Genomic DNA, 118,672 nt, shown 5'->3' on the forward strand with positions numbered 1-118,672 from the left:
GTTCCCAGAGAGGTGGTGGCTGAACCATCCCTGGAGACATCCCAGGCCAGGCTGGACGGGGCTCTGAGCAACCTGAGCTGGTGCAGATGTCCCTGCTCGTGGCAGGGGGGGCACTGGGGGAGCTGGGGAGGGCCCTGCAACCCAAACCGTTCTGTGATTGTATGATTCTGGCTGTTTGCAGTGCTGCCCTGACACCTCCATCCATCCCAGTGGACCTGGGGGTGTCCCCAGCTGGGGTAACTGGGGTGGGGGGACCCGTCCTGCTCTGCCCCACGGGCAGCGCTCCCCCGGGAGCAGCATTTAACCCCTCCGGAGCAAAACGCTCGAGAGCAGAGTCACCATCGCAGCCCACGGCATCGCTCCCCAGCAAAGCCCGAACCGGTCAGGTCCCTTTCCCAAGGTCGGATTCCCCGTTCCCGGGTCAGCACGTCCCAGCCCCGTTCCCCGGAGCTTTGTACCAGCGCGGGGTAAGAAACAGGCTGTGCCCGGGAGGCCTCGCTCTGCAATTAGAGAAAACAAAGAGGGAGAGGGGAATTGGACACGGAGCGCGGCGAGGGCTGGGGTGCAGCCTCTGCCGCCTGGATCGCAGCTGCCTGCCGGCTCCAAGCCGTATTTTTCCCCATCGCTGCTGTTATCTGCTTGTTTTGGAGACAAAAAAGGCTCCCCCCACCCCGGTTGGTGATTGCCTCCAGCTGCCCTCGTGTCAGGCTCCCTGCAGTAAAGGGCCAATTTGGCATCTTCTCCCTAACGAACCAGCACGAGCCAAGATGCGGTCGTGGATGAAACAAACGCGTTACTGGCACGGGAGCCTTTGGGAAGGTCCCACCCAGCGCAGGTTTCCCCTTTGTGACAAGATGCTCAGAAAGGAGCACAAATAACATCCGAGATCTCTCCCTTCCAGAGTGGCAGAAAATTAAATTTCCACATTATTTATTCGAGCAACTCGCGGAACTCCTAAACGGAGCGGATCAGCCGCAGCCATCCAGTGCATCGCTTGCCAGTCGCTCCCTCCTCATTTGTTTTTAATTAGCAGCAACATGCAGGGGCTGAGCCAGGCAGCTCTAGCGCTGCTGATACTGTGACAGATAACGGAGCTGCCGCCTCCAGCCGGGATTAAGGGGCATCAGGCAGCTGGCTGCAAATCACCCCCTAATATGCTGGGAGCAAGGGTGGGATGAAAGCGCTGGAGCAGGTAACAAGGTCGCTGCCAAAAGGACACTCGCTCTGTGTCTCGGGTGTTATGGTAACGAGGATTGAGGGACACGGGGTCAAACGAGGCTCCGTGGGAAGAGCTGGGACTGCACGAACCAGGGTGAGCTGCAAGACCTGCCCCAGCCCGTGGCTAATTTGGGTTCCTGGAGGTGAGGCGAGGGATGAGAAAGTGAGAAAAAGCCCCGGGGAGAAGCCAGATGCTGAGAAAAGCAGAGGTGAGATGCGAAGGCTGAAAGGGAGAGAGAAGGAGGAATGAATTTACATTTAAATTTAAAGCAGTCGCATCCTCCGTGGCTCAGGGAAGGCACAAAATGTTCATGGTGGGTTTGGGTTGTCCCCCGGGTACCAGAGCGACAGGCTGAGATGCTGATAGGACCGGGTGGAGAAGGGGGGTGGTGTGACAGCAGGTTGGGGGTGAGCAGGAGAGGTGCTCCAGCTTCCACTGCTCCCAGTGTGAGCCCCGAGGGGACAGCCGGCCCCAGCAGGAACCACGTTGTCCCTCAGCCTGGACCCTGCCTGCACCGGGGCGATGCCACCAACAGCCTGGACAGACGGACAGCGGGACAGAGCACAGGGTGATGGAGCAGGAAGCAGGGAAGGAAGCACGTCAGGGCAGCTAACGAGCTGCTTATTGAATAATTCAGAGGGAGCTGATGGCTGGAGGCCACAGGCTCCCATAGCATCGGTGTGTTGTTTCACCTCCAGCTCTGCTCCCAGAGCGGTCAGGGCTTCCTCACCTGTTTTCGGTGGTAGAAGGCACCGTCCCCATGTCGCCCTGGGCCAGGTGTCCTGCAGCTGCGGCTGCTGGCCCCCCTGCTGCCCCCCACGCACCATGGCACTGCCGCGGGGAGGGGGCACAAGGCAGTCGGTGCAGACTTGGGGGGCAGCGGTGGAGCATCCTGGGGGTGCCTGGGCCTCCTGGGGCGCTGCCACCCAGTCCCCTGGGGTGCTCAGTCCCATGGGGTGTCCCTGAGTGTCCCTACCTGGGGGGTGTCCCAGGGGTCCCAAGTCCTGTAGGTGCCCAGTCCTGAGAGTCTCAGGGTGCTGGGGCGTGTGGTCCCACGCATGTCTGTGTCCACAGGGGTGCCAGCCCCATGGGTGTCCATGATCATGGAGGTGGCGGTTCCTCAGGTGTCCATGTCCCCAGAGGTACCGGTCCCATGAGTGTCCTTGTCCACGGGGGTGCTGGTCCCACAGGTGTCCGTGTCCATGGGGGTACCAGTCCTATGCGTGTCCGTGGGGGTGCTGGTCCCACAGGTGTCCGTGTCCATGGGGGTACCAGTCCTATGCGTGTCCGTGGGGGTGCTGGTCCCACAGGTGTCCGTGTCCATGGGGGTACCAGTCCTATGCGTGTCCGTGGGGGTGCTGGTCCCACAGGTGTCCGTGTCTCCAGGGTTGCCAGTTCCACATGTGTCTGTGTCCCCAGTGGCAGCGGTCCCACCAGTGTCCCTGTCCATGCGGGTGCTGGTCCCACGAGTGTCTGCGTCTGCAGAGCTGCCAGTCCCACAGGTGTCCGTGGGGCTGCTGGTGCCACTGGAGTCCATGTGGGTACTGGTCGCATGGGTACCTGTGTCCACGGGGGTGCCGGGCCCACGTGTGTCCGTGTGGCTGCTGTCTCACAGATGTCCATGTCCCACGTGTGTCCATGTCCCGGGGGTACCGGTCCCACCTGCGTGCATGTCCCAGGGGTACCAGTCCCACCTGTGTCCGTGTCCCGGGGTTCCGGTCCCACGCGTGTCCGTGTCCAGTCTCAGGGCGCCCCCTGGCGGGCGCGCCGCGCCACAGCCCCGCCCAGCTGCTGCTGCCCCCGGGGGGTCCCCGAGAGGGCGAACCCCAAGGGGTGGGGGGAAAGGCGTTAAAAGGGACGTTGCGACATTAAATCCCGGGGCCCCACAGGCACAGCCGCACGCGTGGGGGAGCCAGGAGCAGAGACCAGCCTGCAGGTGACACAGTAATCACGGCAAGAACGCGCCAGCAGGGGTGGCGGCGTGTCACCCAAAGGGTGACAGCTCCAGGGAAGCACAGAAGGAGCTCACACATCTTTAATTAGCCGTGTAGAGCTTGCCGCTAACTAACCTTTTGCACTGGGAAGAGGAGGAAGACCCACAGCCCTGCTGGGATGCGGGGGGACAAAGTACACGCCGAATTATCCATCCTCCTCCCAGCCTGCGCAGCGGGGTGGGGGTGCAAAGAGGAGAGGTACAGCCAAATATTTTCCCATTTAGGTGTCTCCAAAGTCCTGGAAATGGGGGAAAAACAGCCCTCGGATGAAGGGTAGAGGCGAGTGACGTTCCTACCTCTTCCCCTGGTCTGCAAATGTGTTCTGATGTGCCAGGCTGGTCAGTCAGCATCAGGCTCCAGATGTGCGCAGCGTCTCCCAGCAGCCAAAAAAAATAAAGCGTTAGGCAGAAGGGCTAAAGTATCGCTCGGAGAGGGGCTGGTGAAACTCGCTAGTGCTTTCCCACCACATCCTTACCCAGCAGAAGGTCTCCAGCTGCTGCCAGGAGTTGGGCTCACATGGGGAACCAATTTTCCGGCACGTACTTGCAGTACAAAGAAGGGAAACTCACCTTCTTTCCTGGCTGGAACCAACAGACCTCTGACTCCACGTTAAGGCACCGAAGTCTTGTGGTTTTCAGAAACAAGCCAAGTAGGAAGAAGCAGCATCACCGCAAACAGCAGCGGTGGGGCAGAGGCACAGCCCCAAGCGGGGACTGAGACCCAGCGGCAAACACGGTCCCCGAGCCAGCGTGGGACGTGCCCATTTGCACCAACCATCTGCTCGGAGAGGGAAAAAGCCACCCGTGCACAACCTCAATTACGGGGACAACCCCCTGCCTGCTCCGCAGTTAATAGCCCATAAACTGGTCCTGACGCCAGGGACTTTACCCCTTGCAGATGGAAAAAAGCAGTTTATCCATCACCAAAGTGGGAGGAGGAACCCACCAGCTGAGGAACATCTCTGCCAGGCCACAGGTACCTCCTCGGCCAGGGCAAAGGAGGTGACGGAGGCTCAGCCCGCGCTTCTCCTGCCCAGCACCGAAATTCAGGGCTGAGCTGGTGCCTACACCGAATCGATAAGGCACTTCAGATCACTTGTTAAATACTGACCTTACAGCTGGGTTAATGGTTGGACTGGAGGATCTCAAAGGTCTTTTCCAACCAAACCAGTTCAATGATGATTCCACATCTCTGAGTTTCTTTGGAAGGGGAGGGAGGGCTGCAAGGCAGCACTTGGGAGCTGCGTGTGGCCAGTATTCAGAAATGCTGCCACTTGAGAAACTGCATTTGTGCGCCTCGAAGGCCAAACATATGGTAGGAGTTACTAGATGCCTAATAGATGTTTTACTATTTTCCCTGACTACGGCTTGAACTGCTGCGTGATCATAGAGTATTTTGCTGAGAGGGGTCAGATGTGCCTTTAGCACCAGAAAATTAATGGATGGGATTAGGGGAAGGGATTGGTGGTTAAAAAAAAAAGGGGGGGGGGAAATGGAAGAGGTCACCCGTTCACAGAGGAGCGCTGGAGGAGCTGTAGTGGTAACTCCAGCCTCGATTAAAAAAAAGAAAATAAGTGTTAGGCAGAGCCCTTTCCAGACTAAAGCCTCATACGTGAACTTTGCTAGTTTAGTGCTCCGTGGCCAAGGTTTGCTCTCAAAAATAATAATCTGCCAAGAAACTTACTGGCAGAATTGGGTTGCGTAACTGGAAGCACAACAGCCACCCCAGTAAAGGCAGAACCGGGGACTGGGCCGCACGTCCTGGCGCAAAACCAGACACACGACAAACGACTCCTCGGCAGCAGCTGAGCTCACGCTGCAATTTCTCCCATTTCAACATAATCGCTCTTTTGGAGAAGCGGCGAGAGCAGCTCAGAGCTGAGGTGGGTGTGAATTTGAAACCAGGGGATGAAACACGGAAAAAAGGCGTAAGAAATGCAGACGACTCTCAGTCCGATTCCATAGAGAACGGGACTTACACCACCACACTGCCTCCTCATCCCTCCTGTTTTGTGCCAGCTGATCTCCTTCAGACTAAGTGGAAGAATAAAAAAAAAAAAAATAAGGATTAGCACATGCTTCCTTTCCGAAAGCTGCTGCTGGGAGGGCAGAAAAACATCGTCAGGGCTCGGGTCGTTAGTTCTGCCGGCCCCAGCATCTGCTGCAGGAGGGAGCCGAGCACTGCGGGGTAGGTGCAGGGGGAAAGAACAGAAAATAAGGATAAGTTGGGATTTTGCAGCATGAGGTGTGGGGGTGTGTGTCTTGCATCTTCAGGAAATTGGTTTTACTGCTCACCAAGTACCCAAAGAAGGGAAAATTAATTCTTCTTGCATGGCAGAAGACAGGCTGCTGCACATCCGAAGGGTGGAACTCACCCACTGCTTTCCTTGGGAACAACAACAACAACAACAAAGCAGCAAACAGAAGTAAGTTCACAAAACTTTCCTTTTTATTATTTGAAATTGGAAAAGGCTCCTTGGGTAACAATGATCAGGTGTAAAATGAACACACACACATTTTGCTCAGCCTTTCGACACCTGGGATGAACTAGGCCAAGTGTTGCAAAGTTTTTAGACAGCCCGATCCTCCCAAACCCCCAACAAGGGGACAGCAAAACCCCAACCTTCAGACAGAGGAGCAGATGAGCTGTTTAAACCACAGTTAGCATGTTGCACATGAATCTTTGCAGCACAAACCCGAGGTGTTTCATGTCAAATGGCATTTTAGAAAGAAAAGCTCACCTTTTCCCTCTGTGGTACCCTCTGGATGAAGCGGGAATCTGCTGTTTCACTGTCATTTTTAGTTCTTTACAGAGACTTATTTACACTCAAAGCCCACAGGAGATGCCCAGACTAATCCATCGGTGTCATGTTAAAGTGGTGAGTGCAAAATACACACAGAAACAGGGTACACCTGCTCAGGGGAAGCAGGAGTATTAATCAATTAAAAAAAAGTGCAGATTGCTTTAATTAAGCTAACACACACAGTTGATCTGAGTGCTCTTTTCCTCAAAAATTAAAGCCTGCGATCCAAACAAAACCCAGAATCACACATTTTAATTTAGCACACACACAAAAAAACCCTCAGTGGCACTCACAGTTCGGTAACTTATCTTCCACTCCACTGCCTGGTCACACAGCTCAAATATTTCACCGTCCAACTGTTCCGTGTCTGTCTGTCCGGCAGCACCAGGGCCAGCACACAGTCCTTTGGCAGCTGAATGCAACACAAGATTATCGGCCACGCAAGCAACCGGCTACGAGACAGAGTTAATATATTATCATTTCCTAAACTAGCAAATTGAGATTATACAACCCATTTCCACACAACACCCAACACTCCCATTAAGTTCCACTAGTTTTAAATTAATAAAAAGCGATAAAAAGTCATCCTCGTTTAAAAGTAAACATCAAGCCAGCTGCGTTTTGGTTTTCCTGGCAGCTTACACCTCCAAGCAAGCTTGCACGTGAATTTGCTTTTTCCCCAGTCCAAGTTTCCTAAATAATTGCCGTCCCATTCCAGAGCAGCCGCGGCCGTACTGCACCGCTCACCTCAGTTACAAGTGATTCTGTCCCTTTTCCTCCTCCTCAATAAAAAATAAAAGCCAAACAAACGCACATGGACTGCGGTGAGTCTCCTACAGCCACAACACCCCATCACAGCACATTCAGAGCGATGAAATCAAGTCCAACGCAAACAAACAAGCCGGCTGGACGAGGATCTTTGATGCTTCTGTTTGCCAGCTGGCCAAACCCATGTGTTTTGACAACACAGAAAGCCTGATTTAGGAGCACAACACAGCCTGAGTCACTTACTTACTGCTCCTGAGCTTAGAATTAAGCCTCAGGTCTTGCTGTGGCTACTGGGGCAACGCCGTTCTACAACCTAAATTGCTTTGTTTATTCCAAAAGGCTTCTGCCCCAACAGCATCATACCCCTGACACGTTGTTTTCCATCTTTCACCCATCTGGGCTCAAGAAATAAAGCCGATCGTCCCCAAGACTTTCTACAGAGTGACTAGGATGAGGACACGTCAGCACCAGGAATTTATCACCATCCGCAAGGGCACCACCGCACGTTATCCCTGTCGACAGCTCACAGAAATATCCCGACAAACGGAGAAGGGGGGTTCAGAAACAAAGGAGGGTACGCACTGAGACATACACACAGGAGGTGGTTCCGTCTGTACCAAAAATGAACAAATACAGCAAAATATTCTATTGGCAGCTCTGCTTCCACAGGTACCGCGAGGGGATGCTCAGACCCAAACTCTCAGCCGTTGCATCTCCCATTCCTTCCCTTCTCCCCAAGCTTTCCGAGCCACAAGTGATAATTCCTCATCGTGTTATTCTGCTTTTCTCTGAAAGCACCAACAGAGCCAAAAGCTAAATCACAGGGAATTTTCTCCTGAAATGCCACAAAAGCCTGCCAGGCTTTGAGGAGCAGAAGGTGAGAAGGCAGAGGAGGAGTATTAATTCAAAGTTTGCTATTTTCATCGCCTTTGCTGTAGACGGAATAAAGCCACAGCGTAGCAGCGGTTTTGCCTTTAATCGGGACTGGCACATTCTGACATTTTGAGGCCAACCAGGTACACTATAAGGAAAAAGATGCTTCTAGAGAGGCAAAGCTGAGCTGTGAAAAGTTCCCGCGGGGCATCAAGCCATTGTAAAGTCCTCTCTCCAGCCAGCTGAGCAGGTCTTGCCTTGGGAAGGCTCAGAAGGGACAAGCTACAAGCAGAACTGTCTCAGCCTGAACTTGTGACAACCACCACCCAACGGGTCCTGAATTTAAGCCGCAGGTCACAACCACTACAAGCATTTTATGACATAGCAGTGGAACATACCTACGACGCCTTTACACACTCAGCCAGCCCAACACAGCAGGTTAGAGTCAGTGTCTGCACGCTGTTTCCCCCAAAATAAGCCCTAAGGTGATTTTTCAGGATACTCAAAATATAAGCCCTACTCAAAAAATAAGCCCTAATTATAGTTCATAAAAAGAGTCAATTTAAATAGTGTCCAGGCAGCCATACATGTAAAAAAGTAATAAGTTTTGGAGCAAAAATTAATATATGATCCTGTCTTATTTTCAGGGAAACGGGGACTCAGGTCTCAGGCCAAGTGCTTTTCAGTTATGTAAAACGTCAGGATTTGTATTTTTTGGGGGTGAGCAAGGACAAGGAAGGAAGGAAGGATTTGCAATCAGAGCTATGGATCCATTTGCAGCTGAAGTGACGCTGGTTTTAAGGACAAGCGACTGAACCGGCTGCCCAAGGGGACCTCCTGCATCCCTTCTGCTTGTTAGTGAGGACACAAAGTGGCCAACACGCCGGCTGCACCAGCCTGGCAGCAAACCCAAGACAAACTGGCCATCCAGATGCTGAACAGACTCCGAATGTCTTTAAGTACCCGAGAAACCTGCATCAAGCTGGAAACCGCCATCTGCAAGATTAAGCACGTGTTTTCCTTCTGTCCGCAGCTCGGCAGCTGCAGAAAAAGGCCAAAAAGCCTGATTTTAGCTCTGGCTCGTCTCTCTGGGCGCACAGCGGGGCTCAGAGCTGCCCCCCTTCCTCTGGGCCAACCCTGAGCGATGGGGCGAGACCCAGGTCAACTCTTCCCTCTGCTGATGCCACCAGGAACAGCTCTGACAGGCTGCTCAGAAACAACCTGCTTTTTATAGCTTTTTCACCAGAATGGTAATAGCACTTCAGATCCACACCTCTAACACTGAGACAGGTTTTCCACTACTGACAAAGCGGTAGGAAACAAAGAAAGAAGTGCCCCAAATCACCTTCAAATTCCCAGAGGTTTGTAAAACCCTCTGCAAAGAGACAGGAATTAATCTTGTGAGTGACATGACCTTCTGCTCAAAGTCTCTGCTGGAGACTCGGTTCTCACACAGCTTGAGAGAACAACTCGAGAGCCAGAAATGGCAAAAAGCCCTTGTGAGAGTGAGAAGAAAAGCTGTTCACAGTCAGTGAAACGAGGCGGGGACAAACTTCTCCATAGAAGGGGCCCGAATCCTCCCAGCACAACACACGTACAGACACATTTATAAAGCAAAACCTGCAGAAGATATAAAGGAAGAGTTTTGATAGACACTGATCCAGCTGGTAGCAGGAAAAGAAACCTGGAGTTTATCATCACAGCCAGAGAGCAACTGAAACAAAAGGACATTTTTTATTTGTAACCAAGAGCTTCCTTCGAACGCCTCTTTTCTCTCCACACAAGGATCCCCATCATCTCTTCCTACATAGGATTAATAACAGGCACAGATGCAAATGCTGATGGTTTATGGCACAACTCACAGTACTCAGCTCCTATAATAAATAATCATCTCCCCTGTGCTCAGGGAAACACCCAGACCTGGAGCCCTGGGGACAACACATCCAACAAGCTCCAGAAGCTGGGACAACACGACACACACCGCCCCTTCCAGTGGGGAATCCTCCCCTTGCTGCCAAACCAGAGAAAGGTTTCTGGAGAGGAGGATGTGCCTTGTCACTGCTGACGCAATTCAGCATTAAGCAGACAAATCTGCAGCGGGGAGACCGCAAAGGGTTTCAGGAGGATAAAGCAAGTCTAGATCAGTCTAGAGCACGAGTCCCTTCCATGAAGAAGAGCTCCTTCCAGTCAATTAGACGTTCTTCCTATCCAGCTCTGACCTTGAATTATTTTTTTTTCCAATCCATTTCTTTTTGCAATATAAAGGTTTATTTCCTCCTCTGCAGGATCCCTTCAGCTACACAAAGCGATGTTACAGACCAAGTAACAAGGACTGCTAGGGAGCAGTGTGGGGTGGCAGGGAGGGAAGGGCGGTCATGGGTATTTTAACCAGGATGTGTACATTTGGGGGTAAAAAGGCTTTATTAAAAGTGCATGCTTTTATTCAGAGGTACTGAGAGCAAGGAATCCCCAGCCCAGCCCTGGCTGGGGAGTGCAGCAGCCTTTGCAACCCCTAGCCCTGTCCATCCCCAACCACCCGTCAAGAAAACAGCGACTGAATGTTCTTCAGCATTTCGTCAAAAGCCTCACGGGAAGGCGCTTCGGCGTTCTGGAAGGAGACCTTGATCCGGCTGTAGAGGCTGAAGGATTTCAGCTCCAGCCAGATGAATCCAAAGCGATCGTCATCGAAGAGAACGAAAACGCCAGGTGTTCGCTCCGGGCTGGTGAAGCCGTGGCCAGCAATAAGCCCCGTCCCATAAAAACTGCAAGGACAGAAGAATAGCGAGGAAAAAAAAGATGTGAGAACAGCCATAAGTACCCCATATTCAATTAAATAAATAAAAACAAACACAAAACTGTGATCAAGACATCGTCAAACAGTGCCAGGTGCTACAGAATGGGGAGTTTTACATTCAGTCACTTCTTATCACACAGCGCAAAACACTGTTGATACCATCTTAAGAAAATAAACTCTCTGTTGCCATTTGGAGTTATTTTGGCTGTTCTAATTAGCACCTGCACACCAAGGCTGATTTTTTTTTCTGTAGTTCAACCCAGTAATCCCTCTGAGATTTACTTCTGCAACTCAAGGATCAACCAATCCTCACAGAAAAGGAAAGGTACATTGAGAGGGTGACCAGAGGGGCAAAGCTTGTGACAAAACCATGGGGAAGGGAAAGAAAAAAAAAAAAAATCTTAAAAAAAAAAAAAAAAAAAAAAAAGGAAAAATCCAACCAGAGGTGGGGAGGAGTAAAGGTCAGCCTAACCTCCAAGCAAGCAGCAGGTGGAGCAGGGTTTTATTCAAACATAACTTGGCTGCAACGGTGGGAACCTTGTGGGATTAACCAGCTATTGAAGGTTTTTTCTGAAGCACAGATGTTTGGCTGAAGGTCACCTGCCTGAGCCTCAGCTTTTGGGCTCTTTTTCCACACTTTGTCTATTACGCTGCTTCACTGGCTCCTGGTCCCACTCAACACGGCTTTCTGCGTTCTTGCACCTACTGCTCAGGGTGCTCAGCACCTTCCAGAGCTGGTTCCAGGGCCAGGGAGGGGTGGGACAGAACAGAGTGTTCCCACAGCCAGGGAACACAAATGACACACACAGAAATGGCTTAAACAGATCTTCAAATGTACGAGCTGGGAAACAAAACACACGAGAAAAGGAGGGAGTGGATACAGGAGAGGTGCTAGCTTCAGGAGTAACAGGATAAAATCTAGCAAGGAAGCGGGATGGCAGATGACAGTACAGTAAGAAAGAGAGGAAACAAACAAAAACATGGGAGACAACAACAGAAATTCCGAGCACAAGACGCTGGGAGATCCACATGCAGGAAAAGAGTTAAGAAATCCAGAACACGCCCCAAAGTCCCCCCTTCTGTTTCAAAAAGCAGCTGGCACGACCAGGCTATAAAACCATTAGTCTTCATTACCAAATTCGGCAGGTCCGGGGATAGTCCTTATTCCTCGATATGACTCCCATGGGCAGCACGAAGGGCTGGGAAGCTGGTGCCTTGTCCTGGGGCATCCCCTCTGCCCCAGCTGCAGTCTCTTCCCCGTCGGCACCTTCTCCTCCCGGGGATTTGGCAGCAGACTGAGAGGCAGCGTGGGGGGAGCGGTCCCCGTCGTCCTGCCGCTGTTCCTCCTCCTGCTCCTCCCGACGCACCTGCTCCTGGACCTCCAGGACGATGCGAGAGAGCTCACTGAAATCGTGAAGGTTCTCGATGTCAGGAAGCTGCAGAGGATGTGCCAGGTCGATCTCCACGGTCTGCTGCCCAGCTGGGATGTTGGGATCTCCCTAGAGATAGGAAGCAACAGACAGCATCACCAAAAAAAACCCCTTTGGATCTTATCCTTTGTTCCCTGAGCTGTCTATGTCACCTCTGCTTCCCCGCTCTCAGAAACAGAATTTTAAATCAAAGGCTACGAGCCGGGATGTACTTGCAAGTGCAAAAGTCAAAGGTGCAACTGCGTTTTCTCGGAATCCCTGCCTGCAGAGGGAGGAACTCGCTAGCCTGGCACCAGTGAAGAGCTGCCAACATTTGGTACCCGCTCCTCAGATACAGGCGAGTGATCTCCAGTGACCTGCTACCAGCTGCTCACAGAAAGCGGCTGGAAGGGGAGAAAAAAAAAAAAAAAAAAAAAGGAAGGGGAGCCAGGTGGCATCATGAGAAACTTTGCAGAGCAGCTTCTAGCTACTCCGCATGTGTTAAGATTCACTTGATGCCACTAATCCCCACAACGAACAGGGTTTGGAACAGCAACAACTGACTGCCTCCCAGACAGAGGTCTCTCCTATGAATCCAAGGCATTGAGAATACTCTAACAAGCACCTGAGAGAAATGAAAACACACTCACGGTGATTTTAGTTCCCTTTGCTTTCTTTCCATGAAAGCTCAACATGACAATCTCCAGCCCGTGGCTCCCGTACGTTCCCTTGAAGAGACCTGGCTTTATAAGGTCGTCGGGGCTGCTGGGAGGGAGGTAGATGCGTCGGTATGTCAAGCAGTTGCTGTGCAAAAACATTTAAAAAAAAAAAAGTTAGAGAGGTTAAGAGAATCCCTCAACATGAGGAACATGTTTGCAAGTCTGCTCCCCGGGCAGCTCTGGGCTGTCATCAAGCTTAACTGATTTTTAGACCTATGCAAACACTCCCTCCTTTCACCTCCCTCTACCAATCCGTGTCAGCACCCCGGGAAGCTCCTGCAGCAAGGCCACAATAAACCTTCTCATTCCTTGGGACTTCCAGAGAACCTAAGAGTGAAGCACATCTAAACATCTGCTACAGCGAGGTGGCTGTTACTTGATGTTTGGAGTGATGGTTAAAAAAATCCCAAGTTCTCAGGGACTGTGAACTACATTACAAAGCATATTGCTTACTAATATGGAATATAAGCAGATAGCTCCTTGGGATCACGGTTATTAGCTCTGTCTCCAAATTAAACACAGTTAAATGACTCAAAACCATCTTACTGTGCATAGTTATCATAAAGAACTTGGAACCTTATTATTACTGTTGTCATTACATCTCTCTGCTCAACTGAAAGCACTGTGCTCCACTGTATCTTTGCACAGAGCCTGTGGAGACAGAACATTCCTCTGGCTGCTGAAGCCCATTGCAAACATCCCATCTCCAGAACAAGTGATCCATTGTGCTCCTGAAGTTGCAGCAAGCTCAATAACCAGAAAGAGCTGGTGCCCTTACTCATATTGGCTGGTGTAGATGAACTTCATCAAGATGAGCTCCTGCATGTGCTCATGGAAGATGTCTTCCAGGGTCCGACCCCATTCTTCCCTTAGCCACGTCCGGAATTCCTGCAGGAGAAGAGAAAACAGGGAAAATGAAAACATTTCATTTGCAACAGCGACATATCCCAACATGACTTTGCTTTGTCAGCACGATTCACTGGCGGAGCCACCGAGAGGGCAAATGCTCCACCAGAAACAGAAGAACAAGCACATGCTGCTACAGAGCTGGCTTGGAAATACGTTTAACAAGTAATGATAGTGGTAACTGCCCTACACTGGCCAGACTCCACACAATAAACGTGCTTCCCTTCAAATAAATCACAGGTAGAATCAATATCCCACCTCAGAATAAAAGCACAAGCATTGCCTGTTAGTGCAAAGTAGCAAATCTACTTCTTTACTTTGCAGTACCTCATTTGTGTGCCCACAAGCTGAGTCGTGTGCCCTGTCCTGGCACGTTAAATGTAAAAGGGGAAGCTTTTGAAAGGTGCTCAAGATTCAGGAGGTTAAATCCTGCTGATTTAATCCTGATGCATCTAAATCCATAGGGTGCTTTGAAAACATTTCCTGAAGTTCCCCTACACCAGCCCTGACAAGTTAATTCCCTACCACGAGTTAGCATGATAACAGCTTACACTAACATAGCAGCCTACCAAGTGATATTCCAAACCTGCTTTCTTTATCTTCTAAAGCCAGATCCTCCAATTACCATAACACCACGTGCACTTAACGCAGTGCTTTGGAAGTATTCAAGCATTTCTCATCTGCTACAGAACCAGAAAACACTTAACTAAACCTTTCACCCAGCTGTTTCCCATTAGTAGACAGACATTTTAAAGCATTTGTTAGAAGTGGCTGAGGTATCAGATTTGTCACATTTAACCAGCTGGTAGCAAACACCACTACCTGGAGCAGGTATTAGCTGAAGGTTTTCATCCTGACATTTATACCTGCACCTTAAAAAAATGTAGTTTGAGTCAGGAATCTGCCTTGCTGGGTATAGCTGACACAGAATAAACAACCAAATGAAGCTTTTAATCCCTCGACCAAGATGACAAGCAGAAGAAAGGTGCCCCACTGACAAGCAGGTATTCAAATGCAGCTGGTACTCAATTTTTAGGCCTGTGGCTGAAAGATCTAAATGATACAGACAGCAGAGATCAGTGCGTGGCGAGTGCTGCATGGAGCACAATGCATGTTGCTGTTTTTCCTTGGACAGGCCTGCTACCAAACACGAACGGTATCACAGATATACAGAAATTAGAAGGCAGAACAGCACTTCTCAGACCCAACATTAGCTAAAAGCTTAGGTAAGACAGCAACGCTTTACCTTCTGAAAGGGGACGTCCAAGCAGCCTTAATGCAGACTCCTGGCAAAGCGCTCTTACCTCCTGCCGTCCCCCTGACATCCGATGGTGATCTGTCTGGTTGCATTTCGTGGAGAACTCATCCTTCTTCACGATCTGTAGTTACCATGGAGGAGAATTTAACAGGTTACAGACCTGATTAGAGACGCCTAGGATGATGTAACTACGACTGCTTAAATGCTTAATACAACAAGTGTTACTGAATCTGCTGCAACAGAGAAATCTTTAAGTGACACTGAGCGCATCAGCTACAGAACAGAGAAATAAAAGCAATCAAACTGCACTGCATTCTAATGAAAGATACTCATTTTAAGTTGTTTCTCTGTTTGTGCTTCCTTTTACAGAGAAAAGGAAACAACCTCTCGGGAAGCCTTTCAAAGCATCCAATGTACTGAATGGATGCCACATCATCTTCTCAAGGTCTCATCTGAGAGAGCTGCAAACAGAACAAGCCTGTGTGTCTGGACATTCACCAGCTGCACAAGGCCATTTTGTGTACCATTTCCTCCAGCCTGAACACATACTGGTGCTCCCACCCTGTTCCAGTCCAAGAGAAGACAGTATAACAGCCTTGCTGTACTACTGCCAGTGAATAAATCTGGAGCGCGGAACAGCCCACACAACTCGTCAGACACATAATGAGAGTAACGCTGGCGTCCACACATACAACAAGGTGGTGAAAGCCACATCCTTTAAATAAAATTCTCATGCAGCTTTTTGATAAATGCATTTCCAGAGCCAGCGTGCACACACATCACACCCAGGGCAGGTGTTGAAAGGAGCTCACCTGGATATGGCCGTTGTGAGGGCCCTTGTGACCGTACATACACTCGACCGTTGCACATTTCCTCTCCATGAGGTGAATCCTGAAGAGAGGTTTGAATCTCATGGGATCGTCAACGTGAGGGTCATGCGGTGGCAGGTACATCCAGCCGATGATGAACAAACCGTCTACCTGCAGCGGGATGGGAGATAAAGCGCAGGAGATCAGTCTTCGCACTTTGTTGGGTTTGCAGCGAACAGCTCCCGGGACTATTCTGCAAAAGGGCAGGAGCTGTGGAACAGCTTGCTGCATTTCCAAACTGCTTTCCAGCAATTAAACCAGACCATATGCACTCACAGCACACCCCTGGTGAAGAGGGAGATGGTTTCTTTACGAGGCTTTCTGCACCACTGGAAAATGATCAGGCCTTTATTACCGCAAATGACTTTGTGACGGATGCTTGGTGTGCAGGATCCAGAGGGAGAGACCGCGCCGAAGAGACCGCACAGCCAGTCAAACTCTAATTGCTTTGAGAGCTCATGCTGGCAGATACTCCAATAGACCAATTCCGCTTCTCATGATTATCCGTGCCTTTTGCACAAGGAATTATTTGGCTGTATTACTCACAGACAGCACAGGAAGCAACAATCTCCTCTGCCGAGAGGTCCAAGTGCCAGCCCTCTTCCTGCATGCCTAACACAATCCTTCCCCCTCAAGCTCTGCAATTCCAGAAAAAGGATATTTTCTAAACAGAGAGATCCGAGACAAAAGCAGAGCAGCGCCAGAGGCACACTTGTCTTTATAAGGTCACAATATCACATAAGTATTGGCACACTTGGATGCACTCCTGTACCAGTTCATGGAACAGAATCTTGCAAAACCCAAAGGCCTCGTGATTTGTTCTGCTTCAACCTGTCAGTTATTGAACCTCGGTGCAAAGAACAAGAGCTTCAGGCAAACTTCTGGCCAGCTCTCAGGAACACTGAGTTACGCGTTGTTCATTAACTGCTCTCCCCAGAAGCACAAGAGCCGCCAGATTCCACATTTTTTGCACCAGTAGCCCCACATCTGATGCATTAGTCTTAGAAACAGCTAGTGAAAAGTATCACAGACCACGGGAAGGAGAGATGCGTGAACTCCAGTGCAAAACCCTTCGAAAAACATTCAGCTGCAGGCCAAGATAAAGCAGAAAGAGATGGGCCGGTGCTGAAACCTGCGCTGTATTCGATGCACGAGGAATGGACTCCTGTGCCAGCCACTGGAATATCAGCACTAAATTCTAAACCAAGCCTTTCCTTGAAACATTGCTCATGTTTTCCATGTGCTCCTGGGGCTGAAAAACAAAAGGACTGTCTGGAGAAAGGTGGTGATGATGAAAAGGCTCAAGGAGCAACCTCTGGGTCCCAATTGCTTGAGGGTTGACTGTTCAGGCTTCTCCATCACACGGAGGTGACGACCAGGTCTAGAAATATTCAAAAGCCCGCAGAATGAGGTACTCACTCACCACCACGTTCAGCAGTCCCCCGTAGGGCCCGATGTCCGGCTGCCACAGCCCCAGGATGTGTCGGTATCGGTGCAGCACTAGAGAACAGCGAGACACCGAAGTGAGCGCATCGAACCAAGGAACGGGGGTTTGGGGAAAAGAAATCAAAAAGGAAGACTCTACCAGACTGCACACAACGCTGAACAATACCACCCACAACTGCTTTTATTAAGGAAAACTGGTTACACCCAACGGCAGCCAGGCTGAGCTGAAGCCTCCAACCACCCCACACACATTTATGTTGTTCTCCAATGCAGGAGTTACTTTTCAGGGCTTTACAGAATCACACACCACACCGGGAATTCTCAGAAAACTTTTGTAACATGGTCCTGTTAATGCAAATCACATGATATATACATAGAGCTAAAAACAAATGAAGTATTTGCCATCTTCAGTTACCAAAAAAATTTACTTATGCCTCAGGCTGCAACGCAACAGAAAATAAGGATGGGCACAAAAGCAGTAAGGAACAGGGAAATTTGGCTACTTTGTAAGAATTTCCCCACCTTGTGTAGATAAGTGTCTCTAGAGTTAAGCGTCCTTAAAAACAGCCACCGAGAGAGCAAGGGCAAAGCACACAGACCACGCCAGCTCAGATCTGGTGATGTTACCAGCTCAGTAACAGCCTTAAAAATTCCAAGTAAGCAGCTACATTTCAGCAGTGCCTCAAAAGCTGCTTCCAATTCCCTCTCCGAGCCTATTGCAGCAGGTGAGGCTTCCCCGCTTCTCATCACAGAGCTGAGTGCACTGTCAACCTCATCAAAACTGAAGGGCAAGTAGGAACATTTCCGGCAAGCAGGAGAAAATGCCTGTTACAGAATGATCTTAACAAACCTCCTCTCTTGCCTCCTGCCCGTACACATTCAGCCATGAATTCTGTCCATACAGTTTCTTAACATGACAATGTTATACACAATGTGGCATTTTGGGTGGGAAGAATGGGATGCAGATTATTTCTACGATAGCAAAAGACACTACACTTGCCCTACGACGATGTTCAGGGCCAACTCAGAAGGCCACAGAACTGGCTTGAATAATGTTTTTTGCTTTGCATTAATTTCTAGGAAGAATTGTGTTTCAGTGCAGCTGTTACAACATCTTTTTTTCATTAACTACTAAGATAGCAAGAACCATAGGAGTGGTTTTATTACGCCCAAGCAAAGAACTTCCACAGAGGTTTAGCAGAGCGGGGAGGGTTGTCTGGAGCTGCTGCCAACTGGCCTGGAGGAGCCTTTTCCCTGTGCAATAAACAATTTCAGATTGATGGGCTGGTTTCACCCAGCGAACCAAGTGCAGCACAAACAGCACTAAGGCAAGGAAGCAAATCACATTCCCAGTCTTCTCGTCTCAGCGCGGTAATTACATATTAATAAATGGTATGTGCATAAGCCGCTCCACCCGCCACAATCTGCCTTCCACCCTGTCTGGCGTGGAGCTGATAAAAAACGAGCTTTTTTTTTATTTTTAGGACAGAAAACTTGATCCTAAGCTATCCAAGAGCTCCTGTTTGAAGCACTCGGAGAGCTGTAGCTACGATCGACGGACTTTTCAACAGCGGGGAAAGTGTCTGCTGGACAAGGCGAGCCCTTCCTCTCCAAGCAGCTGATTGAGGGCAGGTTCTGTGCTCACTTGGAGCTCAGCTCACCAGGAGCCATGGCTGAGTCACACACACAACCTGCTTCACCACCCAGAAACCTGGGGCTGCAAAGGAGGGAGGAGGCCAAAAAAAAATTCCATTTAACTCCAGATGAGTCCTACCTACTGGATAGAAGCTTCCGTGCTGGGCCTGCACCACTACTGCAGGCAGCTCTTCTTGTTTAATTTTATAAAACCCCAGCTGTTTGGCACCACAGAAGGCTCCAGATGAGCTGATCCAGCAGCACATCCAGCCCTTAATGGACACATCATCTCCCTCGCTTGCTTGGGGTGCTGTGGACTCCATCTCCTCCTGTGCTTTTCCTAAAGAAGTTACTGGGGAATACGCTGGTACTTGGCCAAAGGCCCAAAAGAGTATGAAAGCAAAAGCACAGCTCCTTTTTCAGGCCTGGCGTGTCTCTGGGCTCCAGTGAGCAGCACTGTTCATTGCAGGGAAAATGTGATGAATTCCAGCTCTGGCTGTCCCTGGCAGGAGACTGGATGGATCCAACTTGTTTCCCTCGCTGCTCCTTGAAAGAAAACAGCACTTAGGTCTTTCTTGAGGCTTGCCTTTGCCAGGCACACTGCCTGTTTTTCTCAGTCCTGCAGAAGCCTATCTGAATTTGTGAGCCCACGTCCGGCCAAATGGAGCAAAAATACATCCAGTGGACGCCTCACAACCCCCACCCAGCCTGAGTGCTCCCCACATCGCCCCAAAGATGGAAAGGCGGCTCGAATCCAGCTGGGGATGGGTTAGGAAAAGCAGTGAATGCCCATGTTCCCACCAACAGAAAGCTGCCTGGGAAAGGTTTAACACCTGCACTCTTTGTCAGAGCCGGACACAGGATAAAGAAGTGACACTGAGCAAATGTACAGCGGTTCAAGCAACATCACAGCGCTGGCACCCACAGACACCGTAGGGACAAGTTACAACCCCAGAATGGGATATTAAAACAGGAGGAGAGCAGATGCCTTTGGATGTTGCTGTTTTAACTAAATCTTATTTCGTTACCTGCATCCAGAGAAATGCAAAAACATAACATGGGAGCTTTCAGTGAAATCTGCATCCTTCAAATTAGAGGTAGCTCGCTTTGAGTGGAAAAGACCTGAACCACTGCAAATCTCTCAGACCGTCAGGATGCAGCAAGGTATTTATAAGGAAAAATGAGCTGGAACAACATAAGCAGTTACTGCCCTCCAGCTGGTGATAACTGATCTGCGAGTGGGAATTAAAACCCCCGGGAAAGTGATCCGAGCTGACCTGGCTGACGCTGCACGAATGTGAATTAGGGAGCGCTCACATGGTAAATCCTGGCTGCACGGTCTTAATACACAGGAAGGGAAAAGGAGGAAATGGGCAATCGCGTCTTAAGTCACATTGGTTTAATGCGACACGTCCCTAGAGAAAAGAGGCGTGAGACATCAGAGGTTCGGGGCTGCAGCTAAAGAATTAGTAACCGAGGGAACAGCACAAAATGCCATTTCAGAGGCACCACAAACAGCACATTTGGAGCAAACACATAGGTAGCAAGCTGTAAATGAACCCCTCGCCCTGCGGGGCAGCTTGGAGGTGTCTCTCCTTCCCACTCAGCTCCAGAACAAGGCTGGTGTTGACAGGCAGGACTAAAACTTTCTACTGATTCCCGTTGAGCATTGCTGCTGCTTGTCTGGCACGACTCCCATTAAATACATCACCTCTGCGCAGCCCATGCTCAATTGCTTTCTTTAGCACAGGTAAGTCTGCAGTATCCACTCCACCCATTAGCGTATGTGGAAAAACTACATTCCCAAGCACCAGTGAGTTAGCAACTCGAGTCTGCAAAACTCTGCAGACCCAAAGGAGTGTTAGAGACAGCTCAACACTCCCTCCAAATACCAAGCAGTACCAGCTGCCTTAATTGACGTAAACTAAGCAGTACTTCCCCCAGCTCCTGCAGAACAGTAAGCATTAGACTCCAACATTTTATGATTCTTCCCTCAACACAACATCGGGAGGGAAAGAACAGTTTATCCAGAGCAGCTTCTTGATTGAGGAAGGGAAATTACGATCTCTGAAACTCCAGCAGAATGTTTCCTAGAGAGGGAGGCGGTGGTGAAAAGGATTCACTGTCCATGGAGGGAATTAGTATGGGAACCCTCAGTATTTCTAAATGCAGCTCATCTGGATCAAGACAAAGCTTTTTGCTAGTCCAGGGTGTATTTAAACTTGCTTTTGGGAGCCCTCACCAGCATATCTGAATACTTCATTCTAAGAGAGGAGCAATCCATGAAGAGCAGAGCAAGTGCTCCACTATCGTGAACAGAAACCCTCCTTTTTGAACCCGATCAGGACAGTTTTCTAACTCAAAGCACTTCAAAAGGAGACCAACATACCTCCCTGCCTGCCCTACTCACACTGTCACTAAAGAGGGTCAGAACACTCCACTACTGCTCAACAGAAAGGACTAACCAGCACCCTCAGCACTGTCCTAAGGTCCACCCCAAAATGATTTGCTTCAAGCCACGTCACACTCCATGCAGCATCTCGTGTGTGCTCAGTGCGGGAAGCATCAACCAGCAGGAGGTACGTACGGCAGGTGTAAACATCTCTGTACTCCATGTGCTCGTAGTCGGGAAGGATTTTCATAAAACGTCCCGACTTCACTCGTGGGTTTATACCTGAACAGACACAGCAGGGTAAGTACCAGCAAACTCTGCTCCAGCACGTAACAGAATGATGAATCTGGACCAACCACGCAGGAAAGTCAAATTCTTTTGACTTGACTCGCAGTTGTGCTGCACCGTTGGTTTCCACCAGCCCCAGTCTCAGGTTAGCAGGATTACTCACACAGAACTTGGCATGTTCAAGATTCCCACAAACAATATTTACATATTTCATAGTGAATTCAAAGCGTAATTAGGGTCCCCCCTCAAAACTCCACACCGTGACTGTAATGAGTACTGCTGTCCCAAGAAGGCCACTTAGGCCAAGGAACTACCTGGACAGTAGCCCAAGTCTTTTTTTCACTTTATGAAGCAGAAAGTTTCACAGGTTCACAGCTTGCAGAAGTTCAGCTAAGCAAGCTTACTTATACTAGACAAATTCTATATTAGCAGTTTCTAAACAAAGTTCTACAAAAAGTAGTATACAAAATAATTCACTAAGCTAAGGCAGCCTATTCTCTAACAGATTAGTTACGCGTTCTTGCACTTAAGCTTGGTTCCCTGTCTCCCACACTACTTCTTAGAGAAGCACATTCAACAGACAAGAAAGTGCATGTGTGTCCTGCCCATGGCCCCAAATTAACTCTTCTGCAATTAGAGAGGTTTATGGGACAGTAAAGACAATGGGGTTACACCTGCAGGAAACTGTTCCACTGTGTGTTTGCACAGGGCAAACTGCTGAATCTGGGCAGGAGAGCTGAGATGGTGGAGCCCTGAAAGCCAGAAACAGCTGCCAAGTATTTTGGCTTTAGGGAAACGGTTGCTAGTTGGGATTGCTGAATGGGTGCACACACAGTCCTTATTCAGAAGTACAGTAAAGTCTACCGTAGAGGTGGTTCTCACATGAGAAGTGTGACTCACTGCCAATGGGTGCTGTGGCTTCAGAAGCTACTTTGGTGCAGAGGGAAACTGGAAACGTACATGTAAGACAGATCTATTGAAGAGTATTAAATCAAACAAACTGCATTAGAGTCTGGAAATCCCCCAACCTGAAAACAGGCAGGAGCTGGGAGAGTATTTAGTGAAGTATCACGTAGGCTTATGTTTTTCTCAGTCTTCCCTGTTCACAGCCACAGCTGGGAGATACAGTCCTGGGCTAGAGAGAGACCACTGTTCTGAGCCAGTAAAGCCATTTCTATGTATAACGTGTATTAAAAAAGAACCAAATATCACTTTAATACATCTGAACCACAGAACTACTGTAGTGACAAAGACTACAGGTCATGAAGAGATGTTTTGCCACTTGAGACCGGCAATGCAGAATTAAAATCCAATACAGTATGTACAGGATTGCTGTTACCACACCAGTGTCACATGGATACTGGACTGAATGGGAGATCAGGGAGTCCCCAAGTGCTAACGAGACTTCTCTGGGGACATCGAAGTGCTGGCTCAGCATCACTCGGCCTTCCCACCCGGGAAAGCCAGGCAGTTCCAGTCCTAGTGCACAAATCGGTAAAGAGGGACACTAGGTGATGAAATGATTTTCCTGTGGATGCTCAGCAAGACGGGATTAAAACCCTTCTACCTGTTCTTCTTTCCAGCATTATGACCAATGCTTGAGATCATCACTGCTTCAGGGTTCAGCAAATACAGTACATTTAGAAGCTGAGTCAGATTTGGGGTCTGCAAAACCTACAGAGGCCTCAAGCGCTGCACATTAAATCTTATTTTTTATCCTAAGGACCATGAGAAACTCCCTTACAAAATTTGGGAACTGAGACAACACAGCCTGGCAGTGCTGGTACGAGAGGTCCTGGGGGCTTCGCGAGGCTCTCGAGCGACCAGCTCAGCTTCTGCTTCAGTTAATTCCTTAGCAAGATGTAAAAATGGCAAAACAGGAAAGGATGAAAAACCCTCAGTACACCTTTTATAAACTTAGACTACGTGGTCTTTTGCCACCAAAGGATTTGGGGACAGAGACATCCCAAATCTTGGCATCTGCTTAGTATTAAATAAAACCCCTAACATGTCAACTTCACAGATGAAACCCCTGCCATCAGAATGGAAGTCTGAGTAACTTAAACTGCCAGAGTTTAATAAATATTCAATGTGTATATGCTTTCAAAATTGGTACTAAGCAAGGATATACAGATCTGTATCAGCTTTAGCACTTACGTTTGGCATAAACATCTCGACAGGACACTCCTGTGATCTCCAACTTCCGCAAGTTTTCACAGAGTCCATATTCTGCAATGACAGAGACAATAATGTCAAATCTGGCACAAATGTGTTTGCTGCCCATGATCTTGATATCTACTGTCTGAGTAAAAATGAGATCTCATTAGGTGCATTCTTGTAAGCTGCCACATTAGTCCAAGAATCTTATTACTGCTTTGAAAACAAAAAACTAGATGTATTTCACTGCAGCTTGGGAATCGAACATATTTTACAAGCAACAAACACACCATAAGGAACACGCAAACACAGCAAAGTTACAGCTGCTTGCATCTAGACCAGAAAGAGTGTGAAACGTGGAAGACGCACTCATTCCAGCTGGGACCGTACGCCCATTTAGATCAAATCATGACTCTGTGTAGTAATTATCTACTCCCACTGAGGTATCCAGCAGGGAAAACTGCTTATTAGGATCCTAAAGGAAAGGTCACAGACTTTAAAAAGAATGAAATGGAGACATAAAACAGGCATCAGCACGTACAAATATGGTTACACTTGAAAGCAGATCAGATTGAGATGGGTCTGTTGTACGCTCAGACGCCTTTGATTGCTTACAGAACACTCTGAAAACAAAGCAATCCGGAGATCTTCAAGGCAGCTTTGAAGCAGAAAATGAGATTCTCTCATTTCATTTCCAGGAAGTCAATGCCAAACTTCTAAGAAAAAGAAAAGCAAGTCCTAACATATCAGCGCAAGAAATCCTTAGAAGACCAGAGGGAGGAAATGGGAGGAGGGAGATCCTCCCAAAAGATCACCAGCAACCAAAACCACCCTGCTGCAGTGACCCCATTAGATCTCAGCATGGAAAACTGCCCTCCTTGACATCAGAGACGTCTACATCACAGATCAAACACCAGCTTTCCTTAGCAACACCAAAGACCTGCCAGATATTTGCCGCGAAAGTGTGTCTGTGAAGACCCTCACCAAATCATTAATAGGAAACTTCTCCTCAGTCGAGCTTCCTTGAATTAACAATCTACCGTGGCTGCCAAATATTAATATCACTACCTAATACTGGTAACCTGCTGCAAACCCTGAATTCATTTTTCATATATGAGAAAAGCAGGAGTTTCCCTGAATGAATTTGACCTCCTCCTGTCTATAAATACACTTGTGGTACACAAACATGAAGATAAAGCACAAACAAAGTTTAATGTCAGCCGTCCATGGGGAAAACATGTTCTGCAGAACATCGCTTGGGGTAAACAGCAGGTTCAGGAAGGGTGAGAGTGGGCAGAAGGTACAACAAACACATCGCCCTTCATTAAAAGATGCAGACGTTGGTGTCCATGTCCCTGCTGGCAGAGGAAGCTCCAAGCGTTAGCAAACACGAGCTGGGCTGAGGAAGCACAATTAGCCCAGCAGACAGACGAGCTTGCAGGAAAGCACATCCAGCATCAACAAAACATTCAGCACTGGGCTGGGGATTAGTGAAACCGGAGCTCTGCCGGGGGCTGGACGTTCAGAGCCACCCCCCATGTCACCCCGTGTCCGTCTCTCCTGCCAAGGGCTCATTGAACCGTCGGCGTGTGTCAAGCGGTGAGTGTGCGCTCGGTAATTCCAAAGGGACGGAGGGAACTGTACGTTTCCTTGGAAAGTTGGGGACCTTTGTAAGATGACAGAAGCAGCGTGGTCACAGCCTGCTGTAAGGAAACAGCCAAATCTTTCCGTGTAAATAAACCCTCACCTGGCCACGGGATCAGTAAGAGGCGCAGCAGGCGTTGCAGCCAGATTAAATTTGGTGTCGGTGAAAATATTTATCCCGCATCAGAAAGGGAGGAGACACGCAGAGGATCCTGCCCAGACGGCATTTCTCCAGGTGGCTCTCTAGCACAGCAACATTCTTTTTTTCCTCCAGAAGGTGCCAATTTTTCACCAAGCATTATCCCTGCTAGATCTGTAAATCATTTCAAGCGCAGTCCCACAACAGAGCCAACACCAGCAGGTGTTATCTTGAATAATATCTCAAAACAAGAGGGCGGGGTGGGAAGCGATTGGATGTTAAAGCTCCACCCCAGATTCATGCAATTGCCCTTGATAACCTGCGGTGACATTTTTTGAAAGCCAAACCACTACTAAAGGTGCATTTCCTAAGTTGGGTAGTTCAAATCTTTCTGGGGAAAAATTCTCCCAAGTAATAGCAATCTCCTTTAAAAAAAAAAAAAAAAGAAAGAAAAAAAAGGCAAAATTTTAGAATTTTGATAATTGCTACATACTATTTGACATTAGATAGCCAAGGCTTTTAAGAAAGTATTATCAAGCAAGAAAATAATCTCATTTTAGTGTGCTCTGACACTCATTTTATAGCTAGTCCTTACCTGTTTTGTTCAGCAAACAACTACAAAGAGTCAAAATCCCGGTGCGATGGCTTAACTCTGGGTAAGTGAATCACTTAAAAGCTCTTTTGACTCCTGAGCTGGCACCACAATGGCACTTGATGGGAAAAAAAACCCAAAAAACACAGTCTCTTGTCTCATAGTGCCCACAAAACCTCCAAATATCATAAGCAAGAGAGCTGGCCATCTCTTCTTAATCCAGAAGACAAGAGGGATAAAAAATTAACAGTAAGTAGAGCTTCAAGACAGTTACAGAAGAACAAAGCTGACAAGGTTTTCTTTACACAGAATAGAAGGCTTTTTCCAGGAAAGCTTTGAAGGACTCAAGCTTCCTGGGGAATTCCACCTCAGTGCAATTAAGTCTATTTTAAGGAAACATATCTCAGCACAACAGCTCACCGAGTTAAGTATTTTAAGGAGTTAATAGTCACAGAAATCCACACATGAAATCTACACCGTTAGAAAATGGCTACTTAATCCTGCTTCAAAAGCAAGGATGGAAATTGGGTTTAAAGTCCTTACTTGACCAGCTGGAAAGCCTGTTTTATTAGGTTTGTAAGGAGTGCTTGAAAAGATTTACCAAACACACAGCGACATGGTGCTGTTTCCATGGTCACATGCACTGGACTTTAAAGGACTTGGAAAGGCAATTTCCATTTATTATCAACTGCACAAATACTTTGCAAGTACTCTCACCATGTGCTTTTCTAAGCCCCACATTCCCTTCTCCTTTCTACAAGGAGCCATCCCGCACATCTCCCTCTTTGCAGCCTACACAAGTTTAAAAAAATATATATATAAAAATAAATAAAACAAAAAAGGCTCTTTAAACTCAGGTAGAGAAGAGCCTTTGTACCCATATCAAAAACCAAATTACTGCTTTTTCGTTCCCAGCACAGCAATGCCAGCGAGCAGCTGGAAGCATCCGCAATTCAGAGGAAATTAGGATGTCTGGTCGAGCTTGACACCATTACCATTGCTAAGTTTCCATCAAGTCCTCCAATTATTCCCGGATAAATGCGTGTTTCCAAGGCTGTACACAAAACAGAAACAGAGAAACTTCCTGGATCATTTCAGACACTAAAAAATGGGAGATTCACAGGTTAGCATCTCTGAAATACCAGGTGGACAAGTTTGGAACTGGCTTCTTGTTTCCAACGGCTGAACTACCAGATTAAAATACGCCAAATACTTTCCCAAACATTTCTCCCAGGGGGAGGCTTTGTTGTTACCACTGAGATATTTTGCAGCCACAAATAAGGAGCTGAGCAAAAGGAGATTTGAGCTGCAACAAACAAAAGCAGCTGCGGAAACCCTAAAGCAAAAGATGGGCAGCTTCAGATCTGCAGCTTCCAAATAAATGTACAGAAGATGCTCTGAAGGATGATTGTGCTACTGAGCACCTGTCATTAGCAGCGAAAAAACAGCCAGTGGCTTTTAGACGGCATCTTGATGAAGAACGTGGTCAGAGGTGAAGAAAAGCCTTCTGTGCTTCACCAAAGGAACACATTCTATAATGGTTTAATCTCGCATAAAGGGATATTAGAGCCTTGCGACTTATTAAAACCACTTTCTCATTTACCAAGGTGCAGCACTACAGGGAATTGTTCCTGTGGTGGGAGCGGTTTGTACATCAAACTTCCACGTGGATTCTCTGGAGTCCTGTAAGATCTGAACTCCACGCAAGTCCCACTGAGCGTACAAAGCAAATTTCCCACTCTCCTCCACCTCTTTCTATGAAACTTGCTGAAGATTTAGCTTCTTTAACACCTTGGCTGACATTTTTCAGCAGGTCCAAAAGCTGTTGGAGGTTGTTTTCAAAACCAAAAGCCTTTTTATCCACATTCTAGACCTGGTTATTCTGAATTACTGGTCTGTTTCCAGGTGTTTTATTTTACAATGGAAGTGGCTGCGATTTAAAATGGACTATCAGGTGTTTATCAAGGTAGGTCAGATCACCAACCAGGGTGAAACAGGCTTTAATTCCGCTCCCACCGCAGAGATCAGCAACCTCCTATTTATAGAAAACATGAAAGTAACTGCAATCCTGTTCTTGCCAAAGAAGCAATTCAGAGACATTGTTTACCCCAAACAGTTGCAATGATAAAAGCACAACGGCCCTAATGCTGTGGCAGTTACACAACTGCTGCTGGTTCATCCCAGCGCCCTCCCAGTTCACGGCCACCAGTAAAAGCCGCTTCACTTTCAGGTAAACGAGCCCTCTGGATGGTTGTGCTGAACACAACATGTTCTCAAGACTATTCTAAAATTTAGTCCTCAGCGTTCATCTGACATGGGCAATGTCCGGGCTTTTCCTGACATCCAGCGCTGCTCCAAGACCAAAGTAGAAAATGGCAGAAACAAAGCACTGCAACAATCAGCTACTCTCAGAGAAGAGCTGCTCTGTTTAATTTCAGGATTGTTTTTGTCACATTATGGTTGTGCATTTCTGAGAAGACAAATAGTTCCGCATATGCACCCGACACAAACTTCAAGTCAACCAGTTACTTCCTCAAAGAGCTCAGCTCTGGAATGTCATCAGTAGGCTTCAGAGTGAACAAGCCACCAACACAAGGAGTATGCTAGGAAAGGCACACACATTCTCCCTCTGTTTTTTAGGACACACAGCGTCACAACAAGACACATTACTATGTCATGCTTAAACTCAGGTAGGCACAAATGCACACTTAAGGACTGTCCTCAGTTGGGAAGTGGCTTGTTTTTGATAACAAAAAATAATTACATTTTATGTTTGACTATCATAAGTGACCAATGTATGACTATACAGAAATACAGCACTGGATATTCTAAATTTTATATGTGTATTTATCTACCTGATGTCCATATATGTGCTCAAGTAGTTTCACTCATGGCACAGTTACGCGCTCACATTTGAACACACTCAGCAGCTGAGCACGTGCAACACATCACCGAAATGTCTGTAGAGAAATTAACTGCAAAGTCATTCCATAAAATGGTGTGTGCACAAATACGTAAAGTTACGGTACTACCACAACAGGAATTGCTTACACTGCTGTGCAGAGCAACGCAAAGCGCTATGAACCACACGAGTCCAGATCAGGAATCGCTTGGAGAACCACGACGGGTTCAAAGATGCAGGAACAGCTTCAGAGACGAAGTTTTTCTGGCGGGAACCTGACCCTTCCCTGTTCAGCACAGCCCATGCCTTTGGTATAAGATCCACCCCAATCACACCGGTTCTCCGGCAGTGGTTGGAACAGATACATCAGGAAAACGTAAGAAACAGTGTGCAAGAAGAGAAAAGTTGGGTTTATGCACCTCTCACCTTGTAGCTAGCTAAGGGCCCTAAGACAGGACTTAACACTTGCCCTTCCCGTCTGGTTGAGTTTTAGCCACACAAAATCCACGGTTTCTTTAAACTTCAGCTAAGCTTTTGAACGCTGCTTTATCAACTGGCAAGAAAATCCAAGGAACAGTCAAGAATTTGAAAAATAAATTCATTTTCCCATCAGGCCTAATTTAGCGGTTCCTTTACAAGACAATCTAGCCCATATTTAAAAATTATATACATTTCTCTGTGAACATTTTGCCAGGATCATAACCTATCAAAATAATTAACCGGTGAAGTTTTACAAACCATTCATGAAATACACAAACCTGCGTAAGGACTCTATGTCAGTAGAGGAGTATAAGGAAAGAACAAACACCATTTTATTTGCCTGCCTCCAAAAAAATAACATTGGGACAACGGGATCATTCCACGCTGAACTAAGAAATAAGAATGCTTTGCTGTATATTTTCTATGTGCAGTCTTTGTATTGTCCAAGGGTTCTTGGATCGTGCTGATAAGGCATGAATTCATTCCTGCACGGTTTAACGCATGTGAACAGGTCCCGCTGCCTCTGGCCGGCAGCCACTCCGACATACCTAAATCCTTCATCCCAATGCCCTCGCTGGTATTAAAAACAGAAGACAAACAACAGGAACAAAATATACATGACTTCATGCGCTGGCAGCAGATGCACCTGGCAGGATCACGCTATGAAGAGAGACGATGAAGCAGCAAGACAGCCACTGGATTAACAAGCAGGGGACAGAGAGCCCCACTGATAGGAGGAAAAGGACGAGTAGCAGAGAGTAAAAACTGCAGCCTGATAGAACAGGGCCACAGCAACGCAGGACCAAGGCACTGCTGAAAACAAACGTCCCCGAGCCTCTGAATTACTGCAGCACAGCATCCTTGAAGCAGACGCTCCCCAAGTAACATACGTGCAAATTGGGGACCCCTCTGAACCTGTCCCTCTACTTTCTGCGATAGGACAGGAACGGATGACCTTACCCAGGCCTGTCCTCCTCCACCTGCTCACCAGAGCCCAGCAAGCTCCTGCTTTACCTGCTGTGCCTCCAACCTCCCAGACCCTTTTTCTTCCCCAGTGCAGCCCTGTTTTGCAGGGACTGATCATTCCCTGTCCCCGCTGCCCGGAACAGCCCATCCTCAGGATTCACCCAAGGACACCCCACACAGAGGCACCATCTCCCAGGGCCTGGTCCCATCCCATCCCCATTCCTCCCCTCCAGCTGTCACCCCGGGGAACAACCCCAGGTGATGCCCTTCGCTGGAGCCGCTCACACGTCACCCCTTTTGCAGCAAGTGCCACCAAGAAGGGGCCGTGCCCCTGGGGGTCCGAGGTCTGCCCTCTTCTTCACCCACCGCACATGGAGCCCTGCATGGACCCCCCACAGCCCCACGACCCGCACCCCCAGACCCCACACACCATCCCCTTCAGGACCCACACTCCATCACCGCCCCACCCCCTCCGGGTCCTCCTGCACCCTCCAGCCCCCTGACCTTGCACCCGCAGCCCCATCTCCTCCCTGCATCCTGCAGGACTCCCGCCTGGTACCGCTCGGGGCCACCTGCCCAGGGTGTCCCCGGCTCCCCCACCCCAGGGCGGGCGGTACCTTCGCGGCAGCGCCGCCGCCAAATCGTGTCGGTGCGAAGGATGCGGCGGAAGGTGGTACAGACGCGGGCCAGGCTGGGCAGCTCGGTACCGGGCAGAGAGCCGAAGATCTGCACCAGTAGCTCGGGGGGCAGCTCCAGGAGGGACAGCGGGGCCCGCCCGGCCGGGCCGGCCTCGGCGGGGTGCGGCACGGGCCGCCCGCCCTCGATGCGCTCCGCCGCCTCCTCATCCTCCCCGGCGCCGCCGCCGCCGCCCGCCTCCTCGGGGTCAGTGTCGGTGTCGGGCTCGCTGTCGCCGGCAGCACCGCGCCGCTGCTCCCTCGCCGCCCCCCGCCGGCGGCAGCCGCGGGCCGGGCCCACTCCGCACAGCCGGGCACACACCGCCATGGCCGCGGCCGCTCTGCCCCACGGGCCGCTGCGCGGCGCCGTGCCGCGCCGCCGGGCCCGCCCACCGCGCGGCGAGGCCAATCAGCGCCGCCTCCGCGGCCTCGCCACGCCCCCCAGGCAACGGACGTTAGCCACACCCTCCCTCACACACCCGTCAGTGCGATCGCCCCCTAGCGCGCGGGAGGACCCTCGCGCCGGTGGAGAGGTGTCCATGCCCGGTAACGGCGTGCGCTGGAGCGCCTTGCCGGGCCTGTGAGGCTCGTCCCCGCCGCCCCGGGCCCGCCCCACCTGCTGCAATTCGGTTAAAGAAAAAAAAAAAATTCTTTTCTCTAGAAACCCTGCGTTCCCGCGGGAGGGGAGAGGAAAAGGAGGAAACACTCTTGCCCCGTGTGAGGATCGAACTCACGACCTTCAGATTATGAGACTGACGCGCTACCTACTGCGCTAACGAGGCTCCTCGACAGTAGTCCTCCCGTGTAGGCCCCTTCAGCCTGTGCCTGGCCGGGCCCCTGTGGCTCCGAGGCCCTTCCGTTGTTGTTCTGTAGGGCGCTGCCCGAGAAACTTCGAGTCTTTGCAAATGGCTCTTTTTCTGCAGGAGAAGCCTGCTTTGTGTTTTTCTTTGTTTCTTTTTGTTCGTTTATTTATTTTGGTTTGATTTTCCCCAAATTCACTCTTTTCCTATGCTTTTCTGCAAGACAGACCTGACATTTTCTTGCAGATGGCTCCTCTTTCTCATGCTGTTCTGCAAAACAGCTGCATTCATGAGAGTCCTTTGGGGCTCCTGAACATCTTCATCCAGCTCCGCTGGCAAGGAATGCACTACAAGGGCTGCACTGAGGGTCTCAACGCAGTGGTCACCATGACAATCAAGTGACAAACACCTAAATTGGAGGAAGACGGGAAAACAGACATTTAATTGGTGCAGAAAGTCTCCAAACCTCACCGACATGAGATGTTTGGTTGTGTTGGACAGCCTGAGGATTTTACTAAAGGTCTAGTGGGCAGCTCGTGTTGTCAGGGGGACAATACCCCAATTTCCAAGGATCTGGCTGGCCATGCATACGGGACGATGAGATGATGAGTCCAGTCTGCAGGCTTGTGGTATGGACAAAATTGCTACAACCACAGGATGAGTAAATGCAGAACTTACAGCCTGACCCGCTGCACTCCATCCAGCACTGCCCACGAGCAGAGCGAGGATGTCATTTTTAATAGTCTGCTCATCCTTTGGGGCTTCAATGACAGACAAGTTTGGTGCTCATAGTTCTGATTAAATTAAAAAAGCTGCTCCAAACATCTAAAACAAGGTACATAGGCGATGAGTCACCTAAACCAAACATCGGTTGTTTGGAAATGTCTCTAACTGTTTTCCACATGTATTGAACCACATGATTTTTCCCCTGCATTATGATGTGCGCAGCTGGTACTCAGAGTTTCTGACACAGCTCTAGAAGACCTTGTCATGTCTGTTTGTTTAGGAACTGACGGATTCATGGAGAGGACAGAAAAAGTACTGATGGCAAGGATTTTCGTGGGAATGAAACAAAAGACGTCCCTGGTGACATTGCCTCGAGCAGAAACTCAGCAGCCTATGGCACACACATGCTTTTTCCTCCTGTGTGTTTTCTATTTTTATCTGGATTTTTTTCTTTCTCCTTTTCCTCTGAATGCTCCTGCTGTTCCTCATCACCCTACAACCTTCTCTCCCTTTCCCTCACCCACCTGATCCTTATAACTTTATCCTGCAGCCTTGGCTCCATAAATGCTGAGCCGCTGCATCCTCCTGCATCCCTCAGCCATCAGACTTTCCCCCTGGTCCACCGCCCCTCATTTCAGTCCAGCCCAGCAGAATCCAGGACAGCCCATCGTAAATCCATGCCCGTTCCCACAGAGCTCTATCGCCCCATGCCCATTTCCTCCAGATTAAGGGGGAAAAGGGGAAAAGTCTGTCTGGCTCCATGACGCGCTGATGTCTCCTGGCAGGGAGAGAAGCCCAACAAAGTCAGAGGTAATTTGACAAGTCCAAGCGCTCAGAGTGACCATATTTCCCCTTCCCATGGAGCAGAGTGGGGGAATCCCAGCCTCTCGTCACACCAGAGAGGAGAAACAATCATTTTCTCCACTCCAGGTTTCAAGACACGAACAGAAAAGGTTTCCAGTGCTGTTCTTGTGGAGCATCACGCAACAGGTACAAGCAGAATTTGGAGGCTGGGCACAGCGAAGGTCCTTGGGGCCCAGAGGCAGAGAGCCCATGCAGAACAGGGTGCTTATAACTGAATATAACTTAAAACTTCAGCATTTACCGCCCTGTTATCAGACTGTACAACTGGCACCTTCTCCTCTGTGTTACTGAATCCATTATCTGAATCTACCAGCTTTATTCGTGATGATGGGGAAAGCACTAAAAGTGCATTATCATCATCTCCCATCCTCTGTGCTGCTACCAAATGCCTGAGCACCTTCCTTTGTAAACATCACCAGAATAATAACCCAGAGCTTTCTAGTCCTGCTGTTCCAGGCAGGCAGCTTGCAGCCCTTACCCCAGGGCTCTTGAAAAAAAAGGATGTACCAAAAGGAGAAATTTCATTGTTTCATTTCCCTTCAGCAATTAAGGAGCTGATGCAGCTCCCACTATAGTCAATTAGTCTTCACGCTCGCTCTAAAGGGCTTTGGATTCATCCCAAAGTTAGCATCCTCATTTTCTGTAATCCTGGAATTGTTTACGCCTTCCCAGCCTCTGAGTGGGGATGAGCCGGCTGATGGCATATCCAGCCAATTATAACCTGAACGGCTAGGAAAGAATTATTTATTTTCCATTTGGCAAGAGGGACAGAAAAGTATGGCAAGGCAGGCTGAGACAGATGAACAAACCCTCTTTGCAAGCCCTGTTTGCCACACAAAGTATTTGCAGCATGTTTTTTTGGCACAAGCCTGCAGTGCGATTTGTGCTTCGTAATAAGCATCCTTGGAGGCAGGGCACTTCAAAGAGAGAATATTTCAATAGAAAGACCAAAGAATTTTCCTTTGTTTTTTTGTGATGTACACATTTTCATCTCAGATATTCTCCCCTTGCTATTGTAAGCTGGAAAATAGCTCTTCTCATCCTGATTTTTAGTATTTCCCACCTTCTTCCTTGCTGTCTGGACACTGATCTCACCAGATTTTGCAGGATAAACTGATCAGTGGACAGACTGGGCTCTTCTGGGAAAATCCAGAGCACTGCAGAAAATGCTGATGCTGACTCAGGAAAGGTTTTGCATCCTTCTGCTTTAGAGCTGAGCTTGGTGCCTCCTCTTTAAGAAAAAGGGTATGATCTTCAACATACTGTCCTTGCAATGAGCTATTAGTGGATTTTACTATCAGCTGTGGACATGAGTGCTTGGGGTCACCAAAAACTTTATAGCACCTCTACCAGAAGGAGTTGTTGTTGTTCTTTCAGATTTGGCCACAGTCCAGCCTGAACAATTTCATTGTGCCCAGCACCTCTGGCAGCTCAGCTCAGCGCACAGCAGCATTATCCCCTTCAGGACAGATCACGGGACGGGTAGTCAGGTGTTTGAGATGCTATTTATTACTGGCTGGGCTGCTGAGCAATGGTTGTGCAATGGCAGGCAGCTCGCTGAGCCTCTGCGTGCCTCAGTTTCTCACGGTGTAAATAAGGAGGGTGTTTACTGAAGCCACAGGCTACGTAGTAGCTGGTTAATATTTGATGTGTGGAATTGCTTGAATCCTAGGAGTATTAAAAGTCAGTGGCAGACTTTGTTGCACACTGTATATTCCACAATTTCCCTGCTATGCCTCCCGCACTCACTGTCGTTACTGCTTGCCAAGAGGTTATGGATCTTTTTGAGTGAAAAGTAGTACATAAACATAAGTTATTGTTGCTTACAACATCTGATTTACTGTATTTCCTTGTAAAACCAATGGCTCCCATTTAAAACTTGATCCCGAAGCCAATAAATGTTTGCTGGAACAGCAGTAGCAGCAGTGACCGATGTCGGGGTTACGGTCCATAGCAATGATGCCTTGGGCAATATTTCTTGCAGGGGGAGTGCAATGAGTTTTTAGCCAAACATTCTAAAAAAATGACGGTTTTGTGATGACGTTGCATACGTCTGTGTGTTAGTATGGATTTACCATCCAGAAAAGCATCTGTCTAATGATCTCAAAAGTGTTATATTCCAAAAGTCTTGTGCAATAGGTGGCCAGATAGAGGAGAGAGACAGTGTCAGTGTTCCCACCAAGGGACAGGCTCATCCGGTGTTAGATCTCAGACAAAACCCTCACAGGGAAAATGTTCCGCGAGTGGTTTCTTTAGTTTCACTTTTCTCAAATTACACTTTTATATCCCCACAAAAGAGAGAGATTTTGTTATTCTTATCACTTCTTGCTAGAGTTCTCCTAACTCAGAAGGTGACTTCCACAGAGAAATTTGAAGTTTAGGAATTCATTCCTAGGGTACTCACCATCTTAAGACAAATTGAAGATTAAAAACTTCTCAGAAGAGTTATTTTAAGTCATTGCAAACAATTCGCTACAACTTGATTCTATCTGAAAATCTCCAATAATAGCTGGGTAATGGCGGCACACCGTATTAAAAAAAAATCAAGGCCCACATTGATCTTTAGCTGAGCTAGCTCAATAAGAACAATTCATGAGAAAATAACTGAGGGATTTTGATTCAGGTTTAAATGCAAGTTGCTCTTAGCACAGTGTCCTTCCTTTTATTTTATGGAGGTCTTATCTCCATGTTTCTGGTGAATTTAATACTGCTGACAGCTGCTGAGCTAATAGCCCCAGACACTGAAGTGCTGTCTGCCAGTGAGGGGGTAGCACTGCAGAGGAACAGCTTTGTCTATACACCGGAAAAAAGCCTTTTCAGTGTTCTTTTACCAGAGAAATGAGGGAATGGTTTATACACTCACTTTGTTGTGAGGCAGCTCATATGGAAACTCGGTTTTCTCTGGGTTTAGTGATAAGTGGGAGTTTTTCCCCAGGGAAATGCTGTAAATATCAGCTGGGGTTCGGAATACCCATTCATACTGGCTTTTTAACAACAACAACAACAAAAAGTAACAGTTGGGAAAGCCTGTGTTTTTCTCTTTGTTTTCTTTTTTTTGTTTGTTTGCTTAATTCAGACTTAAGATGTAGTACATCCTGCTGTATAGGGTGCAGACATGAGGACCTGAGCTGGAATCACATCTCTTTTGCTTCATGAAAAAACAGGGCTGACAGGTATTGTAGGAGATTATTACCTCATCCCTCTCTCTGAGATAAGAACAATTCTCCCTAAACTCTTCGGAACAGATGTTTTACTAATTTCCTGTTAAATAAAAGTATTCGATGGTGGCTATTACACTGCTTTCCTAGGCAATTTATTCTGATGCTCAGCTATTCTTACCCTTAACCCAATGTCTAATTTCTATCACCTTTTCCAAGGTGTAAGCTCATTATTTCTTGTCCTAGACTCACTGCATGCAGAGAAGAGCTAATTCCCTCCTGTTCTGCAGCAACCTCTTGCATATTTGAAGACAATGTAATGTCTCCTTTCAGTTACATCTTCCCCTCTTCAGACTAAATGCTTTATAAAGTGTTCTAAGACTAGAAAAAAAACACTCTGCGGGCTGGATTTTTAAAGGGCTCTGTTCTGGCGCAGTCACCAAGTTTGAAGCAAAAAGCATTTTCAAAAGCGGCATTTTCTCACCGGGGATGGAGAAGGGTGCTTAGGCGGAGCTGGTCCCAAAGCCTGTGTCCATGCTGTCATCCCAACTGCGCCTAACACCTTTCTCAAGTCCAGACTCACCAACTGTCTGTGCTGTCGACACGCAGACACAGGGAAACGCTGAGATGAGGAGGGGAAGGTCAAGCGAGTCTCGGCGCGGATGTAAGTTTTCCTTCTCACCATCTCTGCGGATTATTCATGAGCGGAACATGCGATAGCCCAGCCTGTCAGCAGATACTCTGATTGTGGCTCTTCCCGAGCACCATATGGATGCTTTCAGCCTGAGCTGCAGCCTTGCCAACAGTTGGGAGCGTGGATGAAAAACCGCACGACACGCGGCACTCGGTATTGTTGGTCCTGCCACGAGGACTGACCTGGACACCCCAAAAAAACAAGCTACGTGGTTTCACCAGGGCTGGTCCTCCTGCCCGCAGCCTCACAGCCCGCGGCGGTCCCTGAGGTACATCAATTCTTCCTCAGCCCATAAAATGTTGTTGTTTTTTTTTAAAAGGCAGTCATTTAAATAAGAAAGAATTCTGTTGAAACAGAAGTTTGGGATTGCTAGTTTAAGTTTCAGATGTATCAGCCTTCAGATGTACCAGGGAAGGTTCAGGTTGGATATTAGGAAAAAATTCTTCATGGAGAGGTTGTGAAGCATTGGAACAGGCTGCCCAGGGCAGTGGTGGAGTCACCATCCCTGGAGGGGTTTAAAAGGCACATAGACAAGGTTCTTAAGGACATGGTTTAGTGCTAAGAGCTAGATTATGGATGGACTCGATGATCTTGAGGGTCTCTTCCAACCAAAATGATTTTATTATTCTATGATTCTATGATCATCCACGATGTCTCACCTGCTGTCCCTGGACAGTGATGTGATGGATGGAGCATTCATAGACCTTCAGGCTGTTTTTCTCTCCTTAGTTAGTCACATCTTCAATGGTCTTATCCTATAATTACACAGTCACCGGAACTGTATGACCCTGAATCACAAAATTAGGTAATGAACCCTCATTCCAGCATGAGAGCAGAGCATTACTCCAACTTCGATGCATCTTTCCACCCCCAAAAATACAAACCCCCTGATAATCTCAAAGCTGCTTAGAAAATGTTCCTCCTCACTCTACTCTCCTTTTGATAAGGACACTGATGGCTGCAACTCCCTGTCTTTTCAGCCACAGAAGTTGGATTGTACGGCAAGATTGTGTAGACCTATTGCTGCAAAATCATTCTTATATTTCAAAACACGGTGCCGGGAACATATGTGAGAGAAAGAGAAAGGAAGGCAGCTGAAAGTCTACAGCCAACAGCTTGTGTCAGAAAGCTGCTAAAGGAAGGAACAGTTGGGCATTTATAATCGCAGGATGAACGTGAGCAAACTTGGCTTGCGACCGAAATTGTTTGCGAGCTAATCAATTCCTGACAGACCGCACGAGGCTGGGTGGTGGGCTTCAAAGTGAACTGGAACACCTGTCCCTAAACTGTTTTTCCCTGAACATAAACTTTGCCATGGCCTCCCCGTGCTCACTTCTATCTGTGCTGAAGGCAAACCAAAGGCTCGTCACTCAGTTTGCACCTCTGCAGGGAGGCAAATTCGCTTCAGAGCACATGGTGTTGAGGGGGGACATGGCGAGTGGCTCCCAGGTGGCCATTGCTGTGTGTTGCTGAGGAAGAACATGGCAGGGCACTCTAAGGTCGCCATGGCTTTGTGTTGCTGAGAGGAGGACATGTCAGGGTGCCCAACGGCGGCCATGGCTGTGTGTCACTGAGAGGGGACACTGGCAGGACTCTCAGAGGCAGCCATGGCTGTGTGTCACTGAGGGAGGACATGGCGGGGCGGTCTGAGGCAGTCATGGCTTTTGCTGAGCGGGGACACTGGCAGGACTCTCAGAGGCAGCCATGGCTGTGTGTCGCTGAAGCGGGACACTAGCAGGGCACTCTGAGGTGGCCACGGCTGTGTGTTGCTGAGAGAGGGACATGTCAGGGTGCCCTATGGTAGCAGTGGCTGTGTGTCACTGAGGGAGGACATGGCAGGGCAGTCTGAGGCAGCCATGGCTTTCGCTGAGGGGGGACACTGGCAGGGGACTCCGAGGTGGCCATGGCTGTGTGTTGCTGAGAGAGGGACATGACAAGGTTGTCTGAGGCAGCCACGGCCGTGTGTTGCTGAGGCAGGACTTGGCAGGGCACTCTGAGGCAGCCATCACTGTGGATTGCTGAGGGGGCATATTGGCAGGGCTCTCCGAGGCAGCCATGGCTGTGTGTCACCGAGGGAGGACGTGGCGGGGTGGTCTGAGGCAGCCATGGCCGTGTGTCACCGAGGGAGGACATGGCGGGGTGGTCTGAGGCAGCCATGGCTGTGTGTCACCGAGGGAGGACATGGCGGGGTGGTCTGAGGCAGCCATGGCCGTGTGTCACCGAGGGAGGACATGGCGGGGTGGTCTGAGGCAGCCATGGCTGTGTGTCACTGAGGGAGGACATGGCGGGGTGGTCTGAGGCAGCCATGGCCGTGTGTCACCGAGGGAGGACATGGCGGGGTGGTCTGAGGCAGCCATGGCTTTCGCTGAGGGGGGACACTGTGAGGACTCTCAGAGGCAGCCATGGCTGTGTGTCGCTGAGGAGGGACACTGTGAGGACTCTCAGAGACAGCCATGGCTGTGTCGCTGAAGGTGGACGCTGGCAGGGCTCTCTGAGGCAGCCATCACCGTGTGTTGCTGAGGGGGGCACATGGTAGGGCTGAGGCAGCCATGGATGTGTGTCACTGAGGGGGGACCGACAGGACTGAGGCAGCCGTGGCCGCGGGTCTCTGAAAAGCGACACTGGCACTCTGAGGCAGCCACCCCTGCGTCGCCAAGGCGGCACCCAGCAAGGCACACCATGGCCGCGCACCCCGCGGGGCGAGGGGCCGACGCACGGCCCCCAGCCGGCGGGAGGCGGCGGGCGGCCCATCCCGCCACACTCAAGATGCCGGCGGTGCCCGCCCCGCCGTGACGCGCGGCGTCAGCTGACGGCGGAGCCGCCGGTGGTGGCGGCGGGGGGCGGGCGCCGGCACTCGGAGTCGTCCGCCGCCGCCGCGCAGAGCCGCCGCCGGGCCTGAGGCCGAGCCGCCGCCGCCATGCCCTCGGAGAAGAGCTTCAAGCAGCGCCGCACCTTCGGTGAGCTCCCCGGGAAGGGACGCGGCGGGGCGGGGGCGCTGACAGCGCCCGCCGGCTGTCCCGGCCCCCTCCGGGCCTCGTCGCTCGGGCTGCGGGGGCGGCCGGTGGGACAGGCCGGCGGCGGCTGCCGTCCTAACGGGGGGGGATCGGCGAAGCGGGGAGCGGGCGGATCTCGGCAAGGAGCCGCGGAGACAGCCGGGCCGGGGCCGGCTGCTGCTGACAGCCGAGCTCCGGAGCGGGCCCGCCCGCGCTGCCCCGCTCAGCGGCCGCCGGGCCCGGAGGGGAATCGCCGCCTGCTCGGGGCTGCGATGGAAACAAACCCCGGCTCGGGCCCCACGGGGCTGGTTCCGCCCCGGCAGCCGGGCCGAGTCCCCCGCGTGGGGACAGAGCCTGGAAGTTTGGGGCTGGGGTCTCCCGGCGGTCTCCTGGGGGTGTCGGGGTGTGCGGGAGGTGGCGAAGCTGCGCTGGGGTGAGCTCAGCGCTGGCAAAGGGGCCAGGGGTGGGGAGATGGTTCTCTCTCCATCGTCCATTATCGACGGCGGAATTCCCAGGAGCCTGGAAAACATCACTTGTGTGTGTGCCAGGAGCCGCGGCTGCCCCGTGTCCGGCTGCGCCGTGGGCAGAACTGGGCTCCGCTGGGTTGGTACCAGGCGCCGTGTGAGGAATTCTCTGCCCAGGGAGCTGCGAGCGGACCGGGATGTCCAAACCTCCTGTCTCCAGTTATTGAGAGCTAGCAAGGCATGGAAAAGAGCTGTGTAATGACGGCTGGGGAAATGAGATTAGTCTTTTTTTCTAGAAGGAACAGCCTCGGTAGAGCGGTGACAACGCTTCTTTCTGTGCTTAGGATGGGACCAGAGCAATCCAAGAGCTTGGGATCTGCTCATGTGTGCCGATGAGACAGGCTGAAACGCACTGAGGGTAATGAGAACTGGCAGCGTAACCTATTTCTGCGTGAACTATAAAATCTTGTACATAAAACGGAATTGGTGGAAATAATTGATCCAGATTTTCTTTTCCTTCTGCTGTTGGGTTAAAGTCAAGCTGCTTAAGAGAGCTTTCTGGTGAGCCCACCCTTGTCTTGGCTGTTCCGTTAAACCTAAGCTGCTCTCCGCGTTGAAGCGGGGAGAATTCTCATCTAACGGAGTCTGTGTTTAAGCTGCCCCTCTCCTCAGAGTCTTCCAAAACTGTTGTTGACCCCATGGGCTGTCAGCAGCCTGTGTTGCAGGTATTAAGTTCAGCTAGGATGGCAGCCAAGCAGTTGCCACTGCAACTAATGTCGTCAGAGAACAGTGTTTATCTGTGGCTGACTGCAGCCTGATTTTGAACACGCCATCTACAATAATCTCAATGGTTTGTCCGGGTTATGTTCCTTCTACTCCAGGGAGTTCTGCTGAATAACGTTGCTGTGAACAGACCTGTTTCAGTTGAAAAGTTCTGTGGTTGCTGGGTTGACTGTTGGTCTCATTCACTCCCCGTATCTCTTGTGTTTCTGGTTAATCTTAAAAAGTATTTTAATTAGCTAGTAATCTCTGCCCCTGAGGTGTTAGTGCTGGTCTGTAGGAGCGAGGCTGGGGATGTGAAGCTGGGTGAAGGCTTTGCATTCCCCTCGCCTTAGCGCTGCTTGATTCACCTCCAGCTTAAAACCGTGATTCACGTGCGTTGCATTTCCTTCCGGGGCTCTTCAAAAGGCTCATTTGATGCACACAGATGGGCTAATGGGGAGCTGAGTGACGTTACCGCTGCGTGACAGGGCAGGCGCTGTGTCCTGTGCATTAACACACCAGCACGGAGGTGGGTCGGTGGGTGCTGATCGAAGCTCTTCCCCTCCCGTGAGCGGCACCTCTCCCCAGGCAGGTGTCTGTTAAAGCCGTGATGCAACGCTAAATCTTCTCCGAGAGGTGTTGATAAGATGGAGACGGCCTGGAAAGCCCCGGCCTGCAGAAAAGAGCTGGAGAGGTTAAAACTGAGTTCACTGAATGTGAAAGTAGGGTATAAGCAGATGCAACTGCCTCTGAACGCAGCCACGTCTGTTTGCTTTGGCTTGAATGTACTTTAGCCTGGTTTATAATATTGGTGCTGTTAATATTTATGTCTGAGAAGAGGCGAACTTTATCCTGAAAACTGGCACAGAAAGCAGTGAAATGTCCAGGTACACAAGGAGCTCCCAGCAGCTTCTGCGACAGTGGGTGCGGCAGAATCAAAATAGAAAACTGGAATTCGGTAACACGAGAGCGCACGACGAAAGCCGATGCTGCCAGGCTCTGGCTGCTCTTGGGTCTCAAGTAATTGTCGACAATTTCCTCTTCTGGGATCTCGCAGAAATCGTGCAGGATATTCAGTCATTAACTTGGGGGGTGTTATTTGATGCCGTGAATTTATGAGATTAAGTGTCTGCTGCAGGGGGGAGAAAATGAGGGGGAATGTTTGTTGGGGGGGCATCTCCTTTACCACTTTCTAGGCAGCGTGCAGTGCTTGTCACCTTGGGTTAAAGAGCGAAGTATCACCTGTCAGAGGAGACGTTTTACTTGTGACGGCGCTGTCCCAGTCCAAAACTGCTTGGCCTGAATTTGCCTGTGTGGCCTTTACTAACAGGCAGCCCCTCTCTTTGGTGGTGGAAAAATAAGGTAATAACAGCATTAAGTGTGGATGTTTGACCAGATTTTTTTTAATCTCTTGCAGAGCAAAGAGTGGAAGATGTACGGCTGATTCGAGATCAGCATCCAACTAAAATACCAGTAAGTCTGGTTCTTTCCATTTTTCACTTCAATTTCCAGTCTTGTTTTCTTTTTCATAGTTAGAAACCTGTAAAAAAGCTGTCCCGATGTGAGACCAAATGAAAATCCGGCCGTTCTGGGTCGTTAAGCCTGGATTTCAGAAACATTCTCAAGGCAGTAAGTGGCAGTCAGTGTGGCAGTGCAAGGTGCTCGCTGGGGAATGGAGAGAACAACGTTTCCTGCGTACTGAAGTCACATGTTGTAATTTCAAAGGAAACCACACCCAGCTGGGCTCTGAGATTCTCCTGAGTGTTCAGCTCTTCTCATCTCAGAAATGCTGCTTGGCTGTCAAACCCCCAAACCTCCCCTCGAAGAGCAGATCAGCCCTCACCTTGTCACTTTTCTGTAGTTGGTCAGCTCTAAACACTGCCTGAAGTTTTATTTTCTTTTATTTATGGCGTCCTCAAGGTTATGAACGCAAGGCGAAGCATCCTAGGAAGCAGAAGACATGGATCATGTTCTTTTTGCTCCACAACTGGTGGGCTTTGTGTGACGGCTGTCAGTGCAGTAAGCGATAAATAAAACCGTCTTTATTGCCACTTGGGGGAACAGCAAAGGTCTCAGGAGATCTTGGAGGCAGAAGAGAGAAATTAATCAGACCCTTCAACCGTTGGTTCTCATTGCTGAGAGCTGATGATCCCTGTGAGTGGAAATTCTTGTGTGAACATCCTGCGTACAAACTGCGAGCAGTTCTGGTGGCAGTTCATTAACAGAAGCGGTTGTCACTGTCTCAAATCGAAACCGAAAGGTTTTCAGCTTTTCTTGAGCTTTAAACTACTTCAGCTCAAAGCCGCTGCTGCTGGTTTTCTGTGCTGTTGGGCATAGGAACAAGTAATATTTTATAGCAGAGATTTTCTGCCTTTTCTGGAATGTGCAGTTTTCCCCAAAGGCCCTTTCCTACCAAGTCTCATTCCTGACAGCAGATTGCTTTCTCACCCACCTTTCACAGATCGCTCAGTCATCCCCAAGCTCCGTGACCGCAGATTGAAAGCCATCGATTTAGAGCAAAGCTCTCGTTTTTAAGTCAGCCGTAGACATTTTACTAGCAAAAAAGAAATGCAGAGGTACCTAAGCAAGCGGTTGAAGATGCGGTGATGCAAATCCTGGCTGTGGCAGAGCCCTGCTGGGATCCCTCAGGGCTTGTTGTGGTTGTCTGTCCATGTCTTAGCCTGAGTCACGGCCTCGTTATTGTCATTAGCAGCTCCGGATGAGATCAGACGCAACGTCACACTCGACGCTAAATCCCTCCTGTGCTGTCAACATCCTTGATTTTTCTGTTGGAAATGCTATCTATTGATTATGATCTACCTTTTTAAAAGTATTTTTTTTCCAGAATGAGCCAGCATTTATTGAAACCAGTGTAAGGAAGTCTTTCTCTGATAATTAAATTAAATTTGCTCAATATCTCTTCACCTATGCAGCTTCTGAATATCAACACAGCCAGACCCCGTGAGCATGGCAGCAATCCAAGCGAATGGTGTCACGTAGCTACCGCTGATTTAAAAACAACAAAACCCACGTGGCTGTGGAAACGGGAGTGCACGAATTCTGAGATCATTTCTTAAAAACAGGAACTACACACAGTTGCTGGGCAGGGTGCTGCTTAAATTGGCAAATCTGCCATTTCCTCCTGAATTTGGTAGTTACTACATAACAATCATGACAGAATTACTGGTTCCTAAGCTGAGTCTTGAGATTAAGGAGGAGGAAATGCTCTCCTTTGAGGCTTTATACCCTTCAAAAGTAGCTTTCATGTGTTAGAGGAACGATGGGAGGTGAACGGAATAGCATAGTGATCTGGAAGGGCGATTCTTAGAAAGAGATGCCCTGAAACTGGAGAAATTCTTGTGAAAAGTGCTTGAGTTTGCAGCCCAGGCCCCTTAGTCAGCCGCTGTAAGGTGTCAGAGGGACGCACGCTTTATCTTTTCTTGGGTTTCCTTGTTGCTGGGTAGTTCAGTGCTCCATTAAACGATTCCAGCAAACGAACTGTTCTAAAACTGCACTGCAGCTGTTAAATCTCTGTTACCCCTTCATGCAGGGACCTGCAAACAGAACAAGAGGGGCCGGGGAATAATGATAATTTTCCTTTTCAGATTCGAGACGCTGCCTTCACAAACGAAGGGAAATGGATTTGAGCATAAATTTTTGTACCTTGCTGTGTGTAAAACGGAGCTGGGGAGACGAGGGCACCAGACACCTTTTCACATCTTCTCCTCCTTTCTGTGTGTTTCCTTTTAGGTGATCATTGAACGGTACAAGGGAGAGAAGCAGCTTCCAGTTTTGGATAAGACCAAGTTCCTGGTGCCGGATCATGTCAACATGAGCGAGCTAATCAAAATTATCAGGTAGTGTGCTGGGATTTCAGTGCAAGCTGCATCAACCTCATGCTTTGTTAGTTCCCCACCTGCTGTGTGCAGTTGGGAACTCTTTAAATGGAAAATTCATCTAACAAGCCCTTGGTATCATCACTAGGACAAATTCCTGGAAAGAGCTGAGCTGTTAGTCTGATTTCCTGAGAAATAACTGCTTCCCAGAGATGGTGGGGGGATTCTGGGGCCATGAATCCCTGTCTAACATGGGTGCTTCAGGCCCAGGGCCCCAGCGCTTCCCACTAGGCTATTTTCGGATGCTTTTTTTGGTGTTGTGCCTGGGAGTCCCTCTCCCACCCGCTGGAGGGGGAGTATGGGCTCAGAGCCAGAGCTCTGAGCTGTCGCTTTGGGTTGATGTTGGCATCCTTTGATCGTGGAATGAGGTTTCCCTCGGTGACAGTGTTGAGGCCTGAAAAACACATGTTCAGACCAGCGTCTTTCTGTCCCAGACTGTGACTCGAGTGCCGCTCCGCTCCGGACCTCGAGCTTTGCTCACAAGAAAAGGAAAAGGGGAAGTAGCCCTGGAGTGGAAGTTGTGTGGTCTAGAATTGCGGTCAGAAATTCTGCTAGAAGGGCATTTCTCCTGGCTTGATGTCAAGAAGGAGTATTTGATTAGCAAGAGCTCTCAAGCGGTAAACTTGGAGGTCAGCAGCAAACCAGAGTTTGCTTTTTGTCGGACACGGTGTAGCAGTGAGTTGGTTCTTGGAGGCCACAAGCTGTAAAACCTGAGAGTTGTCCCAGGTGTCCAAACAATTCCCTCCCTCAGAGTTTGTACAAAAACTGTCGCAAGCCAATTCCAGCTCTTATAAGAGCAAGAGAGTTTCGGACACAGGAACCAGATTGCTCAAGTCTTCCAGAATTTCTCATGAACGCAAAAGGCCCTGGGCAAAAAGTTTTAGCAGCAAAGTGAAGGATTTTTCCCACCTTTTTCCTTTGGCTTTATTGCTAGTAGGTGACTTGGTAGCAGCTGGATTTGGTCCTCGGCCAGCTCCTCCTGCACAGAGCAGAGCTTGTCCTCACGGAGCTGCTGCTGCTCAGCCGGCCGTGTCTGGGGTGAGCAGAGCCTGGCTTTGGAAGGGCCTGGAGGTTCAATAAATCCTTTCCAGCTGCCGCTGCCCCTCAGCAGCGAGCAGAAGCAGCAGGAGGCTCTTCTGATATCTTATTCTTTCCTTCTTTTCTTCGGTTTCACCTCCACATATCCGAGTTCCTCCACTCACTTGGTTTGTGAAGCAGGAGCTGCAGTTCAGCAGAAATAATCCATTTCCCCTCAACTGGAATGAACAGTCCAAGGGAAACACCCCAGTTAGATGTTCACTGTGAGTCTGTAGCTCTCTGAGACGAGAGGAAACGGCCTCAAGTTGTGCCAGGGGAGGTTGAGGTTGGATCTGGGGAACAATTTTTTCCCCAAAGGGCTGTGGGGCATTGGAACAGGCTGCCCAGGGCAGTGCTGGAGTCACCATCCCTGGAGGGGTTGGACAGACAGAGATGAGGTTCTCAGGGACATGGGTTAGCGCCAGGGTTGCGTTAAGGGTTGGACTCCATGATCTTGAGGGTCTTTTCCAACCGAAATGATTCTATGAGTCTGTGAATTTAACACAATCTGGAGGTGGGAAGCGAATGCCTTCTGCAATGGTGGGGCCGCTCTGGGTGGGGCCATCATACTGCTGTTGGTGGCAGAGGACTTTCTTCTGCCATCTGTCCTAAAACCTTTGTTAACCATGAGTGGAAATGCTTTGTCGTGACTGCGAAACTCCTTCCCCCCCCTCCCCACCTCTCCCCCCAGGCGACGCCTGCAGCTGAACTCCAACCAGGCCTTCTTCCTCCTGGTGAATGGCCACAGCATGGTGAGCGTCTCCACCCCCATCTCCGAGGTGTACGAGAGCGAGAAGGACGAGGACGGGTTCCTGTACATGGTGTACGCCTCTCAGGAGACTTTCGGAGTGCAATCTTCCGTCTAAGACAGGCAGGCGGCTTCTAGCCTAGGATTTGGGTTGACCCTTGGCCATCACCCCCACTCTTCCCCACACACACCCCAGGGAAAGACACGGATGTCACCTCCGCTCTCGGTCCCTTAGCGTAGTCTCGCTTTAGCAGGTGTCTCATCTTACCTTGCCTTGTTTGTGACTATTAAACAGTACAGACGAGCACCTCCAGCTTTGAAACCTGCTGTAATATTCCACACAGGCACATTTACATTTCTGGACTTGACGAACGGAACCCGATTGTGCATGTGACAATTGCAAATAAAGGGACATTTGACTTTAAAAAGCAAACAGGCACCAGGGAGGAGCTCAAGTGTTTCGTGTGGAAAACCTCCCTATGATTCCTTAAACTTTTTTTTTTTTTTTTAATGGGAAGTCTTTTCATGAGAGCAAATATGGTTTAACGTTCCAAAGCGGAGCTTTGTCTTGGGCAGCTCGATGAGACGCGTGTCAGCGCTGCAGGGAGTTAAGGCGAGGGCTTGGGGTGAGCTGGGGGAGTCCAACTCTTCTCGTCTCTTTTTTTTTTTCCACAGCACCGCAAACTTAGGAACGGTGCCAGTTTCTGAAATACTCTTTACCAAACACCACAGCTTTATTGTAGTTTTTAGGAAGTGTTTAACTGTAAAATACGCACCTGGATAGGTAACGTTGAAATAAACTCCCGTCTGTGCTGAATTCCCAAGGCCTGTGTGTTCAGTGAGACACTGGTGTTCGATGGGCTGCTTTCCAAAAGCTCATCCCCCGCTAGCCCGGGGGTTTGCGGTTCCCGAAGGTGTCGAGGGACAGGGGCTGGTGGGTCCGTGCCGGTGCCACCGCAGCACCAGCAGCGCCCGCATCGCCCCCTCCGTACAGCGTGTCACACGGGGACACGCCACTGGAACCCCCAGTCGCTTTTACCACCGCGCGGGCATCGGGGAGAACCGCTTTTAGAAGCAACTCGCACCCAGGAGTTGTGAGTTAACGAACAAATTATTATTATTTTGATTTTTTTTTTTTCCATCACTGAATCTCCTGCCACCTGCCTGGGGTTTGGAGCGGCGGCACCGTCCCAAGCGGGGACGCAGGACGGCGTCGCGTAGGACCTGTGGTTTATTCCCTCTCTAGAGTCGTTGTCACGTGGAGCGTAGCGGGATGAGATTTCTCTTGTATATTATGTGTCTGTGAACTAACCCCACCTGTTACTGGAAGCTAACTCACTAGAACGGGGGAAAAAGAAGCAATACTGCTGTGTCTTGGCACTCTCAGCTCAGCAAGGTGTACAGTTTGTACCGACGACACCTCTTTGCATGCATCTCAGTCACAATGCTTCTGATTTTTTATTGTTCTTTGTGTTTTTACTCCAACGTAAACTTTTAAATGCAGCTTGTTCTATGTTTAGTTTCGTTCGTGTAAGAAGTTGTTTAACTCATAACTGACAACCATACCTGTAATTACGATGTGATCGACTGATATTCCTGTACAAATGTTGCTTTTTTTAAAAATTAATACAGTGCTGATACGGATGGATTACATCCCTACTTATTTATGGCTTGTGTGGTTCTTTCTAGACATTTTTCTCCATTGAGTCTCTGTAGGGAAGGGCACAGACGGCTGTTCCACCAGCTTTGGGATGCACAAGGTGCAAAACACGAGGCCAGGATGGCGAGCGAGGAGATTTGCGATTCAGCAGCACGTGTCTGTGGGTGGCGAGACAGCAAAAGTAATAAATGGAATTTAAAAAAATGTCTCCAGCTGGAGAAACCGCTTTAAATTAAAAAAAAAAATACAAAGGGATTCTGTTTAACTCTTTATTTTCCATACATTAAATTTACTCAGATAAAAACATTCTAAAAATGTACAATTTTACTTTTAACAAAGTATAATAAAACATAAAAATCCCAATACCAGAATACTTGACATTTACAATTCAAAATCAAATTAGCTGAATATTAAATATTTACAAAACTATTTAAAATATTTATAAAGTTACATGCACAATTTGTAATACTAGAATTGACCGAAGTAAAAGAAATGGCTCAAATGGGAGCAGGAGTTTCCTTCATTCCTAGTGGAAAGTGATGTCCAAGAGAAGCTGTTCATCTGCACTTGAAAACACACAGGATTCGCTTTCTGCTTCGGTACCACCACGTTTCTTGCTTACGGAAGAAAAATTGAAGAGAGCAAACAGGTAGTTCCAAGGGGTTTTGACCCGAGATGTCGTTGGGCAGGGGGGTGTCGGGGTTACCGGGGCCTCCACCAGCATGAATGTTTTCCAGGCTCTCCAAAGCGCCCAATTACACAGATTTTTGTCCAGATTTGCCCACGTCCATCTCACGTAAGACATTTCAGACTCCCCTGGTCCCACAGCTCCCAGTTTCCTGCCCTCCAGTAAACACAGACCTAACGGAACCCACGCACAGGGGGGCGATAAATGGCATTTTTATTTTGGGGAGGAGCGTCACTGCCCAACACCAGACTACGTTTCATTTTTAAGTTCCTTCACCCTGCAGCTTGCCAGCCTGAACCAGAATTTGGGTAACAGTGAAGGTCTAGTCTTAGACTATCGGTTTTGATAAGTCTGGCACTTAATTTGCCAAGATTTAAAGCCCGTGGTATGAAAAAGTTTCACGAAAAAGCGGAGTGTGATGGTGCTTTAAGGAAAAGCACCGTGGAACTCTGATTGATACCTCGCTGCTGAATTGAGGCTTCTCTCTTCGCTCTCCCACTGCTCGGCGTCGAGCCGCGCGCATTTATTAATGCTTAATTTGCAGATTGCCAGCGCGGGGAGGAGTCTGCTGGAAATTCCGTCCTATTTAAAGTTATTTCCAGGAGGAACGCTCCCCGAATGGAAAACCCTTCTGAAACCGCCCGTCGCTCGCTCCTCCCAGGGAAGATGCATCGTGAGCTTCTCCGTGTCCCTGCAGGGAGGCGACGTGGGATTCCCTTTCCTCTGACACTTCCAAATCGTTTCTATTCCACAGTGAAATCCATTTTGAGAACTCATTTTTTAGGACAAAGGAATAAATAGCATTCTTTGAAATCTCCGTCTTCCAACGTATAAAAATAGGTTTTAAGAACTGGTTCTTTCAGCCATGAAGCTGGAACTACTATCCTAAAACAAGCTGCCTTTTCAGGGGTAAAAAGATGGATTTGTGCCTTTTAAAAACCAGACAAAGGATTAATTTATGGAACTAAAGTGCTCTGTTCAGACTCCCCAGCTTTGGTTGTTCCTGGTGCAAAGTGGGCAGCGTTCGGTAGCGGAGCTGAGGCCACAACTCGCTCTGATTTGGGCCCGTCAGACCTTTCTCTGTGACGCTCGTCTCACTTTAAGTTGCTCAAAACTTGCAAATTGGAACTCAGTCTGAAAGCAGACTCGGCCATTTAAAACTGTTACCTCAAAAGTTCACATCGGCCGCTTTAAGAAACATCAGCCTTAACTTCACACAAAGGAAATGATCCCACAGAAAGCGCTGATAAAAGGGATGAAACCGTTTGCCGGCCAGAAGTTCAGATTTTCAGTCCCTTTGTGACGGTTTCCACTCCGATGAATATTGGACGAGACTCCGCCCGGCCTTGGGCATTAAAACTGGTACAGAAATTATTCTCTTTCTTTTTTGCTGTTGATTTTTGCTATTTTGAGCGGGTTTTTAACACTTGTGTTGTGTGTTGAAATACAGTTTACTTAAATACAATTCAGTTGTAAAAGATTGTTTAAAAAAGTGAAAAAAAAAAAAAAGTTAAAGTTTGGCTTTCAGCACATGTTTCCAGGCCACTGGAGAGACCCTCGAAGCTGTAAAGAGTAAACATGGTCACTGAAAACTGCAGCGTTTCCTTCAGTGAAATAGGGTGTGACAGGTTGTTCCTCCCATTGTCTCAAGCTCATTAAGGCAAAGTTAATTGTCAGTTTTCATCACATTTAGTGTTGTAGGTCTGGGTGTCACCTCCTCACACGCAGGCAGAGCCACCAGGAGCCTTTCACAGCCTGGGCCATTCTGGGCTGAGAACACGCACGTCTCATCTGCTTTGTCATGGCGTAGAAAAAAAAAAATCTTTTTCTATTCCTATTTTTTTTTTTTTAAACCAAACATTTTGCAAATTTAGATTTTGGTTTCCACAAAGCCAAATCCGCTACGAGCCGCGGATCGCTACCTGGACCGAGTTTGGTTTCTCTCGTTACCGGTGATGCTCATTTCTCCTCCTCGTCTCCCTCAGTGGGACACAAGGATGGCCCGGAACATTTATTTTATTTTTTTTCCTACGAACACGGCCCAGGAAGGTTTTGACCGCCGAGCTACCGCGTTCCCCCCTCGCACTGACGGGTCGTCGCTGCAAAAACCCTTGTGGGATCCGAGCTCCCTGGCGTCCCAGCGAACGTCAGCGCCGCCACAAGCACCTATTCACACAAACTATTCATCCCGGTGTGGTTTAAATCGCTGTCACAAATACCTCCAAGTGTAAACAAGGCTTCAGACTTTAAAGGTGTCTTCCAAATTACAGGATGCAAACATCTCTGTGTCAGACATTTTCCAGAGAAAGCCTCACCCGTTATTATTTTTTTAACGTTGTCAGATTCCCCGGGTGAGCCACGAGGATTTAGTGTCTTCTTTCGACCAGACAGGAGCAAACTGTTTCAAATTAACAGTTCGAGATTTTGTTTGGCTTCCTCTCAAGTCCTAATTTAGATTTGTCACCCACAAATGATGTACGCTAAAGTAGTTAACACCAAAGCTAGTCATCTACAATCTAGTGTAACGAAGGAGGCTGACAAGAAATCCTTCAAAGTCTCGATAATAATGAAGTTTACTACCTTTTACATGTTCGACTTCTACCACTTCTGAATTCTGTAGCAAAAGCCTTGGGGTAGGAATCAAAGGGGTTTTTTTATATAAAGTAAAGCAAAAGCTTACAAACTCTGCCACCAGAGTTATTGTTTTTTTTAAAGGATGGTTTAAAATTCATTTACAAAAGCAGAATAATAAGGTTTCTGTGAAAGAGACCTATATACAGTAACGGGACGTAAAGGTTGTTTTGTGTATTACAGGAAAATATCCTTGAAGCCTTTATGACCCTGGAGTCTCTGGGACTTGGACCCTTGGAAACTACATTTATTCCACTGCTGGAAACCCAGCACTGTCTAGTAGTAAGTGAGACAATGAAGCACAAGTTTGTTTCCAGAAGGAACCGAAACTGCCGTGTGGGTTCTTTTGGAAGGGAAAGGAGAGATTTACTCAAGATTTTTATTGTGTAGTTAAGTCACATAACCTGCTGGTGCCAATTTTTAAAAGTTGGAACTTCTTTGCCTCTTGCACTGGTCTCAGAGTGACACCGTCTGCTGAAAGTGCAGAAAGCTTGAAGAGTTCTACATTCTTCTGTAGTGCAATCCTTAAAAATCCCAGAGATTAGTGCCTGATCACTTTTGAAAAAAAGTAGAGGTTTTACCTAGCCCAGGGGTGCCCGAGTCCTTCTGGGGAACGGCCGCTCCTGCCCTCAGCCTCCAGCTTCCACCTCCCAACGTAGCTGCCCTGGAGTCAGACGTTTCACCTTAGAAAGTCCACGTATGGCAACGTTCTCCAGCAAAATAACAATAAAAAATAAGTACATCGGATGTTGTACTTGCAACAGAAAACGGGGCTGGCCAGCTCCACCGTCCGTCGGTCCGGGGACGCGTAGTCAGAAGTTCCAACGGCAAGATCCAAGCTTGAATTTGGCAATCCAAAATGGGTTTGATGCACCCCCTAAGCTAGATTTTCTACCTAGTCTAATAAAGTAAAGCACCTTTGGATTAAAAAATACATTAAGCTTAACAGCAACTGGACGTCTCAGTTTTGTGTTTCGATCTCCTTATGTCTCCATGGCTTACAGTATCTTCTTGCCGGCTGATAAAAGGTCAGTCTGTGGAGTCGAGGCTTTCGGAGGGAGGAGCGTATTTCAGCCTGAACGTACCTGGGGAGAGCAAATGGAAGAATTAAACATCAACCTTCTCACATCTGCTGCATCTCAGAACTTCCTAAAACAACCTGCTCTTTCCTAGAGGCGCAACACAATATTCCAAGAGGGCGACAAGAGCTTGTGTGCAGCTGGGAGGAATGAAAATCAAACATCATTTTACACGGTAAAAACCACCAGCTTCCGTGAAGCTTTAGGGCTGGCAAAAATTCATTCGGGATGGTTTAACTGGAAATTCAATTGATGAAATGGAATTCAGCTTAAAAAGACAGCAGGCTATGTTTCTGAAGTTCTCCGAATTCAGGCTGGTGGGGCAGCATCACTTCTCCATCAGCTCCAGAAATTCCATTAATTAGTTACATTTTAGCACTGCTGTAAATTGCTGCCGTAAAACCAGTCACTTGATTTATAGTGATCACGTACTTGAAACCTTGACTGTACCATATAACAATGAATAGACATACTCTATAGGCAAGACAATGTACAATAGAACCGCTCAGTGCTGTTCCGTCAAATGTTCATATTTAATTTTTTAAGCCTGCACCACATGCAAATTATCTCAACACAACATGTCAGTTGAAATTAAAAAACCTAAAAATGGGACTAGAAAGTGCTCTGGGTAAAGTAACATTTCTCTCTCAGTTGTTTTCTGCCCGGAATTGAGGATTTCGGCTCTCGCCTGGAGAAGCCCGTGCTGGAACCACATAGGCAACACGCCCTGCAAAATAATTACAGCAGCAAACGCAGGACCCTCAAGAGCATTTGAACAGAAATTCTTTATTTATGTTGCTATTTTTGGGGAGGGAAGGGCAAGGGGGAACAGAGATGCTCAAGTTTGTAAACCTCCCAGGGAACCTGAAATTACACCCAAAGTTGAGCTTTGGGCCTGACTTGGGCTCTGTCCTCACACTGGGGCTGCACAAAACTCAATTTCAACTTTTGCAGATGTAGCTCAAAACCACCCGTTTTCAAGAAGATTATTATTTTTTTTTTAATACAAGTCAGGAAAGAGAAAGCACAGCCATGACCCACCCCCCACCCTTTGGCTCCGCAGCCGTTCCCATCGGCAAAACCCAACGTTCTGCGTGCGAACCACGTCCGTCCCTCCCGCTTTTACCTTGTCGGTTGAAATCCATCGGCGGCTGTTTGCAGTCCTGAGCTCGGTGACCACTGGCCCCACAGTTGTAACACGAGAGATTCCCGTTTTTTTTGTGACTCGAGCCGTTGCCGTTGCCCATCAGCCCCTGTGCCTGGTACACCCCGGCCGTCCCCGCCATAAAGTTCTGCATGGGCGGCACGGCGAACGTGGACTGGCCGCTCATGACCGAGTCCGGCGCTAAACCACTGTTGTAGGCGGTGTGGACCACGGGGAACGTCGTGCTGCTGTTGTACTGCTGCGTGTTGATGTAGCCGTTGCTACACAAGGGGTTGAAGGGCAGGAAGGGGAAAGTAAACATGGAAGGTCCCGAAAAGGGGTGCTGAAAATAATTAGCGTAGCTGACGGTCATGCCGCCAGAGCCGCAGTTGCCGCTGCAGCCGCAGGAGCTGCACACCATGCAGCCGGGAGGCTGTGGCGGCTGCTGCTGGTGGTGGTGGTGGTGGTGGGTCTGGTTGGGGACGGGGACGCTGCCGGCGGATCCGCTGCTGCTGCTGCTGCTGCTGCTACTGCTGCTGCTGCTGCTGTAGAAGTTGCTGTCGGGCGCCGAGGAGAGCGTGGGGCTGGAGCTGGGCGCGGGGCAGCTGGGCAGGTTGGCCATGGTGGCGAAGGACGTGGAGGGGTGGCTGCTGGAGGAGGCCACGTTGCTGTTGGCGCAGAAGCTGCCTTGCATCGGTGCCACCGGCACGCTGCTCATGGCGGAAAAGGCAACTTTGGTGTTGGCTGTGTACAGAGCAGTCCGGGGGTTAATTATTGCAGGGGACACCGTTATTTGCATATTGCTGGAGCAGGAAGTCTGTCCGGCGATGGCAGAATCAGTAGGAAGAGACGAAGACACCAGGAGTTTGATGGGTGGACGAGCCACGTGGAAGACTGTGCTGGACGTTACGGTGGCAGCGGTGCTCGTTTCTACTATTAATCCCGGCTGCTGAGCGGTTTTTATCACTCTGTCCAGAGTCGAAGCATGGACGACTTTGGTTCGAGGCCCAAAGTTAATAGCCGACGTGGGTGAGCTGTTCTCAGCAGCCCCTGACAGCACTTGCAAGGGCTGGTGGGGAGAAGACGCAGACATGACGTCCACCACGGCGTTCCCAAAGCTCTTTTCCATTTTTATGCTGCCCCTAGGTCCAGGAGAAACCTTATTTCTTTCGTCTAAAGACAAAAGAGAATGCATAGACGATGAAAGTAGCTTCATGTCTGCATTGCCGCGGTCTGATTTATGCACCGAATTCAGCATCCGGATGGGGGTGATATGAGTGGAGGCCGCTGACATCATTTGCATGGGCAGAGCGTGGTGGCCGGACGGATTGGAGCCTGCGTCGTTCTGCACCGGTAAGACCTGAGCCGTGGGTCTGGCAGAGCTCGAAGTGAAATGGTTCAGCAACATCACTGGCTTCTCCTTTTCCGAACCATCCAAGTGAATCTCTAAACCTGGGGACAGAAACACTGATAAATACAAAGCCGGGCGACACGGGCACCCTCGCTGGTTGTTTCCGCTTACGTCTCTCGTTCTCCTCGGCGCTGTCCGAGCTCTCCTCCCGCGTCTGGATCCCCATGGGGCTGGAAGAAGAGCTGGAGTACTCGGAAGAGCTGCCTTCCCGGGGCAGGGGGTGGGCTGGCTGATCCACATCCACGCGCAGCTCTGCAGATACAGGGGGGTGAGCGATCAGGGAAAGCAAACGAGACGGGTAACATCTACTCAACAGGACCTAATTACAACTGTTTCATGACACCATGCTCAAGATTTACAGATAGACATCAAGGATCCAGCACAACGGCCACTGGTGAGCGCAGCTCACGCAGAAGCCATGATTTTTATTGTGCTCCACAGACACAACAAGCAGACTTTTTGATTGCTGGCAGCATTTTGGAAGATAAAGCTTACAACAGGTTGGTGAAAAAGCAGCGTAAGAACGAGCTCGCTCTCGTGCAAGGACGTTTTCAGCCCCGAGAGCACAGCAGCGTCCTCCGCTCTCCCTCACCTGCAGCGTGGTTGCCACGAATGCTCTGGATGGGCCCGACGTGCGTGGTGGGGGGAACCCTGGCCACTCCGCTGCTGGTCACTGAAGACGGGGCTGTGGGGTTCAGGCACCGTTTCTCTGATTTTTCTCTGCAGGGCGATGGAGAAACGTGTGAAGAAACAAAAACTGGCTACAGCACAACAGATAAATCAATTTCTGAATGAAACCGCAGCAAAGCCCACTGGAGAATCCACTAGAATGTTACGCTAATTACAAATGGAAACGTTCGGAAACAACATCAATCTTGACCACAGCTTCTTGCCAGCAGTTACATTTGGACTATTTGCCGTCTGATTACGAGACTAATGCTTTTATTTGTACAAAGTCAAACATCACCGAATGGTGACTCAATTCCCTCCCGAACCTAGTCGTGCACACCAAAACCAAAGAGAAGCCAAATGCAGCCCCAAAAGTTTTCATTTTGGAAACACGCTCCGGGAAAACGAAGACTGATGAAAAATGCTGTCAAGGAGCTTTGATAAACAGGCGCGGATTTGGATTTTTTAATTGCTTTTTAAGCACTGAACATTACCGAGTAAACCCCCATTTCAAAGGTTTTCAAAGTAACCGACACAACTGCAGAGGAAGGGAGATAAGCATTATCTTGACAGGTTTATGGTCTGGAAAGCAAAGACCATTGTAAAACGTGCATTAAATATCTTATGACCTTAAAAAGCCAATTTCTTCCCCGCCACTTACTTCTCCAACTCCAGCTGGGTCTTGAGCTTCTTCTTTGCTCCCATGGTGAGGGATTCAAACTTATTCAGATCTTCCTCAGTAAGACTCAGAAACTTGTAAAGAAAAAAAAGTGTGGTTAGTTTTACAGCCTGAAATATTCTTATTTACACTTACAGTAAAGATCAATTCTGAAAGGCAACTTTAAACCCATTTTTAACATATGTTAATTCCAAGAAATGCTCTACTTCAGTTTTAAATTATAGAATCAGTGGAGAATAAAAGTGTGGGGGACTGGAATGAAAGAAAGAACATTTGTAGATTAAATTTAGTTATGTGTGTGCTGATATTAACTATGTGCAATAAAGATGATGTAATCAGCGTACGTATTAAAATAGAACTTTGTGCTATAAATGAGCTTAAGGATCTGATTCTCTTAAAAAAAAAAAAAAAAAAAATCACTCTAGTTTTCCCAGTTCCCCATTTAACACAAAAATCAATGTACAGTCATCTCATCAGTTTCATTGGAAAACATGCTCCAAAATTAAATTTTATACCAAAATATAGACATAGAATATGAAAATAAAATAGATATTTATAATAAAATGTAATGAAAATGCAAACCAGCAAAGTATGCATAATAATACACACTCTTAAAAAACACACTAGGATATACACAGTTTTGTTACTTGATTGAAGAAAAAAGCCCCCTATATATTTCTCCTCACATAAGGAAGAAAACAAAATCCGAAGACTCAGGTAACAAATTATAATTAAGTACACACAACACACTAGAACCAGCGCAAAGCCATCCCAGTTTAGACCAGGCTCAACTTAAGCACTTAGTCCACTGGAGGGCGTTCAAGGCTAAAAAAGAACATGAATTTTACGGCTGGAACTGGGTAAAAAAGTATTGTATTGAGACAAAATCCAGCACGCATCAGTATAATCTGTGACCCTTAGTATGCAAATACATAAGTGATTATTTTTCCACAAGAATTTTTGCAGAAAACAAAACCGCCACGTTCGCTTGCAGGTATGTTCATGTCAGGAGTCTCTGTGAATCTATTTCTTTTAGAAATAAGGATAACACAATATTTTGAGAGAAAAATCAATCGAGAAGCAGAAATAATTTAAAAAAGCCAACGAATTTTAGTTATGTACTGCACATCAAAGTGCTGAACAAGGCAAAGCAGAGCTCCTAAGAGCATGGAAGTTGGATCTTCAAGCGTTCGGCGAACAATTCCGAACGAGGCGTCAGCTGTTGAACAGCCCAGGCCCCGGACGCAACACAGATAAAAACAGGAAGGTTTTCTTCAAATATTATTGCTTCAAGAGAGTGCAAACCTTTGCAGCATCTGCCAATGACGTCTGCAAACCCCCGTGCAGATGTTCGCAGCCTCTCTCTCTTCGCACTAGAGAATATAACGATAATTTAAAAAGCTTTTCTCCATCTCCTGCCCTACCTTCTCCATCGTCAGCTGTTTGAAGACAGGATAATACTTGTGCAAGCGCAGTTTCCTGAGCCAGTCTAAGATGCCGTTTTGCTCCTGCGTCGGGGGGTTCTGCGGGCCGGCGGACATGAGCACGGGGGAGGCCGGGGTGTCCATGGGGGCGCGGTACGGCAGCGCCGGGCCGGTCCCCGCGCCGTGGGCGCAGTGGGGCAGAGCCACGGGACCCGCCGGCGAGTGCGCGACGTGGTTCTGTGCTGCCTGGATGCCGGCCACGCCGCATATGGGCCTGCGAAACGGCAACAAAAGCGGGTTTAGTCCGTCGAATTTTGCGTCGCGCACGGTTGGGCCGCTACGGTCAGCTCCCCTATAGAAGTGCCAGTTGATGCGAGCTGCAGATTTGTACCTGGGTTGTTCAGTAGTTTCATAAAACAGAGCAGTTTACGGCAAATAGTAAGCCTTATGTTCAACTTAAGCAGAGGTTTCCTTCTGTAAGCGCAGTTGATACGTGTTCTACTATTTCTCCATGATTAAAAAAAGGTTTAGGGAGAACGGCCACGGTTCAGCTTTGCTTTTATTAAAAAGAAGCCCAAATGTAATCCTGTGGAGTATTTTTTCCACGTTGAAGTGGCAAAACAACCCACAATACTGGCTCCGTGGAGGGTTTTGGGTTTTGTTGGAGAAAATGAAAATTACCTCTTTAGAGAATGAGTTCTGAGTTTGTTAATTCCTAACACGGGTCAAGAGAATTCCTCTCCTTCTTTCCCCAAGGCTGCCTCATACCTCCCGTGGAAGTTTCCTTCCTCCCCCCGCTGTACAAGGAAACATTTCCATGTGCCGTAGAGAGGAAAAAAACCCTTTCAGAGATGCTCTAGTCCCCCTTGGCTCACAAAGGCTCAGACTAAGGACAACCAGACCTCTGCCCACCCTGGGGACGATCATTATTCCTTTTGAGGACGTGATCGAGACCATCACGACTTCAGCATCGGATCACAAAGCAATCGTCCAGCACCACAGCTCAGCGTTGATTTCATAACGAGAGATTCTGTCACGGTGCTCGACAGTTTGGTCCAATGGTAATTACTTTTTACATCCTTTATTTTTGAAGCTGAAGTTCCATTTCCAGTAATTACGTCGCATTGTATTTTGACTCGCACTTAAGTTTTATTGTCTCTGCGATCAACCCACTGCAAAACTTTTTCTTAAGCAATTACCCATTCTGAGCTCTTGCAGTTATTATTATGTGTTTTCTGAAGGCATTTAAAGAATGAGCAAACAACAACACTAGGAATGCCAGTACCTGACACCGATATTCTCACCATCTGGTAAGGGCAGACCACACACTAAGGCCAGAATTTCTTAAGATCTTCTACAGATGAATACGAAAGTGTAGATGCAAATAAATCCCCAAGAGAATACAGACAACCAGAACAAATACAAAGAAAATAAATATTTCACCTTCCAGATGTTCCCAGCGTAGTTCCTACTTTATAAAGGGAGGGGTTGCCAGGATCTAAAAACGGGGAACAGAAGTTAAAATAGCATCAATTGATGAAATGTACATCAGCACAAAAAAAGCATTTTTAAACGTTATTTTAACTTACTTGAACTCTGAAGTTGCTGTGAAGGAGATGAAGAGCTGAAGAACTTTCGAACGTGGTCATTTTTCACCACATGGGAAGGTAATGGTGCCAAATACCTGCGTATTCATTAAAAACAAACCCCCCGCTTCTGTTAATCATTTGATTTGCAGCTGCCTGCACGATCATGATTGTAGACGGTACGTGAAACTTGGAAATCGAATTTGAAATGTGGAAACGAAAACATAAGAGACCTTTTAAATTAATAACACCATGTAAATCTGATTCAAAGTAGACTTGAAATGTAAGGCTGTTCTTACTCTTAAAACTACTTAAACACATTATTGTTGTGTTGTTTTCACTCTGTTTAGTGCTTCAGTAAAAATGCTTAATTTCAGAACACTGAACACTTGTAAGGCAGAAACTGCTTAAATATAAACTTGAAAATTTCCTTTCAAATTAATGAACTGGAAGACCATATAACATAGATGTATCTGTCATTTCATTTTCTCCTCTGCGAGATAAACAGCAGATGCAGAGCCTGGCAGCGCAGGGAAAAAAGCTGTAAAACCTACGTCACGTTTTCCCTGGGATTGCTGTGCCTCTTTTGGGGGAAAAAATGGCAATTTCCTAAAACTTCGCAATGTAGAAAGCGTGTTCTATCAACAGGACTAGACTTCTCGTTGCTATGCAAACTTGACCGCCTTTTGCCAAGATTTGAAAACGTATACAAAGTTGTTTAAAGAAGAGCATTTTGACCGTATCTTTGTCATCTTGAAAAGGTCTTTGAGTAAAAAATTATTCAGCTATCCACACACACACATGAATGTGCTTTCCATTTTCAAATATCACAGCTCATTGCTGAATTTTTCAAATCCGTAGCACTTAAAGCAGCTCCTTTCTCTGCTCTGCTGTATAAACGCAAATTGCTGCTCTATTAACCTACATTTATAGCGACTGTTGCCAGCTCGACAGCGGCAACGCGCGTTTTCTTTTACCCTCCCCAATTCTCGGCAGCGAGCTTGCGATCCTCAGAGCACAGAAGGGAATGTTTGAAATATTAACGCTGTTTGCCATGAAAAATAATCTCGGCGTGCACCTGCTGGCCCTGGCAATGGAAAACCAACATCCACCGCGGTTCTGCCAACGGCGGACAAAAGTCTGGCTTCACTTAGGGAAAACAGGCGTTTAGCAACAGTTAATTAGTATTTTTTAAATGTAATTTAATACTTTGCATAAAGACAGTAGTAGCTGAAAATACTTTTAGTCCCTCAAATTTTCCCAGCACAACTATTTCAGGATTTAGAGAGAACTGATGTGACTTGCCACAGACGATGATTTTAACAACGGTGGTTTAGATTAGATAATGGCCAGGAGGTTTGTGATAATGTGAGGAGGTACTGCCTAAGGCTTCCAAAATTTCTTAGCTGTTAATGGCTTCCAAAAACTTAATGGTAGAATATATACATAGTTACCTTTTCTAAATTAAATAATACCATGTCGACCTAAAACAATGGAGACAATTAAAAACTCTGTGAAAGGGTAGGGGGGAAAAAATCCCCACAACCCATCCCTCAATACAGAAGGATGACTATTCAGGCAACTATTTTTTCCTGAGTTTTGGGGTTTTTTAAGCAGTTTTGGCTATTTTTTTGAGGTTCTGCAAAGCCAATGATCCTGTTCTGAACAAGGGATCAGGAAATGTCAATTCTCCAGGAAGCTTAATACAGGATATTATTACCATATGTATTGCTGAAGAAAGAATTCCTGAAAAATTCTGATGCACTGGAATTAGTAGAACATCAAGAAAGAATGCTTAGGGATCGGGCTCGAATTTCTTGAAAGTAATTTAGAATATGAACATAATATTTATGTTTCCTGTTTCTTTCCTCTGGTTGGTGAAAAAAGCCAAGTGTCAAGATAAAAAACGCCACAATAACAGAAAGCCCAGCATACCTAAGGTCCGATTCCAGGTCCATGTGGTTCCGTTCCAGGTAAAATGAATCTGGACCAGCGAGGCAAGGAATGAATTTCTCCAAGTTTTCCTCTGGATACAGCTGAGATAGCTAAACATGGAGGATATTCCAAATAAGAAATGAAAAGAAAACTCGTTACTCATACGGGATTCAAGGCACAGCAATTTACAAGTCAAACATTTCATGAAATTCAATCTATCTGTGTTATCTCAGTATATTTTGAAAAATGAACAAAATTACAAAGAGGGACAAAACATCTCTCCGATATTTTTCACATTGCCTTCACCTTTGAAATAAATTCAGTCACTTCGGTGGAAGATTTGGTTACCGATGTCACTGAAGAATCAGACCACAGGACCTAAGGGAGTAAAAAGTGTTCAGTTTAGTAACTAATAGTCAGCGATTTGGTTCCAAAACATCAATAATAAATATCAAATGTTCCCCACAAAGTTTGTGAAGTGTGACGTCAACAAGGAAAAACTATTTTTGTGCACAAGTCACTATTACTCAGTCCTCCCTCCCTGCCTGATTCTTGCTGTTATTATGCTTAACAACTTCTGAACACTTAAAAAAGCACTTGAGAGTTTCCACAGCCCTCGCGCGTTGCAGACGGCCAGTATTAAGAAACGGGCTACTAAGTAATGGAAATTTTTTGTTAAAGATTTTTTTTTTCTTATTTTCGTTAAAGAAAACAGCTAGTTTGTAGAATCCGATGTACGATACGAATAACTCGCCCTAGCACAACGGCGCCTATTTATAACTAATCAACTCCACGTGCCAAAGTTGAAGGTGGCAGCAAACCACCCCAATGCAAGAAAAAAATGGCAAAACCTTCGAAATGAAACCTGCAGTTTCTGCTCTAGCTACGCGCTTTAGACACCATCTTGTACATGCCCTAGAAAAAAGAAATAGTTCGGTATCTCTTCCCATATGCTTTCTGCATTAAGTCATTACATTCTTAGATACAGAGACATTTATTGGTTGGTAAGTGATTAGTTAAACTGAGCCAAAAGTCAGGATTTCTTGGCGCAAAGAAGATCGGCATGAGACTGGCGAACGTTAAGTCCCTTTGGACTTAAAATATCTATTCCAAGCAGATGGATCTTGAGCAGTTCTATAGGGGAAGAAGCTGGATTTCTGTATTTAAGAACCAGGAGTCCATCTTCTCACATGACACCAGTTTCAATGACAACTGGAAACATACACAAGGTTTTTCCAGCCATCAAAATGCTGCCAAAAAGACTGGTGAGAGGAGCGGATTTCAAAATACATTACATAATGGAGGAATTTCCTCTCTGCAGAGCTGTTACACAAAAAGTAAGGAGGGGAAAAAAAGAAAAGAAGAAAACTTGAGCAGTTCCTGGTTTTACAAAGCCCGTGAGTTTGTTGTTTGGTTTTTTTTTTAAGTTTGTGATAAATTAATACATTTTTAGATTCGTAAGAAATTTCAGAAAATATAGGAGAAATTTCTCTTCCTAGTTTTGTAATAACATTTGTCACGAGTTAGATTTTGTTCACTTGTTCTAACTTTGAATACTTATAAAACAATAAATGCAGGGAACTACAGCATTGCCAAGCGATGCTCAAAACACTCAACTGCTCTTTCTATTGACCTTCTATTCCCAAGCTACTACGCCAAACATTTAATAGCTGGGTTTCTAACCCAGCAAACAGCACTTTATTAGCTCAGTTAAAACTATATATTGTTCTTCAGTTCCAGGCTGTCATATGAAATACTGCTAAAAGTAATTTCTGGTATTTATAGAAAAAAAATTATAATAGGAAAAGATGTTTCACGAGATGCTAATATGTAACTGGAGTCCAGACAACTGCATACTTCAGAAAGATTTTTAAAGGCCCTGGAAAAAATTCCTTTCTAATATTGATGACATTTGGAACAATCGTGGGATTCAGAAAATTCAGAACATTATTCATTGGGTGGTAGCTGTAAAGAAAAACTACTCTTTTTTTTAAAAAAAACTTGTTGATAATTTAAGTTCAACCATCTATTTTCTTTCGGGTTCTCCTTTTCTCACCAACTGTTTGGCTCCGTTGCCTCACTAAGCAAAGCAAAGACGACATCTGGGCTTTGCATTCTGCATTTTGGAATCCGCCGTTCCAACGAGATGGGAGAAAAGCAGTTTGTCGTTCTTCCTCCGGTCTCTGCTATTAACACGAGGTTTCATGGAACGGAGTCGTCCCTCCGAAATCGTGGCAATGACCGAACCTCCAAACGCTGCACAAAAGCAGGGGGCAGAGCCTCTTCTCCCGCAGCCTGTGGCCAACCACCTTCATTCCACAAACTCTTCTCGCTTCCACTTTTCATTTGTCTAGCTCCAATTTTCAGACAACAGTTCCTGTTATCTTTTTTTTTTCTCCCACTAGATTAAAAACCTCTTTACTGTAAAATATTGTCTTCCCTTTGAAAGCGCTTTTATGATACTCCAATAATCTTTGAGCCACGGGCTCCAGGTCTCCCAATATACAGCGTTTTCCTCAGGCCCTGAATAATTTCCGTAGCTATTTTCTGGACTCTCCAACACTCCTTTTAAAACCAGTAACACCTGAACCACCTCCCGCAGTCTCGCTCTCCTCTCAATGCTCAATGACCATCCTACCTCTTTTCCCATACGTGCAGCACTGCCTTAGGAATATAAATTCCCTTGTTTCTCCAGACGAAGACTTAAATTTTGTCTATTTTCTGCACTCTAGCACACGGATGCCCATTCTGTAAGTGTAGCACAATAATTTCCCCTAAATATATAAATTGTCAAAACCTGCTGCGTTCGAGTGAATATTTTTATTTTGCCTCCGTCCCACTCTGCATCATCCACAGAATTTCATCAACAGCAATTTAAGACTACTTCCAAATCATTGATTATAAAATCTGACCAGCATATATCCCCAAGGAACTGCACTAGACCAACTTCTGGGATCTAACAATGCAGTTTGAGAATTTCTTTAAACTCCTCCTTAATTATTATCCTCCCTTCTTTCATAGCAGAAAAAACCCCAATCACCAAAACTTACCTCAAAGGAATATTCAACGTTTCTTTCATTCTTCTTGTGTGCCAGTCCCTTTAATTCCACTTTTTCAACACTCACTATGAAAAAAGCAAAGAGAGAAGAAGAATAAGAAGGATATTCTCAAACATATGGAAAAGTGGGGACCTTTTGGTAGTGCCAGGACTTGCTTTGGGAGCACCCGAGACTCGCGGCGCTGCCACATGTGCACGGCTCGGGGAAAAGGTTGATCCCACAGCTCCGTGATGCTTTGAATTCCAACCTTCATTTCAGCCAGTACCCAAACGATACACTAAATGCAAAGTTCTTTATTTCCTCATGGCCTTATCGTACCACTCATCAGCGTAATAACGGTACAGAAACATGCGTGGATTTATCTTAATAACATCCAGTAGCAAACACCGTCCTCCTGAGGGAAAACTGGCGCACAGAGAAATAAAGACGGCAAAAGTCCGCGTGTTTTCAGGGGCTGGTTTTGTGAGGAGTTTAGTGTGTTTTTCTTGCTGCGTTTACTGCAGTTTCATGGAAAATTTCAGCCTCGATTACTGCAATTTGAGCAAGTTGTGAGTAAAAATGGGATCTTACTGTGGAAAGGGTTGGGTAACAGTACAGGTCACCTCTTCCATCTCTACACAGGATACGCAGCCTTTAAAGACACGACCTTACACATAGATATTTGATATACTCAGTTCTTGGAGACCCTCATTTCCCAATACACACAGATCAGAAATTCCACCCCGCTAAACTTTCTGAAGATTATTTTACCGTCTTCCTATTTTGCTTGCGACTTTCTCCTGCCTTTCCACTGCATGCATGGGGATACACATGAACTTTGCCCATAAAAAGCCAATTTACACTGGCTTAAAAATCCAAAAAGTAGTTCTATTAAAACAAAGTCACAAGGATTTTACCTCCAAGCGACAGGTACTTGAAGGGCTGCATGTTGTGTGTATTCTGTTTGCAGTTAGTGGTTCTAACAAGCCAACCCAGAGCTCGACCACTTCGTTTCTGGGCAACCACCATTTACAAGACTTTTTACCTGTTTTCAAGACTATTTCTATTACCTGTAAGACTCCAACGTATACTTATCAATAAGTCTTTCTCATAACATAACAAAACAGCTGCAGTGCAGAAGTCCTGGTGATAACATCACATCAGGAGCCTGCCCAAGCCACCCTAGAGCTTCATTTTCCTTTCCCTTAAAATAATCATGACCCGAAGTCTTTACTGTGGCCATTTAATTTTGTTGTTGTTGTTGCGTTCTCTTCATTTAAAAAGGTCACAATCTAGTTTTTGGCTGCTTTAAAGACCTCCTCTTTGAGTGTTATTTATTTGCAGTCAAAATTTTCAGAATTAGCCAGTTTTAAATAGATCTGTAGATGTTTAAATAGATCTGTAGATGTTCGTGCCAGGCTTTAAAATACAGAATTAGCATTCCCTTGATGATCATATCAACTGCTCCTTCTCCATGTAATTCCCAATTACAATAACACAAACCCCTGAGCTTATGAATAACGTCAATTCATTATTCACTACTTTCTCTTGCAGATTATGCTTTTTGTAGACTTGCTGCTCTTAAAGTTTCCAGTGGGTTCCTCACGCTTCTGAAATGATGAAGATTTAAACACGCACATGGTTCAGAGGTTTTCCTGCCAATTTAAGAAAAAAAATCTACCTCTGTACAATTATTTAAGAGGATTCAGGATACTCTAGTGATCAGTTAAAATATACTGAATATTGATTGGAATTACATGTACCTTGGAATTATAATTAGAAAGAATGTGTGAGGTGTATAAAGAGCAGGGGTATTGCTGGACTGTTGGTGAAACAGCTGCAGGAGGAGCAAATAAATAGAAAACCTGGTGGCAACTGCAGCAACATCTGGTTTGGAGGAGGACAAAGAAAACCAGAAAGACACCGCAAGTGTTACTTAACATTTGTCGTTTATGGCAAATCCAGCGTCACTTTACTGAAACTGTTCTTACCATTGGCATTTCTACAGTATTTAAATACCATCTCTCCTATCTATTCATTGTTCCTCTACAGTAATTCAAGCAAAATAAGATTACCTGTCAATATAACGTGAAGCTATTTCTAGTTCTACTATGTGGGTTAGTAACAAACTTTCCATCACCTGATGGGTTTTGTTGTGCTGACAGTTCCATGACCTTTTCATGCTAAAGTTCTGGGCTGAAATCATCCAGTTAATAGAACCCACTGCAGTGAATTTATCCTCTGGAAAATGATTGCAATTAGCAAAATGAACCATTAGGCAGATATTTCTGCACTGATCACAAACCAAACCTTGTAAGATTGTTCTAGAGCATGAACTATAGTTCATTGTGCAGCAGCAATATGCTGGGCAATTAACTGGATAATTTGATGTTATACAAAGTGCTCCGGTAATTTTCTCCCAATATTGTGAAAAATAACCTCTGTCTAAAAAAGCCTAGGGTTTTCATTTTTATTCAATCAATGCATGCAGGTCCCATTTGTGTGGCACGTAGCATGGAAATACTGTTCTCTAGCATTCAGGTGCTAAAATTTGAGTCATGAGATTGCATTGAGCCTGTGATTGACAAAAATGTGCTGAAATGCTACAATTGTTTAAGCATGAAAGAATAATAAGTATAATTCTTTAGTTTGTGTTATACAGGAAGCCAAGTACATAACCATAATCAATGGATTTAAAGATTTATTAATTTTCATTCCTGAAGTTGTGCCTATGTGGAAATAAGCGCTCAAACACGAATCCAGCAACTGAATTTCTGCTGAAAAGGTCTCCCCAACAAAAAGGAACTAAAAATACTTTCCACATCCTTGTTTACACAGAAGCGGTAACCAAAAAATGCAACACCAAGGCTTTCACATGCCACCTCTTGTTTTTCTAACAGAAATACATCAAAAGCAGCATTTCTCAATTACCATTGCCCATTAGACACCAGAAGGAAATCCCAAGTGACTGGAAACAAAAAACCCACAGAGTCTCCCCACTCAACCCCCAAACCCACCAGTATTTACATTCCCATACATACTGGCAAAAAGCAAGGGAAAAATATACAAGAAACAATTTATTTGCTTTTTTTAAAGCACATTTATGGCAACAAAGCACATGGAATTACAAAGTTTGGTTGTTCTTGAGTTTGTTTTTTCAAACAAAAAGGTCAACTGATCTGAGATCAACTGAAGATGAGAAACTGGTTCTAAGTCTCAGCTTACGAGGGGGTTTTGCCTGTTTTTCACAAAGCTCCTGCTTTCCCATTTCTCATCTTTTTAAAGCTTTTTATCAAGACTATGATGAAGAATGAAAAAAACCCAAGATATACTCTTCTTATCATCAAATACATCGATATTCTGCCACAAACATACGAGAGGAAGTTTTCTCAACTACGTTTATTTTATTTCCCTTGCCTCCTACTTCTGAAAACTTAAGTTATTCATTCATTGGAATACTGGAGACCTGAGGAAAACTTACGGAATCAAATATTAGTTTTTCAAAGCACATGCAGAAATGGTTGGCCAGAGACTGTAAAACAAGCAGATTAGTGAGAACTGAGATCTAAATAACTCCGGTATTGATCAGCATCTATCAGGTTGCCGAGAGCTTCGTGTTAATGATGCGTCCCAGGACCTCAAATGGGGTCAATCTCATTTATTTAGTACAATACCTTTCAACAGATCAGAGAAGTACAATATTTAGCTTGTAATAGTTTTGTGGTTAAAGCCAAAAAAGAGGTGGCCCTGTTGATCTGTCTGAGGCTTCTTCAGAGGAATATTCCACTGGAATATTGAAAAAATAAAAAATTAGATGAACTCTCAAAGTTGGACCTAAGAGTCCCTGAATCACTAAATACTACGGGGATGACACAAACTGTTCAACGTGAACTCTGCTCTATTCAACAAAAGCACACCTTGGGTTGTTCATGTCACATCAACTCTCTGACCATTTCTTTTGGGGAAGAGATATCCCATCTGCATCAAAATATCGATGGGCCAGGGTCCAAATAATGATGGAATAATGGAATATATGCCAATAATGGAATAACAAGAGATGCTCGCTGGTGTGTGATGTTTGTACTCACAGAAACTGCTACTGGGGAGGGAAAGAACATGAAGGGGCAGGTCACAGAATATATTCTTGAGCTACACCAGATGGAAAAATCACTTCCACTCAAGAGCATCAAGAACTATTTAGAGTATTTTCTTAAAAGAGAAGAACAACAGGTAAGGAAAGAAAATAATTTTCTAAAAGAAACACTTATTTTACTACTTTTCTAGAAAAGAAGTCAAATATGGCACAAGATGAAGCAATTCTCTCTGCAGTTCACTACGTAGATACGTCATGTAAGAACAACCTTTCATTATTATAGTAGCAGCGAAGAGACATAAGATCTTGTTCTCAGAACTCTCTAGACACAGCGAGGTAATTTATTAAGATATTCACTTGTTTTCACGTAATACAGTAGTCATGAATTAAGAAAAACATTGTGTGAAGATGTGTAACTGGCATATTTAAGTGATCCCAAAACCTTTATGCAAATCTAAAGCTGCTGCTTGCTAAGAAATATTTAAATTGCTAAGAAATATTTAAATTTAACCAGATGATACAGAGGTTTTACCTCCCCCTTCCAGAAGAGGGCAGAAAAATCGTGGTTGGTACAAAAGCGCCGTAAGATCTTTGCTCATTCTTCCCACATCAGGTATCAAAATGCTCCATGAAGCCGGATCCACCCAGGAAATCAAAGTCCAAATGGAACAGTCATTTGCTGTTTACCAAATTCTTTAAACCAAGTATTAATTCTGCCCGGCTAACACAAATTCAGGGAAAAAAAATAAAAACAAACCATAACTCAAGTTTAAGATATGTCAGACTTGTTAGGACACAATTCAGCCTCATAACAGGGTCCACGGGCCAGTTTTCTGCTGGTATCTCTCAAGACTAAAAGCAGAAGAGCAGACACAGCAGCTTTTCCACAGTGTCTGCTGAAAAAAGGAAACGACAGCTCAGAAAAAAACTCCGAACCAAAGAGAACCGTTGTACTAGTTCACAAGAAAGTCTTTGGGCTGGCTGCTGCCTCTACAAAACACAGCAAGACCCTGGAAAGTACAGCTTCCTGGACAAAATGAAAAAATTTCTGCTAGCAAGAGAAACGCTCTTTGAACTGTCATTTTTCTTTGTAAGAAATCAGGGTTCTTCCAATTTAGAGAATATTTAAGATCAAGAACAACACAACTTAGAACATGCCTTCAAGTGACAAGTTAATATCGCTTTAAATTAAATGCCAGACTGAAGAGTATGAGCTGCAATATTCCACAGGAAATAATTACACAGCTTTTTTAAAAATCAGGGCCATCAGCTGACTTTTGGCAGAGTATAGGAAGCAATGATATGCTGGGACTGTATTGCTCGCCCCCAAACTAGTAGTTTTCATGTTCCTGCTATTTCCTCAGTTTGGCTGATTTCACTTGCCAACTAAGTGACCTTTCATGTTTCTCTTAAAAAAAAAAAGACAGACACTGAAAAAAAATGTCTGTATATCTTAACTTTTAAGACGTTAATTGAATTCATACATTGTTATGAGCAATACTGAATGACACTGTCAGCACTTGAGCCAACCGCAAGAGCCAACCAACCTAAAGAACGGGTTTGCAACTTTATTGGACGCAAAAGCTGAAATAAAACAAACTGGCTGGAGAATAATCCCATCTGGACAGGAAGATGTAAAACCCAAAAGAATCAGCCAGCTGCTTTCAAAATCAAGACACAGCTTCAAACACTGATTTGAAGGGGGTTTTTTTCTTACCAAGTACTTCAGGCTGGGAATAATAAGTTTTGCATGACCACTGCTGAACTGCCCCTGCCATTGCCACTGAATATTCAACTGCCTTACAAGCTGCCTTTTTTTCTTTTCTCATGCCAGAAAAAGAGCTTTTACAGAATATATTATCCAGAAGGGGCTGCTGTATTGGATGTATTTGTGTTGCAGGTCTAATGCCGTACGAAATCTGAGCACCAACACGTGGCACTAAACAGGTGCTGAGCCTTGAAACATGTACTCACCAAGGATATACTGCTGAAATATATAGAATAATGCTCTGGGTAGAGAGCCAAGAAAGGCTGCAAGAGTTTGACATTAGGGACAACTGAGCAACAAGTGCAACATATTCCTTAATTCAAGAAGCTGTAATCAAGCAAAGATCTCTCTCTTTATAACATCAGGCAGAACACATCCAAAAAAGAATCCCTAACAACTTTTTTTAATACCATGGAAACACTTTGGCATTTTCCAGCATGATTTTAGGTAAACACTTTGGAAACGGAAGGCTCAAAGGTATCCTACGACCATCTCAGAGACTAGTCACAGGGGTTGGGATTAAGCATATGCTCAGATTTTGTTGCTGGGGGGCTGCTTGTTTTTTTTTTTTTTTTTTTTTGAAGGACTTGAGAATTTAATTTGTGAAATATATTTACTGCCTAATCCCCCAAGCTGGTTAATTCTACATGGAACTACATCTAATTAACTACTTTCATACAAAGGAGAACAGCACATGTAAGTCATGGATGCAGCTGTGGACTGAATCTGCTCAGAAATCCAGCCCAATGACTCATCTTCCTTCTCTGGTTTAACGAGAGCAGAGGAACGTGCAGCTCATTTTGAAAAGTATCCCGCAAAAGTGACCATAAGCCCAACCACTCAGCTTGAAGGCAGGTTCAGTAACTGCTAACATACGCTCTTGTATAGGCAATTAAAATATATCTAATTACACAGTCCGTGCTAGTAAAAAAATCTCTGCAATCAAGAGATGCTCAGCTCTGTATATAAACACTTCTACTTACCAGGTGAGTAACATGCAGTTGTATATTTAATCTAGTTTTATCTGACCAAGTCATATATTTCCTGTTCCTTAGATCACTTTTAAACCAAGTCTTGGCTTTGTTTCTTATTTTCAAGAGAAGGTCAGCTCAGCCTAGAGACATCTTAACTTTCCCTAGAAAGGATTTTCTCTGGCATGTAATTCACTGAACCTCTCCAAACCCAAGACAAACCAGGTGATGAGTTCTAATCTCAACGCTATATCCACCTAAAAACTAAAAATGCAAATTCAGTTTTCCATGGAAAACACTGTCGGTAGCGTAGGCTCTTTCCCTAGTCTCAGCTTTTGTGTTAAACCACACCAAACCTTGGAAAACCCAGGCTTTGCTAAACCCCAAACATCACCAGAGGAAACAAACCCAGTTCAGCTAAAGCCTCTGAAGTTCTTATGTCTACATGGAACCGACATGTACCTGGAGCTTCAAAAAGAGAATCCAAACCTCGCCAATGCACCCCAAAATGAAACCAGCTGGGGAAAAGATGAGACATACAGGTGGTCAGCATGGCCAGGAATTGGGGCCAGCATTTGAAGTTTTGAGCAACATCCTAAATACAGATGGACAAATTGAGTCTCACACCAGTTTGAACTAACAACAAACCACCTTTTCTTGGAGCCAGGATGAGGAAAATGGCAACTGAGTTAAGGTTGCCTACTACCCATTAGTTTTCCTTCATCACACAGGATTTTAATAATTTATCTCGTCTGGGTCCCACCTAGATTATCATAATCTGCTGTTACTCTTTAGTAACAAGACCAAGTCCCCACTGCATAAAAACAATTAGTTGCAATCAATCACAATTGCATCCAATGAGGATTTGCCCAGCAACACTAAGCTTCAAAAGTCACCAAGTTGGGACCTGAACATTACATGTATCTTTATACAAATTATATAAATATGTTTGGGTTATTTTCCTGTGTTTTGTTGGGTTTTTTGGTTGGTTGATTGGGGTTTTTTGGTGGGTTTTTTTTCTTTCCCTACCCCGCCACAGCACAGCGGAATCCTGATTGCGTGCTGCCGCCTGTAACCATATATTGGCACCGTATATCGGCAGCAGCTGCTGGGCTGGCGTGCCTTGGCTTGCAGGGTGATCTGGCCATCAAACGCGGGGTGCTGGGATCAGATGGCGGCTGCTCCAACCTTGGCCAGAGGATTCCTTCGCCTACCTAAAGGAGTTAAGGGTTTTCAGCTCTGAAGCAAAAATACAGCAGAAATGTGCATTTTCAACTCCAAGGCACATGAATATAAGCAGCTAGTCTTGCTTAAGAGAGCTACTCCAGCACAGTTTAATGCTCATGTAAATAAGCACGTGCTGTTTTCTGCATTTTTGGGAACAGTATCAGCATCTTGAAACTCATGACTAAGGCTGCAATAACAAGCAGCAAGGACAAAGTCATTTTCTTTTTTTTTTCCCCCTAAAGAATTATAGCATGAAAACCTTGTTAACAGTGAAAAAATGTTCTGTTAGCATACTACGTAAAAACACCGGACTAAAGAACTCATCTAGAATAGGCAAAACCTTGAGTACACACAGTCTTGCCAAGAGCCACAAATGCATTCAAGTGCTTAGTTCAGGGAGAAACAAACGTCCCTCAGCAAAACCACTTCTGTGAGGTTCTCCCTTTGTTGGAAATTATGTCCTCGTACATTTTCAGGTCTCTGGTCTCAGGCTTTTATATTCTTGTTCCCTTCTATGCTTTTGTATAAATCATTGTTCCTTCATTCTGGATCCCAGACGAGATTTGACCAGTAACTCAGAGAGACAGAAAAAAGTTCTAATTCGGCATTTGAGCTTATTTTGAGGTACTGTACAACTATTAGACAACTGTTTCTGCAACACATCTTTGTAGCAAATACACAAGGGAATGGAAGACCAAAGGAGCTTTTATTAGTATTTGCCAAGGCAGTGAGAATGCCCAGGAACTGAGGGAAAAAGAACAAACAAAACAAAAACCCATCCACTGAAAACCTCAACATCTCAAAGCTTTGACTCTCCACACTTCCCACTAGATTTGACAGCATCCAGAGCAGAATGAAACAAAACACGCTTCAGTTTCAGCTCTGGTTCCTCACCATTTTTTTGCAATAGTGGGATATCTAGCAAATCCCTGAACTATTTAATAACAAGCACAGGAAGCAACACAAACTTTGAGCTCCTCCAGCCACTAATAGCCCTTTCATATCTACTGGTTTTGCAGACAAAATTCATTTATTATGCTCTCCCACAGGACTGTTTACAAGAAAACAGCCTGAAGCTTTGCAAATATGGTGGGTCCAATTGTATCTCTGCTTGAATGATACATGTTGGATAATTCAGCCATAGAAGACACAATAGAGATAATCTTCTGTTGTGTTTTATGCCGTTTCCTTTCAGCTGTGTGTATTAGTGATGTAATTTTAGCAGGGCTACCCCTCTGAGTTCCTGTTAAAATTAGCAACCCCACCATACGCTGATGAAATGCATCCAGTCCAGGCCGTGCAGTAATGCAGCAAGTCTGCTGCTTTTTTATTTTTTTCCCAGGGAGATAAAAGAACAAGTCAGAAAGCAAATGAAACATTAACCTTTTAGCTTAGCGTTTCCTTGCACCTGAGAAAGAAAATTGACTTTAATCAAAACCATTGTTTTGCATAACTACAGCCTGTGACATTCCAGCATAAAAGAGCCAGAGAAAGTGAAATTAGAAATGAAATGTGACAAAGCACCTCAGGGATTCCAACACTGAGCATTTATCTCTTCCCCTCCTTGCATGAGGCACAGGAACAGATACACCACATGGCTCAGAGCCACAGTCCCTCTATTCCAGAAATGCATCTGACTGCATTAGCATCGAATGTGTAAGGAATGTACAAGATATCCTGCTATATGCAGGTTTGGGACAGTATGACCCCTTAAAGTTCTCCCAGTTTCCACTATCTGCAATCCCAAAATGAGATGTTATTCCAATTTGCTTCCTAGCATCAACCCATGAACAACTCTATGTGCTTTCACTGCTCATACAGCTGTCAAATCTCTTAATCCAGGTCTCAATATCTGGCTCTGCTCTGGCATTTCTCAACAGATGCAGTTTATAAAAGCTGCATTAAGCCTGCATTAAATAGAAGAATCCAACTTTCCTTAAACAGCTCCAATAAAATAGAATGCATACAAGAACTTCACTGCTTTGATTGTTCTCAGCTTTATTTTTTCTTCACTTTGATTCTATCGATAATGAACCCAATATTAATAGCACTATTTTCTCATCTGGTTATTAGCAATAGGAGATAAGTCAGTGAAGGCACATTTAACTTAAGAAAGGAACATTTAACTAAGCAAAACAAAGGGGAGGAACTTCTGTCTACAAAGGGTGTCCAAAGAGCCTTTCTGACCACCAACTATAATAGAAAAATCCCCAACATTTTGACAGAAAGCGGAGTTGTTCCTCAGAGAGCCAAACAAATATTGAGTCAGCCCTGATGTGAAGCAAGAACTACCTGAACTTTACAGATACATAAACAAGACTCTACAGTAAATCACTAGTAAAGCCTTCACTATAACACAAGTATTAGTAGTTCTTGCACAGTAAATCTCAAAGGACATGAGGCACCAACTCCTTCTGAGTTGGAATCTGCAGTCCAAAAAAAAAAAAAAAAAAATCACTTACTGTCTTCTGACACCGTTTTAAAAATACAACCAATTTTCTCCCCTCTAACTCCACATGTCCTGCAGTTGGGCTCACGAGTTCCCATTTGCAAAAGGTCTCTCACCAGCATAAGTATTATTACATTTGTTATTTCTTCTTTACAGTCCATCTGTTCCCTTGTGCCAGATACTGAATGTGAGAAGTCATCATCGCTTCCATGGAAATAAAGTGTTGTCGTTTACTAAATAAGGCCACTTCCAGATTAGAAAGAAGGGAAGCAGAGTAAAGAAATATTTGCTATAGTAGTAAGAGAAGCAAAGAAAATTGGTGGCAAAGTAAACAACTGTTTCTGTGCAATGTTCTCATCCTTCCTCTCCACCCACCTCATCTTCAACCCAGAGCAATGTGTCACATCAGTGCTCTGTCGTACAAATAACACAACTCCTGTGACTTACTGCCCTACATGAAATCCATTTATTTTCCAATTCCCAATATCACCAAGTTCTCTAATGTTATCTCAAGTCCCCCAATGTCTGGTATCTTTTCCCTACTGTGGTCTGATTCTTTCAAAACCTGCCAGCCTCCCGTGTCTGCAGGGAAATCCTAAGGCTGACATCAAAAGTCAAGCAAGAAACCTTTTCAGATTTAAGTTCTCATGAAGTTTCAGATCTGGACCCAAGAATCTGTGAGGGATGACAACATTTCTATATGCAAATACCTGTAAAAACTCCAGCTTCCTACTGATAAAAAAGGAGAAGGAAACCACCTTTAGGAGAAAACAATTAACCTAAATGGAAACAAAAAAATGAAAAGCGTTCTTTGGAAAATGAGGGATTTAACAATGGACTCATAAGGGAAGGAAAGAACATCTCCAAACTAACAACTAACCGGCTCTAAAAGCTTCTTAAGCACACCTTACACTAGAAAACTGCCATTTAGTCATCAGTAAACTTGTGACAGTATCTAAAAGAAATCGGCAAGGACATTATGGTTTTCTAGGAATACGTGTGAATCATTCCTATTTACTACTTTAAAGTGATTTTTTTTTGTCTAATTTAGTTTAGGGGAAATTTTGTTTCAGATGTTAAAGGTGTTAAATTCTAAAGAGATGCAGTGAACAGCTGAGCATTTCTGACCATTTCACATATCCCTTACTCGATCTTCAAGCAGCAGACATGCAAATGTCCACTCCTAACGAGCTATTTGCCATCGGGCTGCAGCAGGAATTGCCAGATTAGAATCAGTAGTTCATGTTCACCTTCATTTTTTCTGAAGTCCCACATGACACGTTTTCTATCCTTCAATAAGTTTTAAAATTTCTCACTTCCTCTCCCCTAGTCCCCCCGTCTTTATAAAGGATTTTCAGTATAAACCCAAGTTTAAGCACTAGTTCCACCAAGACGTACACCTGGTAAAGTTCTCTCAACTCTTTCTATTCTGAGACCGCTACATTTTTTTCAGAAGATGCTCTGTATTAAGCAATTACCTAAAGAATCGAGAAAAACTGGGGTTTGCCCATTTAATGCAATTTTAATTAAAAGCTCAAGCTGTTTATGTTGTTTCCATTACTGGTAGAACGTCACACTATTGCTCTCATAGCTGTGTAATGACTATTAATATCCTCTGCATTAACAACTAATGTGCCACTGCAGGCGCTTCCAGGACTTCATAGACATGAACTGGCAATACAAGAGAATCTTTCTAGGAATGTACATGCCTAAGTGTTGCCTCCTGTGCTTCTGAAGAGCCCCGGGAAAAGGAAAATAATATTAAATTTGAGTTTATTGCCTCACATTAGATATTGACAACCATATTGTCACTATCCAAGATGAAGAATCTGCCCAAGGAATGTGTTACAGTGAGGTAAACTCCCTGGCATGGCTGAATTTAACAGCATATTATTCTTAGAATTTTTATTTTTCAGAGTTACTTCTGTTTATAATGAATTAGAACCAAGCATCATCCAATTCCCACTAAAACCCAATTGAATGGGCTTCAGTATCCTCCAAATGAAGTGTTTCACTGTGAAATGTTACTTTAGCAGAAAGCTGGTCTTTTTCTAATGTTATATTGCCCAGTACACAAATTCAGAACAAGTCTTTATATAACATAAGAATAAAAGCAAGGTTAAGGAGCAAAATGAAGCCTTATTTCCCACAGACCTGTGCTGCATGTCTCCTCTTTTCTGCAGAGACTCCAGCCCCATATCCCCTACACCAGACCTACAACAATACTACTGTCCACACCTACCATGTCTACCTTAAATTTTTTCAAATTTTCCCCATATTGCCTAAAAATACACACAAAACACCGAAAACAACGAGCGGCTGGGCAGACAGAACAGGATAACGGCTGAACTGTTCTTACCTCACCTCTTGAGGGAACCATGAATGAGTCTCTTCTATCCAAACACTACAGTAAATAAAACCTCCAAATGCCTCTGTCAAATTTGAATTAATTTTAATCAACAGGCTCAGCAGTTAATAAGATAGGGACTGACAGAACTGCTCAAGCAGTGCGATTCCATCACCTTTATTGAGGAAAAACACACAAGAAGCCCAAACAAAACTAAAGAAAAGGAATTATTATACTCTGCAGCTTCAAGATAATGCCCTTAGGTATATGCTTGATGTAAATATTATTTTAGGTGAATAAGGCATACAGTATATACACAATTAAAACTGCTTACAGGAAATTGTTTTCCATCATATGAACTCAAATAAGAGTCACTGGTGAACATACACAGTGTGACTTTCCACCGAAGCCAACTCCCTGCAGCTCTGGGCCAAGGGACAGGGTCTTCATGTAAAGCTGCCCTAGTGAAGGAATCAAGGCCATGAATTACAAGTTTCAGTAAGAAACACCTTGAAGTATTTGCACAAAGAGGTTATGACAATGATTTCACGAGTAGGCAGCTCGGAAGCCTGCTTTCCAATTCTTGTTATGTGATATGGGAGGTAACGAGGATGACAAAGAAATACTGAGTCCGGCCTCTGGAGAGTACAAAAGTTAACTTATAAACAGTTAACGACTAACTTCCCAGAGTCCAAGTGCAGGAGTGTGGAACTCAACCCCCAGCTCTGTCGCAGCCCTGGGGTGTTACTCAGCCTGGCCTCTGGCTTTGGATGCAGAAATGGGGATTCCAGGCCTGCCTACAGAAACAGAGTCCAACTGCACAATCAGGAACAACCTGGGATGAAATGCAATGTCTTCAATTTTTTTAAAACTATTAAACACTCATGAGTATTGTCTTTACTGCAAAATTAAGCCTCCAACCTTAATTGAACTTTAACTCCAGAAGACAGAGCTGCACGATTTATGCAACATACAGGCTTCAAGAATGTCTTAATATACAATAATCTTCCAGCACAGGGGAAAATATGCAACATCCAAACTTTTAAGTGCACTAATCCTTGGATTTGATTGCTAGAATTAACTCTAAATACCCGGTACTCATAAAACAACGAGTAGGTTAGAGACAGTGAGTCGGGAATGCGATGCCTTGGGTGTAACCTACCAACCTACATTGCTGAGCTTTAAAAGCAGAGTTCCACTTCAGAGATAAACTGAACCAAGTCATATACAAACAGCTGAAAAATTATATACAGTTGGTAGAGGGAGATTTTTTCCTGAAGTATCATCATAGCCTAAATATTTCTTTAAGCCCTACCCTAACAGTAGTTGACCCGATATTGTTGGAGATGATGTATTTACCTAAAAATAGAATAATCCAGCTACACAACTGATGCAGAACCAGGCACTATGAAGTCCGGACACTGAACCAAAGGGATTTCAGAGCTTTTTTTCTCCCTCTCTGTATTTTCTCCCCGCCTTCGATAGGCTGAACAACTGGTGTCAAACATTTCAGGAGGAAAAGAACTGTTGATTGCCACTAACTAAGAGAGATCCTGCAGTCTGGTTTCTTCTGCAAAAAGGATGAGTCAAGGGAGACCAAAAAAAAGTGCAAGACCATACAAATACATTTTGCCAAGGAAAATAAATTGAGTAGCAAAAATAGTGGTTAGAAGTTCTGGATAGCTTACACCACACACTTCTGCTGATTATTGTAATGAAACAATTTAGATACCAAAGCTCACTGCCTAAAGCAATCAGCTTAACCCACCCGCGACTGTATCCTACCTGAGGCCAACAGGATTACAGGATTACTGCAAACAAGGATATAATTTACATACTAATATGAATCCAAAATTAAATCAATACATTACTGAGATGCATTTTCTCCAAAGTTTGTTCTTCTTTGTGTCCACAGGTTGCTGTTGTCCAGTGAGTCCTGTGCTATTCTATGTATTTATTCTAGTCTGAGACACTATAAGGCTTTGCAGGACTCTGTATGTGGACTAATACCATCCCTTCAGTTAAGCAAGAAGTTGGACTGTGCTCAGCAGGAGTACTAAGCGGAGTACAGATTGTAGAATAAAGCCTACTGCACCCATTTGCCATCTAAAAGCTTTCCTCCTCTCCGTCTACAAAAAGCAGTTTGTGTCTATCATTAGACACATGTGTTACAAGAATTGTGATTCAGCTTCACTATATAAGGATCAAATTTCAACAGTTGCTTCATTTGAAATCAGACTGGCTCGGAGACAATTCTGAGGTTTTGTGTGGCAACAGCGGAAAGGCAAGATAAATATACAGGAAACACAAGAATAGGGGGATTTTTGTCACTTCTCAGAAAATGAGACTTGTTCGGTCGAGGAAACCATCTTCCAGACGCTTTGTGGAGACAAATAGCGGCAAGAGCAGTAATGAACATCTTCTAAATACCAACATACAACTTCCGCTGCAGAAAATTTAAAGCAGAGGCTGTGACAAATCAAAATTTTACTCAGTATTATGAGAAACTACAGTATGAAGACTGCACGGTCTTCACCCTGCAATGTTTTGCAACTTGCATTGCCTTTATTATAAAGATTCTTTTGTTCTGCATTTCAACATCTGGTCTAATGTACTTTATTCCGCTGTGCTTTTGGAAAATATGCTGTGGTCACTGACCATGTTTAATACTTTGCTAAAATATGTCACATGCACAGAGCAGTACTTGCCTTCAGTGTTATCCACCTAATGGCCAAATCATTCTGCTTGGAACCTTACAGTCGGAGTAATTAATAACATCTCTGGTGTACGGGAAATTCCTATCACTTTAAAAAATGCAAAATAACCTGAATTTTTCATTCAGCTTTGATAACCGTAACTATTGTCTTTTGGGAATTGCTACACAAGGTCAAAACAACTCTACATCCATAGGCTTGTTACAAATTAGCTCTGTGAATGGGACTTGCCATAGGTCAAATAGCTCCTTCTGGACTTTGGCATGATGACTGAATTTCTCTTAGCTACGAGCACAGGATTGCCTGCAAAACAAGAGTTGCTAGTGAATATACTATTTTTAACCAGTTTTCTTTAACCACCTGGGTTACTTGCTACTGGGAGAAGGTTTTGAGGTGGCTCCCCAGAAAATTTAGGGTGAAATCCTAAATTGAAGACAACCAACTTTGGTGCCTTTATCAGAATCCCGCCAAGTAAGTTTGCTGACTTTGTTGGCATCGTGCTGGGAAACACAAACCTCCTTATAGAAGGGGCCATCACTAGAGAACTGTGCTGTTCTAAAGTACGTGCCTACCAGCCAAGCATGAAATCTCATTTTGGAAAACTGGAATCAACATTTCTGACACGAACACCTCCTGCAGCTCTATTTGCACTGGTTCAATTCTTGTTGTATTGCAGAAAAAAAGCCGCAGGCAACACAAGGAGGAGAGTGTGGCTCTCAGCTCACCCAGCATGCAAAAATACCCCAACATTCATTTGAATTTGTTTTGTTCATATCAGTGTTAAAACCGTACTTAAAACCTCACTACATTGTAGAAACAGCGGAAAAGGACAGAAAGATCCAGCAACACATCTCTTTTGGAATTGCAATTACACGTGACACAAGAATCTATCAGTATTTGCCCCTATTCTCCTTGACCAGCGAGATCTGTCAATACCTTAAAGCCTGGAAATAAGCCTGTCTGCAGCTTACGGGCACGACACCACCACGCAGTCCTTGAGAATATGGAAAGTCTCCGCTTCCCAAAGTTACCTCCAGTTAACACAATTTCCACATCTCTGAAAACAGGTTTGAACAATCCTAAATCAATCAAAAAATATGAGTAAAAAGCACAATTTATACTGCACGTTACAGATATTAGATAGACCTCAGAAGGGGTTCATATCCTTGCAACAATACCCATCTATTTTTTTTCTAAAAAAAAATCTTTGGGCCAAATCTTTGAATTTTTATTTTACAAAAGAAAAGTCCAAGAAAGCACAGATACCTGACACACTTATGTCAACAGGTACAGGATCTTCCTAGAGCCACAACTCTTCACTTTGCAGCAGCGTCCATCTGGTTTAACCTGCTTTACCACTGATGCATACAAAAGGGAGACGAGGCTTTAGCTAAGACTGAAGGACCAGCATACAAAAAAAAAATCACTGAATTTTGCTAAATAACCATATGATTGTCCCCAGCTGGTCACTACTCCCAACAGCTCAGGCATTACAGCATGGATCCAGAACCCCAATATCTGTCAGTGTTCACACAGTCAGCTGGGCCTCGGAGATAAAAGGGAAGGTTCACAGATTTCTCAGACTGACATGCATTTTATAAATTTGTTTCCCAAGGCAGCAATATTCGACGCAGATATGATGGTGAAATTATTCAGGAGTTACGTATTTGACAAGTCTCTACGTGAAGCATGTATGAATGTTTCCAGCTAATCACAAATGCAAACAAGTGCACCCAGACTTACAACACAGTTTGTTAAAGAGTATTCAGCAATATACTGCACTCTTCTTGTCCTCATCCATGTAGAAACTTGAAATATTTTAAGCTAGTTTCAAAGCGTGGATTAGGGAAAATACAGCCACCGACAGCTTTCAGGTTGAAGCCTACTACAAACCCACTCACTGTTTAACTACACACAGAATGTGTTATGGTACTGACATTTCTACAAATCAGAATTAAAACGATTCACAATACAACCTATCCCTAATTCAACTGCACCTTTCACAAGCTTTCTCATTTTTCTTCTGTTTCAGCTACAGCCTTTTTAACTGAGACACTTCCAGCTCCAGTATTTTGCCAAGAGAGGAGTGATGAATTTAGGCAGCTCACTATTTCTGACCGCAAGCGAAAAGAAATCCTGTCCTCTCAAGCTGTCTGAAACAAGACTCACTAGAAAATATCAACACCAGAATTACACAACTGGTCGAGCAACCTGTCCATCCCATACTGTCATGACTGAATTTCATGTGCTCTGGGTTAAAAAAATTAGCAGGTCCTGCTAAATTAAGAGATGCATCTGTTTGCTACGAGAATTAGAAATCTGTACAAGAGCGGTGGTGGTCTCCAGGCTGGTAAATAATTTTACTCCAAGCTTAAGAGGCAGAACTCCCTACCAGATAGGTCATCATATACCGTGGAGAGCTCAACACAATCTTTGCTGCTGGTGAACCAGAAAGCAGAATATCAGTTAGTAAGAAAACTATTTGTTCCACAACCCCTTCTACCAACTATCACTAAGGCAACCTATAAATTAAACAGCTACATTCCCTGAAAACTAAGCAGGTATTCTATAAGAGAAAAACAGATCAGAGGAAAACCTAATTAATTTTCACAGTGTACCATGCCTAATCTTGGCATGTATGGTACTGGAACAGCAGTCGCAGTAGAAATGAACAGAGTGTTGAACCCTGCCCTATTTTTAATCAGATGAAAGCCCCAAACCCAGCCATGCTTCTGCTTAGTGTTGCATTTTCTTCTACCGTGATGGCTTTTACAGCTGGAGAAATAGCTCCTTACAGCACTATTCTGCTGTAAAAATTATTGCTACTTACAGCTACTAGGATTATAGCTGAGTATGTCACAGAAAAGGAGGTGTGGTGGTGGCAAACCAAGAACATTTCCTTGGGACCTTTAACCCTTTCCAGTCTGTATCAGCTCCTCTGAGTGAAGATGTGCTTTGAAATTCTCGATCATCATTTACATGATTAATATTAAGCTCTATCTGCAAGGTTATGCAGCAAGTCAGTGGCAGAGAAGGAAACAGAACTCCAAAGACCAATTCCAAATAAAAAAAATAATTTGTATGGCCCATGACAATATTTTTAATGACATTTGAAGGCAATATACCAGTGCTGCTAATGTGATGGTGTATTCACTCTGCATTAGTTCTGCCATAGAGTTTTTTTCATTAATACCACAAAGAGTTCACAAAAGCTGTTCTACACAAATTGCAGCTCACAGTTCAAAGACTTTCCTCACTTAACGGTGCTTTTCATATGCATTAAACAAAAATACAGTTAGACATTTTAATATTTGTAATCATAGCCTGGAGTGTGGAAATGGAATGCATACTTATTAACTCAAATTTGCTAAGCCCAGCTTTTAGTCAGGTCAGCACGCAATATAGCATTACAAAAATAAGCCTGGCTTTGTAAAAACATTCAGGGTGCCCAGATGTGCTGAGGAAGGTGCAAAGTCTCTCCTCCCCTCCACTTCTCACTTACACATTCTTGGGAACCAAGAGAAAGGTGGAAGGGGAAGCCTCACTACTGCTTTAAGCTGGTATTTCAAGTCATAAGGAATTTTGTTGCTTATTTCCAAAAGAAGAATAAACACATTTGTCTCTCACCATTTTTCACTGACAAACTAGCACTTCCTATAAAAACTCTTCTATGGCTTCCTTTGCTCAAGCCAACCCAGAAATAAAGAAGCAAAATTTGTCTCCAGTCACAATTAAAATAATGCTAATGGCCATGCAGAGATAGGAGCTGGTGCAGACAAGGACACACCTTTGGAGTGTTTCCCCGAAGGCCTCTTGGGTAATGACTCCTCAATGGAATGTGTTGATGTGTGTAGTACGTTTTCCAAACTGTTACTGACACTGTTGATGGGGGTCTCGGACCTTGGAGTGACCTGGAAAGAAAAGAAAAAAAACACACACAAAAAAGCAATAAAATAAACTGAGGGAATGTGCAAACATCACACCTTCCTGCAGAGTGAGCAGAACCATTTCTGAGCAGTCCAGAGAGGTTTGCTGCTTCTAAACCCAGGGCTGGTACTATTGATATTCCACAAGTAACAGTTCAGGGAAGTTGTTTTGGTCAGGAGCTATTCACAAATCTAGATTAGCTTGGCTAATCTATAAAGCTACTTAAATCATAATTCTTTTTTAAACAATAGTCCCAGCAGTCAATTGTAGAGATATTGCGAGACCCTTAACCTCTTCACACTGCAGTTCTTAACGTTTCGACAAGAAAACTACAGCAAAAGGGCTCTTGGAAAAGATCATTTTTCTGTTATGTCACCTATCTACACAGATGCAGACTGAAGGCGTTTCAAAGTATTTCCACACAAATTACAAGGAATTAATTCCAGTTTAGCAAAAAAACTAATTTTCTTGTCTTTGTCATTTACAAACCTGCTGTCATGATCATTTAAGCGAAAAACTGCATGCTAAAAATGCCCAGGCAGAAGGCTGCATCATCAAAACAGACTTCATGGCCTAATATGTACTTTCTAACTGCATTTAGCGTAAGAAAACATATTTTCACCATTACTTAAAACTACAGAAACAAACATAAGTCATTAGAAAAAGCAGAATTGAACGCTGCCTATTTCAGCTGCTGTCCACAAGAGCATTCGCAATTATTTAGCAACACATAAAAACATCTATTACTTGGAGCCTAACATTCGACACATAAACAAGGCAATTACTCTCTTGTGTTCTAGGTAATGAGAAGCAGAAGTGGATGAACAGTTACATTAGCAGGACTGAACACAATGGTTTAAGTATCTCAAAGAGGAAAGTGTACTTAAAAAGGTAGTTAAGATTAACAAAAGCACTCAGATTAGCCAAGGCATTACTTGAATTTCAATTGCCACATTTTGAATCAACTGGAAATCCTGCTATGGAGAGTTTTAATTAGAATTTAACATGCATTTTAGCCTTTCACAAATCACAGGACAAAGTGCGCATCTTGACATAACAAAAGCAGCTATGGTTTATTCACGGTAACTCATACCAGAGACTACAAGTTCCTATAAGGAAAAATACTTGAGACAGTGCCACGAGTTAGGACAATTTACAATTAAAGTAATGTTTTGCTCACTCTCCTGCTAACCTTATATATTGACATCAATTGGAATACACGATGTAAATCAAAAATAGCACATCCCAACCCCTATACAATTACCCATTGTAAGCTCCATTTTAAGACTGACATTTATAGATTTATACGTGGTGTAAGGCAGTAGCACAAGTGAAAGCCTCTGTATACTTGACATCCACTAAAAAGCTTCTATGTGCTAAGAAATCAATCCAGACAGACAGCTGAGTGTCAGAAGAAAGGATTGCAAGTACCTGCTTTCCTCTTCAGCACTTAATCTATTTTTTTGATCAAAAATAAAGTTTACTTGTATGCTCCTACAGCAGAGCTTTCCGCCAATAACAAAAACCTAATATCAGGCTTTCACATTAGAAAATTCTAAGCCTGGAGGGAGGGTGGGGAGGAGTTTAAATCTCCTCGCCAAAGTCGGTCTTCACTAAAGCTTATCTCACACCGTCCCATTAAACTCTCCCTCCGTTCCAGCAGCCTGAGCAAGCACAAAAATGAGATTCAGACAAGACTATGTTATCCTAAATCACCAGGTTCCAAATATTGAGGACAATCAGCAAGTATAAACACAGAGTACTTGAAAATGAGTCAGAGTGTAGCCACATGGTCTCAGAAACACCTAAACAAGCAGTTTTTACAATATATTGCCTCCTATCTTATATTCCCTTTTCTCCACTATCCTTACAAGAAGTATTACGGCAGTTTAAAATTTGCATTTTGTTTATACAAAGCTTCCAATTCTTTCCATAAAGATTTAATTTTTATCTACTTGGTAAAGATTAATTTAGCCCATATGCCTTGACTGAGCTCATATACTATCTGATCCAGTCGCACATCAAAGCAAAGCAGTTTCAAACTGGCCTAGAAAAAAAAAAATCACAAAGCTCTGATTAGTTCCAAATGGAGCACTTTGTTAGTGAGCTGAATGGTGTTAGAACCAGGGAATCTGAGTAAAGCTTTCATTCCAAATTGTAAGTAATTTTTTCCACTGACTTAAACATACCAATACTGCAAAGGTTTGGATTTGTTTGGGAAAAGTAAAGCAACAAAAAACGTTTTGCAAAGCAAAGTTTCATTTCCAAAATAGTAACAGCTTTTTTTTTTTTTTTAATTTGAGGCCAAGCAAAACACAGAGGAGCAATAACCCATCAGCTACAAACTGCAGAAGATACCAGCCTGGGAGAAACATTGGCAAAAAGTGAACAGTAGATGCCCAGGGAGGTCTTGCCCAAATTCAACCGTAGAAACAAAGTGTCAGGAAAATTCTGGGAGGAATGTCCACCATATATATCCAAACACTATTGTAATCCTTAGTTCGGGCTCAGCACAACCAACTACTAACCAGCAGTCAGTAGATTCTGAATAAAGAACAAGGCATTCCTATGAGATAAAGATTCTGAAACATGGTAAGCAAATTGCTTTGGACTTTTCAGGATCTGTAACATCTCTGAAGAAATGCCATTAAAGAATAAACATCTGCTGTTCAGACAACTGTTAAAGGCTTGTTTACTAAAGCAGTGAGAATCCACAGTAAAGGTGGATAAGCAGGCGCCACAGAAACCAGAAATGTTCAGGCAGTATATCTAACAAACCACAGGAGTGACATTTATAAATGCAGAAAAATTCACAAATCACTCAAGGTCTAAGAGGGCACAGCATCAGGCATCTAAGCAGAAGACTTGGGATTTTTCAACCAAAATTATTTGAAAACATCAACAGAAACAGTCCACGAAGACTAATCAAACAAAACAGCAACCTCAGAGAGTTAAAGCAATAGACTTTTTTTCACTATACCTAATCTTACCCTTAGCAAAGCATTTTGTAGGGGGCCATGGAAAAGGAAAGCCCTGTTGCACCTATCCATAATTTCATTAGATTATTCGTAAGTTATTTAAGCACCAGAGAGGCCTGTAGGCTTATTCAACGACACGAGAAGATGCACCACCCACATGAGTGCGGAAGAGATCCTTAAACTATTTTTGCTCAACTATAACGTTGTGTCTGCTCCCTCCATAGCAAAGCATCTGGCTCACAGATGAACTTCTGATTTTCCACATTAAAACCTAGCTCGTCTCTTGAACTTCAAGTAGTGGCCATAACCAAAAATAACAATTCGTCACTACCTAATGACTGAGGCCCAGCCTGAGTTCTTCTGTGCCTCATTCTCCATAGTAATAAAGACGGTATCAGAAGTGGGAGCAGCTACCGAAAAGCGCATCCTTCCCAACAAGCACCAGACAGAAAGATCGGAACCCTCCACCCCCAGGAGGTAACTGGGAAGAGAAGTAATTGCTTTGGCCATCATCACATTTTTCCCCTTTTCACCTGCCAGCAGATGATGACATTTTTTCAGCAGAGTGCAGTGATTTTCTTCTCAGCATCACAGATGGACCAACAGGCACAGATCTTCTTGGGACAGCAAAGAAAGTTCTAGAAAGCTCTCCAAAAGCTTTGATCGAAAAGCACATAGAAGAAATTAAATATATATATGTGTGTATATATATATATATAACAACAATATCATTGGGAGTGGGTACTTCAACAGATGGAGTTTCTCTTTCAGCCACTGTCACCTGGAGTGGCTCTGCCATTGTCCAAGGCTGTGGAAGTCAATATGAAAAATGGTAAATCCATAAAGTCAGATGCAGTAACTGTTTCCTCTGCTCCCCAGGGACAATTCCTAACATTTAATACAGCAAAGGCTTTCATAAAAATAGCAGGACTGATAGGAGTCAAACTTAATGTGGTAAGAATTTTACCAAAATGACAATTATATGTTCCTTTTAAAAATAACTGAACAGAACACAGAAAATATACGGTTTAATAGCAAAGTATTTGCTGACTTAGTTTGAAGTAGAGCCAATACTAAAAATCAACATAGCTTACTACCTAAAGTGTAACATGACTTATAATTTAAGGAAAAAATTATATAGGATGAGGGAATAAAATGCTGATTTCTATACCTAGTTACGTATGAAATTTAAGGTCACGTATTATTCAGGAAAAGTGAACAAAATATTAAAGCAATGAGTCAGTTAAGTAAGATCCTGGAGTCACAGCTAAAAGCCACATGAACACATTCTCCCATTGATCACGCAGGAAAACTTTGTCACACGTGTTCAGTTTTCAGAAGTGGCCAGTGATATCCTGGGAAAGTCCCACAGATAAATGGTTCTGCCGATACTTTGGAAGTGTCCATTAAAGGTTTTTCATCATCATAAACTGCCCTCCTTGCCTGAGGCTGCTGCAGATAACATGTAAGGGTGCGCTCAGGAATTAGAGTACTGAAAAAAAAACACCCACAGTCAACTCCATTCACTGCTGTCAGTTTGACATTAGTGAGTATTAACAGCAGCTTAGTTTGAGGTTAACACCAAGGTGTTTAACACAGTGCGATCCTGTTTGCAAATATGCTCCAGCAGAAGCTTGATAGCATTGACACAGCCCCTGCACGTTTCGGCAGATAAGCTGCTATTTCCCAACGCAGGTAAATAACTCTGGTTCACAAATAATTTGAAAAAAAAATGCATTGCTAACACTCAGGTGTCAGTCTATCGATGCATGAGATTGTTTAGTAGGTTAAGTCTGAGGCAGAAACAAGAGGACTCAATGAAAGGACCTGAAACTCAAAATCTATCGAGGCTACAAACCCAGGAGAAGCAAGACTGAGCTCGTTTGTGCAAAGATCTGCGCTCACCTCGTAAGATAAACAAGTGAAGCTTCGCTCCGCAAAGTAGTTTCAGAATTCTTTAATATTAACTAATGCCACATTTTATGCCACCACTACAGTCTCCAACAGTTAACCGTAGGAGCTTGCCAAACAGGCAGAATATGGGATTTCCCGCTGAAGAGATACACTGAGTTAAAGTTCGAACCCTGAAGGGAAAAACTACAAAAGGCAACAGAAAAAAAAAAAGCAGCATTAATACAATAAGCTACAAAATAGCATCTGTTTCATCTACCTGATCTTCCACAATTTGCTGTGCCTGACTGGCCAGGCTGCAACTGCAACCGGTTCACTCTGTGCTAATTCAAGGCGCTTTAATTCCAGACTCCTGGTGCATCAGGCGTATTTCCAAAAAGGCAGACAAAAAATTTTATTTTTTCCCTCAAAACAAAAAAGAAATCACATCTGAATTTTACAAACCAATCATTAAAAACACATCGAAGCAGATAACTGCTTATAACCCGCACTGATGTACAAGCATGTCCCTGTTTTGTAACCTGAATGCCACCGAAAGCTAAAAGCACTGCCACTGGAATGGAAGATTACCTCAAATTTCCCAAGAGTATCCAAAGTGTAACATGGTCCTATCTCCTATAAAGGCCTTTAGACCTTAATGACATCTGCCTTTAAAATGTTAATATTACATTGACTTTAGAGCTGCCCTACGTGTTGCCAGCATATGGGTGCGAAACGGACCCATGCGGCTGGTACATACATTTGGGAGGTAAAAGAACAGTCAAAGAAGCAATTCCAAAATCCAAAGTATAATCCAAGCAAGGGTACCGTAAACCTTTCCCTGGCCGAATGGTTCATTGTCACTCCAGCCTCTTCTGCAACAATTCACAAAGTTGGCAGAAGTTATCTGACAAGTCACAAATTCACTGAATTTTATTTCTCCCTCCTTCCCTCCTCAATATCTGCTTAAGTAATGGCTTAAGTGCAATACAACCGGTGGAAAAAATAAGACACTGGAAAAGAATTCATAATATGCATGAAAAACGTTCACTTGTGCTATTTATCACGACTCAGCAGGTCTTTAATTAAATTAAGATCTTGCTCTTAAGTAATTGATCTTATTATTTCTGGACCACTTCAGCTATTTACAAAACCCCTGAAACCCTATACTGGCCAGAACACCTGTTAAAAAGTTTATCCCTTCCAATACTTATTATTGGATAATCATATCAATGACACCAAAGGAAAAATTCTATTTTAGCATGAGGCAAGAGCAAGGAATTTAGATGTTTGCTCATTACAAAAAGAAAGAAAGAGCTGGAGCATATCAACATCTCTTTGCTAGATTTAATACCATTTCAAGTCTAAATGGGGCAGGAGTTGGACTCAATGATGCTTGTGGGTCCCTTCCAACTCCAGACATTCTATAATTCTATGATTCTGAGATTCAACTTGCTCCCACTCTTTTGCCAGAAAGTAAAGTCAAACTCTAGTTTAAGCGTGACAATGGTTCTCATTTCGACAGACGAATTACATCTAGCATTTCCGTAATAAGATTCTGTGTATTCACAGAAACTCTTATCTATTCTTGGGAACAGCGTTTCTATATTTACCTTTTTTTTTTTTTTTAAGGAGAAAGAGCACTCAAGAGTGAGTAATAAAACAGATACTGCAGTATTTGAATGTAGAAGATGACTACACACATCTCTTTACCAGACCACACTTCAGATTGTCCCAGGTACTGCAGCACTGAGAAGTCCAGAGAAGAATCAGAGCTCTACTCCGCTGGAAAGAGGCACATCTAATATCCAGCTAAAAGATTACAGGATCTGAGTTTTAGCCACTCAAACATTTTAAAAAACCCACTAAGCCAAATGGTGAAATACTTCCAAACAAGGATGCTGTTCAGTACCTTTGAAGTCAGACACTGGAATGTTTGTTAGGTGTGGTTAACTACGCTGGCTCTGCTTTTCCAGGCAGAATCTGCATATGGCTCCTACATTGAGTCAATTAAAACAGTTTGAGGTCTGGTACAGTTCAGAACATCCAACACCTTACAACAGGCATTTTTATTCCAGAGGAGATGAGGCCCACTGACAACTAACAGTGACACGGTATTTAGTAGGGAAAAAGAAAAAAGAGTAAATTTAAAAGGTGAAGTGGGACACACTCTTAAAACAAAAACTTCATTCAGAGTGTGCAAAAAATGGGAGAACAGTTCACGGAAAAAACATCATCATTATAAGCTCAAAACAATTTTTTTGGCTGCTCTGTCCCTGATGTTTGTATGTACAGTCCATTTCCCCAGCAAACTAATTTAGGTTCTTAAAGTCAAGTTCATCATGTAACACATGACAAAGCAAAGTGAATTTGGTGGTAAATAATGCTGTTGCTACATGAGACTGCTGTCTTCCAGGGACTCCTTTCTGTGTTAAGCTCATTTCTGAAAATTCTGCATGCTTGAGGCTGAACCATCTTAGAGTCACAAAAAACTCTCCAAGAAGAATATCGGTAAGAAATGAGCCAGAACTGGAAGCCTCATTTTCTTACTTGGAACATCAATAGGTGTACGTAAATCCTCAAGTACCCAGAACACCAAAGGGACAAAGACTGGCACATGGCACCAGCTGGAAGCTCCAAGACCTGTCCATGCAGCTCCTGATGATCATTTCATGTGGTTTTGGAAAATGAGATCATTCCCAAGATAGCAACTACTGATACCGGTGAGTAAACATCTCTAATCCTAGCTAGCAATTTCTATTAACATGGCAATCTAACTCTATGAAATACTTTCTGTGGGTTAGGAGGCTAAAAATTAGGTTTTTATTATTTATTCTATCCCTACAAAGCTAGCATAAAAGCCATAAAGGCAGCTGACATAGATCACTTAACACCTAGTCTCTTTACTCTGTGAAGACTTAAGGACTCCATGGTTTCAACCCAACAAGTAATAGATTTTTCCACCTCATCATTCCACAGACAAAATTTTAAAAAACTCTGAATATTTCTGAAGCTGGCATATGTAACTTCAATCACCTGAAGCAACCAGTGCAGAAAGGTGAAGATATTTGAAACAGGCTCCTCAGAACATCAGCTCTACACAGCTCCCAATACACAGTCTTTAGAAGTTTTAGGCGAGCTTATGGAATTAGCACGGGTGAAAAATAGCATCTTATGCTATAAACTTGAAATAGCCATCAGCGCAGTATTTGGAAGCTGAGTAGGCAAGAGCCCTTCTTCCCATTCACAAGATAAACCTGAAACAGCCACAGAACTACAGCATCACTGACTTATATTTTCTTTCAGCTGCAAACAAACTGTAGTCAGACCCACCATTTACAACTCTGGTTCTGCAGCTGAAGGCACCATCAGATCATGGCACTAACAGCACCAAAGAGCAGGTGCTAAGTAGCCAAAGCATTACCTTATTTCCCTATTTTTAGAGAATTATCTCAATAAATAGATGAAACAACTCGAAGAAATACAAGGTGCCAGATTCATTAATAAGTTCTCTAGTTCTGGAAGTTTTGTCCTCAGTATTACCAACACATGTTGACTTCTTGAGAGAAAAATTCAGCCCAAGAAAGAGTCATATTATTATGTCTAGATGAGCACCAGTATCCAAGTATGTCCCGGTATATCATTATCTACAAGACATAAGTGTTCTGTAAAGACAGCATCACTACAGCCTCAGAGCAATCAAAAATGAATAAGACCATTAAGTTTTCACCCATAGCTAAAAGATGTTGTTCGCCGTCACAAGTTGCACACAACAGAAGTCAGAATGGGTGCTTCAAGATGTTGGGAGACCGTTCTGAGACATTTCTCCCTTCTCTGTGGGTCACGAATTCAGTAGTGGCAATTCCCCATCAAAGCACCTGGACGTGTAGGTGCTCAGGAGATATTTGGATACTGGTTTTCATGTGCCCTGGTGCTTCCAGCTCCACCTCCTGTACAAGAAAAGCAAAAATTTGCAGCTCTAAGGACTCTACATCAGCACAAAAATGAGCCTTGAAACGCTTGGCTCTAGCGCTGCCCAGAAAACCATTCTCTCCTTTGTGGCAAAAGTATAAAAGGCAGCTGAATAGAGACCTTAAGGTACAAAACCAGCCCGAAAACTCACTTGCATCACTTCCAGTTAAAAATAAGACCATTATGGTTAATCCCAAGAACAAAAGTTTTTAAAGACCCATTTCTTTATGCATGGGCTTCGTTTAAAGACAACTTACACTGTTTCAATTAAAAAAAACCAAAACAACCAAACAAAACACATACATCCTCCTTAGATTTTATGCCTACAACCAAGAAGTTTGAAGAAGCCACAACTCAAGTCCTGCAAGTGTTGGCACCGTTCAAAATCAGAAGAAAATACCGGACAAGAGGCAGAAATTATCATCTTTAACAGAGACTAAAGCAATAGTCTGCTGTGGAGAGAGCAGTGTTCTCCCTACTTAGGGCAAGGAAACATGTTCATTTTGTACTATCAGGTGGAAACCATGAATCTAATAATTACTGACCTACTTCAGGCCAGTCACAGCCACCTGTTCCTGTAAAGATTCATATAATCCCAGAATAATCTCAACGAGCACAAATTAAAGCACAAATATATGGGCAGCTGTTTTGAGCCTCCTTGTAGTCAGCAATTGCCGTAGACAGTAAAAGACAACAGCAAAAACCAGTGGTTTGCATCACAAACCAACTTTAAATGCGTTCACCTACCCCAAAGCAACCTGAAGAATCATGGAGTGTCTATAGCAATTTTGTATCAACTCTTCAGCCTCTTTGGTGTTTCGCACGATTTATTTGTGAGAGGTTTTGCTGTAAGACGTGAAAGGGATAGGAGATGGAAAGAGGACTGCAAGCTCCAACCCTCTGGAGAAAAAGTTGTAGCTAATGTCAAGTTGGGTCATATTTTAACAGGACTGACTACAGAGAAGCAGCACATTTCCATTTGTTTCTGCAAAGAGAACAATGAGCCCTGTTCAACTTTGTTGCATCTCCCTGAATAAACAAGTTAAATGTAAATTATAAAGAACTGTAAGGGACCTCTAGTTATACAGAAAACCAGGTAGTCACACAGGGTTAGTCCCTGTCCCACACGGGTAAACACAGAAGGATCCCTGGTGCTGCTCCCCACTCGCATTTCATGACACATCCAAACTCCTAAAAGTTTCTCAGGACCTCAAACGCTGACCACTTCTCCAGCTCATTTTCTAAGGACGAGCTCAAAGAAGTTCACCCTTGAGAATTTAGGAGCAGCATTCATACGATTTAACCTCAAGTACCCACTTAGCGTAGCTCAAACTGGAGTGAAGCAACAGGAATGATGAGAAAGTGCTGGCTCGGGGGAAGAAATTCTCCAATTCCAAGGAGGCTGAGGAGCACGGGACTCTTGGCAGGAGCAGCCCAGCTCAGCTCGCTTTCTCTTGACATCTGCATTGTTTTTTCCTAGGTGATGTTACAACACAAGTATTGTCACAACATAACTTGGTAACATCACAAGATCTAAAGTCCAGAGTGTTGGAATTGATTTGTGCATATTTAAACAGGGCTGAATGGAGAAACTTTTTTTTTCCACTTGCTTCATCCAAGTTCTGTTTTAAGCCAACTGCCTACTCTAAAAGTAGCAAAATTACCCAGCTATTGACATAAAATAATTAATAGTCTTAGAAAAGGAAATCTGCATCTGTTCAAACAAAACACATATCCAAGAGACTGTGAAAGCAAAGTCATTATTTTTGTTCCCTCTCAACTACTCTGTACTTAGCAACCAGTATTCTTCAATGGCATTTTTTTTTTTTTAAGTATTTTTAAAAGACAACCTTCAATGAATTCAGAAGAAAAAAGGCACTAATTAAATGCCTGTCCTGTACACCTTGTTGCTGGCATGGAAAATGGTCGGATGGTTTCTCCATCCATCTTAGATTGACATAAATAGTGCCGGAGTTTTTCAGCTACATAAATCGCGCACTATTTGTGAGGCTTGGAAAGCATAATCTAAAAAATGTTCCTGCCCACATAATTTTATCTTACTTTGGGAAAACGTGTATGATTTACAGTCTTTCCTTTCAAACCTGGGTTCCGTGCATCTTTTGAATAACGGAAGTCACAAGTAGTTAAACATCTGAAAGGAAGCTTTTTCTGGTTTTAATTAAGCCCTTCTACATTCCATGTGAAATATTCTTTCCATCTATATTTTATTCACGTAGAGGTTTAAGCTGAATAAAGAGACATTACAATACCTTGTTCTTTCCCCTTAAAACAAAACATCAGGAACAAGGACTGTTTAAAGGCATAGGGAGGGACAATTAAGAGAAATACGAAGTTTACTAATACTCATCTAAATTTTAGAATTAAAGCAGCGGTATTCAAAGAACATGAAATTTGTACTCCGGGGAAGACTGAGCGTGCATTTCCACCTCAGTTTGAAATTCAGTGCTCCGTTTAATGGAATCTGTACTGAGCCCTCAGAAACAGGTTTGCTTCGGATACTACTCCAATACAGGGATTTTTGTAGCCTTCAGGTATACACCAGCTCTCCTAGCAGAAGGATAACAGTTATTTGCTGACTGAGCCCGTAACATCCTCAAAAGCTCCAGCCTGTTAACTGATCACACACACCCCTTAGCTGGTGCTTAGTCTGAACTTTCAAGCAGGTTAAATTCAGTCAAGATAACAGTTTGACTCCTTAATTGTAGCAGGCTAAGAGCACTTAAGCAGTCAGTAATATATCTAATTAGTAACAGCACGTCTTATAATGTTACTGTCTAGCTAAATTGCTGGCAATTGAATGAAGGAAGAGCAAGCTAATGATGGTGAACCACTGACACCAGGATCAATACCCAAGATACAGGGTGACAGGCAACCACAACATTTAAGTTTAGTATCAAAAACTCAACGTGTATGCCCATTGTTCGCCTAAACAAAACCCAGACCCACCAAGACACCTTTGCCACTGAACAGCTACTCCCCAGGCTCATTCTCCTTTCCAGCTTCTTCCAGGGAAACTTTTAAACAGATGCTTGTTCCCAAATTTAGAGATATTATGTGTTTGTTGCCTCTGCTAAATCACTGGTCTTCCATGCAACTGGCAAGACTGTCCCCTCAGTGGGAAACAATCAGTTAAGGTTTATACAGCTGCCTCTTCATCTGTTTGTGAACCCCTCCTCATTTAAATGTCATGAGCCCAGCAAAACTCCACACCCCCCCACTTTCTGCCCTCAGTTGACCATCCCCATCATCAACCAAGTGATCTCTGCCAGTCATCACAAGAATGCCCACACTACAAGAAAGGTTTAAAGTCAGAGCTGAAGATGACACAAAGCCATTACAGTGTGCAAAAGCAGGATACCCACCTTATGGCAGCCAGGATAGGTTGCCATGGTGTTGAGGGTAGAGGTGCTGGGATTCTTGCTGGTGCTGGCCATGATATTCTGGATCTGGGTGAGCTCTTGCCTCAGCACCTGTTTCTGGTGGAAGCTGAACGCCGGGTGGTTGGATGCCATGGTGAAAAGCAACAGGAACTCGTCCCCCGTGCGGCCCTCGTTGAGTTGCAGCCCATAGTTATTGATGACGGAATCGATGTGGGTGAGGGTCCGGAACAGGACCCCGGCCGCCTCTCGGTGGGCAGACCCGAGCAGGGCGAGGGAGACCAGAAGTTTGCTGCGCACCACCTCGTCCGTCAGGTTGGTGAGGCTGCCCAGGTCGGCGGGGTTGTTGGCCTTGATCTCGGAGTCGCGCAGGGAGTGATAGTCCTTGCGGGCCAGGTCCTCCAGGCAGGCGCCCAGGAACCGCAGCTCCAGCGGGATGCACAGGTCCAGGAGGCCGCACAGGAACTCCACACGCTGCGGGGAGGGCAGCTCGGAGAACCAGCGGTACACGCTGTCCCGCTGCAGCCGCGGGCACCGCTTCTCCACCATGGTGCTTCGCCTCCCCCCGGCCCGCACGGAGCAGCCCCTGGGGCGGGCGGCGGCGGCGAGGCCGGGCGGCAGCGCCCCGCCACCCCCCGAGCGGCCCCCTCCGCGCTCCCGCCCCCCCGGCAAACCCGCCCCCCGGGGGGCGAGGGGGCCCGGCGGCGAGGAGCGCGGGGGGCAGCCCCCGGCGGCGGGCAGGGCCGGGCCGGGCCCCCCCGAGGGTGGGCGCCGGGGGAGCAGGCCCGAGCGCTGAGGCGCGGCCTGGCCGCGGGGTCCCCGCCCGGTAGGGCCCGGCGGCCCCGAGCAGGCCTCTGCGCTCCCGCGTCCTCCCTCACGGGGCGGTTGCTTCTCTCAGGCGGCCGCCGGCCGGCTCCATCCTCCGCGCAAGCCCGTCCCGCCGCGCTGGGCCCCGCCGGAGCCGCCGCCACAACCGCGGGAAATAATCCCTCGCTGGAAGGCAGCGAGCAGGCGGAGGAGGACGGGAGCGAGCGCGCAGCGCCGGTCCGTGGCGGAGGGATCCCGCGGTGAGAAGTCCCACAGCCAGGAGCGGAGAGGGGGGGAGAGAAAGAGAGGAAGGAGCGATCCAGCGCCTTCACTCCCGGCCTGACCCCGCGGCGGGCCACGCCCACCGCCCTGCCGATTGGCCGAGACATCTACTCGCGCCTGCGGATTGGCTGCCAGCGCGCTTCTCCCCACCCCCTTCCTCGCGCACGAGAGCGGGATCCAGAGGGCTTGTCAATCCCCAGTTTTTAGCCCCCCCTTTAATCCCGCCCCTGGCGCTGATTGGTCGAGAGGACCGTTAAATAGAGGAGGGGCGGGGACCGGCGTCTTTTGTGTGCGGGCGGCCGCGGGAGGAGGTTGGGGCCTGGGGCGGTTGGGTGGTCGTGGCGCTGCCACCGTGAGGTGATCTCGCAGAGGAGCCGTAGTGACTGATTTGGGCCTGGGGCTGCCGTCCCCTCCCGCCCAGGGCAAGGGTTGTCCCTGTGCCGTGTAGCGGCACCTCGGGGCACTGTCCTGGCTGACTTTTAAGTCGTGTGACTGGCTTCGTCCGCTCCCTCGTGGCCGGCGCGTTCGCAGTCAGGCCGCTGATCCAAAGAGCGCTCCCTGTGCGCTTTGCTGCCTCCAGTGTGGCACATGCCTTTTCCCTGATTTTCTGTCAAAAGTGCCCTCGTTTTGTCAATGAGGAGGCTCGTGGAGAAGGAGGAATGGCCACGATACCTTGGCTGGTTCAAGATGGCAAAGAGCCTTGAGAATAGACCAGGGGGTGTGTGATGCCAAAATCCCAGTGAAGCTTTTGGCACCAGCGTTCTCTGGTCTCACCAAACCACCCCGTGCTCTCAGTTTGGCAGGTGACTTCAGGTTGTCTTTAAATACAGTGTGGAAACAGAAGAGATGTTAAAGGCCTCTTAAAACAGTAATTTTTTTGCCCCCCACTCTCCATTCTAACCCGGGATTCTCCCTGACAGCAATGGAGCGATGCACGTTTTGAAGCAGTTTTATTATCAGCTTTGCCTATGGATTGCACGGGCTGCATCCAGCAACCAAGAGGCGGATACATAATTTCTTTGTTTTTCATAATGTTTGTCCATGGGACTCAGCTGTGTATCTCGTAGCCCAGACTGTGCATCAGCCAGATAAATGATCCGGGTGGAGATCTTTAAGTGGTGCTGGCCAGGAACAACATTTTTAAATGCAGCCCCAGGCAGGCAGAGGATGATTCCAGACTTGATCTTTATATGGTTGTAATCTTCTTGAAAGACGGACCGCATCTTTTATTTTAGCAAGCGCAATATTGCTGCAACACAGATAAACAGAAGAGCTAACGTTGATGCTTTTATAAGCAGAGCTGCATTTTGTCTTGAGTTGATCTTTATGGGGTGCACATGACGCCCAAACGCAGAGGGATTTCTGTTGCATGAATTGTGTGAACACTTGTGTTGGTACCATAGAAGAGAAAAAGGCTTATTCCTTTTGAGGAGGGTTTATTGGAAGTCTCATTATACACCTTGAGAAGGCAAACTGCTGCACCACAAAAATTCCAAATCACAGAATCACAGAATGTTAGGGATTGGAAGGGACCTCGAAAGATCATCTAGTCCAATCCCCCTGCCGGAGCAGGAACAAATGCTGGTAGTTTATCCTTTTTTATTTCCCTGTGGAATATCGTAGACTATCAACTGCATTTATTGAAGTCCTGCTGAAATGCAAGAGCAAGCAGCCAAAGGACGTTCGCTCACTGGGGCTGCGTAATGTCATATATTGTAAAGCTACACAACTCTGCTTCTGTTTTGCAGATTCCTGCGGTGAGAGGGTCCTTGAAAATCCCCCAGCCTGTGCGTGTCCTTTCCTTGCAGCGATCCCTGTCGAGTGCAAACTGTGTGCGCTTCCTTTTCCTGCCATGCCCGACATTGTCCGTTGGAGGACAGAAAACAGAGGAAGGGCTCTCAGTCCCTCAGGAAAGGTTTGCATTGAATCGCAGCACGGACCAGGCAGGAGGCATCAGGACGCCGAGTTCTTCGGTGGCCTTTCTGCTTATGTTGGTGTCTTTATCCCAGCATTAATCCACCCTGAAAGCGCTACGCTGTGCTCAGAGTCGGGTATCTGATGATTGCCTGGTCTGCGGCAAGGTGAAGCTTTAAACTTTGTTGCTTGGGAACTAGGGCTAAGCCTGAGCCCAGATGAAAGTCTGAATGGGAATTTTGCTGCTAAAGAGTTGAGTCTGTGGTTTACAGCCAGAGCAGCGATTGTTTGTCTTGAGTGCCAGATAGGAAGACAAACTCTAATCTGGAGTGTAGTAGATGAACTAGGAGCCTTTTCTCTGATTAGAAGTGGCTTTGGATGAAGCCCAAGGAAACCGAAAGGAGTGTGACATATAATTCTGTCACAAGCCAGCAAGAATTCCTGGCTAGCCAGTGGCAAAGCGAGGAACCACCCTCAGCAAGATAAATCAACTTGGGAAGAGCTCATGTTACCACTTGCTCTCAAGAGAGCGGATTGGGAGTGAAGGTCGTTCTGAGGTGCTTATGCAGACACGTTCACCATAAAATCACAGCCCTCTGGGCACCTAAAGCGGCTCCTTGTCTCATCCCCAGATCATCCTATTCCCAGCATCTTCTCTCTTCCCGTAAATTCTCCTTGTGCATGTTTGAGACAAACAGCTGGGAAAGATTTCTTGTCGGAATAATCAGTAAACAATAACTGAGAGTGAAGTTGTTTTCTTCTTTTTGTATTTTCAGAACACGCAGCAGCTGTCACTGGATGTCTCAGTCAGGAGAGGGAAGAGGATCCATTTCTTCAATGCTGGACACATCTACTTTAGTTCTCAGCTGCTGAACTCTTGGATCTCCTGTGCGAAAGGAGCTATTTCACTTTTTTATCCCTCCACAGAGTCAACAGTAGAACTTCTGCCGCTGAAATGAGAGGGGAAGCTTTATTTAGGAGGCTGCTGGTTAAAAGGCCAGTTGAGTTACCCCGATCAAGCTCGTGCCCAGCGCTCCCAGCCCACAGGACTCCTCCCCAAGGACCTTTTCAGAGCTTTGGTATATCACCTTTTAAAAGTTCCCCAGTTCCTTTAGGAGGCTGTTCAGTGCTTGTCATTGAATGGGTGGAAGTTTTTTGCACGTTTGGCATTTTTTAAACCTCCCAAACATGGCTTAAATCTTAGCGCTTCTCCCAAAAAACCTGGAAAGTCTAAAACTTCTCCCCAAATGACTTGCAAAGCCATAGATGAACCTGCTGCTGTCTTGGTCTCGCTGGGAATGAGCTCGTTAGTTGTGACAGACCCCCTTCCCTCACGTGGGTTCCACCTAAAGCCACCTCTCCTCCATTTTTGGGATTGAATGCCGTCCTAGGACGTTATGCTGAGAGAAAACATACTTCTGTATATTGACGTACGTAAAACCTGTGTCCTGCAGGTTTTACCCTAAACTCCCCCATCTCCTTTTCTGCTGGGATGCAGTGACAGGATCAATCGCCTTGCGTTCCATCCGCTCCGTTATACGGAAAGGCAAGATGCATGTTGCTATTGCGCATTCACACAATTCTGTGCACAGGGTTTTTTTCCTGAAAGGTTTCTTGCAGATGCTGCAATTGGAGTTCTTGGTTTTGCAAAAAAACCCCCCAAAACGACAAACAAATGCCGGCTTTGAAGCACATGCAAAAATATCCCGTGGGCTTTGGGAAAAGGGAAAAAAAATAAAGAAAAAAGAGGCTAGATGTCGGGCCTGCAGCATCCCTTGCAGTCTGTCCTTCAAATAACGAACTGAACACGTTTGGTTTGGGCAGGGGTGGTGGAAGGTGCCCTTGCTGGGACAACAGCAAAAGCGGGATGGATTAAAGGATGTGTCGGGATGTGTGTGTGCGAGTGTCAGTGCCCTCTGCTGATAGACTCTGGCAGGCACAGACCTGCCTTTAAACAGGGATTTTTCTTTTTTTCTTTTTTCTTTTTTCTTTTTTTTTTTTTTCCAGCTGAAGGCATAAGGGTCAGATGCCTCTCCCTGAGTAAAGGTCCCCGCTCAGTCATCACTTTTTCTCATCCGTCCCTTTTCAAAACTCAAAGTGCGACTCAGCCCTGAGCTCCCCTGGCCAGGTGTCCCATGTGTCCCTTCCCCTGTGGAACATTGTCCCTCGTGTCCCCAAAAGCCAGCCAGACCTGGCTCTTTGCAGTTCCCTGTGGGGTTTGCCTAAGCATGAAAATCCACAGTCCCTGGCTGCCAAAAATGCTTCTCCTGCTCCGTTCCCTTCCTTCTTCCGTCCGTCTTGGAAACCGTGGTGAAAGGAACATTTTTGGTTTTCTCTGTCTTTGGCTGCCTCTGTTTGGGCTGTTCCTGTTTCCCATACTGGAAGAACAGGCATGTCTCAGCCTTTGCTGAAGCTCCAGCCTCCCTGTCCCCACCGTCCCAGAGCAGCTCTTTCCTTTGGATTCCTGCCCTGGATTCTTCCTTGCTTTAATTTCATCCCAGGAAAGCCACATTTTGGGTGACTCTTGACAAAACACGGCTGTGTTGCGATCATTTTCAGTTGCCTTTTGCAGCCGCTTGCCACCTCCTGGGCCAGGTTGCCAGGGCCAACATTGGCCCCAGGCCCAGGGTGCTGCTCCGGTACCTTGGGAGGGATGTGCAACAACTCCAAGTGGAGTTATCGCCTTCTATCCACAGCCCGATTCCAGCTCTCATCCCTTACACAATGTTAATTTACTCTTTGCTCCAGCCAAATCACTTTACAGCTGGAAAGCAAAGTCTGGCAGCATTTATCTGACTCTTCCAGTGACATTCCTTGGGGTGTTTTCACACCATATCCCTCCTCTCTCTGCCTTTGGTCAGGATTTCACTAACCAGATAGATCCATTTACAATGCTCAAGGAGAAAGTACAAGGAAGAAGAGGAACGTGCACAAGTACTTACCAAATACAAATGTGTTTCTTTGCAACATTTGAAATCCCCAATACACTTGGTTACATAAATACCAGCTCAGAAAAGAGGGATAATGTCACCTGCCCTACCTGCTCGCCCCACACTTCACACACTTCTGCGCAAACATCAAATATTTACAAATTGCGGCGTGCGCTGGAATCGCACGCTGGGGATGATTTCAAGAAACCCACAAATAACTCCTGAATGACGACCAAAATGAGAAAATTGGGATTGGTTCACGGGCAATTCATGAATAGAAAAAGAGATGAAATTAGCTGAATGAACTGTTCATTGTGCATTATTCAGCCAGCTGTACTAATTAGCGCCTTAAGGACTGTTCCTGTTCGCACTGCAGCCAACTCCAGAACTCCTTTTGGTTTCAGGGGGAGCAGGACGGAGCCCTTGGAGAACGGGCCTGGTGCCTGCTTCCTCTGCAATACCTTTTTTTAAAATTATTGCTTTATGGATTCCAGCTTCTTGTGTCTTCTATTAAAAGTGCTACTTCTCAAATGTCCTGCTTGATGATCAATTAGTCACAGGAAAAGAAATGCATCATCAGTCCCAGAGTGTGTGTCTTATGCCCGATGTGTTCTCTGAAGGGGAAGGTTATTCATGTTTCTTCTTTGGCTTTGCTTTAATCCAGACTAGGTGGTACCAAAGAGCATAGAAACTTGAAAGTCCTTTGGAAAACATGATTCAATCCAGAAATGTCACTAGGGCAGACGGCGCAGTAATTCAGTGTTTGCTTTCTCAGCCCAGAACTTGCAGCCGGGCATTTCTTTTTTTTTTTTTTTTTCCTGTACTAGGGTAATTTTTGTGATGTTTCTTTCCCACCAAGAAGTTCCTCCAGCCCAGTTTTGCTCGGAATGTGGCAATGTTAGAAGAAGACACCAGTTCGAACTGGTGGATGTGCTGTAGTTGGGGCTGCCTCGTACAGGACTCAGCCCAACAGCAGACGGCTTTGTCCTGCTGTCAGATTTGTAACACGCAATGTTGTCTGCATTGGTCTCTCCATCGGACCACTTATGTTAGTGGCCAGAATAATGTGCTTTATGTCTGGCTTTTCTTACCCTGGGCAAGCCAACACCTTCAGGACAAGCAAAACCTGATCTGGCATCGCTCATGGGAGACTTCAATGTCCTTCTGCTTCCTATTTTATTCCGTTCAGCAAAGCCAATTAATTTGAAGAGGCACAACCCCAGACCATCATGTCCATAATCTTTCCAGCTGGTGGTGAGGTTGGGGAGGACCCAGACTGACGTTCAAATCCCAGGTTGAACTTGAAGGGGTCACATTTAAGTGAATTACCCCAGTCTGGCTGCAGAGCCCTGCTGACCCCCAGCCCAAGGTGGAGGCATTTTCACTGGGGACTGTGTGGAGAATCATTGCCCGGAGAGCAGATTCCCATTTTCATGTAGACACATGCAAGTTTTGCCTGGGTTTTGCCCAAGTCTATCCATGTCATAACATTTTCCTCCCAGTTCTTTCGAGCCCTCGGCGAGCAGCAGCGATGCAGCTCCACGGTGCTGCCGGTGGGTTTCTACCGCAACCCGACGCCACCAAGGTAAAGCAACTGGTGGGTTTCCTTCCCAGTAAGTCACTACAATTGCGTACTGGGGAGGGAGCAGAGGATGTCCCACCAGAGGAATCTCCACAGCCCCGCTCTTTGTTCTTCTCTCCACAGACTGCCTAAAATGGATATAAAGGAGCCGCGAAGTGGAATTTATTTTCTTCCTAAGACCATCCGTAAAATAACAAACACCAGAAAATGGGTGACATGCGGTACATCTGTTTGAATAACACGGACCTTCTGTCTGTAAGAGAGGAAACTCCAAATAACTCTTTGATTTGTGTTCCCTTTCTTCTCCTTCCTCAGCTCCTCCTCCTCACTACTGTATACAAATCTGTTCTGCGAGCTCAAAACCACCAGTTCTCTCTCCCCTGACAAGCTTGTTTGTATGCCATGTGACAGTTATTTAATTTCCTCTTTGCCTCTAACACAGCTAATATTTATCTTTCCTTCTGGGATTGCATCTTTGTTTATCCGCTGATGTCAAGGAGTAAGGACAGCGCTTCTTCGGCTCCAATTCCTGCCCTCTGACTGCATCTCATGGAACAGCATCTTCCTCGGCAGGCAGTCCCGGGTCAGAAAAGCAATTAGGATTAAAATACATCTTTAAAGTTAACACGCGTACACGTCCTTTTCTAAATAGGGACGCTCTCTAAAGCGGAGCCGGTGGAGTCGCTGGTATGGCAAAGTTCGATATGCATAAGGCTATTAAAATCTGGCCCAGTATTAGCTGCTTAATTGCTTCCCCAGAAACAGCCAGGCTGTGAAAACAATTGCTAATGGCCATTTCTCCTTCTTTTTTAAAGAAGACCATTGGAACACAGAGCTTAAACATATGTAAAACAGAGACTGCAAGGCACCATTTCCAACAATTCAATTAAAATCAATAGGACCCTTAGAAAAGGCAGGATCTTACCAGGCGGTGTGTTTTGTCGGTTTTCCTTTGTTCAAAGCTACACCCGAAACCGAGTTAGGAACCATCTTTTCCTCATTAAATTTGTTTCCTTTCAGCACTGATCCTTTCACTTCATTACCACATGCCATTTTTTAAAGCCCTCATAGCTGATATCGCAGCTATAGATCTAGGGTTTATTTATAGCCCTGAACTCTGCAGAGAGCCGTGTGTCTTGTTGCTGTGGAAACTGGGATTCAAAAAGTAAAAGGATTTTAAAGGGATTTTAGAAGAGACCCGCTGGATTTGAGTACTGGCTTTCACTTCCAGAGGTCTGTGTTCGACTGTGCCTTAAACTCACCAGTAAAATACATCAAACGGCCTCAGCCGGCCCTCAGGGGATGCTGGTTCTCTGTGCTTTTTTATGATCTTGGTACTCTGCAGCCTGGTTTTTGCTCTCTGTTGTGAGACAAGAGACGGGCAGGTAGCTCTGGGGGTGTTAAACTCTTGGTGTCAGCAACGGCACATTTGGCAGGCTTGGGGTGGTTTGCTTTTCTCTTTCGCTTGCGTCGTTTTTTGGGAGCCTTTTGCCAGGGGTAACACCACCTTACGCGCTGCTAAGTTTGCAAACCTTCTGCGCGCTGCTAAGTTTGCAAACCTTCTGCGCGCTGCAGTAAATTCAGAGCTTGGAGACCGGCATGGACTGATATTTCCTGGAAATTAGATTTTACGGTGTTAAACGGTTATTTAAATTATTTTATTTATCTCTGGGTATAATGCGTGTAAAGGACAAGAGTGCGATCGACAGGCTGGGTCCTACTTGTACTCTGCCTCCTGTGTTGGCAGGTCAGCGGTGGGGACGCTCGCATCGAGCAGAAATATCCTATTTTACCTGGGGCAGGGATCTTGCTGAGCCACCCAGGGAAAAACCAGCCCTTCCCCACGGGCCATCGAGGGATCCTCAGACCGAAGCCAAGCTCCTGCGGGAGATGCCAAAAGCCGGCAGCGTGACACCCCCTGGCCTGGCCGGGGGCTGCGGCTCATTGCAGGAACGCTGTGCTCACCCCCACCCCGGCTTTTTCCGTGCCTCTAAATATCAGGTGTCCCCCGCCACCCGGGGACAAATCTTTCGACAGCTCTGCCAAAGGGCTGCGTGCAGGACTCGGCTGGCTGCGGGTGTCACTTTCTAGCAAAAGCTAAGCTTTTTTAAAAAAAAAAAAAAAAAAAAGAACTTATAGTTCAAGCAGTAATTTTGTTTATGAACCAGCTTCAGAGCCCAGTCGAACCTGGGCAGAGATTTGAGATGCTTCCAGGCTGCCCGGCTTGAAAAAATAACCTGGAAAATGCCACCCTATTGATGTGGCCGTGGGAGAGGAGAGGGAACGGGAAGGACGGGCAACGTAACATGACTAGCCCACTAGCATGTGTCTTAAATTCACAAACAAGGCACAAATGTCAGAGCTGACGAGCTATTGCCTTGCATTTCCATAAGTAAAGCAGCAATCCCTGGGCGTGCTGGCGTCCAGGGCTCGGGGGGCAATCACCGGGCGGCCTCTGCTTCCCCACGGCAGCCTTGACATTTGTTCAGCACATTCTCGGGGTCTGTGACAGCACGGTGTGTATCGTGCCTGCCCAGAAGTTATTACCGTGATATTCGATTAAAAATAGAAAACGCAGGAGCCGAGACTGACGGACCGAGGGGATGGTAGTTCAGTGACTTATCTTTTCCATTAGAGGGTGCCAGGAACCTACTGTTGCTGCAAACCCCAGAAATCATGGTAAACGTGACTTTGTCCTGGACATTTTGGGACCAGGCAAATCCGTGCCCATTTGGGGCACCCAATCCTGGTGCTGCCCAACCAGGCCAACTAAAGGAACTTGGCTGCCGTGCTGAAATGCAGAGGGAGAAGAGTCGATGTGGCAGCTGTAAATCAAAAGCACATCGGCAGGTGACAGCCCGCAGCAAACTCAATAAGGCAAAGCCGTCCTCACACTGTTGTGTGTGAACTGGAGCATCAACTGGGACAGCAGAGGTCTTTACTGGGCTTCATGGGATGCTGGTGAGACTCGGGTGCAGTCCAGCTGTCCCCACTTTAGGTTGTCCCGTATAGGGTGGACTTGCAAAGAGCTGTCTTTGCTCATGCTGGAAATGAGAGCTGTTGAGCCCAAAGCACAAACCTGAAGGGTTGGGGCATCCTCGTAAGAAACAGGGGTGACGGACGCTTGTCAGGGATGGCCCCGTGTCATCAGTTCCTTCTGTGAAATGTCAGGGGTCTCATCTGCAGGGCAGGTGTTTTATGGGGCAGAGACGTGTTTTGAAGGAGTGAATACAGACTTTCCATGCTGCCAAGGGATTTTGGGCACCGTTTGAACATAAATAGGAAATAATCATTAAAGAAACCACTATTAACCACAAAAAGTGAAAGAAGAGGTGGTAGTTCTAGTGGGTGATGCTCTGGGAAAAACAACTGACAGGATAGGACTTGGTTTTCACTTTTCAACACGGGTGTTGCTAAATAATTAGCAACAACCACCTGCAGGGCTAAAAAAAGACAATTCAAAGGAATCAGGAGATCAGTCTTAACAGTGGGAGATTAACAAAATCAGAGGAATTTTTAAAAAGGGAAAGCAACCCAATCCTCCCAATTCAGGCTTTTGAAAAGAAACGCAGACTTTGGGAGAGAGCATGGCTGAACGACTCCCTTTTTAGTTTTGAACTTTGGAAAAACAGTTCCAAGATCTACAGTTTTGTGGGGAAAGCATCGGTGAAGCTATTAAGATCAGTCAGTCACTCCCAGCAGCATGAAGACCCTGGCTCTTCCTCCTGTCCCCAAGGCCACCGATGGAAAGAGCCGAGATGGCTACACCATGGGGCAGCGGTCCCCATCTTTCTGCCTGGCACAACTGCAGGGAGGCACATGGAAAAAGCACGTGGAAAAAGCACGTGGAAAAAGCACGTGGAAAAAGCAAGACGAAGCCTTGGACTAGGAGATATCTTTGTCCTTGACCTGCCTCTGCAGCGATTCATGGTGCAACGCCAGGCAGATCCATCCCCATTCCTCGTTTCCCCATCTGCCCGTCCAGCACAGGGCTCTTCTGGAGCACGTGGCTTTCTGGTGGATGAGCTAACTGGGGGATATGATGCTTTTTGGGGTCAGGGACTGGAAAATGAGAGGTACTAGTAGTGATGGGAAGGGAAGGCCAGTATATCCAGATCCCCAAGCCCAGCACTGCTTGGCTCTGTGTCCCATGCTGACAGCTCTTCCTGGGGACTTCAGCCAACGCGGCTCAGGGTTTGGAGCCGTCTGCTCCCGTCCCAGCCGCAGTGGGTGATTCCGAGCAGATGGGACGAAGGGCTGACCCTGAGCCCCAACAGCAGGGCTGCTCTGCGCTTTTCTGCTCGGGATTTCAGCGTAAAGCGGGAGTGTCCTGGCCAGGTGGGTGAGAGCAATGTCAGCAGCCAGCACACACCCTGGATTTTTTTCCCTGGCTCTGGGATAAAACTGGTCTTTCTGGACCCAAAATTTAGCATCACGCGCCAGCAATTATTTCTAGCTGACAGATGAAAAACCAGGGGTGGTAAAGGAGCAAGCAACTAGTCTGAGACAGCAGTTTTGCAATAAAACTGTGCTTGGTCAAGTGATGGCATTTGCTGAGGCCATCCTTTTGGTCCCGGTGGTTTCCCTGGTGTCGCAAGGATGGAATCTGTTGTTCACACGCGATCCACGCAGAGCTTGGGCAGCCCTCCTTGGGCGGCCCATCTCCAGCTGCTCCCTTGCTCCCATGGCTAAAGAAAAATCCCCGCGGCCAAGTCTCCAGCCCCTCTCATACCTCCGACGCGCTCTGATTTCATGGGACGGGAATAGCAAACGGCCAGGCTGCTCTCACACCCTCACGGAAAGAGCCACCCAAGGATGGTGTCATCTTGCATTGCTGGAGCATCTTCCTTCCCAAAACGATCCCGAAGCATTTTGTGGAGTAAATATAAACTAGAGGTATTTGGGGAGGAGCATGGGGTGGGACTGATGACTCGGAGTGGCACAGCTCAGCGGTTTGGGATAGGAAGGGAAAATACAATGCCTGATTACACGGGAGGGAGCGCGGGCCAGCAGAGTGTGCAGAACAGCAATTGGCAAATCTGGGGCTTGGCCAAGAAAATAAACATAGGAAATATTTGAGACAGATGAAAACCATGGACAGCCTGCTCTTGTTTAAAGAAGTCTTTCTGGGACAGCGGAACAGACACCCGTTGCTGGCAGAGCGAGATCTCAGCCCCGTTCAAACTCGTGGCGGAACCTTCATTGACTTCAGCTGGGCCAGGATTTCATTTCAGATGGTTTTTGGTTTTGGTTTGTTTTTTTTTTTTTTCCCAGGATGTGATGTCCCCTGTTCAGGACATGCCCCTCTGCCACCCTCTGCCCAGCAGGGAAAGCCCGCTGCTGCGATTTTGGAGGTCTGTGCATCGATTTAGGGACGGATCCTGCACGGGGCTGAGCGCTGCCGGCATGTCCGTCGGAGCGAAGGATGCTCTGCAGCGCTCCGGAGCAACGCACCATCGATACATTCAGAGCTGGAGACCAAAAATTTGGAAGAAACTGGCCTTCAATTGGAGGTTTGCATGTGGCTTGAAAGCCAATTTCTTCCCCATGTTCACTTTCAACAAATAACTTGGAGGCTTTTCACTCTGGAGTTTGACTTGGGCCACTTAACTTTAAAAATCCAGCCCCCTGTATGTTCTTTGGTTTCCTAATGAAGGCGGCAGGCCCTGGGACATTCCAGGCAAGTGAGAAATTGATTCAGGTATTGATTTGGCACCGACTTTCAGCCTGACACCTTCTCCAGAATTAACTGTCCAGAATTCACAGGCTCTTGAAAATCCCGGTGGTTTTAATCATGAAGGAAGTTTGGAGGGAAGGGTCAAGTGATACTGGTGAATACGTACAGAGGGTGAAGGAGGTGGTTGTGAGAAGAGCATTTCTAGGAGGCAAAAGCCCAAGGAAGATTTTATTCCTGGCCGAAAATGAAACCGGGTAAGAAGTGAATGAGATGGAGGACAGAGGATATAACCTGCAGCTCCGCTTCTTTTGGGGAGCTCTGTTCATCTCCATGTGTCTGGGATGAGCGTTTTAGTCCAAATCCAGATTTTCCCCCACTTCAGAAGAGTCAGCGCCATGTGCTCCTGGGATCCTCCGTTTCGGCAGGACCAAGGTGTGCGTTTCATCACAGTGAAAATTCAAATACTCTTTATTTCTTCATCCCTGCCGCTCCCATGCTTTGTGCCCAGGGCGTCTCTAGACAGCGACAGCTGAGCTAATCTGGTGGTTTAGAATTCCCGTGGCTTGATTTCTAAAAATCTGGCTGTTCTAGGGTGGTGTTCCTTTATCCCTCACCCTTTCTTTTCCCCCTGGATTATCCCATGCTAATAGGTACCATGTAATACACTCTGTTCTTAACTACTCCCGAATCCTGCTTGCTGATTCCTTAAGCAGATCTTGAAATCCTATGAATCTGGCTTCGAGCTTTGTGGAGGTTTGGTTTGTGTTTTGCCTCTTTTTTTTTTAAGCACAAGACATGAAATGTGTAGGATAGCTTTCTACTCCTCTTTTGGGAAGCAAAGGAGTTGCGTGTGTTTAGACAGTCTAGACACGCTATTCCAGACTGCAGAGTGCATCTGCTTCTATCCCCTACGAAACAGGCCGTAAGAAAGAAACCTGGTTTGAAAAACTACATCAAATATGGAATAAATCCTTCCATAGCTGCTTATCTGCTCAGAAAAAAAAAAAAAAGATCCTTGAACATCCTTGCGTGATAGTATTTCATAAGAAAAGAATATGAAGAGTGTCAACTTTTTTATATCGCTGTGTGTTCTTGCTTTGACGAAAGACATTTCTTCTTTGTTATGAATTATTAGACTCCTACAGTCCAAACAATTCTGGGAACTAGTGCCACTGGCTTTCTGAACACAGGAAAATACACTGTCCTGACCATTGGTAATGCTCGAAGCATTTCCAAACATTCATTATTCACACACAAATCCGTACATCGGCATCTCCATTAAACTGAAAATGTAATCCCTTGTTACTTGGTTGATTCCTGAGTGTCCAAGGCTTTAAGCTCAACGTTTGGCTTTGCAGGTGATCCTGCAGAGAAGAGAATCCTGCCTAAAAATCCTGTGGTCCGTGCTGGCAACTGGAGCGGCTGATGCGCTGCAGAGCACCGATAATCCTCTGTTCTCTTGAAAACCGGGAAGGAGCCTTATTTCTTCAATTTAAAGCAAATCCCAACCCCAGGGTTCAGAAGCACCTCTTCCAAAGGGGCAGAGCAGAGGAGCGAGTGTTTCCTTCTGCCCGTGACTGCGTGGCAGCCGCGGTACGGCCTTTCTGGGTCACCTTTGGCAAAACGTGTCGTTGGTCCCTGCCTCAGTTTCTCCATTGGTGAAATCAGATATTGGTATTCAATCCATTGAGAGCTTGAGGGAAAAAAAAAAAACAAAACCAACAAGCCATTTTGGCCAATACTTGCAACCCTCATCTCTAAAAGTTCTGGAGTTCTTATGAGAGCTTCCTGAATTTTTTTTTTTAAAAAGGTGACTTTCTGTGGCTGTTAAGAGAAACCAGAAAAAAACAAATTCTTTCCAGAAAACATCCCAAATCTTTAAAAAAGACCCCTCCCAGTTGTCTATTTTTTAAGCTCTCATGCAAGTTGAAGCCTGTCTCAAGACTGAGGTGGGACGGAGGGACCAGACGTGGCTTTTGCTGCCAGGTTTGGCAAAGCTTTGGGCTGTGACCGGGGTGACGAGCCCCGCGTTAGCTCCTGCGGCCCGTCCCACCGTCCGCGGGCAGGAGCGGCCTTGGCACGCGGCAGCGATGAAGACGGAACCCAGCACGCCAGGCCGCTTTCCGAAGCAGGTTTCTTCCCTTCGCATTATGTCAGCCGCATTTCCTGACAAAACCAGCAGGAACACGCGGGTGACAGATGTCCCTTAATTATCGGCAGCATTCCCGCTCCTTGGTCGCAGACATAAAATTCAGAGGCTTGAAAGGAAGGTCGTGCTTTGTTTGGTCAAGACTGGCTACCTGGGTCTTACTTACAAGCATCTTTCAGCTGTGGAAAATCAGTCACCTTGGGTTTTCTGGCGTGCCAAGGGGTATTTCCAGCCTTCCACGGGAGCAGCAGGCAGAATAAGAGGGTGGAAAACATGGGGTGATGGGGGTGGCTGGGGAAGCCAAGTCCCTTCAAATAAATTATGTTCTTGTATTGCTGATGAAAGAGGTTTTTCCACTTGGGATGAGAAGGGCAAACGGGACCAGTCTGCGCGGCAAGCTGTGACCGTGAGACGGATCTGGGTTTTACCGCGAACAAACAGCTTGACACGTATTTATTGTAGGGCGATCCAGTGAAATAAAAGGGAAAACGGGATGTCTTGGGGGAAAATCACAATGTTTTCCCTTGGCTTTATTTTTTTGGCTTCCAAGTGGGCAAAAGCGGCCTCAGCAAACATCACAGAGGGATGGAGTGAGAGGAAAAGGATGAGATGCTACCACCTGTGGAGCCAGGTACTGCTCCTGTTCTCCTACGATATTTGCTTTGCGGGTCTTTACGTGGAATAGCAGGTTGATTTTACTGAAAACACTTGCCGGGTACATTCCACAGCCCACAGGAACTCAAATCTGGTCGTCGACCATCTACCAATTTACCTAAACTTGCAGCAATGTGTTTTTTCCCCTAGACTGAATGACAACCTGTATCACCTGCTCATCTTTCTTTCCCCTTAGTGCAAAATACCTCATGCACACCTCGGCCTCCCCTGCATCGTTCGCAACTCATTTGTCCCTTCCAGCTAATGGCAGCTCTATTCCTTCGCTCCTGAAAACTCCAGAAACATCGGTGCTCAGGGGAGGTTCCCACACTCCCCAGCTGCTTGGGCTGCCTGGTGGGTGCTGGGGACAATATCGCTCTGGGGGAAAAGATCCGTCTGGCCAGAAGGAAAAAAGCATCATAACACATTTAATGCTCCCAGCGTTGTGAATCTTCCCTCCCATGTGCTCAGATGATCAGGATCAGCTTCTTTGCTGCTGTTTTTGTGCCTCTTGACTTCCACACGGAAACTGGCTCTATTTTTACCCAGCCAAAGCTGATTAGATTTGCAGTAATTGGCAGGATAAACAGGCGCATACTGTATGCAGCAGGTTCATGCAATACATTCGGTGACCAGTAAAGGCCCTTAGCCCATGCCCAGCACAAAGACGACGATCAAGGTAATTTACTGTACACGTGCCTGGTTCATGCCCGTTAACCATCCCCGTCCTTCCTCCCCCTGCAAACCCATTTCCCCTCTGAGACAACGAGTGTTATTGCAGGATGCAAAACATTTCAGCGTTTTCTCCTAAGCTCTTTGCAAACCGGTATTAAATCCAAGGACACGCAGGAGTTTCTCTTTCTGGTTAACCCCGGTCTTGACTTTTCTTGACCTGTGAGAGATTATTAGCATTGAAGCAGCCTCATATTAAAAAAGAAAAATGCTACTTACAACTCAGAGGCTGACCTCCTTCAAGTAATGTAATTTCCAACCATTTCAATCATTTTCATAAGCTACAATCTACCGGAAGATTAGCAGTAGTCCTGCTTGCTGCAATATCATTCTGTTCTTTAATTGTTTTGGGGGGTTATTTAGCTAGAGTCCAAGGAGATAAGGGAAAACTTGGAGACAACATCAGGTGATTGTGTATTTGTGGAATTCAATTAACTGGGGGAGGAAATGAGTGGGAAGCAAAAATGAAAATCATTCCAGTTTCCAAAGCTGCGTATTTCAACCTAAAGTCATTAGACCTCGGGTATACTCTGGCTGTTGTGCTTGGTCTTTGCGAGGTGGTGGCCGTACCATCCATTCAAGCCCAGAAGAGACACACAAGGCAAGAAACCCTCAAAAAAGTTATGAGCTGGGGTGGGAGGTGCCCTGTTGGTTTCAAAACACCCCTATGGAATCTGATGCCATGTTCCCCCATCCCTCTGGCTGCTGCAGGACCCACAGGAGCCTGGGGGTTGTGAGCCACTAACTGGAGATGTGTTTTCTAGAGAGTCCGGCTGTGCAGAGCTCTGAGCTGGAGCTAGAGACCAAATCCCTCCTCTTCCTCCTCCCCAGCTTGCTCTGCTCCCCAGCATTTAGCTCCTCGGCATTTGCTGGTGCCACAGGTAGGATGCTCAGACCTTCTCCAGCAGCTTGATCTGGGTGAAGATGTCGCTGCTCATGGCAGGGGTTGGACTGCATGAGCTTTGAAAGTCCCTTTAACCCAAACTATTCCGTCATTCTACGATTCTACAGCCCAAAGCTGCTCCCCAACGATGCCTCTGGACACACGCTTACTCCGCTCTTACTCGCTGTTTACAACTGGCCCCTGAGCCCTCTCAGTTCTGCGGTTTTAATCTATTCCATGCAGGTTTGGTATTGTTTCCCGATCAATCCATCGCATGGGCCCACGCCAAGGGCTGTGGGAAATCTAAGGATATTGCATCGCTTTGATTATTTTTCCCTAACGCCCTCGTCACCTCACTGGTGACAGACGGCGAGCTCACCGCTGCCCATTTCCCTCCAGCTCCTATTTGCCATTCATTATATCGCCTTCTTTTAATTCTCCATTTATCAAGTTAGCGTTAGCGGTTCCATTAATTGTCCAAGATCCCTCCCAGGGCTTAAAGGCTTAAAATCACCAGCGCCCTCTTCACCGCTCCGAGCGTGGGCACAGCACTGGCGGTGTCCCAGTCCTCTGGCACTTCCAGTGACTGTTCCAAGACCTATTGAAAACCACCATTAACTATCCAGACAGCTCCTTGGCCACCTCCTTTACAACTCTTGCGAGTTATTCAGATCTGCTGGTTTAAAAATACCGAGCTCCACCAGCTTGCTGTTCAGTGTCCCTCCAACGTGCTCTTGGAAAGTATTTTGTGAGCACATCGTCTTTTTTTCCACCCAATACCAGGAGGAAACCTGCACTGAGCGTTTCTACCTTTTCTATATTATTGATAAATCTCCTATTTCTGCATAGAATTGGCCCACTGCTAATGCAGGTCTTCTTTTCTTGAAAGAAAATGTCCTTTTCTCTTTAATTTTCCCAGCTTCTAAGGTCTGTTAATTACTACAAGTTTCCCTTTTCTTCTTTTTGCGTGTTTATATTTTATATGTTAGTCTTGGCGGCTCTTTTACTTCCTTTCCAAGCCGCGCTGGGGTTTTTTTTAACAAAGATTTCTGTCCACGTTGCTGCTTTTTGGGTAAAAAAATTCTTAAAGGCTTCTCCCTTTTCACCACATTTTTCATCTAAATTCTTTCTCCAAATCGATCTGACTTGTAATTATTTTCTGCTCTGTGAAACGGGACCTTTTGAAGTGGCAAGTATATATATATATATTGCTGCTTTGAGCTTTACTTCGTTTGCACATAACAAATGTAATCAAGCCATGATTGCTTGTGCCTAGTACAGTGAGAAATTCATCTCCACCTGCCAGGGTGAGGTTGAACGTGGAATTCCCTCATGTTGGAGGCAATATTTTTTGCATTAGGAAATTATCTTTTATATTTTTTCCCCCAGAAATTCTGAGGATATTTTAATACTGGCAGATCGAGACCTCCGCATTCATTGCTTGAAGTCCCTGGTGATCCCAGGACTTTCATTAGATATTATGGCCGTGGCTGTTTGAAGAAGAATATTGTGTCAGGTCCTTGATGCAGCGTGGTGGTCTGCCGCAGACTCTTCGTGCTTCATCCTTTCTTTCCCGGGATATTGATCCAGAAACACTCTGGATCATTTATTTCCATGTTGCTAATGATTTGGAACCAGGCTGGGCCTGCTTGGGAGAAGGAGATATCTGCTCCCAATCCATCCCCAGGGCGATACGGATCAGGTTTGGCACATCAGGACCCCCAAGTACGAGTGGAAATCGGATGGAGAAGGTGGTCGTATCACAGGGCTGCAATACCCTGGCCAGCGAAATCTCCCCGCCACCTTCCAGCCTGAGGAGCAGGGTTGTGCTGTGTATTTAGCAATTCCACCTTGTGCCGGTGGTTTTTGCCACTGCCGTTCATTTTCTTTGCATCCTGTGATTTTCCAATTCTATTTTTTTTTTTTTATGAACTGGTGCTCTTATTCCTCCTCCATTATGTTACCAGGCTAATGTGCCCCTGGCTTGGCCATCCAGGGTCCCCCCAGGAGCTTTTCCCTTTGAGATGGAGCTCGGTTGAGCTCTACAGCTCCAGGAAAACACAACCCCCCTACACAGCATAAACAACCTGATATTTAATTCCACATTTAGCTGCCTTTTTCCTTTCTTTCCCTGTGAAACGGGGGTGTTTTTTTTGTTTTTTTTTTTTTTAGGATGACTTCGATGTGTTTCCCCTTCAGCATCATTCGGGCATCCCCAGGAGCTGCCTGCAGTTTGGGAGGTCACGCAAAGTCCTGCTGGTAGTGCCAAAAATCCATCCTCCCCCCGGGATGGTCCCCACTGAGCTGAGAAGCCTTCAGATCACACCTCGTGGCCGGGCTGTCCCTCCTCCTCCTCTCCCCATCCTTTCTTGTGCTTCACAGGATCACATTCCTGGAAAAAGCCGCCCGCCTTCCTGGCATGCCGGAGATGCTTTTCTGGGCAGCTGGACTTTTAGAGACACATCCCAGCGCTCTCACACCGAGGATGCAGCAGCAGCATGGATCCCTCCAGCTAATCCTCTCTCTCCCTTCGCTCGGTGGCAGGTTTTTTTAATTTCTTAAGCAGCCAAACTTCCCAGCAGGTTTTCTGCGAAGGGTCCCCCATGCGCTTGTCTTTCTGAACCGTGTTGTACCTCAAAACCCGCTGCCTGCATCCCTGTCCCTCCCCGAGCGGCTCCTTTGGGGGAGTTTCTGCACACAAGGGCAGGATGGGACCCACCAGAGATCTGCGCCTTTCCACCAGTGGTTTTGTCTGCAAGACACACTGGGAATGGGCAGATGTTAATTCTGTTCTCTATATTTTGCATCGCTCCCGCTGCCCAATGCTATTTTGCCTTCCCCCATCCATACTCAGTTATTTATCATAAGCCGATTTTTTTTTTGCTTTTTATTGTATTTTTTTCACTATTATTCTTTTATCCCAAACGCCGTCTCAGTCCACTCATCCACACCTGCAGCAGGTTATTAAAAAAACCCGCTTGACGGCCCTATCTAACGCCATCTGTACCCTTCGGGGAAATATCTCCAGAGTTAGTAAAATATCCTGGAGAAATCTCTCTACGGTTTGAGGGCAGCCTGGCACGGCAGCGTCTGCGGAGGGCAGCCTGGCACTTGCTGGTGGCAAGAGCATCTTCCAGAGGGAAAAACCCGCTGGTATTTGGGGCTGGTGTGAAATCGAATCTGGAATTTCCTCTCCCTCAGCCTCCGGCACATCAGCAGCAGCCAGGAGTTATGAACTGGTCTGGAAAGGACTTCCCGAGGCAGTAAGGACCGAGGATGATTGGGGTGTAAGTTTTTTTATTTTAAATTAAAGCCTGAACTTCGGGTAAAGGCTGTGAAAACCAGATTTATTTGGGGCTGGGCTCAGGGACAGCAGTGCGGCTGTGTTGTGGTCGGCCGCCACGCCATGATAGCCCTGATGTCTGTAATTCTCCATCCAGCCCCTTCATCTGATATTCCCACAGTGTTCTTTATTTTTCTTTAATTTCTCGAGCCTCCTGAAGCCCATCTTAAAGCCTTTAATAACCAAGACGGCCCTTGCTGAGCAAACCCTCCACTCCAGCCACAGGGCAGCAAGACAAAACCTCAACGAGGACGAGAACAGATGTAACACATGGCTGCATCTTTAGCGCAGAAACTGCCCCCTCATCCCAAAATAATCCACTTTTTTAAACCATGCGCCATCCTGATAGCCCCGCACTGGTGCTTGTCACGAGTAAATCTCATTCCTCTTGCCGCTTTCTCAGCAATTAGTGATTTCTTTTTCACCAGGTACCACTAAACATGCTGTTATTTTGAACACCTATTTTATTAGGAGCAGCATCCCGCGTTGGTCGGAGGTGTCTTGCACCTCGGTGCATATTCAGCCTCTGGTCTCTATACCCCATTGAACTCCCCAGAAGGAAGAGCCGACCATTAATTAACATGCCAGTTAACATGGAAAACTACTATAACTGTGTAAAACTACTGAGAAAACAACAGAAGGGGGCTGGAATTCCTTTGTTTCTCTGCCAAAATTTTTTATATGTGTTTAAGCAACTTCAGTTGTAGTGTTTTTCTTGGAAAGTTTGAGGGTTTCTACCCAAAGTCTCTCTCCATGAAAAAAATTGGGACTTTGCAGTTGCCAAAAAATGCAGTACCTGAAGCGTGGGATTTTTAGGAAAACAAAACAAAACAAACCTCAGTGTATACTGAGAACAGTTCTTGCATTCACGAAGGACTTGGTATAGTTTGAAAAGACATTTTCAACTGAAAAAAATGATTCAGTGGCAGCAT

General features: G+C 45.9%; 3 protein-coding genes and 1 non-coding gene across 5 annotated transcripts; 1 reads left to right on the forward strand and 3 right to left on the reverse strand.

The window, feature by feature from the left end:
• Positions 1-5,639: 5,639 nt before the first annotated feature.
• FBXO31 (F-box protein 31) lies at positions 5,640-31,282 on the reverse strand. 2 transcript variants are annotated; one of them, XM_065640587.1, is made up of 10 exons: positions 30,871-31,282; positions 23,531-23,602; positions 21,281-21,367; positions 17,036-17,112; positions 15,556-15,723; positions 14,790-14,864; positions 13,358-13,467; positions 12,511-12,664; positions 11,586-11,950; positions 5,640-10,419 (listed from the first exon to the last, which is right to left on the reverse strand). In XM_065640587.1, the coding sequence occupies exons 1-10, from the start codon at positions 31,253-31,255 to the stop codon at positions 10,197-10,199; spliced, it is 1,716 nt and encodes a 571-aa protein (XP_065496659.1). In that variant the 5' UTR covers positions 31,256-31,282; the 3' UTR covers positions 5,640-10,196. The 2 variants fall into 2 exon arrangements, with proteins under 2 accessions (XP_065496659.1, XP_065496661.1); XM_065640589.1 differs by lacking the exon at positions 21,281-21,367.
• Positions 31,283-31,636: 354 nt separating this feature from the next.
• On the reverse strand, positions 31,637-31,709 carry TRNAM-CAU (transfer RNA methionine (anticodon CAU)). The gene has a single exon. It is a non-coding gene; the product is annotated as a tRNA-Met (tRNA).
• An 8,266-nt stretch (positions 31,710-39,975) lies between these two features.
• MAP1LC3B (microtubule associated protein 1 light chain 3 beta) lies at positions 39,976-48,772 on the forward strand. The gene is made up of 4 exons (XM_065641223.1): positions 39,976-40,126; positions 42,806-42,861; positions 45,139-45,245; positions 47,053-48,772. The coding sequence occupies exons 1-4, from the start codon at positions 40,087-40,089 to the stop codon at positions 47,225-47,227; spliced, it is 378 nt and encodes a 125-aa protein (XP_065497295.1). The 5' UTR covers positions 39,976-40,086; the 3' UTR covers positions 47,228-48,772.
• Positions 48,773-49,183: 411 nt separating this feature from the next.
• ZCCHC14 (zinc finger CCHC-type containing 14) lies at positions 49,184-97,504 on the reverse strand. The gene is made up of 13 exons (XM_065641145.1): positions 96,773-97,504; positions 84,410-84,533; positions 65,066-65,139; positions 62,322-62,393; positions 62,016-62,125; positions 60,084-60,178; positions 59,938-59,992; positions 58,495-58,768; positions 57,053-57,144; positions 56,315-56,442; positions 55,834-55,974; positions 54,294-55,763; positions 49,184-53,173 (listed from the first exon to the last, which is right to left on the reverse strand). Exons 1-13 carry the CDS (start codon positions 97,334-97,336, stop codon positions 53,118-53,120), a joined length of 3,255 nt encoding a protein of 1,084 aa, XP_065497217.1. The 5' UTR covers positions 97,337-97,504; the 3' UTR covers positions 49,184-53,117.
• Between the last annotated feature and the right edge of the window lie 21,168 nt (positions 97,505-118,672).

The sequence above is a fragment of the Caloenas nicobarica genome, chromosome 9 (genome assembly GCF_036013445.1).
Source record: "Caloenas nicobarica isolate bCalNic1 chromosome 9, bCalNic1.hap1, whole genome shotgun sequence".
Lineage (NCBI taxonomy): Eukaryota > Metazoa > Chordata > Aves > Columbiformes > Columbidae > Caloenas > Caloenas nicobarica.

What these genes read in the sequence shown, in the direction of transcription:
- MAP1LC3B (XM_065641223.1), top strand. Translation starts at nt 40,087, where the DNA reads ATGCCCTCGGAGAAGAGCTTCAAGCAGCGCCGCACCTTCG. An exon ending in AGCATCCAACTAAAATACCA is followed by an intron (nt 42,862 to 45,138) that starts GTAAGTCTGGTT and finishes GTTTCCTTTTAG; the next exon opens with GTGATCATTGAACGGTACAA. An exon ending in GAGCTAATCAAAATTATCAG is followed by an intron (nt 45,246 to 47,052) that starts GTAGTGTGCTGG and finishes CTCTCCCCCCAG; the next exon opens with GCGACGCCTGCAGCTGAACT.
- ZCCHC14 (XM_065641145.1), bottom strand. Translation starts at nt 97,336, where the DNA reads ATGGTGGAGAAGCGGTGCCCGCGGCTGCAGCGGGACAGCGTGTACCGC. An exon ending in CCTATCCTGGCTGCCATAAG is followed by an intron (nt 84,534 to 96,772) that starts GTGGGTATCCTG and finishes TTTTCTTTCCAG; the next exon opens with GTCACTCCAAGGTCCGAGAC. An exon ending in ACGTTGAATATTCCTTTGAG is followed by an intron (nt 62,394 to 65,065) that starts GTAAGTTTTGGT and finishes TTACTCCCTTAG; the next exon opens with GTCCTGTGGTCTGATTCTTC.
- FBXO31 (XM_065640587.1), bottom strand. Translation starts at nt 31,255, where the DNA reads ATGGCGGTGTGTGCCCGGCTGTGCGGAGTGGGCCCGGCCCGCGGCTGC. An exon ending in GCGGCGGCGCTGCCGCGAAG is followed by an intron (nt 23,603 to 30,870) that starts GTACCGCCCGCC and finishes CTGTCATTGCAG; the next exon opens with AATATGGACTCTGTGAAAAC. An exon ending in CAAAGGGAACTAAAATCACC is followed by an intron (nt 11,951 to 12,510) that starts GTGAGTGTGTTT and finishes TCCTATCTCTAG; the next exon opens with GGAGATCCCAACATCCCAGC.